The sequence below is a fragment of the Centropristis striata genome, chromosome 10 (genome assembly GCF_030273125.1).
Source record: "Centropristis striata isolate RG_2023a ecotype Rhode Island chromosome 10, C.striata_1.0, whole genome shotgun sequence".
Lineage (NCBI taxonomy): Eukaryota > Metazoa > Chordata > Actinopteri > Perciformes > Serranidae > Centropristis > Centropristis striata.
Window position 1 is genome coordinate 31,427,701 of NC_081526.1, and position 144,179 is coordinate 31,571,879.

General features: G+C 39.0%; 1 protein-coding gene, 2 long non-coding RNA genes and 1 other non-coding gene across 5 annotated transcripts; 3 read left to right on the forward strand and 1 right to left on the reverse strand.

The window, feature by feature from the left end:
• The first annotated feature begins 11,218 nt into the window (after positions 1–11,218).
• LOC131978513 (protein FAM171B-like) lies at positions 11,219–34,319 on the forward strand. Its single transcript, XM_059342171.1, has 8 exons — positions 11,219–11,434; positions 21,555–21,788; positions 24,563–24,655; positions 24,838–24,999; positions 25,708–25,878; positions 28,584–28,700; positions 31,356–31,479; positions 32,526–34,319. The coding sequence occupies exons 1-8, from the start codon at positions 11,257–11,259 to the stop codon at positions 33,454–33,456; spliced, it is 2,010 nt and encodes a 669-aa protein (XP_059198154.1). The 5' UTR covers positions 11,219–11,256; the 3' UTR covers positions 33,457–34,319.
• A 22,786-nt stretch (positions 34,320–57,105) lies between these two features.
• On the reverse strand, positions 57,106–63,150 carry LOC131978492 (uncharacterized). Of its 2 annotated transcripts, none has more exons than XR_009394987.1 (6): positions 62,963–63,150; positions 58,456–58,513; positions 58,113–58,238; positions 57,815–57,933; positions 57,685–57,716; positions 57,106–57,580 (listed from the first exon to the last, which is right to left on the reverse strand). It is a non-coding gene; the product is annotated as an uncharacterized LOC131978492 (long non-coding RNA). The 2 variants fall into 2 exon arrangements; XR_009394986.1 differs by having other exon boundaries at positions 58,128–58,238; positions 62,963–63,147.
• Positions 63,151–73,347: 10,197 nt separating this feature from the next.
• On the forward strand, positions 73,348–76,522 carry LOC131979486 (uncharacterized). The gene is made up of 3 exons (XR_009395064.1): positions 73,348–73,399; positions 75,305–75,391; positions 76,355–76,522. It is a non-coding gene; the product is annotated as an uncharacterized LOC131979486 (long non-coding RNA).
• Positions 76,523–114,803: 38,281 nt separating this feature from the next.
• trnas-cga (transfer RNA serine (anticodon CGA)) lies at positions 114,804–114,885 on the forward strand. Its single transcript has one exon. It is a non-coding gene; the product is annotated as a tRNA-Ser (tRNA).
• The last annotated feature ends 29,294 nt before the right edge of the window (positions 114,886–144,179 follow it).

A 144,179-nucleotide genomic window follows, 5' to 3' on the forward strand; every position in this document is an offset into this window, starting at 1 on the left:
TTCTGGGATGAAGAAAATATTTAACAAACAACCAACAAGCATTTTGATAAGCAAAGAGGATGGTTGCAAGTCTCAGGTTGGATAAACCCTAATTCTTAAAGCTCCACTGAAGCCCAGTGCAAATTTGCCCACTTTTGGAGTCTGCAGTGAAAGTATTAGCAAATATAAGAAGGGATGCTGAGTATCCATAATGAAGTTTGTGCACTGAATTCTCTGTGTTCTGCAGGGGAGAGACATCCAATCATTTTGTGCTGTGCTGTTCAAATCCTGCTCAATTCAACATGCTCTAAATGAACCTAGAGTGTGTTTTTTTTATACTGCCACCATGCAGAATTGAACCTTTTTAAGCTTAAATCCATATTGCACTTGGGCAATAAATTATAAATCACCCCAGAAATTAGGTACGAGAAGGAATCCCTGCCTGCCTGTCTCACCTCTCCACCCTGAAGCAGACTGCCTTCACATTAGGTCTGAAAAGTCACACTGCGCCCTTGTGTTACAGAACAGGAAGTGGTGATGGTTACTGCTGGACGAGCACAGTTTTTTCACATAGGTTAACACCATTTCCTTGACAGTCTAATTACAGTGTCAGGAAATGTTCCTTCATACATATCCACTGTCCAGGGGATGCAGGATATGGAGTTAAAGACAGCTAACAGACACTTCTGTAGGCCAATATTTCACCAGTGGCAGTGGGCAACAGATGAGTCTGACAGACTATGAACTCTGCTGGAGAAATGTGTTTTCTTTAATGATCTCCAGTCATGTTTGCAGCTCTGTGAGGCTGTGCTTATCCTCAGATCAGAGTTAATATAATTACTAGTTTTTGACATGTAAATGGTGTTAATGTTCACAGCCAAGACATAATTCTGACTGGGAAAGTCCATTTTTTTCCTGAGAGCTCTGACATCATATTTCATGCTTGATAATAGAGAAGTGCCTAAAAACCATTGCAAGTATTCAAAGGTGAAGTTTTCTTGAAAACAAACAATGTCTATATTTACATTACTTACCTAAATACAATGTGTGTGTCCTTGAGTTCATATGAATATGTTAAATATTTTTGTTATTATCACACTAATGTTATACAGGGAAGGTTTAGCATCTTAGTTTAGCCTGTTTACATTTGGTCTGTACCAATGCTTCTGCCAATCCATTCTATACATGGAGATTGGATAATTGAAGCTATGACCTGCTATTGGTGCTGGATGAAAAGTTAGGAGAACCAAAAGCTAATTAGGATTTATTCTGGTGTCAGTGATGATTGTACAATATTGTTTGGACCAAAGTGGATGTGACTTCTGGACACACATTTTGGTAAGGATTTTTTTTTTTGTGCGTACTAAAAGTCTGTTATTTCTACGTATACTCATGTTTGAAAAGGCTTGGTATGCAGAGACTGAAAACAGCCAAAATTAAATATGCCTTCCAAGATCCCTATTCTCGATTCAAACAGAATAAAGGTGTGTTTTGCCTACAGACTGTATATAAAGATGGACGACATGGCAGCTCCCCACTAGTGAGGCCAAAACATCTCTATCAGCAACAGGTGGTGGCCTGCAGTATAGGTCATAAATCCCACCCCTCCATGTTAGTGGATGGGACAGGTGCAAAACTAAAAACTCTGGGGCGAAATCACAAACAATGGATTGTGGCCGCTGACAGCATTATAACTTACTATCTGCCTGACATGAGGTCCTATTCACAAAATAGATGATATAAGATATTATGCACAGTGCACACAATTTGCCTCGTTTTTTACACATGATGTCAATTATCCAAGTGGCAGAGTATAAATGCGCTAGAGGTTAATAATAATAAAAATAATAATACATTTAATTTGTATAGTGCTTTTCAAGACACCCTAAGACGCTTAACAGGCAATAATATATACATATCTGGGTGAAGCCCCAGAATCAGACTCAGCTCATTAACCGCAAAGATAAGTGTGTCTTCAGAGATTAGAGAGAAACATTGCTTATAACAAATGTGATTTAAGGTTCTGTGTTCTGCTACACATCCAAAAGATAACACACACACAGTCCACCTTCACACAGTGAACTTATGTGAGCGCATCAGCTTTGGACATCATAAGAGTCAGACTGAACCATCTGTTCGTTTATTGATCTAATTTGTCATTACATGATTTTTTTTTTATTTTCTAAAGTACCAAGTAGGGGAGCTGAGAGGAGCGCCCTGCCACTGAATCCAAAAATAAAGGAGTTTGCAGCGACCTTTATTAGTCCTAATAAATGCGCTTCATTTACCACCAGCTCTTTAAAGACTTTAATAATTTCACTCTAACTGCGTGTGGCTGTTAGCGCTGGTGTTTGTGAATTGCACTTTTTTTGCAATGAGGCTCTGCATAGAAAGGGGCAGATTTTGCACCAAATGTATCCATATTACCTTGTTCAAATATGTGCAAATAGAACCTGAGCACAGAGATGCTATATTCTCGGCAGCACAGTTAGAGGTACAATTCACCCTTTGCAGTTGCTTTGAGAATTACACTGTTTGTTTTGCCTTATTAGCGCATGTTTGGGGATCACAAAAGACACACAATCCTGTTGTGAATTCACTCCTCACAGTAGAGGTCAAATACATTTTTTACCCAAAAATGGTTTCTGTCATTTTATGTTGTTCTTACTTCACTGATGTTAAAGTGTTCATTTTTCTGATAGGATTGGTTTCATTTAGGTATTTGTCAAAAAACGGGGCTGTGCCATTATGATTGAAGGCTGTTATTGACTCATGATTTGTCTGGCGAGTGTTTGGGCGGGATCTCGATAACTCAGGCTCCACTCCTTGTCATTTCTGCCATTTGGCTCAGTGTGATGTCACAAGCACAAGATATGTATATATCTGGGATATTTAGGCAGGTTGTTGTACAGTGGGAAGAAGTGGAGATGAGTCGCCCATTCTTTATACAGTCTATGGTTTTGCTAGTCTAGGAATTTGTACTAGAAGTCTTGTTTTGAATTAAATACAATCCATCCTATCCAGTCAAAGTTAAAAGCTACATTCAACATATAAAAAGCTCTGAAAAATAAAGTTCTAACATTAGTGCAGTTGCACACAGCCCTGTTGCAGTGTCCTGCAGTGTCTCCCGGACATAGAAGAACACAAAAAATGTCACTCTTTCTGACTTTCTAAACTTACTTTTCCTAAAGGTCTGCATTATCTTCGAATAATATTCCAAGGCATGTCAGTACACCTTAAAAAATCCTTGCTGATGTTATCATTATTAATGGCAAGTCATGCACCTGTCTCTCTGGGCAAGGGCTTAGTCACTGTGTGACATTGTCTATCACTTTGTTTCCTGTCTTACACCCTCACGTCACTTTGTTGCCTCTGGTCCATCTCTGGTATTTTGAAAGAGAGCACAGCTGCAAAGCTTTGCATTTAATCCGTTCTCCCCGCTGCAGACGTCACCTGGCAGACTGTCGTCACTTCCAAAATTACTTTGACCAATTATCAGAAAATTAGTCATAATAAGTAATTTGGGACGTATACTTGTTGTTAAAAAAAAGTTGGGTTAGGCTTTTAAAGTGAGAATAAATTAGGCATTAATGTAGCCTTTTATTACTTTACTCAATTTAATAGCAATTAATTGTATTCGACTTTAACCCTCTGGAGTCCATGAAACCACTTCACATGACTTCTTCATGATGTGAAGACATAAAAATGAAGCAACATGGAGGCTTGCTGTCAGCTTCCCTCTAAAGTTCTAGCTTGAAACTCCATGGCAGGTTTTTTTAGGATTATATTCAGCCAAGTAAAACCGGAGATAATGTCAAATATATTTAGTATAAAAAATATAGAAGTAGAGATTTCCCTCATTTTACCTGTTATATGTAATATTTGCAACCTGTATTCATATTTGCAACATTTAAAATTCTGTTTATTGACATTCAATTTTTAAGATCAGATTTTATGTTTTCCTTTGTTTCTTTTGGGTTCAATATTTTTATCAAGCAAGTCAAAGTTAAAAATTAATTATCAGGACATATAGTTGAGGTAACGCTGAAAAAACCAACATGGCATGGTAAATATTTTTTAACAGGTTTTTTAAAGGACATAATAGCCCAAGATTTCAGAGGGTTAATGGGGTTTTGAAAAGTGACAGTAAACTTCATCTTCTTCCTACGTGCTTGGAGAAGTCTAAAGAGGTCAAAACTCTTGCATCACTTGTATATAGAACAACTTTATTGGAAGACAAACGCATCTCGGCTTATGGCTGGATGGTCCCTGATGAAGGCCACAAACCAAAAGCACTTTTCTTCTTTCTGTTGAGCTTTGACCCATATTCTTTATTAACGTTTTTAATGGCTGAACTGGCAAGAAATGTTGAGTTCATATGTAAAAGGAAGAAAGTATATGTTTCTGACCTTATGACCTTTTCCATTGAATGACACATGGTAGAGGACTATACTCTGTAGGGTATTTAATTGAGTTTGAAGGAATCTGCCTGTCTCACCTCTCCACCCTGAAGCACACTGCCTCACATTAGTTCCAGGTCTTAAAAGTAACACCACGTCCTTGTGTTACAGAACAGGAAGTGATGATGGTTATTGCTGGAGGAGCTGTTTACACTACACTTCCTTGACGGTCTAATTACAGTGTCAGGAACCATTCCTTCATACACATCCGCTGTCGGGGGAATGCAGGATATGGAGTTAAAGACAGCTAACAGACACTTCTGTGGGCCAATATTTCACCAGTGGCAGTGGGCAACAGATGAGTCTGACAGACTATGAACTCTGCTGGAGAAATGTGTTTTCTTTAATCATCTCTAGCTATGTTCACAGCTCTGTGAGGCTGTGCTTATCTTCAGATCAGAGTTAATATAATTACTAGTTTCTGACTTATGAATGGCGTTAATGTCAACAACCAACCATAATACTGATCAGGAAAGTAATTTCTTTCTGTATTTAACCTTTTTGGGGGTTTTGAAAACTGCAAAGATGCAGTGTCAACAAAATATTACATGAAAGAAGAAGACTGTGGATTCTTGGCACAGCAGAGATACAAACACAATCTTACAATCAATACACAAATAACCAATGTCAATGTTGATATTAATTATCATTAAATTAAAAAAATTATAAAACTTATTAGCGTTCAGTCTTTCAATATTTCACCTTGTGCAAGATTTACATAATTTAATAAGTGTAGCAATTATACTGTTTAACATTTTTCACTTCACATTACAGGTAGCCAGAAAATAAACCCTGAAGGTCCTCAAAAATACATAATGAATTTTCCAAACTAAAATTAACACCCACAAACTGATGTTGGAATGGATGGGACCTGGATTTTGTGGCTCCAGATTTCTTGCTCAGCAGAGTGCGCAGAGATCAACAGCGCAGCAGAGAGGAGTTACAGGGGGATGCAAAGCGGAGCTGGTTGTGGAATTCGTTCAGTTGACATTGTGGCGTGCTAGCTCATTTCTACTCAACATTATATATGTAACATGTCTGTAACCCTGCTTTGATTTTGCCCTAATTATATACGTTTTTTTCTGAAAACTGATGGACATCCTCTAAACAGTGCAAGCAAGTTCAAGTGGGAAAAGACCCAAGGACATGAAGAGATAATCTACAATTGGAGGAACTCTCTGAAGAGAAAGATGGAAGATGAAAACATGTGGGCACTGACGGTTAAACTGCTTGAAGTTGATGTATCTATTTTCTCACAAAAAGGGAACATAAATGAGGCTAAAGTTGAATACATTTTCATTGATCTTAGTCCTCACTAAAAGCCGACTCGACACTACAGTGATTCACCATAAGTATGAGTGCCATACACTGGTTGTTTACTATAGGTGTCAAAAGAACTGCTGAACTTACATAAAACACTCCACGGAGAATAAGATAAAAAACAAAAACAAATGTGAAATATATAGTTTACAGTCAGACACAAGGTTGGCATTATGAGTTTCATATTGCTAGATATCAGTAAATGAATTATTAATAAGTAGTCAGTGTTTTACTATCATCAGTTAGCATAATGTTAGCTAGCATATCTCTGTCCGGATGATTGTGTAGTTGGTATTTGGCTTGTAGATCTAAAGGTCCTGTATTTCCTCTTTTATAAATTGGACATGGGCCTCCAAAGATTTAATATTTTTAAATTGCAGACAGGTGTAAGCCCCAAAGCTTAGGGTCGGCTCTTACAGTGAACGTTATGGATGGCAACCCATCAAGATCCTTTGTCCGTCTAGACTGATATGGCTTGTTTGTCTCTGTTGAGACCTAATTTTTGATTTTACTTTGATTACCACTGACAAATTTATGTAAATAACAAAGATGTCCAGAAAGAGAAAAAAATGGAAAATGTTTCCACACAGTGGAACAGAATAAGCGCTGCTTCATTAGCAGAATCTAATAAACTACACACAATACTTGTGTGTAGACAAACTGAAAGGGAGTCTATGTGTGCTCTGATAAGATTAATAGAGGAAAGCAGCCAGGGATGGTGAAGAGAAGAGGCACAGATTTCCAGGGTGAAAGCGAGCAGATTGCCAAAATAGTCCCCGTAGATGCAGCTATTTATGTGGAGAAATGAACCATTACTGTATCTAATTTGTGGCAAATTGATCCTGGAGACTCAGGCTGTCATCCATCCTCCTGCTTGTGTGTTTAGACTCCGATTTATACTTTGTCAGAGGGGACTAGAGCTGGGAGGACAAATGTGTCAGCTCGCTGACTCTCTGAGGCCCCTGTCACAGAAGAGCTATGATGGTGAAGAAGCCAGCCGAGGAAGGATTCACTCACGTTTTGGCCACAGGAAGCTCCGCAGGCGGAGGAAGCCAATGTTCAGGTGCAACGTGGAGGATATAATAAAGTGAAGCTGGGCATGGCCCCGAGTCTAGAAAAAAAAATCTACATTTGTTGGTAAGGTTATTGGTTTATAAATAAAAAACACTGGAGGAAAAACCTGATATTACAATATGCCACTGTCTCTTCTAATATGTATGTATGTTTTTTGTCAGTAAGGGCACACAGTACAGTATATATGTAGCCAACCAGAGTAGGATCCCACTGAAATTAAAAAAATACTCTTTGATTTCACATTTTGAAACAGTCACACAATTTCTTATTTTCAAACCCGTTATTAATGTTGTGAAACAAAACTGCTATGTTAGGTTGAGGCAACAAAGACCTTTGCCGGTTTTTCTTTCTTCCGGAGGCTGTAACAGGCACAATTTTAAGGATATACTTATGAGTTAGCCTATTTTTAATATGAGGTCATGTGACCTTTGATGGGCTCTCTGGGTTCCCACAATTCTCCTCTTTCCATACATGCCTGCTTTATGCTGATAACATGCAACTAAAGGCAAAAACCACATAGTTTTTCTCATGCATTAAAATCTGCTATGTCCGCCTAATGTGTTTGAATATTTGTGCATACTAGGGTCCCTAAACAGGCTTTGAATTAAGGCGAGACTTTTGTGGATTCATTCAGACTAGTTTTCTTCATGTGTGATGATGTTAGTCATCAGTCGTAGCCAGTTCATTGCAGTGAGGGCATTTCTTGAGTCTCGACCTCAAATTAGAGACCTAGAGCATTCAGAGCAGCTTTCCCATGAAAATGACAGTTAGGGGGTTTCTCAGTTTGAAGAACAGAAGTGCTCATCATCCAATCGCTGAAAATACAGAAATCTCCAAAATGACCAAAGTTTTTGAAACCAAATGCTTAACCTAACCCTAAACCCTAACTCTAACTCCTAACCCTAATCCCTTACCCCTCACCACTTAAACTAACCCTAAACTTTTACCCCGAAACCCTAAATCCTTACCGTCACCACAGCATGGATTTTTCTGTGTTGTTCCAAAGATCTTGGTATATTGATGTAATATATTCTGGAGGGGTTTTCAACCTTTTTTCCATTCTCAATATCAATAAAATTGCATAATTCAGCACCAAATGTGTGTAATAAATGCCATCAACCAAAAAATTGCTGCTTTTGCAGCAACTTATGAGACAAAGTTGAACATGGAAATGGACTTCAAAGAGAGATATGTTAATGTTCTGAACCCTTATACACCTTAATAGGTTTAATTAATTAATTAATTAATTAGAATAGAGGTTTTTGACCAAAGTATTTTGACACACAGTGCTGAGCTGCATCTCAAATCAATCCTCAGGTTCACAGCTTGAGATTTTCAGACCCAATCAAGTGTTTTAGTGATGAAAACATTAATGCATAAATATTTATAGTCCAGTTATATAACATGTAGGATTCTGAAATGTATTACACTATATTAAGGTTTTTTTTCTCTTTTATATAAGTAATGTTTTAAAAACAAGACTTGCTGAGTATTTTTACACTGTGGTGCAACATTTTCTCCAGTAAAATATCCAAAGACTCTTTCTATCTCTGACAAGCGGTCAACTAATGTTGTAGTTTGTGATTTTTGAAGCAGGAATGTGGTTACTGCTCATGGGGTCAGGGATCATTGTCCTTGTTAACCTGCTGATGTTGTGTATGCATAATATAGAACTACACTTTGACTTGATGCAGAGTAAGGAATATATGAACAGACAGGTGATGAATTACAAGAAAAGCCTGAATAAATGAGGAAAACATAAATGCAGGGCGGGAGGGGTCACTCAATGGATTGATGAGAATAAAAATGATGTGTATCATATGCTGTGGCCTTCACAGTCAACAATCCTAACACATCTAAATACCTATGGGAAACTAACAAGACGTAATGTGTAATATTTTGGAAGAACTGTGTTTGTCCCTCCAGCAGAGTATACCTGATGGTTATGGGTGTTGATGAGCCCTTTCCCTTGAGGATCGCATTAAGAAAAAAAAAAGGACACTGGAAGCAGGTAGGATGGATAACCGAGATGAGTGCCCCACACAGTACAAGAAGAACATTGAAAATATCTTCTCCATTCAGAAGTCCATTTTTTGTGTGCCATATTCCACCAAAAACCCACACAGAGAACAAAAAGTTCTGACTCAGAAAGTACATTTTCTTCCAAAGTTCAGTGGCTTTTGGCAAGTAGCTCTGTACTTGCATGCAGGTGTGTAGACTGCAGTGTGGACACATTTTGAGGTAAGTAAAAAGGGAGGATAAAAAAGAAGCCGAATTAATGATAAATCTTTAATCTGTGCATTTATTAAAACTGGAAAGTCCCACAAATGTGTAAAAGAAAGTACATAATGACATATATCTGCAACTTCTACTGATAACTTGATCATTTCTACGACTACTTCATTCACTATACCACTACTGACCATACAGCTACAGGTTTCGTGTACAAGTCACACAGCCCTATTCCACAGTTTAATCAATATGCTAATCAGTGACGTGACTAATGGATTGATTAATGGGAAAAAAAGAAAGTTTGGGGTTTCTGCTGGTGAACTGATGTTGCATTATCACCATCTAGTGGTAGACATGAGTTGATGCAAGTGTTTTACAGCATGTTAAACCACCCAATCTACAGTTCAGCAGTATGTAAAGAAGTAACTAAGTAGATATACTTAACCCTATAAAGCCTGAACCGTGAAATAACTGCCAGAAAATTCTAAATTTTCAAAACTGGAGTGTTTGTTGAACCGGCTAACATTTTTTTTAAATTCAATATAAATTTTCATATATGAATTTAATTTGGATCATATTTGATATATCAGGTCTTTTTGTGCAATTTGTTGCTCACAATTTGCTTTTCTTGAACTAACAATCACATAAAACCTAATATTTTCAACCAAATAAAACTTTGACTTTCCTTTTAACATTTTCCTCAAACATACAAAATATTTTTTTTCCATATAAAACAACATCATACATCTGCTGATATGAAGTTTTCACGCAGCAATGACAGATCCACCAGTGGAACCAGCAACTCATCTTTTTTACATCTGGTATTTTTGTGAAATTTGTTGCTCAGTTTTCTTTTAATCATCAATTCATGTATTCATCAGGTTTTTCAGGGAAAAAAATATCACACTGATGATTTAGAGGTCTCAAAAACTTATGTATCAAATATGATACACTTGGCTTTATAGGGTTAAGTACAGTCCTTAAATAGAGTTTCCAGGTACATACATAAACAATCATAATGATGATGATAATATTTACTAAGAAAGCACTTTTCAAAGCAAAAAGTTTACAAAGTACTTAACAGAAACAACAGAAAACCTGAACAACCGAAAAACTAAAAATACACAGTGTAATTACAAAATAGAATGAATAAAGTTCACTGAAGTAAGAGATAAAAAAAAAAAAATAATTTCAAAATGAAATTATCTTTAAATATTGAGACAAATGAGTGCCATAAAAAACACATTATGTCTGTAAATGACAAATGAAATAAATGTGGAAAAATACATAAAATAATATAAATATATACAAATGGAATATATAGAGTACTGAATAAAATAATATAAAAATAAAAGATGGAATAAATAAATACAAATGTGGAAATATAGAGAGGAATAAAAAATACTGTGGAAATACAAAGATTGATGAATATTAGAATAAACAAGTAAATAAAAATGAATAAATAAAGGACAGATAAATGTGGAATTATAAGAACAAATAACAAAATATATAGAGAATAATCATAATAATTTAAATTTATTTTCACATCTATGTGTTTCATTATTTATATATTAATTTACTTAAATAAATTAAATAAATACAGGAAAAATATATAAATAAAATAATGTATGAAAATAAATAAACAAATAAATGTGAAAATATATGAAAATGCTGAGAATTACTATTTAACATTTTGATAGTTTTGTTTATATGTCCACTTTTAAAAATAAATTGTTTGCATTTTTTAATGGGCCCCTCTGATTAAACACTGGCCCCTGCTTGGCCCCCACAGTAAAACTGGTCTAGAACCGCCACTGCTCCTTATTTACTCCATTGTTGTCTTTCTATTTTTACTTCTTAAATTCTAATTTTTAAATAGGGATCTCCCCCATCTATCTGTCTATCTATCTATCTATCTATCTATCTATCTATCTATCTATCTATCTATCTATCTGTCTGTCTGTCTGTCTGTCTGTCTGTCTGTCCATCCATCCATCCATGGGTAGAGCAGCTCTGTGGGCCTCAGGAAGCAGATTAAAGGGGAGGAGCTTAGTGACAGACATCAGAGCCGTCAGGAGGATGGCTGTGGAGTTGGGATCTCTTTCCGTTTACAAATTCGAGATGAAAACAGGACCCGAGACGATTAAAAAGTGACGCCGATCAACAACTTTTTATTCATTTCTTTAAAGTCATGCTCCTGTTGCTGTGTCTGTTATCTGCGCTGATTTTCGGCGAGGATGGGAAAGCGACTGCAGAGTTCACTCCGACCGGACAGTCTCTGCATATCAATGACGGGAACTTTTCAAACCGGGACCACTTGAAACAAGAGCCCTTTCAGCAGCAACAACAAGTGCTCGGTCCCACGTCAGGTTGGTGGGAGCTTCGCTGTATATCAACACGGCCGCTTAAACAGTGATTCTTATTTATGCTTTATATTTTTTATTTACGCTGAGAAATAACATTGTAGCAGGAGAATAAGGATTAATGTTGGTATTTTGAGATTTTTCTATTTCTACTCTTTCAACCATCACATTACAGGTCTTTTTCTAAGAGATTATAGACTTAGTTGTCCTCATTCAAGCGGCCCAGACCATCTGTATCAGGATTTGCTCGCAAATCTACTGATCTGTTGATGAGTAATAGTGATGTGGGAGCTTGCTGCTGTCACCTCATGAGTAACGGTTTCTCCATCTGTCCCTTTTTTACTGCATCACCACCAACAAGGCAGCAATTAAGCACTTTATATGTGCATTGTTTATAATATTATAGCATTTTTAATAGCCTTTGTTTATGGTCTAAAGTTTAAAAAAAAAAAAGAGAAAAAAAAGTCAATATTACTTTTACCCATTAGAACCCAGACCTATTTATCCTTGAAGGAAATTATGGGAGATATACAACAGTGAACCACATAGAACACATTTCTGATGTGTTTTTTTTTTTAAATACTACCCCTAAATGTCAAAGATCTGTGATGCGACATATACCTTACATTTATGGAATTTATGTTTATGATATTTCTTATTTTAAAAGGAATAAACTCGACACCTTTTCTGCTTACAGAAACACAAATTTGCCTTTCTCTGACGTATCCATCACAGCGATATTTCTGTTACTTATTTCATATTATTTTTTTCAGGAAATATAGTCAAAACAGATTGAATGCAATACAGGACATTATTGGATTAGAGTTGTTAAATTGGTTTAAACTTAGCCTAGTAACAAAAAATATGCTTTTTGAAATTAGCTACTTTTTCCACATTTCTGTTTCCAGTCACAACCACATTTTAGAGAAGTCACTTGTTGTCACAGTCACACAGTCTCGCTAAGGGATTTAATGAGTTAAGGTGAAGCATAAAGCTGAATATGGGAGATTCTACAACATTTAAAGTGTTTGTTACATGCATGTCACCGTGGGTTTTTATGGGTTAAATACATTTCCATTTAAATACAAAAATATTTTAAATGTGTGTGGTAATTTGTACATCAACTTAAACCACCCCATATTAATGCTTTGGGCACTCTCTAATGGTCAGAGTAATAATGAACAACACCATTGCTAAAGTGACGTTACCAGACTTTTCACCCCATCCCATAGGTTGTAAAAGGATGCCACAGGAATGAGTTCTTAAACCTAGAAGTAAGTTAGCATTTTAGCGCCAATGAAGATTTTGAATGGTTTTTGGTTAGTTGCCTGAAATAAGGTCTGTGGTTAACACTGTAAGGTGAAGAGATGTTCACGTTTTGTTGTAAAACATAAAATATGTTAGTGAATTCCCCCACTTGTGAATTTTGGAGTTTTTACATGTCCTCAAAAAAGCGGTTGCTAACAAGTGGCTGAATGAGACTACAGGGGTTGTCGGGGACATTAAACGTCATCACGCCGGAGACGGACAGGAACTCTCTCACTAGTCCACCTCATTAGGCTACGGATTTGCTTGCTTGTCAAAACAGCTGGTTACCTATTCGCAATGGCTGTGACCTAGACCCTCATGCGACCCTGGTGTAGTTCGCAATATCACATCAGCTCTTTAGTGTCATTGGCTGCCTTACCTCTTTAAACATAGTAAAAGTGGTGTTCATTTGTGAAGATTATGCTGCTGAACAAAACGCGTCAGCATTAGAAACGTGTGCTTGCCACAGAGCTTATTTTCTGCCATGAAAAATATGTCATTTCGTTTGCTCTCTATACTACCCATATTTAAGTTTTAGACTGTCCTTCCCCAACCTCTTGCGGCTGTAGTTATCATGAATGATGCAGAGGCGGAGCATAAAAAGCACAACAGTTCCACTTCTGATGGGTGGCAGGGGTGGTGGATGGGACAAACAAACCCCAGACTTTCACCCAGGAGAACAGGGTTCGTGTCCCTTGTAAAAATTAAAGTAATTGATGTGATTCAAACATCACTAACCCCGGGATTCCACTGGATGTGGTACGACTCTGAAAGGTCCGTCCGCAACGGCTGCGTATTTCCTCAATCCGTCAACACACACCTGATCCGTCTGCGACCGTCTGTTGCGGACAGCGGAGTCCCGAGGACGCACGTGATCTCGCGAATTCATGCGTAATCAAGTGATATAACCGGACTAGAGAATGTCTCATTTAATGTACAAGAACATATAATTTGCTTTCAAACAACATTTATTGGACCATATTAGTAACTAACCATCCACTCCCATTACTCCTTCAATGGCTTTCCAAGCCACTTCCTTTTTATGGTTGTCTTTATATAAAGGATGTGACGGGTCATAGATAATTGTATGATTTTGGACCTCCAGAATCAACATCCATGGTGTCAGTGGGGTGAAAAGACGAGTGAAAACCTCTAACCTGTCTGTCCCCGCCCATCATGATGTCCTCAAGTTGTGAAATACGATCCGCCGTGACCCCAAGGTATTTTATTTTGAAAATATACCGGATGTTTTATTTTGTGTCTGTGCACGACGTCCTGCCCCGAACGATCTGCTCAGTGCTGAATTGATGCACCGTGCTCCGTCGTCCAACAAAAATAGAAGCTCTGCGCAAGTGTTGCGAGGGCTGACGGATGGCCGTGTGACGTCGGACTCACGCCGACGGATCTGCAGCCATTATGCATTCAGTGGAATTTAGGGGTTAGTTACGTAAAAACGTGATGTACAAAAATGTTGTCACTTCAAGTAGTCACATCCTCCTCATAACGACTTCACTTCCAGCATTTTAAAAAAGCTTTTCTTTTATAACTCCCCACCAGGAGTTTTTTTGGCCTAAACCTAGAGAAGTTGTGTAGCCTTTATTCAACGACACTGCAGCCTTTCTTTTAACAGCGAACCGTACGTTTATGTATAATGACGTGTGCTATTATTAGAAAATCCAGCTCTTTGCCTTGCGCGCTGGATTTCATTTCGAACTGCGAAAGGGTCTGTAAACTAACGCCGTTTCTTAGCCCTGGTTTAGGGATCCAATCACAGAACGGGGAGAGACGGCAAGACGATGATGCATACTACTCTACAGATGGAAGCTTGTAGTTTTGTAGTTTTCTTACGGATCCAACATGGCTGCAGCAGACGCAAAGCTCTCTTTCGATCTAGCTGACGGCGTTTTAAATAGTTTAGAGCGAAAGTTTATTTTAAAAGAAGAACAACAATTGACTTAACACTCTTGTTTCACTGCGAAAAAGGATGTTTTAGCCTTGCTTCCGACAGGATTTGGCCAAAGCCTAATCTACCAACTAGCCCCACTACCGCCCGCTGCTGTAACGCTACGATCTCGCTACGAGCCGGGGGACAGCGGAGCCGCCAAGAGACCCGCAGCAGCTCGTCTATTGACCATAAAATCAGTGGATGTGTGACTGAATGACATGAGGGGGAAATAAGGCGTAAAAATAAATAATCTATCTTGCAGAAAGTGAGAACTGGAGAAGCAAAGCAGCAAGCAACACTCTCTCACAGACACAGACACACACACACACACACACACACACTGCCAGTAGACTTTGAGCTGAAACTATAGTGCAGCCAGAACATGCTGCAGAAAAACGTTGTAGAAGCACAACTGAGTATTTTAGTCTCAAAGTAGAGATGCTAGAGGGCTAGTCCGCCTATGTAACCATCCATTTATGTCAGTCTACATACGTCATCTGGTAATTACTGATACCATTGGCTAATACAGACGCTTTTGATAGACATTGATAGCGCCCAATAAACGGTTCTGGAGGATCGTAAACCACACCTCCTCTACGGAAAAATGAATGGCTGGTTTCCAGACTAATCTCATTTGTGATTAGTCTGGCGTTAGCCAGGCTACTCTTTACCAACGAAGCGGTCATATGGGTCGTTTTGGTGCTATTGACGATACTGGATTTTTGGAGCCGATGCAAACAGTGATATCAGTATTGTATTGACATACAGCCTATTCTGTTGTTTAGGTCGGAGAGAGCATAAAAACCAATGTCAAATGTGAAGACAGACAACTGTCTCGCCCCAACACTTTGTCTCAACTTTGGCATCTGATACTGATGTACAAGGCACCCTATAGTGTGTGAATGAGATGCCCTGGGCTTTCCATTACCTCCAATGTTAACCTATCAGCTGCAGTATTAGACGCTTAGTAATAGATATAATGTCAAGAGTGAAAAGGTCCGGTCAGGATGGGAGAAAACCCTGACTTTGACCTAGGAGACCAGTATATGTGTCCCGTTTGAAACCAAAGTTTTTGGTTTTTTGGAGTCTGCTTCAGGTAATCTGCAGAAGTAGAAGTTTTTAAGGCCAACCCTGTTCTTTTACACTAACCTTAGACAAGCAGTTAACCATTTCCTATCAACCACTATGCAGGTAACTAGCAGAGAGTGACGCAATCTAAGAGATATCCAAAGTTAATTAAAAGATATATCAGAGTGCCATCACGTACGATATTACGTACATTTTTGTACAACATTACAATAATTGCAAACATTTGATTCAATTCAGTGACGATTAATGTGCGATTAATATGAGATGATATTAATATGCCCTTTTAATGGTTGTTTTGATAGCAACTCACAAAAAATAAGTAATAATATGATTAGACAGTTTGATTACTGATCTTTACCAGACATTTAATCTCTAAAAAATCGGTTTAATTTAATTAAATGATTAAAAGACATACATATATTGATATTGCATTGATGACATTGGATTGTTGATCATTGAATCAATGCGTCCAGATCGATATATCATTACTTCCTATTTATTAAACACTGTCATCGGTGTAGTACTGAAATCCCATGAATTGTATGGGTGTATCGTGACTGAAAGAGAAAGACCCTTAACATCACCCACCATGCATTTTTATTTCATTCAAATTATGTGTTTATGTCGGAGCACACTCATTCTTCTTTATTCAATTTTTGTCCTATTGTGGCCATTTTCAAGAGAACATAATGCTCTCCCTCCCTCTCTGAAGTGTCTCTCTGTCTCACACACACACACACAAACACACACACACACACACACACACACACACACACACACACACTGATGCATGCACTTGTCATGACAGCGTTCCTGTTCACAGCGAGTGGCGGAGCGGAGCTGAAAGAGGGATTTGTGACCCTTTTCATCAACCGATTCATGACTAATTCATGCTGCTGTAGGAGTACATTACCATCCGTCATCACACGATCCTCCGGTCCGTGTTGTCAACTGGAACACTTGGAAATGAACCCAAGCATGCTGTTGTCCCTTGTACCTTTCCCAACCCACCCTGCCAGCATGCTTGCGTTGTGTCCTGCCAAACCTTCTCCTCAGGGGAGCGACCAGACACTCAATAAGGAATAAAAAGAGAAAATGTAGAAATACAAATGTGCAAAAAAACACCTCCTTTATGGAACCAGACGGTCAATTCTCCCATGCTGAGATTAACATCTTTGTTGTCCCTTCATAATAGGCAAAGCAGACTTAAAGATTTAATCATTTTTGCCCCAGGGGATGATTGCAATTTATTGACAACCTGACGGGTGGTTGTTCAGACATTAAGTCGTGGTGTCACCCCCTAACCCGGCTCCACCCGTTAAGCATCTTTTGTCTCAGTTTGATATAGCTGACTCCTGTCTGAGGCCGGTTTGGCCCACATATCAAAGGGTGCACTTGTGTTTTCCTCCGTCAGTGGAATGTATGGCCTAATTCCAACACACGCACACAAACAAGCATGCTTGTGAGGAGGGTGGGGGGCCAGCAGAGATAAGTCCCTGTTGGACCATCTGTTTGTGCTGCCTGGTGGTCTCACAGAAGTGACCAGTCAACATGTTTGTGCTGCTTGATTTTGATCGTAGTCTGTCGTGATAAGATAATAATGTAATGCTGAAATTGCTTGAAATGTCAGCCAAAGCAAATGTCAATGCTTTCAGCCACAAACATGGTGTTTTTGATAATTATAACTTGCCATTCTGTTGTTTACCGCTTTCATTTATGAGGCACGTAGCATTGTCTTAGTGCTTGATCAGTGGAAATATCTGTCTCAAGCTATCATTGAAAATGTCATCTCAGTCGCCAGGCCAAATGTTGGCATTATACGTTTCTGCAAACTACAGATTGGTTAAATCCGGATGTTTTGAACCAAAGATTGGTTGAATCTCAACGTTTCTGAACAGGTGAAAGTCTTAGCCTCCTGTGGTGGTGGTGGTGATAAAGCTTTGGGTGTATAAAATATACAGACGTTATTAAATTAAGACAAAATATAAAAGATGAAGCGTAGTTATGAGGGTGATGTGACCCACATAAGATACGTAAAAAACATTACTTATTTAAAAAACGTAAGTTACATAAAAAGTAATTCACTTTTGTTTTCACATTTGTTTGACCAATCCACCATTTAAACTGCACATCGCCGTCAGTTTTGTTCATAGTGTCCTCAAAGGAAAACTTTTTAGACGTGTCTTCTGTCTAATAAGATCACGTTTCCAACTTATCTCACTGAAGTCATTTTTGTTGCAGCTTATTATGGTTGTCATCTCACTGTATAAAATTACCTTTTTTGACCTCTAGGATAATGACAGCCTCATGGAAACTTACAAACACAAACTAGTGACCGAGAGCATTCAGGTGATGTATAGCTTTCCTAGGTATATTGACTATCAGACAGTTTTTCTGCAGTTTCCAAAAAGTTCTCGCCATCCACAAATGTTAAAAGTGTTTTAACCTAGCATGGATTTTTCCCGCGTTGTTCTTTAACCATTTTTATCAGTTTTTGTGAGCTCTCTCTAAACTTTCAAAAAGTCAATAGGCGCCTTACCAGAAGATATTTATTAAAATCTTATCTACCTGTCAATCGAGCTTGGTACAGAGGTGTTATGATATTAATATAAATTGGTTGGAAAAGCTTACAAAACTGACATTTGATTCAGTTTTGATAAAAGAAAATACAAATAAGTGTTTTTTGTCTTTTGTTTTGGCATATATTGCTAAATGCGTGCACAGTAGTGACGGGGGTGTGATCCAAGATTACATCTTAACTTCAAAAAGTCAACATTGTCAAGTTAAGGGTCTGAAAACACTTGACCTGAGTAGATACATTCTTTTTTTACTGGACACTGGTGCTATCATGCGTATGATAACAGCAGTTTTCATGATCACACACATCGTGGGATCTCTTTCTCATCTGCCTCAGCAGCCTCAGACTGCCCATTTCAATCCACTTCATAAACCTCTTTGTGGCGTGCTTCTGTTCGCCAAATGGGGAGATTATAGTACTCTGGCACGAAACACCTCCACTTCAGATTTAGTGACCCCCTTCTGTTATGTTTGGCCACTAATGCAGAACACACATAAAGTGAAGGCTGCCTCTCCCAAAACAAGCATCCTCTTACCCATCTGCACTGGCGTATGTATCCCAGTGGGGTGGCACTTACCCTGCCATATGTAGTTTCATATTGAGGCTGAAAATACAGGCAGTCCTGGCAGCTCTAGGCATTTGTCTGCTTCTGATCAAAGGGAATTGTTAGGGGCGATGATCTGGTTATCTGTTTTGGCACTTGTTGAAATATTGTTAAAGCTGGTAGCATAAGGCTTCATGAGTTGTCAGTAAAGCTCTGGCAGGCTTTTAGCAGCAGGATAATGAGCAATCAGACCAGGAGCTAATTCAAACACTGCTGCTATTAGTGTTGAATTGTCACCGTTAGAGAAAGATGCTTATGACATTATGACCAGTGAGATTGCTGCCATAGCAGTATTGCAGCATTCAGTTACTAATAAAAAGTGCAATAAGAACCTTTTTTATGACCTTATTACAAAAAATAAAAATGATATACTGTAGCTGTGCAGGGCTGAAGATGACGACTGCTGAGATTTATGGCTCCCAAAACTCACTTTCCGGCCCAGACTGCATAACAGTACACTTCAGTAGAGACTATTTATAGCAGGGCACTAGGTGAAGGAAGTTACCTTGGCACTACACAGGACTTTTAGATCTGAACAGTTTCTTTGGGCACTGTTTAGTCAATGTCTTTGTGGGAAGTTGTTTTGGGAAACTTGTGCTCAGATTTGTCCTGCTGGTCCGGGCAATCATGCATTTTTTGGAATGTTTTGCAGTCATAAATGTTTTAACCTAATGCTATACCACATGTACAGCTGTCCACAGCAACACACGTTTAACCTAATGAGTGCATTAGTTTGGAATGCACTTGACATTCACAATTAAAGCTGCATTGTAGACTGACAATGTTTATGTTCTTTTCCAGGTTTTGCAAATGGAAACACCCACTCATCCTTAGCAAATGGCAGTGATGTAGTTTGCCACAGCGCCATAGGTTGCCACAGAGGCGTAGGTCACCACAGAGGCGTAGGTCACCACAGAAGTATTTTTTTTTTTTAGTATTTTTTAAGCAGGTGTCAAGTAACCTGGAACATGTTTGAAACACTGCACGTGACTTGGCAGCCTTTTTTTTTTTTACTTTAATCCATGTAAATGTGTGTTAATAAGAATTCAAGTTGCAATTAAGACATAGCAAGGTGTATCAAAATGTGTCTGTGGTTTGATTTAGAGGCACCGACCACAGTGGTCCGGCTGAAATGCGTTCATTTTTTGGTCTTGAAAATTCATTGAAAGGTTATGGAGAATTCATTGAAAAGTTATGGAGAACCATTGCTAAAAAAGTGTACGAACCCTGGTCACAAAAATATTGGAAAATAGGATCCAGGTTGAACATTGCAGAAATTCCCCTTATGATTATTGTATTATCTCTGTGTGAAAGGGGTTTTTCACAGAAAAGTTTTAGACTGTAAAACCAAAATAATTACTAAATAATATTTAAAGAGGTTAAAACGCTCCTCCGGGAGCTGTAGAAGTGTTAGATATTCACTGTGGGTTAGTCACTTTGTTAACATTTCTTTTTTATTAGTGCAGCTTTAATGTATTGTAAGTGTCCCTGGTGCATTGGTGAGATATTTATATATGCATGACTACCATTTATTCAAATAGGAAACCAGTGATGTATCACTGAGCATTCCTTCATTGTTATGCAACACTCTACCTCTGGGAAATAAAGTTGTGCTGTCTTGTTGACTCTCTATTGGGTGTCTGTGCACAGTGTGAAAGTGGCTAATTGGGTTTGTGGATAGGGTGACACATTATCATTAGAGCCTAAATGGGATTTTCTAGGAGCTACCTGTAATGATAAGGGCTCTGTTATGAGAATCACGTTATTGAAAATGTGTACTGTACTTAGCTGTCTGCATGCTGATGTAGCATAATGTTGCCTCGAATACACGCCTTGCTGAACTAATTGGCCAATTTGACCACTTGTATTAGTGTCCTACTCTGTAAAATCTGCTGGGATTAATTGATTGATATCCTCGAGGGACTCTGTAAATGACTTTTCCAGTTTTGTTGTCAATAAGGTCCCACCAAGGTTAATTGAAAATGCAGCCAACTCCATTCTGTTAAAGCATTAAAGCATATGGTCCTACTGCATAAAAGGGGTGGACAAAAAAATAGGAACACCGTGCAATTACTCATTCAAATCTGCAACCACTGATACATTTTGCTAAGTTAGTCAGAGTCCAGTTATGTGTGGTGTTTTAGTGAATTGCACTATATTTTGAGGTATACTTGTTCTCTTGACCATAACGGATAGATTTTTAGTGATAGATATATATTTTTAGTGAACCTGAACTTATGAGGGTCCATACTCAACTCTACTGCTTTTAGAAAATAATAAACTATTTAATGCATTGTTATCTTAAGTCATATGTGCCTTCAACCGAAATTTTTATTTTCCTTTGGATGTGTTCTCTGAGTTTGCCTAAGCTCAAACATGAAGACAAAGTGGGTTTTCTTATCAAACTACATCTTTTCTTTGGGTAAATGGGACGACTGTTTTATTTTTATTTTTTCTGAAAGACCCAGGGGACTATATATGGTACGATAAGGAACTAGCTGTACCTTTGATATTCATCTAGTGGACTCAGAAAATAAAGTAAAAGGGTCATGAAGCTTTATTTGCACATCGATAATTAACCCAATCTTTATTTTTTCCACAGATTCTGATTTAAACTTGAAGGTCCACATCAACAATGTGCTGAGTCGTCAGTTACTGAGCCAGGCTGTGGTGGAGGTCTACATCAACTACACCAGGACCAACTCAGCTCTTACTGGGGAGGATGGCAGTGTTCTGCTTTATGTACCATACCAGACTGGGATGCCAATCACAATTGTGGCCAGCAAGAATGGCTACCTTTGCACAATGCTGCCTTGTAAAACCAACAGAATGCCAAGTAAGATGTGTTTGAGCTTAATGTGGAAAATGCTGAGCTTAATCATCCAAGATTATAAGTTATCATGCAGTGTTTTTTATTCAAAAAATACCACTGAGCAGAGTTCTTGGAGCTTAGAATGACTCAAGGTTGTAACCAGCCTTAATTTAGATAGTTTATTTCTCTTTTTGAGAGTTCTGAAATCTGCTGTTCCATCGTCTGTGGAGGTTGAAGAAGTCAAATCAAATCAAAATTACTTCAAAATCAAAATTACTTTATTCAACCAGCAAAGTAATTTCAGGTGCTCTGCACATTCACAATATGCACCAATGGATGGATAACAGGGGTTTTTTTGGGGGGGGGGGGTTGTTGTTTTGTTGTTGTTTTAATCAAGACACTTCAAGCAGTGTCATGTGAAAATGCAATCAAAGAAAATACTGAGCTTAAAATACTTTATAAACTTCCGGGTTGTCATTGCAAGGCCACATTTTTTCACCCCATTGCTTTTGACACCCAATTAGGCGCAGCTCCAGGCAAAACTATATGGGATCATTATAACCCACATCTGGAGAGTGTGTGTTCTCCTATCTCTGTTGCTCATCTGCCCTCTACAGTGCATACATCTACAATGCATTTCCAATGACAGCAGAGAACTGAATGCTGAATCTTGACCTATTGTTTTTGAAGTTAAAGCTTAGGCCTTTGCACATTTCTTGCCTCTGTATGTTTGATATAACACAATGTCACACTGCCATCTAGTGGAAAAACTGTGGATTTGAATGAAGTCTGCATAAAAATAATAATGATGATTATATTCTGCTTATAGCACTGTATCATTTTAGTTATAAGCAGTCACACATTATAGAGTAATTTAAAATTACTTTTAAAGGCAAGTGTCATAATACTTCATCATTTCTGGTCACTTATTAGCAATTTGTAAAGGATCATAGTGTATACGAATCTTTCTAGAATACTATTTAATAGGTTATAATGCATTGTAAGGTGATAATAGGGTAAGAAGTTAGGCTAACCCTAATCCTATGACACATTATATGTACTGTATGTTTATAATGCATTATAGACATGGGCGCAAAAACAATGTCTGTGAGTGGCCAGCAATTATGAGGTATTATTATGAAGTAATATGACAGTTCAGCTTATAAGTCTTTATGATTAAGCATCGTCATCTGTATGATCAGGGCTGACAATAATAAGCAAAATCAGTTAATTATATATTTTGATTTTTTTTTATTGTTTATTGTTTATTTCACCCATTGCTGTACTGTTGCCTACTAACACACTATAACTTTCAAGCGTGGGTACAAATTCTGATGAGGCTTTACCGCACATTACCAGCTTTTTGACAGTGTAAATTCAAACTGGATCATAATTCATCAGTTTTCCCCTGCAGTTCAGGCTCGATCCTCTGTGATTTACATAGTTTTCTGATGGACAGAAAGCTTTTTACAACCCTGATTACAAAAGAAAGAAGGTTCTGAATTGAGTGAATGTCACAAAAGATTGGCAAATTATCCAATTCAGTTTCATTTATGTTTTAGACTACGTCCAAGATATTTTGGAACCGGGCTTGTACTTGTTTGCTAAAATAAAGCTAACTGCGGCTCACTGTAACATTAGCTGCTCTCAGCTCAGTAAGCTGTGCTGCCAGGACTACGCGGAGCACGGAAGGACTGCTGGTGGTTACTCTGCTAGAACAGGTGTTTTGGACCACTGGACTCAAGCTCTGTCAGCAGGCAACAGAATCAGGTTCAGCAGCGTTTACAGACTTTATGGCAGAGGAGAGGATACCAAAGGACATTGATGGAGGGACATCAGAAGAGAAAAGGGGAGAGGGATGGAGCAAGAGGTCACCGGACAAGAGTAACTCTTGGTTGGCTTTTAGAGAGGGTTGTGAATTAAAACCCTGCAGACAGACTAGAAGCTGATCTTCTTGTTGTTGGACTAGTACAGGGGTGGGCAACCTTTACTAACTAAAGAGCCACTGTTGGCCAAAAAAAAAAAAGAGAAAATCGCGGAATGGAGCCGCAAACCTTATGTTGAGCCTAAAATGAAAATTAAACAGCCTAATAAGTCTAAATTAGCCTAGCAACATTATTAATAGTCATATTGAACATTTATTAATATGATTTTGAAAACTAGTCTATCTCAGGGAACTCAAAATTTAAAGGTTAAGGTGCCGGGCTGGAGACTTTCGTAAGCTATGAAGCACATTTTAGTTGACTTAAATGTCAAAACTTTTTTAATATGCTGTAAAAAGGCTATACAATTTTATAATTGAGGAATACAAATAGCTTTTGGTCTACACCATTGATAAATTAACATTTTGATGTAAAAATATGTATATAATTTTTTATGTCTCAGCCGCAGGGAGCCCCTGCAGGCGGCCTAAAGAGCCACATGAGGCTCACGAGCCACAGGTTGACCACCCCTGGACTAGTACATTGGCTAATATTAGCTGGCTTGCTATGTCTTATGTTGCTGCACTAGCTCGATGTTAGCAAAGTAAACAATTTTATTGAACACAAGTAATGTGTTCAACAAGACAATGACCATTAATGTAAGTAGCCCTAATATAATGCAGAGTGATACTAAAAAGTCAAATTACTTGGTGGAAACTAACTAAAATGTGCTTATGTAACTGCAGTTATACAGTGCAATAACCAGATTGTAACAAAAGTGTGTTTATTATGCATTATAGATAGGGCTTCATAGAATGTGTTAGTTTTCAGTGCTAATTTTGCATATTTCCCCTTTCTCCTTTATCGTTGCTGTAGTATTTTCTTCTGTGACCATGTCACTACTTGGACTGAATCTGGGGAACATCTGGCTCTTTGATGATTCTATCCTGATCACTGGCAAAACATCTGGTACTGTATAAATTGTCAAAATCACACTTTAATTTTTCTTTCTATCGTTCTCTCTCTGTCTCTCAGTGGTTGTCAGCAAAAGTACTGCTTTGATGATACACATTATATTTGCTAAAAATAGCTTCACTAAACGGAAAATACATACATTTTGTGAACAATATTATGTTTTTCTCTATTTGCAGATGCTTGGCCGCAGCCCATTGTCCAGTTTCCCAAAAGCCTGTTGAATCTAACAGACTCGGACAGCAATGTCACTTCTGTTAGAGCTTACCTGACCATTCCCAAGCTGCCGTCAGAGGAGGACGGCTTTCTAAACACTTTTGGCATCATGAGCACTAAATCAGGTAGATGGGTGTACTGCAGTCAGAGGTGGAATGCAGTACAAGTACTGCAATTCAGTACAATTCTGAGGTACTTGTGATTTACTTGAGTCTATTCATGCCACTTTCAATAGTAATAGCCAGTAGCTTAGGTTATGGATATGGAATTAACAAACTAAATGGCTTTAAATTTCAGACTATCTCTAGTAACTTAAGTAAATTATCTGAATACTTTATCCACAAATGGCCAATTTACAGGTATTCTGAAACCAATAATTTTAGGGCAAATGAGTGATTTGACTTTTTGTTTTTGTGAAAATCACCAAAGCACTGTAGAGAGTATTTTCACAGTCTATCTGGAATATGAAAGTTGCATCGCATTGCAGATTCTAGATGACAAAAATAACTGTGCAAGTCAGATGAATGTAAGATTATTTTTTTTGTCTGTGGTGCCATTGGGTGATGGTATGAAAGAAGGCAGACGACAGAAATACATCAGATAAAAGCTGAGTTAAAAAACTAAACCCAAGTTTTCACTGGGACTGCCACTTTTTTAATCCAAAATCAAATTAATTATTTAGAAACAAACGTGCCATCAGAGACTGAAACAAACTGAAACAGTGTTACACTGGAACCTTACAGCTAAGGTGTTTATTTGAAATTAATTCACAACAGTTTCATGAACTGTATAAGTCTGAATTTGTCCCCATATTCTCTTCTCTGTTTTTGAAGGATACATCAGTATGGAGTTGAGTCCTGTGGCTGCTGTCAGTGTGCAGCTTTTCTCAGGAGACACAGAGTTACATGTGACTGGGCCCATACACGTCAGCCTCAGCGTTCCTGACAGCTGTGGACTTCAGACTAACAATGTTGTTCCAGCATGGTTCTTTAATCAGACCACTGGTGAGTACAAGTCACACTGAATTCTAAAGTCTGATCTCTGAAGAATCAGGAGAGAAAAAAACACAATTTTATGTCCTCTACTTAGATTAGTTTTTTAAATAAAGAGGACCTCAAGTGTAAATGGTACAAGTTTCTATGAATGAAATAAGTCAGCCCAGCTGCCAGAAAAAAAAGTTGGCAGTGTGTTTCTGCATACCACAGATGTTTATCTACAATGTTTTTATTAAGCAGTAGGATGTTAAAAGCCAAGTAACTCAACTATTAGGAGCAGAGGAAGGGAGGTGGATGGTACGAACCAACTCAGGGATTTCAAATGCATCAAAGCATCATCATCTGTTTGATCAGGGCTGACAATAATAAGCAAAATCAGTTAATTATATATTTGGTGTTATTTCAGGTGTTTTGGACCACTGGGCTCAAGCTCTGTCACCTCCCTTCCTCTGCTCCTAATAGTTGAGTTACTTGGCTTTTAACATCCTACTGCTTAATAAAAATATTGCAGATAAACATCTGTGGTATGCAGAAACACACAATGCCAATTTTTTTTACTGGCAGCTGGGCTGACTTGTGTCATTCATGGAAACTTGTACCATTTACACTTGAGGTCCTCTTTATTTAAAAAAACATTTCTAAGTAGAGGCCATAAACTCAGGGATTTCAAATGGGAAACTGGAGTTCATGACTCATTGTTGGGGTATGTGTTTTTTAATCCTAAGGCTGTTCTGTGTACTAGAAACAAATGGTTTTGGGGACTTGACTCCAGATGTGCAGCGGAAAGGTTTAGCCAAGACTTCCCCTTCTGTGCTCAGCCGTTGTTTAGAATCTGATTAGACCTTTAGACGTGTTACCACCTGGCTCTAAGGTGGCAACAAGGAGGGAGGTCACACAAAGATTGAGCATGAAAAAACATTTTTTATTTAACATAGTTTAATTAATTTATTTACAAATGAGTGGTGTGTGTAGGTAAGAAAGGAGTCAGTCATGTCAGCAGTGTGTGGATGCGTGGAACATATGGTGAGGTTTGTGTTGGATGGTGCGACAAACCAAACAAAGGAAGCCACAGTGTTGGGCCTGGAGCCTGCTGAGAGAGAGTGAAGCTGTGCAGAAGGCCCTCCTTTATGCCCTCTGAAGAGCCCAGCCCACATGGGCAGGTAAAATTACTCTCGCTCCCACTCTACCCCCCTAACCACTCCCAGTACCTGCAACAAAAGCAGAGGTAAACAGGTAGGCAGAGTGGGAGGGGTCGTCATGACATGAGAACAGACCTAATAAAAAGAAAAATCCTTGTCAGATGACAGCCAATGGCTGCCAATATTGCATTTGAGCCTTTTTTGCCGTCCACACGGACTGCATGTAACCAAACTCCACATGATTGGTCAATGCTACTCAGACGATAAATGAAGCAAAATAGGCCTGGGACGATAACACATTTTGCTGGACGATATATTGTCCCATAAATTATTGCCGATAAACGATATTATTGTCAACATGATAATATATCATAATAATGCACACCCTTTCAAATACAATACACTTTTATTTCTCAGTGTTTTTTACCATTGTAATTGTTTTTTTTATTTAGGATATTTAAACGTTCTTAAAATGACAAAATTTTTTTTTTTTTTTTTTTTTAAAGGGCAGCATTTATTTTGCAATGTAGCAAACTCCACTTTCTGTGAGCGCACACCGTTTATATTTACTTTGTCGACCAGTGTTGACTGTCGGGACAAAGGCTCTGCATCTCCAGGTGCAGTTTTTTTCCCCAGCTGGGAAAACTGGGTCGGGTGGTTCTGCTTTAGATGGGCATGCAAGTTTGTTGTGGTGGCTTTTTTTGTTGCCACCACTTTTGAACAAATTCGGCATACAGGCTCGTCCGTGTGTTGATGGGCTCACCTTTTTCATTCGGTTTGAAACCGACATATTCCCACACCGGGGCTGTGGCATTTGGCTTTGCAATCATCTTTTTTCCTCGCGTTGCTCCGCACGAGGCTCACCTGCTGCACTCTGTGTGTAGCCAATGCTAGCGGCCCAGCCTTCCCCACAGAGACAAAGAGACTGGATGACTGACAGGAGGGTTCTCTCCGCTCATTCTGCTATGGAACAAAAGCGCCCAGGTGCTGAGATCGAGCACAGAGTGAACCCTCTTGTCATCCAGCCTGCTTGGAGGCAACAGACGAGGAAAACAAACACGCATGCGCATGGCGATATATCGAGGCCGGCAAAATTATTGAGTTCATTTAATTTATCGTGCGATTAATTGATTTATTGATTATCGGCCCAGGCCTAAAGCAAAATATTGTCCCATTGCCTTCAGATTCAGAATTCACAAGCGTGAATATGTTTATAGAGATTAGGTGCATATTTATGTAAATCTAAGTCTAGAAGGTCACAGTTGTGTTGCCACCTTCGCCTCGTTTTCGACCAAAAAAAAAACTACAATCATTCTGATTCTCAAAAGCTTGGGGTTATTTTAGGTCCATCAAAGATACAGTAAAGTCCAACATGGAAGATAGATGAAACTAATTAACTTTTTCTTCTTTTTTTTTAATAATGCAGTGCTTCATTAATTTAACTTCTCATTAACCTTCACTGTCTTTGGGAGGGAATGATCACATGTTTTGTAAGATCTGACAGGACTGTGGGGGGAAATTCATAACAGTTTTATACAAACAGTGTTGTTGTTTGTTTTTGTTTGTTTTACCCAGGTGGATGGATGAGGAAAGGACTCGGGACGGTGGTGTCAGCAGGCGGAAAACTCAGGTGGAACTTCACAGCTCCGCACCTTGGTTACTGGATCGCAGCGCCTTTATCACCCACTAGAGGCAAGTGTACAGAACACAGTGGTGAATAGGGTGTTCTCATTTTTTTTCTATGTGTTGAACTGACATCCTCGGCATGTTCAGCAGTAACAGATCAATAATTTGTTGGCTCCTCGATCATCGCTGAAACCGGAAGTTGTTTTGGTTCGCCTGTTCTAACTTCGCAAAGTGCTTATTTGTGCTGTGAGGAGCGCGGAGCAAGGATATAGAGAGCAGCCTCTACAGAAGACTTTTTATAGTCTATCCAACACGTCCCCTTATTGGATATCAGTTATTGACTGGACGCTGCAGCTGATCGGATTGGTCTGATACAGCACAAATTCACTGCAGTTTCATACCGGATTGACGACAGATTAAATTAAACTGAAAGACTCACAAGGTTTATATTTTACCACAAAAAGACTAGAAACTTTCTAATTTAATATAAATTAAAAGATAAAAAAAATTGGTATAAATTATAAGAAAGCTTTTCCTTTTAATTGTCTTTTACTGCTTCAATTATGTTTTATTATGGACACAATTAAAGTCCAGAGTCTGTCTGTCAGCAAGAGACACTTTTTATGTTGTTTATTGTCATTTTCATTCAGTCGCATGCGGGCTGATCATTCCGAGTTGGGTTTGATATGAGTTACTTTATTTACATTTTCCCTGAAACCTTTAGTCTAATAAATAGTTTCCAGTGTTAAAAAGAAACAATAATCATATTCTTGAGTTTTAAAAAAATGAATTCACGATCATAAAGATTACCAATGAATAGAGATGCAAATAAATAGGTAGACATGGTTCCTGTGCCTCAATTCAGGACAAAGTATCAATCAAATCAACTTTAGAGCCCTTTAAATCAGCCACAGCTGATACAAAGTGCTGTACATGGCAGGACAGACCAACAATAAAAACAGAGAACAAGTAAAAACAACTAAAACAGAGCGAGTCTCATGCTGGGTAAAAACCAGTAAATAAAAGTGGGTTTTAAAATGAATTTTAAAAACCACAAAGAAAAGATAAAAACAACTAAAACAGAGCATGTTGAGTTAAAAGCCAGTGAATAAAATGGGTTTTAAGATTACTTTTAAAAACAGACAGTGAGGAGGCCTGCCTGATGTACAAGGGTGAAATGTGGTGTAAAATGAGGCCAGGATCGGTGTAATGTGCTTCCTCTTAGGTACTCCAGTTAGCAGACGGGCAGCAGCGTTCTGAACTAACTGGAGACGAGAAAGGGAGGAATGGCTAACTCCGACTTAAAAAAAAAAAGTATTCAGGGTGTGCATAAAAAAGTGCATTGCAGTAATCCAGCCGAGAGGTAAAAAAAAAAAAAGCATGGATTACTGTCTCGAAGTGCTTGTGTGCAAGAAAAGATTTCACCTTCGAAAGCTGCCTGAGGTGAAAGAAAAAAGATTTCACTATTGCGCTAATTTAGCGGCCCAGTTTAAAATCACTGTCCATTTTAAAACCCAGGTTTGTGACAGTCGACTTCGTATCAGCTGCCAAAGGTCCCAACTACTAGGGCTGTCAAAGTTAACCCGATAATAACATGTTAATGCAAATCCCTTTTAAAGCCATTCATTTTTTTAATGCGTGATTAACATGAATAAGACCCTCAGGCCGCCCCGTAGTTTGAACAATCAGTAAGCGATGCAGCAGTCACATTGTGGATGGCAGCAGAAATGAGTAAAGAGCGTCTTTTGAATGGCAAGCTTAGCTTCAACAAACCAAAGTTATCTGTATTTACTGTCGATGTGTATGAGTTACCATGGAGACGTCCAGTCTCAGATACCACAGAGAGACTCCTCCACCTCGTCCCTGGCATTACACCCCTCACGATACAGCACACTTTATTTATAATGTGTTTTAATGTATTGTTTATATCAGCCTGTTTTGATTCCACTTAGCAGAAAGGGTTGTTTTTGTGATACTTTATCATCCCCATGTGAGGTTAGACACAGTTGTCTACACTTTGTGAGATTGTTCGCATCAAGTGTGAAGGATCCAGGGAATGATCTATTAAAAAAGTGTCCATACCTATGTTGATAAGAAAATTAAAAAGTTGAACGATATCCTGTTAAGGTAGATTTAGAACAGATAAAAAACGAAAGATTCGTTTGCAATTAATCTTGAGTTAACTATGGACAATCATGCGATTAATCGCGATTAAATATTTTAATCGCTTGATAGCCCTAATAACTACACAATGCAGGTTATTTCTGTGCAGGCAAAACAGATTACTAGCTACAGCTACAGAAATAAAACTCTGATTTAGTAGTAGTATGGTTGATACAGCTGTGATTAACTGCTGCCGTAATCAGAAACAGACGAGATGCTTTGGAGGGAAGGGCGTCTCATGTCTCTTTTACTTTTATCCTCTAACCCTCCGTTTCCTTGGAAACCCATCATGGCACACAGAGGAAAAACAGCCAACAAGGAAAGGGCAAATTAAGGCCGACCCCGAGGCCCTCACAGGATGTTTGTATAATGAGATTTTTCTGATTGTGGCAATTTAGTTTCTTTTTCACTGGAACCCAATGGGTGAAAAAATGAACGTGTTATATAATCAAAAGTTTTATTACATGGCAAATGCTTTTAAGCTAAAAAAAAATGCATCTTGTTTATTTTAATTTTATTGCATGTATTCCTGTCCTTCTGACCACCTGTATACTTTAGGTTTCTTTGGACTTGCCATCCCCATTGACTTCATCCTGCACCATTCATCTCTCCTGATGCTCATCCTTGGAGGAATGCTTGTTATTGTCATCTGTCTTCTGGTTGGGTTGTTGTATTCTCGCAGGTAATGCAGGCTTTCATCTCATAACTTCCATATATACTGTTAAAATGATGATAACTCACATTTTAAGATGCACGCTCTGGTTTTGTTGCACTCCAAATATCAAAATGCTAAATATTTTTTTATTTGACAACACAGCTATATCAAATATTCATATCTGATTAGCATTGGGGTGGCTAATGCAGCAAACTCCTGTTTCTGTTGTTATATGTGTAATGTAACATCAGGCCTCATGCAGCAACATTCTCTTAATATTTTCTTAACTCCAAATGTTCTAAACCATTCAACTTGCACATACACAGCTGTTCTAAATGATAACTGCCACTTGATGATAATTATTTATTAGCATATATAACATCATGCACAAAGAATTGGAGAAGTGGCATAAAAAATTAAAACTGGAAGAAGAACATCTTAAACAGGGAAATAATAATAATTGAAATAATAATAATAATAATAATAATAATACAACTGTAATCTATTATAATCTAAATTTGATGATATTTATGTATTTTTATGTACATTGGACTGTGTAAATAAGTTTTTTTCTTATCATGGTGACAGTGCTCTCAACCCAGCATAAAGTAGGAAAAAAATGAGAGCAAAATTCCCAGAAATCATTTGGTACAAACAAAAACAACAACAATAACAAATCTTAGATAGGAAGAGAAATCAAGAAAAAATTGTTTGTGTACCGTTTCCTGCATGAGGCCCATAGATTCTCCGAAACATATCCATTTACACTAAAGCTGAGATATTTTGTTGTGATTTATTTTAGTGTTAATTCCAAGCTGATTAGAGCTGCCCTCTGATCAAGCTGCAAACTTTGCCGAAACACTAAACAAGCGCATGTGACACGAATATTTAATCATTTTCAGTGGAGTATTCCTTTAAAAGCACTTTGATAACAGTAAAATCCATTATTCATCCAACTGAATGCTTGTGATGCCTGATGTATTGTATTGTATTTGTAGTGTGTAAGCATGTAGTGTATGTAGGATGAGCTTTCATTAGCCTGGCACTGATTGAGAAAAATGTTTTGTCTACAGACGTTCCCTCAGGGAAACTAAAACCAAGAAGATCCTACCAGCGCTGAGAAAAGACCAAACCACCTCCACAGGTGACAATGAGGTCTTTGAAGAACCTTTAGGGGACTCCTCTCGTCCCCAAGATGGACTGAACCAATCATTGGCAATCAATCGGCACAATGCTTCTGTTATTTCTATGCATAATGGCAATGTGATAACCAACTCCAGTGCTGTGGCCATTACAATGGAGTGTAACGAACTGGAGCTCACCAGCGACCTGAACGATCTGATGTGTTCGCACGAATCTACAGATCAGATCAGATTTCCAGCTTCTCTGACAGAGAATCTGTTTTTTTACAACCAGCCTGTTGCCATCCTTCACGCTCCAGCATTCTTCCATTTGGATGAGCAGCCAGAGCAGCCCCAGCGGAGCAAGTCGGCCACTCTTCCCCGTACAGGGGCTGCCGCCGCCGAGCCACTGAGTAAAGACAGCTTTACCCAGACTCTGACAAAAAGTCCCTCTGACGCACAGAACCAGGCTGTGAAAAGTGAAGACCAGCCTGAGATTTCAGAGAGCACTCAGGCAGAAACTTCCACCAACACATCCAGAGGTCACTTCAGCCTCCCAGAGTCAGCGTCCGTCCCGGGAACACTGTGTAAAATCAGGGACATCAGACACTCTGTGCGTACCTTGGCAGAACTTTCTAAGATGCCCCAGCCTCCTCGGGCCTGGTTTGTCTCACTGGAGGGCAAACCTGCAGCTGAGATCCATTACGCAGTGTCAGAGCAGCAGAGGAGACGGAGGCCAGTGGAGAGTCGGGAAACCAGCTTGGACTCAGGAGTGGATATGAGCGAATTGAACCAGACGTCTGGAAGGAGGGCCGTAACACTGGAGCGCAATGCTACTTTTGTCAAAAGCACATCCAGCAGTAAACATGCTACCCCACAGTGAAGACTCCTCCATGCATACAGCCTGCCATGTTTGGAGAAACGGCATCAGCATTCATTGTTTATAACCCTGATTCCCAAAAAGTTGGGACAATACAGTTTTCAACTGAATGTATGTCAAAAATTACAGTCACCGGCCACTTTATTAGATTACACCTTTTCAACTGCTCGTTAATGCATATATCTAATCAGTCAATCACATGGCATCAACTCAATGCATAGGGAGGCAAACCAGGAAGTGCCTTAAGTTGCATTCTACCGAAAATTCCAGCAGGGGGTGCTAAGTTTGGCTGCAAAAGCATTTCTGTCCATTAATTTCAATATAAAATGAGAAAACTTCTCATTGATTTATTACCTCAGAAATTTTTTTTTAGGGCAACACTATAGTCAGGTATAGACAGGTCACTAACAAGGCGAGCCATCTTCAGGAGAGAAGCAGAACAATGCGTATCCACGGCAACTTGTCAATTAAGTTGTATATAACGTTAAATACATATTAAAAAAGGACGTTTAGCGGTTTGATCTCATAACTTTGACCCTTTCACTGTATTTTCACTTAATGACAGTTTATTTTAACGTTTTGTTCAGTAAAAATGTCTGTTCAGCGTTTGGTTGGACTAATAGACACTAAGAAAGATACATTTTGTTTTTGTTTTTTTGCTAGCCAAAACTAACATCCCAGTTAATGCTTCAATTAATGCTAACATGAATTAGCAGCGACTTCTCTCAGTCAGGTTGAGGTGTAGAGAGGCATGTAGTCAGTGATCAGATCCCTCTCCTCCTCCACAGTCCAAATATGGTCTGCTCCCCGTATTGGAAACAAGATGGTGACACAAGATGGAAACGATTTGTAATGATGAACTCAATGGTTCCAATGGGCAGTCCACAAACCAATGGGTGACATCACGGTGACTATGTCCATTATTTATATACAGTCTATGGGTGAAGACCATAGACTGTATATAAATAATGGCCGTGGATACGCATTGCTCTGCTTCTCTCCTGATGACGGCTCGCCTTGTCAGTGACCTATCAATCAAAGGTAGCCCCGCCCCAAATCATACGATTCTTTATCTTCTATTTTCTTCTAAATGGGGCCATTATTAGAACTATTGACATCAAATTGTCTTGAAGATGATTTTTTACTAGCGATTGAGACCATAGTGTTGTCCTGAAAATGTTTTCTGAGGTAATAAATCAAGGCAGAAGTTTTCAAATTTTGCACTGAAATGTATGGGCAGATTTTTTTTGTAGCCAAACTTAGCACCACCTGCTGGAATTTTCGGTGGATTGCAGGCTTTAGGCACTTCCTGGTTGGCCTCCATGCTCAGACACGGGGATTGCTGCCTGGTGAAGACAAGCTGCTGATCTAACAACCATCTCTAGGGTTTACACAGAATGGTCCCAAAAAGAGAAAATATCCAGAGAGCCTTGATGCCTTGTTGATGCCAGAGGTCAGAGGAGAATGGTCAGACTGGTTTGACATAATAGAAAGACCGAAGAACAGTAACTCGTTACAACCAAGGTCTGCAGAAGACCCTCTCTGAACACACAACACATTGAACCACTTTATTAGGTACACCTTCTTTGCTAATAAAATGGCCAGATAATGTATTTAGCATTTAGCATTTTTCTACCATCAGATTCTACACAGTCACTGTTGCGGCTCTTGTGCATGCACAAAAGTGTAAATAGTCCAAAGCAGAGCAAGTGGATTTAGCGGTTGCTTTTTACCAGCTTCTCTTCTTTTTCAACAGTCCATTTCAAGCAGAAATATATCATATTTTACAGTGTCATCTCATAGTGAGCATTTACATAGTTACAGTTGCCCTACTTGTCTGCCTCCAATGTGACAAAGACAGAGAATGTGATTGAGATTAATGAGGTCAAACATGGTTATAATAACTTTTATTACCTTAAGATTAACAGACAGACTACCACGGTTAACTGAACACGACTGAATGTTTGTTATTTTAACAACACTGTCAGTTAATTTGTATTTGTACATTTTTGTTTGTGCATATTTTTGTGTGTATGGACATGAAGTGAATCATTTCATTATATTTTAATAAAAAAACTGACCTTGGTGATGACCCTTTTTAATGGCCTAATACATACAATATACAGTATGAAATGATGTTGTATAAATGCTATTTAGATTATTGTCAAAATGCCACCAAAGATTTGAGTCACTTCATATTTTAAGTACACTTTATTTTACTTCCACTTCATGAACACAGGAAAATTATTAAGTTCAATTCTTGGATGAAATATGTTTATGGTACGTTTTTTTTAAGAAGGAAAATCCTTATTGGGTCGCTGTGTTCTGTCAAAAGTAATAAATATATACTTTGATACAACTTCCAACCATTATTATAATTTTATTTAAACTGCTAGGGCATATTTATTCTCAGATACAGTTATTGCCTTTTCCTAATATTATACTTTAGACAGAAAAAGCAATATCTTTGCGAGATATTCATGTTTCATATTATTTTATTCATTAAGAGGTACACATTTTTCACAATAACAGACAGAATCGTGGTATGGAGTAACTGCCACAGAACTGCACTTAACCCACTGGCAAGTTTTGAATGTATGTTCAATTTAGAATATCACCAAAAATACATGATTTATCATGGAAAGAAACTGAAAAAACAGACATTTGGGCTTTCCGACAGTCCTTGAAGGGATCATAGGTTATGAAAGTTTCTGTTAGAAAAAGTAACCAAAAGGAAGCTTTAAATTGTGATATTTCTTCCAAGATGACTTTATTCTACTTGTCTCATTTAAATCATTGCCAAAAATAAACCATTTGAAATGACTAAAACATTAAATTCTGCACCCTGTGACACTGTGAAGCCAGGATTGATTCTGCTGAGACGAACGGTCACGTGACAAATATTCACTGAAAATCTGAGCAAAGGGACAGCAGAGGTTGTAAAAATGTAAATAGTTCAATATGTATAATGTTTAGAGACCTAACTTTTTTAAATTCATGACACTTGGGCTTTTGGAAAAGTGTAAATATCAATTCCATTTTTTTTTCCAATTTCTAAAAAATAATTTATCAGAGAAATTTAAATTGTTTTTTCTTTCTTTCTTTTTTAAAAATAATTGATGTCATAATAACTGTTGTTCTGCATGGAAGACATGTTGAGTTGTTCCCACTTCTAGCCATGGTTGTGCTTATTCCATAGAGGTGCAGGAATTATATATTGCAGTGAAATACAAGGCCATACTGAGGAAAATCTAAAAAGAGCAAAGAATGCCCTGGTTCAGAGGGTTAAGTAAACATTTGAGGTATTTTTTAATTGCATTGCACAGAATTTAGAAAGACAATAGACCACCTCCCTCTGCTCCTCGTTCCAACATACATACCCATCAGAAGGAGAACTACGCCAAAACAAAGACCATAAGAACTTGGCCTGAGAGTGCAGTCGCCCAGCTTCAGGGCTGCTTTCCTCAGACAGAGTGGAGCATGTTTGAACAACAGCACTTGGAGGAGTACACAGAGACTCTACTCTCCTACATCAGATACTGTACTGACAATATGTCACTCTGAACAAGAACACACAGGTCTTCCCAACCACAGGCTAAAAATGTCCACCTGCAAAAAATGCCATAAAAACTTGAAAGATTAATATTTTTTCTACTTTTTTCTGCATAAACATCTTAACCAACATCTTCCACCCTGCTCAAAACTACCAAACATTAAATATTTTGAGGCTTTTAACCCTTTAAATTCCAGTTGATTACATGATGTCACTGTTTTTTTGTTTAACAAGAATTTTAAATCTGACACTAAACTAAAAATGCATCAAAATCAATTTTGTTCCTAATCTTTGACATATCCAGGACTATGATAAAAAACAATGCCCCAGCCAAAAATTATTTATCATATGGAAAATAACTTCATTAAAAAAAATACATAAGTGACATCGTGCAATCAAACTGGCATTTAAAGGGTTAAAATGCCAAAATTGTTTAAACATTTGATAGTTTTGAGCACAGTGGAAGTTCTTTAAGAGGTTTATGCAGAAAAAAGTAGAAAAAAATGATTAATCTGTAAAGTTTTTTATCGCGTTTTTTTGGAAGTTGACATTTTCAGCCTTAAGGGCCTGAAAGGGCAGTAAATTAAAGTGATCCCAGAAGGTTAAGAGGCTGGTTTTCACAACTGTCAGACACCAAACAGGACGAGGACCACAAGAGCGTCACGTTAAACAGTTTATTGAAGGATTTGGGGAAAGGGAGTGTATGGGTGTGTGTCCAGAGCTGAGAGGCGTCTCACTGAGATGGCGGGGTGGGTTCCAGGGCAAACTCGATGATAGTCCGGAGTCACGGGGCAGAAGATCAAAGACGTAGTTGAGCAGGTCCGATATCACAGGTAGGAGTCAGAGGCGTATGAAGACAGGCAGGGTACTGGTACTGGTTTGCAGACGATCTGACAAGGAGGTACTGAAAGCCAGGGCTTATATACAGAGGGTGATGAACAGGGAATGCAGTGCAGCTGGCAGGTTAATTAGTGCAGGAGTAGATGCAGGTGTGGCTGATCAGACAGAGCCGAGACTGGAGCTGCAGCAATTAGTGCTGTTAACAGGGCAGAGAGAGAGCTCATGACAGAACCCCCCCCCTAAGGGACGGCCCCAGAAGTCCCCAAAAAACATCAAACTGGGCGGGCGGAGGGGGAGTCGGCGGAGGGTCAGAACTCCTCTGAGCGGTCAGACTCCATGGCCTCATCCTCCGAGGGGGCCTGAGAGGTGCCATCAGGGGCCAGGGCAGGGTCAGAAACTGGGCAGGAGGAGCGACGGGACCCCTTAGGACGACCCCGACGGATGGCAGGCTGGTCCGGATGCAGACGGTGGAAGTCGGCGATGAGAGTCCGGTCCACAATTCTACTGGTCGGCACCCAGGTTCTCTCCTCAGGCCCATAGCCCTCCCAGTCGACGAGATACTGGAGGCCCCTACCCCTCCGTCTGGACTGAAGCAGGCGGCGAACGGTGTACACCAGCCCACCGTCAATGAGGCGAGGAGGAGGAGGAGCAGGTGCCGCTGGGACCAGCGGGCTTACATGCACTGGTTTGACTTTCGAAACATGGAAAGTGGGGTGCACCTTCATGGAAGCTGGCAACTGGAGCCGGACCGCGGTTGGACTGATGACCCTCTGGATAGGGAATGGGCCGATGAACCGAGGTGCTAGCTTACGTGATTCCACCCTCAGCGGCAGGTCCTTGGCTGACAGCCACACCTTCTGGCCAACACAGTAAGTAGGTGCTGGTGTCCTCCGACGGTTAGCCCCAGTGGCATAGCTGGTCACTGACTTGAGTAGTGTGGCACGGGCTTGTGACCAGGTGCGGCGGCATCGGCGAGCATGGGCGAGGGCAGATGGGCAGGAAACCTCTCCTTCCTGGCTGGGGAACAGAGGGGGCTGGTAGCCATATACACACTGAAAAGGTGACATACCAGTGGCAGAACAGGTGAGGGAGTTGTGGGCGTACTCTACCCATGTCAGTTGTTGCGCCCAAGCCTGGGGCTTACGGGAAGCCATGCATCGGAGCGCCTTCTCCAGTTCCTGGTTCGCCCGCTCTGACTGACCATTGGACTGGGGATGAAATCCAGAGGTGAGACTTACTGTGGCCCCTAGAAGATGGCAGAACTCCTTCCAGAATGTAGAGGTGAATTGTGGGCCTCGGTCTGAGACAACGTCCTTGGGCAGCCCGTGTAGACGGAAGACATGATCTATAACAACCTGGGCAGTCTCTCTAGCAGATGGCAGCTTCAGGAGGGGAATGAAGTGTGCCATCTTGCTGAACCGGTCAACCACAGTGAGAATGACAGTCATTCCATCCGATGGGGGCAGGCCTGTTACAAAGTCCAGGGAGACGTGGGACCAGGGTCGTGTGGGCACAGGCAGAGGCTGGAGTAATCCAGCGGGTGGCTGGTTGGAGGATTTGTTCTGGTTGCAGGTGAGGCAAGCACGGACAAATTCTCTGACATCCCTTCTCAAGGAAGGCCACCAGAAGCGCTGGGCAAGGAGATGGCAGGTGCGGGCTGAACCCGGGTGGCAGGCAAGGCGGGAGTTGTGTCCCCACTGTATGACCCGGGATCTCAAGTTCTCAGGGACGAAGAGACGGCCATCAGGGCATGCACTGGTGCCGGGATGGTCACGGAGAGCCTCTTGAACCTCTTCCTCGACATCCCAGGTCAAAGCAGCAATGATACAGGGATCAGGCAGGATGGGTGCAGGTTCCTGGGAAGGGGCGTCATCCTTCTGGAACTGGCGGGAGAGAGCATCCGGCTTGGTATTACGTGAACCTGGGCGGTATGACAGGGTGAAGTTGAATCTGGTGAAAAACAAGGCCCAGCGGGATTGTCTGGAGTTGAGGCGCTTGGCAGTGCGGATGTATTCAAGGTTTTTGTGATCTGTCCAGACCAGGAACGGGACCGTGGACCCCTCCAGCCAGTGACGCCACTCCTCCAGGGCAAGCTTGACGGCCAAAAGCTCACGGTTTCCAATGTCATAATTGCGCTCTGCAGGCGAAAGCCGGCGGGAAAAGAATGCACAGGGGTGCAATTTGTTGTCCTCCACTGCCCGTTGAGAAAGTATGGCCCCGACTCCCATGTCCGAGGCATCCACCTCGACGACGAACTGTCGGTCTGCATCCGGCATCAGGAGGATGGGTGCCGTGGTGAAGCGGGCCTTGAGGGTCTGAAAGGCTTTGTTAGCCTCTGGGGTCCAGACAAAGGGGTGTTTGATACTGGTCAGAGTGGTGAGGGGAGCGGCGACGGTGCTGTAGTTCCGGATGAATTTCCTGTAGAAATTGGCAAAGCCAAGGAACTGTTGCAACTTCTTCCTATTCTCCGGAACTGGCCAGGAAGTAACTGCCGAGACCTTTGCGGGGTCCATCTGGATATTTCCCTCAGCCACGATGTATCCCAGGAATGACACAGACTGAACATGGAACTCGCACTTCTCTGCTTTGACATAGAGGGAGTTCTCCAGGAGGCGACGGAGGACCAGTTGGACATGACGAGTGTGTTCAGACAGAGTTCTGGAGAAAATCAAGATGTCGTCCAGGTACACGAAGACGAACTTATTCAGCATGTCCCGCAGCACATCATTCACCAGAGCCTGGAATACCGCTGGTGCGTTGGTGAGGCCAAATGGCATTACCAGGTACTCGTAGTGGCCGGTGTGGGTGTTGAATGCTGTTTTCCACTCGTCGCCTTCTCGTATGCGCACTAGGTGGTACGCATTACGAAGGTCCAGTTTAGTGAAAATTGTGGATCCCTGGAGCAGCTCAAAAGCAGAGGTGAGTAAGGGCAGAGGATACCGGTTCTTCACTGTGACGTCGTTCAGACCTCGGTAATCAATGCAGGGCCGAATAGAACCGTCTTTCTTTCCCACAAAGAAGAACCCGGCACCAGCAGGAGAAGAAGACGGGCGGATGATTCCAGCTGCTAGGGAGTCCCTGATGTAATCCTCCATGGCCTTTCTTTCTGGAGGAGACAGTGAGTAGAGGTGACCTTTAGGTGGAGCAGATCCAGGGAGAAGGTCAATGGCGCAGTCGTACGGACGGTGTGGGGGCAGAGATGTGGCTTTGGTCTTGTTGAACACTTGCCGGAGGCCATGGTAGCATTCAGGAACGTTAGAAATGTCAGGGGCAGTGCTGGGGGGTATTGAGCTGGTGGGCAGCGAGGCAGCACGCAAACAGGTCAGGTGGCAGTCATCTCCCCACTCTTTGACAGTTCCGGAGGCCCAGTCGAGGTGAGGATTGTGGAGACGGAGCCATGGGTGGCCCAGGATTAGGGGTTGGCCCGGGGAGCAGAGTAGGTGGAAGCAGATGGTCTCTTGGTGGTTGCCTGACACCAACATTGAGATGGGGGCTGTGATTCTGGTAACTGTGCCAAGTACGTGACCGTCCAGGGCCCGGGCTGGAACGGGAGCGGACAAGCGGTGGCTTTCCAAGCCCAGCTGACGAGCAAGTTCTGTGTCCATAATGTTTGCTTCTGCGCCAGAGTCCACCAGGGCTGCCAGAGTGTGGGTTGTATCAGACAGGTAAAGACAGACTTGGATCAGGGTTTTACGATTGATGGAGGACTGAATGTTCATTGAGCTCAGCCGGATTCCTCCTACATCTGGTGAGCTCTGGCTTTTGCTGGACAGGTGGCGACTCGATGCCCATCACCGCCACAGTACAGACACAGGTTAGAGGTGATGCGTCGCTGCCGTTCTGCAGGGGTTAGGGAGGCGCGGCCGATTTCCATCAGTTCAGGCTGGTCCGGCTGGTAAGATGGTGTGTCAGGAGAAGACGGGAGAGCAGACGGGCTGCTCCGTGTGCTGGTGGATGGACTGTTGCGCCCTCTCTCTCGGCGACGGGCCTGGATCCTGCGGTCGATGCGGACAGCCAGAGCAATGGCTTCGTCGAGGGTGGAGGGTTGATCATGGGAAACCAACTCATCCTTAATGTAGTCCGCCAGGCTGTGGAGGAACGCATCCACCAACGCCTCCACGTTCCAGGAGCTCCGACTTGCCACTGTTCGAAAATCGATGGAGTAATCCGCCACGGTCCTTCTGCCTTGGCGAATACTCATCAGGATCTGTGATGCCTCAGCTGTTGTGGATCCCAAGTCGAAGACCTTGAGCATCTCCTCGGCGAACAGGTTGAAGGTAGCACATGCAGGGGTCTGGCGCTCGAACTCAGCTGTTCCCCACAGTCGAGCCCGTCCCGTCAGGTGAGTGATCACATAACCTACTTTAGCCCCTTCAGTGGCAAAGGTTCGGGGTTGCAGGCTAAACTGGACACGGCAGCTCGTCAGGAATGCCCGTACCTGAGTTGGGTTGCCGTTGAACCGCTCTGGATTGCCAATCTTGGGTTCTGGGGATACAGCAACAGCGGCGGCAGTGACCAGGGCAGATGACTCGGGAGCTGGGCTGGTGGGCAGACTGGCTGAAGCTGACGGAGTAAGGTTGGTGAGAAGTTGAATAACCATGGCAAGTTGTTGTTGCTGCTGCTGAATCTGTTGCTGTTGCTGCTGGAACTGCTGTTGCTGTTGATGGCCGACCTGGAGCAGGGAGGCAATGTCATCAGTCATGCGGTTAACCTCTCTCTCTGTGTGTTCCAGGCGCTGCATGGCGGTGGGTTGTTCAGGTTCGTCGGGTTCCATGCTGGGTGGGACGTGCGCTGGGTCCATGTTTTGGTCAGATCGTACTGTCAGACACCAAACAGGACGAGGACCACAAGAGCGTCACGTTAAACAGTTTATTGAAGGATTTGGGGAAAGGGAGTGTATGGGTGTGTGTCCAGAGCTGAGAGGCGTCTCACTGAGATGGCGGGGTGGGTTCCAGGGCAAACTCGATGATAGTCCGGAGTCACGGGGCAGAAGATCAAAGACGTAGTTGAGCAGGTCCGATATCACAGGTAGGAGTCAGAGGCGTATGAAGACAGGCAGGGTACTGGTACTGGTTTGCAGACGATCTGACAAGGAGGTACTGAAAGCCAGGGCTTATATACAGAGGGTGATGAACAGGGAATGCAGTGCAGCTGGCAGGTTAATTAGTGCAGGAGTAGATGCAGGTGTGGCTGATCAGACAGAGCCGAGACTGGAGCTGCAGCAATTAGTGCTGTTAACAGGGCAGAGAGAGAGCTCATGACAACAACACATCACACACATCCTCCCTCCCTCTTATGACCCACATCAGTTCACCTGCAAATCTAACAGGTCCACAGAAAACGCCACCTCCATAACCATAACTACAGCTCGGGGTTCCACGCTATCATCCCGGACCTTCTGGTCAGGAAACTGCTGGACCTTCACCCCAACCAACCGGCATCTGGTTTCCCCTATCAACCGACCACAGACAGTCAATCTCCATGCACTACTTTTACCTTGCATGTATCTGCATTACCACCGACTACTGGCTTAATTTTAACAGAGAAAAATGTATATTTTAAACCACGGGTACTGTGTGACTGATATGTGTGTTATGAAAGGACTGAATGTGCACTGAGGCTGTCTGTTTTGTTTTATATTTATTTTTAACTGCACTGATGAGGTGAAGCACCACAAATTCCATTGTGTATAAGGACAATATAGCTTTCTATTCTGTTATCTATTATTACACTATTTACTTTTTACTGTATTAATTTGACAGCTGTAGTTACTGCACAAATAAAGCTAACTCTTTGCAGTTTCAAAATCTTTTTGAAGCCCAAAGCGGACCCTGAATATATACAGGTACATCTCAATTACTTCAGAAAGTGAAACTTTTATATTATATAGATTCATTACACATAGAGGGAAATATTTCAATACCTGTTGTTCTTGTAATTTTGATGGTTCTGGCTTAGAGATAATGAAAACACAGAAAATTAGAATATTACATAAGATCAATAAAAAAAGGATATTTTAAACACACATGTCAGGCTTCTGAAAAGTATGTTCATTTCTATAAACTCAATACTTGGTTTGCATGAATTACTGCATTAATGCAGCGTGGCATGGAGGAGATCAGCCTACAGCACCATGTTGCTCTGATAGCACAACAGCCCATAGACTCCTATGGGGTTCAGGTCAGCCCAGTTTGCTGGCCAGTCCAGCCCAGTAACACCATGGTCATTGAAGCAGCTTTTGGTACCTTTACCAGTGTGGGCAGGTTCCAAGTCCTGCTGGAAAATGAAACCAGCATCTCCAAAGAGCTTGTGGAAGCATGAAGACTCTAAAATGTCCTGCTAGATGGCTGCTATGTTGACTGTGGACTTCAGAAAACACAGTGGAGCAACACCAGCAGAGGACATGGCCCCAAACCACCACTTACTGTGGACTCTAATATTGAACTTTTTCACAATATTCTAATTTTCTGAGACACTGAGTTTTGGGTTTTCATTATCTCTAAGCCAGAATCATCAAAATTACAAGAAAAACAGGCTTGAAATATTTCACTGTATACGTAATGAATCTATATAATGTATGAGTTTCACTTTCTGAAATGATTGACAAAAAATATTGAACTTTTTCATGATATTCTAATTTTTTGAGATGTACCTGTAGTAATAAATAATATTTAATTAATTTTGAAAAAAAAAAACGCTAGAAAGAGGATCATAAACGCAACAATGCTTCTGTAAAAGTATGGGGCACTATGGGCTGCAGTCTGCCATAAAATGGAAAGTAAAAGAAGTGATGTTGAGGCTCTGCTCTGACAGATTTTTTATTAGGGCCTTGGGGCAATCGCACCGAGCACTGGTCCCATACAGCAGTAGCGAAGCCCCGAGCACTACTGTTATACTGTGGATTTTTTCTTATTCCTCTTCCGGACGCAATTTCGTCCCGATACTAGTCCTACAACTTGAAGAGTTGCAGGACAAATTATATATCAAAACGTGCGGTTTGATCGGGATCGGTGTGCTATTACTTTTCTCTACAGAATACGAATTTGTGTGTGTGTGTGTGTGTGTGTGTGAGAGAGAGAGAGTTTATTGTGCCATACATGTGTGTCCGGTCTTTTTGTGTCCAAGAAGACCACAGGTGCTATAAAAATTGATAAAACACGTAAAAATGTATGAGGAGAGTTGAAATGACAAAAAACACCATTGAAGTTTGAGTTAACCCACTCCAAGTTTGGAAGCCTGATTCTGTCATCAGTTTTCTGTTTTTTTCTGTTATCAAGCAAAAACACACAGAGGCCAACCTGTTCACCAGCTGCAGCCTTGCCTGACCTGCCAACGAGGAGATAATAGATCACACACTGCTCTCACACACAAACATTCAAATCATCTGTGTTTGCATAAACAAAACCAAGCCAAAACCTGCTACTTCCTTTTTTACACTCACACTACAAGGTCACACACACAAATGCGCGCGTAAGCGTGCACACTCCTCCAAATACACATGTTTCACACACACACACACACACACACACACACACACACACACACACACACACACACACACAAACACACACACACACACACACACACACACACACACACACAAACTTTGAGGTTAAAGGTCATAGGTTGGTGTATGAATAAATACTTGAAAAGGAATGCTTGTTGTAGGTGTGCTCCTTGTATATTATATGCTATCATAACATTACTAGTATTAATTGTTTGAAATCTCTGGAGAATCTCATCATAGTGTACACACAGCGGCAGTAGCCCCCGTGGCCCTTTCAGAATTTCCCCAGAGGAAATTTTCTAGTTTCTTATATAATCCAGCTGCCCTTACAACTTTATGCTGTATGCATCATCATTGTGTTTACTTTCATGTTTCCACTGTCTGTTAAGTGTTTTATTTCCCCTTCATGTTTCATGTCTTGTGTTTCCAGTTTATTTTGTGGCACTACCCCTGTCTCTGTCTCAGGTTCCTGTCTGCCCCGCCCCTCTCCTCGTCTGTGTGCTTCTGTTACCTAATTGTCTCTCCTGCACCCGTGTCTCAACACTCCACATTGGTCCTGTATATAACCTCCTTTGGGTCTTGTCTCGTCGTCAGTTCGTTGTTCTTTATAGCTCACGGTCATAGCCTTACACATCTGTCTGTCCTCGGAGGGGATCCCTCCTCTGTTGCTCTCCCTGAGGTTTCTTCTTATTTTTCCCTGTTAAAAGAGTTTTTTGAGGAGTTTTTTCCTGGCTGCTGTGATGGTCAAAGGAAAGAGGGGGTTGTGCCGTATAGTGTGTAAAGCCCTTTGAGGCAAATCTGTGATTTGTGATTATGGGCTTTATGAATAAAATTGACTTGACTCAACATCTCAGGGAACTGGGATATTATGAATGTGCATAAAGGTTTGAAAACAAGCAGAAATCTCACTGAAACACAAACTTTTAAGCATTTAAAATGTTGAGAATTGATATTTAAAAGAAATACAGAATGTCTGAGAGCCTTACTGCATTTTATTTTTTACATTTTAACTGATTAGCTGGTCCCTTAATTATGTTTTACACAACATAAATAACATTTAGCGAGAGCATATAATCCCAGCAGAAGGCAGGAAATGAAAAAAGCTTGAATGGAAAGTTCAAGTTACAGAGTTCATTCAGTGTGCAGACTTAAAGACGAGCTTCAGTTGTCGTAGAAAATCTTTAAAGAAAAACACTTGACGAACAGATAGATTCAAATCACAGCCTTGTGCGGGATTTATTTCGCAGACATTAAAAACAGAGAAACACTGAGAGACAACACCCAGTTTCTCTCTTTTTACTTTGCAGGTTGACGTGTCATTGTTTCTGTGTAACTAAGGGTCAACGTCCTAAAAAAACAGTAATTTCCTGTTATGAAAAACACTTGATATAAGAGCACAATTGGGATTTCCCAAATCCGAGCTGTTCATACCTCAATCAAGCAGAAGTTTCCTGTAAAGAGACTGTGACTGTTGGTCAGATTTCTGTGTGTTTATCAAAACATATTTGATGCATATTTAAACTGCTATATGTCAGATATTTTAATACATCTTCAAATTAATTCTACTACACAGTGTTCACACAACTGTACGGACAATAAAGCTGTGTCACAGGTTTCTTTGTTCTCTGGTTACACAAGTAGGCAGGGTCAGAGATTCAATAAGGTGGTTTATTTACACAGGCAGGTTTGTAAAAACAACAGTAAAAAATGCTGGGGGTGATGAAGGAGCACAGTCTTTTAAGAGTCATTACCAGGGGTCCACAGCTGTACAGGCAGTCTTTTACTCCTCCTCATGCTGCTCTGCTTCCTCCTTATGTATTTGGAAGGTGATTAGTGTTAGTGCAGGTGTGCCAGGTTGCTGCAATTCTAATAATAATAATAATAATGCATCGGTTTTATATAGCGCTTTTCAAAATACACAAAGACGCTTTACAAAAACACAGAGTGAACAAATGTACAATACATACAATACATAAATATTCAAAAACAACAATACAGTGGATAGGAAAGAGACAGAGGGTGGAAAATGATTTATCAGGTGTTGTAAGTGATGTTGAAGAGGTGGGTTTTGAGTTGACTTTTGAAAGACGGCAGTGAGTCGGAGTTTCGGATGGCCAGGGGGATGGAGTTCCAGAGGGTAGGGGCGGCAATGGAAAAAGCTCTGTCCCCTATGGTGCGGTATTTGGTCCTGGTGATGATGGTGAGGGTGTTGGCGTCAGTGGAGCGTGTTCGGTGGGGGTGAATGGGGCGATGGAGGAGATCTGTCAGGTATGAAGGGGCAAGGTTGTTTAGGGCTTTGTAGGTGGTGAGGAGGATCTTGAAGTGTATGCGTTGTTTTACGGGAAGCCAGTGAAGTTGACGGAGGATGGGCGTGATGTGTTCTCTGGAGGGGGTGTGGGTGAGCAGTCGGGCAGCGGAGTTTTGTACATATTGCAGTTTTTGAAGGACAGTGGAGGGGAGGCCATACAGGATGCTATTGCAGTAGTCGAGTCTGGAGGTGATGAAGGCATGAATTAGTGTTTCAGCGGCTGAGAAGGAGAGAGTGGATCGAAGGCGTGCTATGTTACGGAGGTGGAAGAAGGATATTTTGGTGACGTTGTTTATGTGTGACTTGAAGGAGAGTGCGGGGTCCATGTAGATGCCAAGGTTTCTGACCAGGGGGGAGGGAGTGACAGAGTGACCATCGATACAGAGTGTGAAGTTCTCGGAGGTGGGGAGGGTGGATTTTGGGCCGAAGATTATAATTTCAGTTTTACTGCTGTTGAGTTTGAGGAAGTTGTGGTCCATCCAGGTTTTTATGTCGGTGAGGCAGTTGGTGAGGGTGGAGAGAACAGTTGGAGTGATGGTTTTGGTGGTGATGTAGAGTTGAGTGTCGTCGGCATAGCAGTGAAAGTGAAGTCCATGGCGGCGGATGATGTGACCAAGTGGGAGCATGTAGAGGATGAAGAGGATGGGGCCAAGCACTGAGCCTTGGGGGACTCCGTGTGAGACAGGGGTGGTGTGGGATGTGTGATTGTTTATTGCGATGTAGTGAAATCTTTCAGACAGGTATGAGTTGAACCAGGAGAGGGCGGAGTCGGTGATGCCTATGGATGTCAGGCGGCTGAGGAGGATGGAGTGGTTGACGGTATCGAAGGCAAAAAGTTAACACAGTTATCAGTTAACAGTTATCTAAATTAAAAAGACAGTTTGCAGAATCAAACCATTCAATTATAGCCATTTGGATTAAATGTTTATGTCTATGTATTAAAGAACTATAGGGGGAAAGTGTTGTGCTGGGACTCTCCGGTTAGGGAATAAGGACACCGTTTTTGACTTTAACTTCTTTATCTTAAACTTTTTCAGCAGCATGTCAGTACACACACACATTTTTCAACACATGCTGATTCTAAGGCCCCCGAACGTAAAACATAGCTGCCCTGTAAACTGCCCGACTCAAACAGACTGAACTAAAAAGTGCCTAAATATAATTATTAACCTGATTAAATCAACAATATCAATATAATCAAATTAAGAGATTAATAGGGTGTATTTGCGGGTCATAAAGGGAATTTATAACACTATGTTTATGTTAAATGTCCTTCAGCCACACAGAAGACAGAGGCACTTCAAAACAGTGATTCACACACAAAACAATTAGGAATAAATTAATACACTGTAAAACACACAAAAAAGGTCTCTCCTGTGACTTTGTGACAGTTGCTGTCAACATGTAGTGCACCCACGTATCATGTTACTGTGCTGCGCTTCAGAGCAGGCTTCACTCTCATCAGCTGTACACAGTCTGTTTACTTTCTACCTACAGGCAGGGGTGGAGGAAGTACTCAGATCAAACTTGTACTCAAGTAAAAGTACAAAAGTTTCAGCATTCAAATGTACTTAATGTAAAATCTTTTTATTTGATATTATTGTATTATTCCTCTGGGTCAGGAGCGTTTCTCCCCGAGTATAATTATATATATATAAATTCCATTTCCGCTTGTTATGGGGTTCTTTTTTATTTTATTTTTTGTACCGGTGACCTTGTGGATAACCTGTCAGCCCTTTGTTTAGAACAAAACCTGCCATTGTATTTTGCCATTGTATTTTGCTGTATTTATGGATGACCCTGTCTGATGTACCTGTTCTGTGTGTATATTTATATGTTTGTGCTTATTTTTTTCACTGAAAAATCAATAAAAAGAAAGTAAAAAAAAACAAAAAAAAATGTACTTCATGTAAAAATACTTGTTACACAGAAAGGCCCCACTTAGATTGTTTTATATATTCCAAATATATTATAAAATTATTATTATAGATGCATTTATGTGAGCAGAATTGAAATGGTGTCAAGGTAGGGCTCTGTTTAGCTACTTCATATACTGCCATGTGGCTTAATTGACAAAAATTCTTAATCCTTTTAAAATGATCATGTTTTTTATGTTAAGTCTTTACCTGTAAAGTAACTCAAGCTGTCAGCTAAATGTAGTGGAGTAAAAATAAAAAAATTTGCCTCAAAATGTAGTGGAGAAGAAGTATAAAGTTACATAAAAGTATAGTTCAACTAACTTAAAATATCACTAAAGTACAGTACTTGACTAAATGTTACATTCCACCACTGCCTGTCTGTTTATGGGCGTGTCAGAGATTAAGGAAGTACATATATATATATATATTTCTGCTGCTCTTTGCGCACTTTGGAGGAGTGGAAACACAGAGAGCACCCAGCAGCTGGTTTCTGTCGGTTTTAAGCCGGCAACTTTTTTAATATTCCATTTTTTTAAGATCTATTTTAACTCACGAAGTTCTTCTTCGATTCCAGTCTGCAAAGGTAAGCATTGTGCGCTGTTTGTTGCGTCATAAGGAGTCTCTCCATGCGGCTCTGGTGTTGGTGCATAACGCAGCTGTAATGTGAATCTGTGGTGATTTAACGACTATTCTTGCAAATGAAAAATATATATTTTAAATGTAATTCTATAGCTTATAAACTCCTGTGTAGACCTGATTCGTCGCTTGCAGGTTATTTTATATTCAAGCAATGGATAACCCCTTTGAAAAAACCCATCAAAACACACCGATACAATTAAAAAGTAAAGTATAAGACCAGGTTCTGCACTAGCAGCAATTCCATATGACATGGAATACACGGTCGTCCATAAAGTTTGAATAATTAAGTTTTCAGACACAATCATCTGTTAATTGTGGTTTCATCTGCATTTTGATATGTTTGGGAGAGATTGATTAATACAGTTTTGAGAAGATATACACTTTATCTGTCAATAATACATCACATTGTAACAATCATTTAATGGAAAGAAGTTTTTAAAAAAAGTCTATTTTCAGACAGCCCTGTCCTGTTTTTCAACTCTGCTTCTTCTAGCTTTGCGTGCAGAGGAAAAAGTTCAGTAACACCAGAATGTCTGGTTTAGTGGCTTAATTATTAACTATTAATAATAATAATTAACAAACACACCCCAGATTTCCTCATCTGGATCCTCGGTGCCTTGCCATGTCTCTACACTGTCAATCAACATGTGCTGTGTGTGAGTCTGAGTGTGTGTTTGTCGTGCGTGTGTGTGCATGTTTGTGTACATCTATATACAGATGTGTATGTGGGAAAGGGAGGGGTGGGTTTTGTCATTTTTATTGTCTGTTTTATTCTTATTTTTTGCACTTTTTGTTGCATTTATATGTATGAAAAGCGCTATATAAATAAAGTTTGATTTGATTTGACATCTGGAATCAATACATCCACATTTAGCAAAAACTGTCAAACTGCCTTTCTGTTAAGTCTATTAAGTATGGGAGAACACTCTTTTTGTCTCTACTGATAACTTTAATAACTTTCAAAACTAATTATGTGTTACAGTTCTCATATTTTGACACATTTCTATGATTTAAATGACCACTGGACCTCCACAGTATCACAAATTTTATTAATTTATGTCAACTGCAAGGAGTTGCTTTACAATCAGACCCGATACTGAGGTAGATTGTGTGCATGCAAACTGTAGAGATATCCTGCCACAGAAGCAATCTGCCATAGAAGGACGTTTTGTCAAGTTTTTAGCCGCATACTCACCATCTTGTTTTCCTTGTAAAGAAACATTCAAAAATGTTTATCCTTGCTTAACCTTAGCATGCTGCCCTCATTATTTCTATGCTCAAACTATATTTAGTTATCACACTCTATGATAAAAAGCATTGAATTAAAATGACATGGAACTTCCATGAAGTTGGAATGAAATGTTTTTTCCCTCTTTCCATGAAATGATTGTGTCAATGTGATTTATTCTTGACAGATAAAGTGTATATCTTCTCAAAACTTTATTAATCAATCTCTTTCAAACATGTCAAAATGAAAATTTGACCACAATTAACTAGGTTAGGATTGTGTCTGAAAACAAAATTATTCCCACTTCATCTCCTTGTATAAAAGCAGTGTGTAAAAGAAAATAAATCCCACAGCACAAACACACATCAGAGTAGAGGGGGACAGGGAGAGAGCTGATTGACTCTATATGCCACATAAAAAGTGTGCACATCATGTGAAAGTCATACATCTGTAATAAACATTGCATTTTTATTAGATGCCTATTCAAATATTGACAGTATATGGAGTATATAAGGCTTCAGCACATTATGATAGGAGTCTATTAAAGCTAATCCCATACAACTATGTCTCAAAAGCTCCTGCAGCAATTTATCATTGTTACCCAGATTTGGTGCTAAATATAACCAATTTTTGACCACTACAGAATCGATACAAATGGCAAAAAAAAAACCTCTAAAATACCATATTAAGACAGGTATATAGATAGGAACACCATATACACATCCATACTGTGATTATGTTCCAAAAACTTTTGACATTTTGGAGATTTCTGTAAGAATTACATTTCTGGCAATTGGATGATGAGCACTTTAGTTCACTTACTGTCAATACATGAAGGAAAGCCATAAACCCCCAGAATGCTTTAGGGCTGGAGTTTATGTCTGTAAAGTTTCTTGAGGCTGTGATTATCCTAGAGGTCATTATATACAGTGAGGTCAAGTTCCACAAAATGCTTTCAATATTATTAAATGACGTCAATGGGGATAAACATTTAAATAAAATTGGGCTTTTTGAGTATCAGCTTTCCAGTCATATCCAAGTCATGCACTTCCATGATTCTTTAGGGACCCCAGTATGCAGAAAGATTTGAATATGACAAAGCTACAGATAAGCTGCTTGGTTTCTGCCCCAAACTGCATGGTATTAACACCAAGTGGGCAGGTCTGTAAAGGGGAGACGTAGATATGTTGAGGTCAGAGGATCCCTTTAAAAATGGACATGACAGTTTTCCCAGGTTTAAACTGAGTCTAACTAACTAATTTTTTAGTTAAAATAAATGTTTATATCAGATTTTTTTAAACAGAGTCCTTAGGCCTTTTATACGACATCAGGCTTCAAACGGAGCATGCTACAGCCTCAGTAATATTGGCCATAGTTTAGGAAAATGGTGTGATGGCGGAGAGACCAATCAAATTTCTGGCCCATGCCACCAGGCAGGCCACTCCCTCATCATTATAACTTTAACAGTGTCACTATGAATCAAAATATAGATTTCATTGAAAAAATACTTTCAGATCTGACAAAAAGTGTTTTTGCTGTTAAGTCTGCCACTTCCTCTCTCAGCTATGATATTTCACGTGCAATATTCTCTATCTCGTTGCAGATCATGGACAAGCTGGAGTCTCTGCAGGAAAAACTCTGTGTGTTGCTTTCAAGTGACCCAGATTACATCCTTGATCAGTGTGGGGATATTTTACTTTTGAAGGAGTTTCGCGAGATAGAAAAGCAAAGCAGTGCAACAAACAAGATGAAACTGCTTTTGAAAATAATATTGCAAAAGGGAGGAAATACCTGTCAGGCATTCTTTGACATTCTGAAGCAGCATCAGGCACATTACCAGCAAATGCAACAGCTTCTCAACCAGACCGCTGAAGGTAAAGATTAGCCTGTAAATAAATGGTATCGATCTCTTCACTGCACTGTGTGTACTGTAAGTGAGCCTCAACATGCATTTAGCTTCTTTTTTTCAGTTCAGTTATGACTTTCTGAACGATTGTTGTTATTATTTACAGGGTCATCAACACCAACAGTGTTGGTTGATGGTGGCAGTGTTGTTGCTTGTGGAAAAATAAAAAATGTGGAAACAAAATCCATCTGCAGGAAGATTGAAGTCGAGAGAGATCCAGGAAGTAATCAGACTGGTAAGCATTAAAATCCCTCATGTATTATGTGCAGTGTTGAATAAAAAATAAAAAGCTGTAAAACATATAACTGTGCTCCAGGAAAGTCACTTACAACCAGCCTGATTTAAATTAAGTTCTTTCTTCTTGCAGGACGCGATGTTGGACAGCGTCACCAAGCAGATCTCACTGCACTCAATGGCAGCGTAATCAGTGCTGATGTGTTCGATGGTGTCACTGTTGATGGTGATATCGATCTATCAGTGTCTGTGAAATCATCAAAGGTGAGCAAAGGTTACATTTTCAACTTGGTGATCTCTTAAATATTTCTGTTCATATACAGTACAGGCCAAAAGTTTGGACACACACCTACTCATTCAATGCGTTTTTCTTTATTTTCATGACTATTTACATTGTAGATTCTCACTGAAGGCATCAAAACTATGAATGAACACATATGGAATTATGTACTTAAGAAAAAAGTGTGAAATAACTGAAAACATGTCTTGTATTTTAGATTCCTCAAAGTAACCACCCTTTGCTTACTAGAATATAAGACATGTTTTCAGTTATTTCACACTTTTTTGTTAAGTACATAATTCCACATGTGTTCATTAATAGTTTTGATGAATCTACAATGTAAATACTCATGAAAATAAAGGAAACGCATTGAATGAGAAGGTGTGTCCAAACTTTTGGCCTGTACTGTATATTTTTTCTTTAAAATTGAGTAAATCGTAACACTGTTTTCCTCTCAGGGAAAGTAGATGAGACCCGTCCATCCTCTCAGGTACATATTTTACATACATACATTACATACATAAATAATAGCTTTAGACGGGCTGGTTGGTGGAATTTGTTACCTTAGTTTGGACAGAGCCATGCTAGCTGTTTTCCCAAGACTTAATGCTAAGCTAAGCTAACTGTCACCTGGATCTAGTTGTATATTAACAGTCCACTTTGACGTGTCCTTGCTTTTGATAGGTTTGCCTTGTGAAATTTAGGATTGATAAACGAAATGTGCTTCTTTTACAGGGTCCTGCTGTGAAAATGATCATTGACCATAAGTTGAAACTCATCGACTGCCTGAGGGCAGATCACTCCTTCATTCTGCAGCATGTCCACACCAAACGCATTGTCACAGACAGACAATATCAGAATTTGAAGCATATCTCACAGCCAGAAGAAAATGTTACTAACCTGATCGACCAAATGATTGATAAAGGTCAAGAATCCTGCTCTCTTTTTATTGAAGTTCTCAAAGAGCCTGATGTTCTCAAAGCTCAAAGAAGTCACTGCAAAAATGGTGCTGAGCAAATAGTAGAAGCATTGTATCAGCTATAATGATAATGCAATGTGAAGATATGATGAATTAAGTATGTGAGTAATATAAAGGGGTTGATTTTACAAACAGATATCTCTGTTTTTATTAATATTCCTTAGTTGTCCCATTGAAGCCTGGAAAGCGGATACGTCGTTTTGTAGTATTTGTATAAGCTCTCAAATACTTTTTGAATTTCATTTCTATCTGCTACAGAGGCTGAAAAATCTATTATTTAGTAGAAGCGTTGACACTCCTGTTGAATTTCCAGAAAAAAATTCAGGTTTTAGAGGCTTATTTTAAAATCAACCAGAGGTTTTACAGGCGTTTTAGGCCTCAATGGGTTAAAAAGGACGTTCACTGACTTTACTTCAAATGACACTGTGACATAGGAAGCCAAACCCAGTCTCTTGGGTTAAAGTCCCTACGAGCGACTTCTTGTACTTTATACTCTATACTTTGCTCTCCTTGCCTAGAAATTTGATGCACACTTGTTCTTGGAATAGCTGTTCTCTAACATCCATTTATTGCCATACCAGATGTCATTTTGAAACTGAAAGTTTGCGTCCTGTTTAACAAAAACAGTCAGGCAGGTGTGAAAAACATCCTGCTGATGATGATGCTGTAACATCCTGTTATTGCCATACCAGATGTCATTTTGAAACTGAAAGCTACCATCCTAAATTTGATCAATTTACAAAATCCAAAGTGAGTGAACAGAAGAAAAATCAATATCAAATGAATATTTGGTATATATATATATATATATATATATATATATAACTTTGCTAACAGCCCCCCTTCGTTGAAGTACAAAGTAGTGTGCGCCACAACTCACATTAACACACGTTACAGTGAATTGTACAACCCTGATTCCCCAAAAGTTGGGACATTGTCTAAAATGTAAATATATTAGAGAACTATGATTTGCTTACCCGTTGACAATTCCTGTAAACAGAAACATGTAAAATATTAATGCTATGGGTTTTAAAAAGGGATGTGTGCCTGACAGATGGTCCAGTAAAATTTGTTTTCCACTTTAAATGAATTTTTGTGCTTGCCGTATTAATGACATCTGCAATGTAAATTCTATATAACATGCATAGTAATAAACATTTAAATTGATATCATCATTCAACTTTGCAGAGTTTTTTTTCCCCTACCAGGCTTTTGTATTGGAAGTCTCACTATAGGGACACAAACATGTCAATAATACATATTGGTTAAGAAATAGTTTGACGCCCAACCACACACACATTCATCAAAGAGTTTATGTATGCTGTTAAACAAATTAGTCCATTATTTTCATATGATCCTGCCATCAGCTCTTAAATCTGCACATCATTGTAACTCTTTGTGTCTTTCTCCAGTGGTAAAGTATCAAATGTCATATTTGATTTATAGAGGAAATACGTTGACTTCACCTTTATTCCACCCAGATTAGGATGTGTGTGTTTACCTGACCACAGCACAGTAAATGCATTCAAGGGTTCAGAGGAAATATCATACTTTTCTCATTTATTTTCTAACATCATTTTTTATCCTGAAGTAATGACAAATGTGCAGGCTCTGTCAGGTTAAAGCAATGTATCTCATGTATGCTTTAGTTCATATACCTTTATGCATTATAAAAACTGCACTGAATGATCTGTCTCTAAACTGGAGTGCTGCAGCTCTGGCCTGGGAACATGCATAACCCCCTTATCTATTAAAACTTGCCACCACACCACGGATATTCGAGGTGTGAAAGCTTGCTTAATCTCCGTTTCCTGGTAACGCGGAACGCCCAACACTGATGAGTAGAAGAATCCTGCAATGCCAGAGGGCTGCAGTTTCAGACCCACAGTCTGAGTTCTAAACAGCACCATAGTTAGGAGGATAAACAAGTGCATTTCTACAGAAAATATGGCTGACGTTCAAACGGTAAGTTGAGGTGAATTTAATCCTTTTTAACACAAAAGAGACCTATGTCAAAATTGCCAAATGCCAGCCGATGTGGGGGGTTTTTGTTTGTTTTTTTAAGAAGTCTGTAAAAGAGTAAATGACAGATTATTGACATGGAGATGAAAAAGTCTGGGGTTGGTGGATTAATAAATGCATTAATGAAAGAAACATCTTGTGTCTTTCCTTTCTCCAGCTGTTCAAATATCTAGTTGAGATCTACAAATACGAACACCACACTGACACCAAAAGCTATAGTAGACCATGAAACAGACATTAGAGTTACCCAAAAAAGCTTTATTTAGAGTTTCCACTATAGGTTAAAGCAAGAAAAATGGGAAACTATACATATAAAAAAGTTTGGATCAATAAAACATGTTCACAGTGCATGTTTGAATTAAAAGGGCTCTATAGCAGGTAAGCACATATACTTTTCAAGGACAGGTCTATAGCTTGAGAGCAGATCTATGTATGTAACAATGACAAGGAATGTTGTGGTCAAGGTTGATGGTGGTAAATGGCTCGGGTAAGGCTCAAGGAGTGGTTGGGTTCAGGGTGGAGGTTGAGAGTGTGGGACGGAGTCAGGAAGCTAGGATCTTTCTGTTTAGACACTGGTGGTGATGCTGATGGTGATGAGATGAAGAGAGTTGAAGATCTGGGCGATTCCCATGAGTTGAGTGGAAGAAACCCTGGGCACTGGATGTGATGAAGACTTGCAGTGAATGGGAAGGAGATGGTCTATTGCTTCATACTGAAATGACAAGCAGCAGAGAGGGGAACAGTTTTATATTTGACAGCAATGTTATGATTGATTAGTAAGAGTTTCTACCACCATAGTGCGTTAACGTTCTGTACCTGAGAGGACGACATCGTCTCCTCTACTCTGCCTGAGAGAAAGCAGTGTTAGGATTAATAGAAATGTTCGGACAAAACGTATATGAAGAGAATAAATATAACAGCTTGGTAAAATGTTGCTGACACGTACTTTTTAGCGTTTCACAGATATAGGCATATTCAAATCCCCTGAAAGTTTGACATTAGATATTTCATCAGTACTGATCACACCGCCACCACTTGCAGCTCCATTTGTACCAGCAGCATTTCCTGAAAGGAGAAAAAACGTGCTCAGTTCAAATGTTCCCTTCCTATATGAAAACATGTTGTTTTTTAAAGGCCCAATCTAAATAAAAAGTTGTATATTACCAAAATACAGTTCTGTATCTTACAGCTTCCATTTTATGATTTCATAACTCAGAGAATACATGAGGAATATTAATGCTTACCAGTTTTACTATTACCTGGATTGCTCACTGTACTTATCGATAAGTCAGCGTTTCTTGCCTTTACATCTTTAATTTTCCTGTTGCTAACAACACCGCCACCATCAGCGACTGCTGGTCTGGTTAAGCCTGTAAATATAATTGGAAAGGGTCAACATTCTGTGGTAAACAGGGAGCTAGCTTTCAGTTTCATCACATCTGGTATGGCAATAACAGGATGTTAGAGGATAGCTACTCCCAGAACAAGAGTGCATCACATTCCTAGTTGACGCCAAGGGAACACACACATACTAGATATTCAAGGATATAATATCCCTAAACTCATGAAGGAAGTAATTATGGTCACCTGAAAACCATCTGTATAAATCCATGAATCTGTTCCAGTACCATCGCCAGTCCATACTCTGCAATGACAAAATACATAGCACAAAGTAAAGCATAAAGGCAGTGATTAATGTGGATTAGTTGGTTCCCTCCTGTAAAATAAATAAACTTAAAAAAGTAAATATGCTTCACAATAACACAATGCTAAATTAATTTGGGACATTTTCTGTAAAGTTACAGGGCAGGAGGACACTGGTTCCTTTGTACAGTGTTTACACGTTAAAGTCCAAATTAAAAAAATGATTTCATTAGCATTTTCCACTATTATTCACTTATTGCACAGAAAATATATCTAAACTGAAATGTTCTTTTTCTCCCGCCAGTAAAAGACTCATACGACAACTGCCAACGGCCTTGACAAGAGGACATCGTGGTGCATTTGTAATTTGTGTGTATGAGCGTTTGCACATGTGTACATGAAAATGCACTTGATGACAGTTAGTTTTTGATGTATTGAGTATATTACCTGTATATTACTGTAATTTATTCTATATTTTGCCAGATTACGGTGATTCTGGGGTTGTGATGATGGATAACTTGACAGTGGCGGTTCTACACAGGGGCCTAGAGGGGCCACTGCCCCTGTGAAGAAGCCCTTGGCCCCTGTGTAAAATTAATAATAAAATGATCAATTTATAACGATGAATGACGGAACAATTCTTACCTATTTTTTGTTCAAACAATATCTCATTGTACACAAAATGAACCCAGAATGTGTACATTGTATAATAGTTGAATTGTGCAATAAAAGATTGTGTGTATAAAAAAAGATCATTCTCACTGTACTGCACTTTCAAAATAAAAAAAAAGTAATTGTGCACAAAAATGAGAAATGTCATTGTCGTACAAAAATAGTTGTTATTGTTGGTAAGTCTCATTGTTTCATTCAATGTATTTGTATCTTCCAAATATACTTAAATTAGATTTTTAAATAACCTAAAATAAAGGTTTTGAATGCTTAAATATCATCTTTGGCGTTTTTTAATGTGCCCCTCTGATTAAACACTGGCCCGCGCTCGGCCCCCACAGTGAAGCTGGTCTAGAACAGCCACTGGAACTTGAATATTGTTGCCCAGGGTACAACAAAATGTGAATCTGGCCTTGCCTACCTTCATGCCTGAATGGTTGAAAAAGCGTGCTAAAGTGCCCACTAGAGTGGTGAAAATGAGAGGAAGTGCCTTATTGGCTGTCCTTTACAGGTGCAAAAAATTATAGGGTGCCCTCTAGGGTGCCCCTTCATATAATAAATTATGATGATGTGCCCTCTAGTGCAAGAAAATTCGATAACGTGCCTTAATGAGTGCCCTTCTAGTGCCCTTTTTCCTGTTTGGTGCCTCCGTGGTTGAAAAAGCGCGCGAAAATGCCCTCTAGAGTGGTGAAAATGAGAGAAAATGCCTTATTGGCTGCCCTTTACACATCAAAAAACGTATTGATTGCCCTCTAGGGAGCCCCTTTATACAATAAATGATGATGTGCCCCCTAGAGATTCTATAATACGGTATCACCCAACTGTGAATAATGTTATTTGAGATGTTTGTTCTCATTTAGCTCTCAAAATGCACAAAATAGATGCATTTTACATAAAAATGTACAAATTTTCTCCCGGGGAGGGGGGGGCATGCCCCCGGACCCCCCTTGAAGGTTTGGTTCGATACTTTTAACTGTCAGTACCATATCATTAATTACTTTTATTTGGATCTCCTTTTAACTTAATGCTAATATTTCATCATACATGATGCATCATCATTGGGTGTGCTGGTGGGGCCCCATGTTGTGCAGAATGTGCCCTTTTTATTTTTTCGCCCCTGCCCTTCCAACAGTTTGAGTCCGCCACTGCCCACCGGTGCGGTGAAATCGTCCATAATTAACTGTCCAGTTATCATTACATGTAGCACCTCTGACTCTGATTAAATAGAAAAGTTTTGCAATATACCCCTCACATTAATCCATGTAGTCCAGCTAGCGATCTTCAACACTATCTGAACATACGTCATCCAGCCTGTCTGTGTGCCGCGCAAAACTTTCCAACAACGTTACGTTTAAGAGCTTAAAAACTATACTTATCATTTGAATTTCATATTAATGTTAACATTGTCTTGAAGCTGAGACTTATTCAGAAACGCACAATACCTAGCCAGGGTATACCCAGACTGCCTTGCGCGCTCGAATTTAATTTCGAACTGCGAAAGGGTCTGGAATCCAGGAAGCATTCTTAGCCCTGTTTTAGGGATCCAATCACAGAGCGGGTAGGGACGGCAAGATGATGACGCGTACTACTCGGCATTTGGAAGCTTGTAGTTTTCCGGATTTGCTTATCTGTAGCTTCGTCATATTCAAATCTTTCTGCATACTGGGGTCCCTAAAGAATCATGGAAGTGCATGACTTGGATATGACTGGAAAGCTGATACTCAATAAGCCCAATTTTATTTAAATGTTTATCCCCATTGACGTCATTAAATAATATTGAAAGCATTTTGTGGAACTTGACCTCACTGTATATAATGACCTCTAGGATAATCACAGCCTCAAGAAACTTCACAGACATAAACTACAGCCCTAAAGCATTCTGGGGGTTTATGGCTTTCCTTCATGTATTGACAGTAAGTGAACTAAAGTGCTCATCATCCAAATGCCAGAAATGTAATTCTTACAGAAATCTCCAAAATGTCAAAAGTTTTTGGAACATAATCACAGTATGGATGTGTATATGGTGTTCCTCAAGGGCTTGGTGTCTTAATATGGTATTTTAGAGGGGTTTTTTTTTGCCATTTGTATCGATTCTGTAGTGGTCAAAAATTGGTTATATTTAGCACCAAATCTGGATAACAATGATAAATTGCTGCAGCAACTTTTGAGACATAGGTGAGCATGGGATTAGCTTAAATAGACTCCTATCATAATGTGCTGAAGCCTTATATACTCCATATACTGTCAATGTTTGCATCTAATAAAAACACAAAGTTTATTACAGATTTATGACTGTCACATGACATGCACAGCTTTTATGTGTTTTCAGACACAATCCTCAATAATTGCAGTGTAGTTGTAATTGTAGTTAGATTTTCATTGTGATATGTTTGGAAGAGATTGATTATTAATAGCTTTGCGTGCAGAGGAACAAGTGAAAGTAAACAGGGTGTGTTGCGTTGAATGGGGTCATTATCTACTTTTGTCTTTTCCTGTACAGTAACAACAACAAGTGGCTTAAGACTTTTGGAATGTCTTGTGGAACTTATACAAAACATAAAAAACACATCTGGAATCAACAAATCCACATTTAGCAAAAACTGTCAAACTGCCTTTCAATAAGTATGGGAGAATATAATATCGTTCTCATTTTGACACATTTCTATGATTTCAATGATTCCAGCACCTCCGCAGTATCACAGAAGTGATTTCATGGAGGAATATCCCCTCAAATATTAGGGGATAGAGTATAAATATAATAATAATAATAATATTCATAATAACTTAAAAAATGTGGTCTATTCTTTTTGATTTGACTGTGGGCATAGTAGTCTACTCTATCCCCTCAAATATTAGGGCTGTAAAGTCCTAAATTCTTTAAATATATCACTTTATTATCATTTTAAACCTTTTTAGGTGAGAAAGTAACCGTTTAGATCCCCAGTGCGTCGATAATTTGTCTAAATACCAGCTGTTTACTATTTAGTTAGGACGAATTTGGCGCTACTCAAGCTAGCCGTCGTGAGCAAAGCACTTCCGGTTACATTCACAAAAATAAAACGCCCGTTGCACTTTATAACGTTAGAATTTGTGCTTTTACTTTGAAAACAGGAAGCGAACCTACCCTCGATGTAGCTAGCTTGAAGCAGCCGCTTTGACTGCTCTCGTCCCGTTAACGGCATTTAAGGAAACCATTAAATATGCCTTAACGTTACCGGAGAGTCTTGACAGCTCTGAGACCGGCCCGGTTCATTGTAAAACATTTATTTACTGATGTGAATGTGGTGTTTTATGTGTGTTGGCTAACGTTACTTACAGAAACACTGAAAAGTGAAGCGGCCCACCGGGAACTCTCCAGTTTCTCCCGATTACCCACCAGCCTGCATCCAGCTTGTCTGTGTGCCGCGCAAAACTTTCCAACAACGTTACGTTTAAGAGCTTAAAAACTATACTTATCATTTGAATTTCATATTAATGTTAACATTGTCTTGAAGCTGAGACTTATTCAGAAACGCACAATACCCCTAAACAGCGCCAAATCTCTTGTTTCATGTTTAAACGTGTTTTTACGAGAACGTGCGGCTGCAACTTCCGACTCATTTTAATGGAACGCGTCACAAATACTCTTTAAGACATAGTTTGTGTATTGTGAAAGCTATATTCTATTCGATTAAATGCAGTCTCTCTTTCTGACACAACACATGGCTCACACAGATGTACGACGCATGACAACTGCGCACAAAACCCAGCTGCGGAGTCTTTCTGACGCAACACAGCTTACCTTTGTTTGGTGAGACTTGTACTGAAGTTGAAGAAAAACTGGGTCTGGAAAATGATTCTAGAGATGAAGTATTAAAAAAGTTTCCGACTTTGACGACAGCAGCTTGATTCTCCTTTGGCTTCTTAGTCCAACAGGTTTACGCACACTGGGATCCAGCCTCCTTTCTCTGACTTCATACTACCGGTAAGCTTTACTTAGTGGGGCGTCTCCTCTGAATTCTTGAATGACGCTCAAAAATTTTCCACTGGATGAAGACACAGATGCACACAGTGCAGATTTAAGAGCTGGTGGTAGGATCATATGAAAATAATGGACTAATATGTGTAAAAGCATACATAAAGTCTTTGATGAATGTGTGTGTGGTTGGGCGTCAAACTATTCCTTAACTAATATATATTATTAACATGTCCCTGTCCCTCTTTACTCTTTAAAGTTGAATGATGATATCAATTTAAATGTTTATTAGTATGCATGTTATATAGAATTTACATTGCAGATGTCATTAATAGGGCAAGCACAAACATTCATATAAAGTGGAAAAGGATTTAAACACAAATTGTAATTATTTTTAAAACCCATAGCAATAATATTTTACATGTTTCTGTTTGCAGGAAAGTTTGAATAATACAACCCCGATTTTAAGAAAGTTGGGACCCTGTAAAATATAAATTAAAACTTGATGCATCAAGTTCACAGGTCAGTCTATAAAAACAAATGTTTGTCTTGGAACATAAGATATACCTGTCTTTGTACAGCTTACCAGGGGTAAGCAAATCATAGTACAATAAACATCATTAAACAGAGTTTAAAAAACACTTTAAAGAAATAAAAAATAGTACAATATAAAAGTTTGACACCCCCCACCCAATTATTGATTTGATATTGATTTTTCTTCTGTTCACTCACTTTGGACTGTTTTTGTTAAACAGGACACAAACTTTTACTTTCAAAATGACATCTGGTATGGCAATAAATGGATGTTAGAGAACAGCTATTCCAGAAGAAGTGTGCATCAAATTTCTAGGCAAGGAGAGCAAAGTATAGAGTATAAAGTACAAGAAGTGGATCGTAGGATTTTAACCCAAAAGACTGGGTTTGGCTTCCCATGTCACAATGTCATTTGAAGTAAAGTCAGTGAACGTCCTTTTTAAGGTAACAACAGAATAACACCTTAACTTTTGGCATTAAACTTATTATTTTTTAGTTTTTAAACTACCTTTAATATTGCCAAACGGGTTTGTAGCGTAATCGTGAGGGAACGAAACCACTTTGTTTTCAGTGAGTGGCCATTAAACGGACTGATAACGACCTTCTCAACCAGCAGGCCCTACTCACCTGCACCTACGGTATGATAGCATTCAAAATGGGTGAGTTTCATTTATTGAACAGAGTAAACAGTTTTTTTTTTTTTTTTTTCCAAACTTTTTTTATTGGGTTTTGCAGATGAGTACAACAGTATTAAAACATACAAAGAGTAAAATTAGTCATTTTTTTCTTATAGAAAAAACAAACAACAAAAAACAAGAGTGATCCTGGAAGTATTGCTGCATACCCGAACAACCCACAGAACCAGAACAGCCACAAAAACAAAAAACAAAAACCAAAAACCAAAAATAAATAAAATAAAAACAAACACAGGCACATCAGTCAGGTAATAGTAAACTGTAATTGAAATAGCAACAGACATCCTAAATCAAAGTAGTGGCATGCGACCCTCACCACACCAGAAGCAACACATCCACCCCTCTAAGTTGCCTCTGTCATGTCAGTCAGGGGTAAGTGGGAGATCTGTCGTCTTAACAAATTGTAGGAATGGGCCCCATAGTTTCCCAAATTTACTGGAGCAGCCAGATAAAGATAGTCTAATTTTCTCCAACTTAAGGAAATAAAGAGTGTCTCTAATCCAGCGGACATGACAGGGCAGAGTAAACAGTTTAAAAAAAAAAAAAAAAAGTACAATATAAAAAACACCAGTTTGACTGATACGCCCTGGCAAAACACAACTAAGAAATATTAATAAAAACAGAGATATCTGTTTGTAAAATCAACCCCTTCATATTACTCACATACTTAATTCATCATATCTTCACATTGCATTATCATTATAGCTGATACAATGTTTCTACTATTTGCTCAGCACCATTTTTGCAGTGACTTCTTTGAGCTGTGGATATGTCTGGAGAACATCAGGCTCTTTGAGAACTTCAATAAAAAGAGAGCAGGATTCTTGACCTTTATCAATCATTTGGTCGATCAGGTTTGTAACACTTTCTTCTGGCTGTGAGATATGCTTCAAATTCTGATATTGTCTGTCTGTGACAATGCATTTGGTGTGGACATGCTGCAGAATGAAGGAGTGATCTGCCCTCAGGCAGTCGATGAGTTTCAACTTATGGTCAATGATCACACAGCAGGACCCTGTAAAAGAAGCACATTTCGTTTATCAATCCTAAATTTCACAAGGCAAACCTATCAAAAGCAAGGACACGTCAAAGTGGACTGTTAATATACAACTAGATCCAGGTGACAGTTAGCTTAGCTTAGCATTAAGTCTTGGGAAAACAGCTAGCATGGCTCTGTCCAAACTAAGGTAACAAATTCCACCAACCAGCCCGTCTAAAGCTATTATTTATGTATGTAATGTATGTATGTAAAATATGTACCTGAGAGGATGGACGGGTCTCATCTACTTTCCCTGAGAGGAAAACAGTGTTAGGATTTACTCAATTTTAAAGAAAAAATATACAGTACAGGCCAAAAGTTTGGACACACCTTCTCATTCAATGCGTTTCCTTTATTTTCATGACTATTGACATTGTAAATTCATCAAAACTATTAATGAACACATGTGGAATTATGTACTTAACAAAAAAGTGTGAAATAACTGAAAACATGTCTTATATTCTAGTAAGCAAAGGGTGGTTACTTTGAGGAATCTAAAATACAAGACATGTTTTCAGTTATTTCACACTTTTTTGTTAAGTACATAATTCCATATGTGTTCATTCATAGTTTTGATGCCTTCAGTGAGAATCTACAATGTAAATAGTCATGAAAATAAAGTAAACGCATTGAATGAGAAGGTGTGTGTCCAAACTTTTGGCCTGTACTGTATATGAACAGAAATATTTAAGAGATCACCAAGTTGAAAATGTTACCTTTGCTCACCTTTGATGATTTCACAGACACTGATAGATCGATATCACCAGCAACAGTGACACCATCGAACACATCAGCATTGATTACGCTGCCATTGAGTGCAGTGAGATCTGCTTGGTGACGCTGTCCAACATCGCGTCCTGCAAGAAGAAAGAACTTAATTTAAATCAGGTTGTAAGTGACTTTCCTGGAGCACAGTTATATGTTTTACAGCTTTTTATTTTTTATTTAACACTGCACATAATACATGAGGAATTTTAATGCTTACCAGTCTGATTACTTCCTGGATCTCTCTCGACTTCAATCTTCCTGCAGATGGATGATTTTGTTGTCACATTTTTTATTTTTCCGCAAGCAACAACACTGCTATCATCAGCAAACACTGTTGGTGTTGATGACCCTGTAAATAATAACAACAATCATTCAGAAAGTCATAACTGAACTGAAAAAAAGAAGCTAAATGCATGCAATGCTGCTGCTACACTGTAATTTCCGAGCTTGGGATAAATAAAGTATATCTATCTATCTATCTATCTATCTATCTATGTTGAGTCAAGTCAAGTCAAGTCAAAGTTTATTTATAGAGCACATTTAAAAAACAACCTCAGTTGACCAAAGTGCTGTACAGTTATTAAAATAGAATACATCATGCACAAATAGGTATAAATAAAAACAATGAAAAACAATAAAGTACTAAAAACAGTAAAACAATAAAATAAAATAGAATAAAATAGTAATAAAAGCTCAATCCAAAACAGAGTTGGAGATAAAAAAGACAAATAAAAAGGATAAAAGTAGAAAAGAAAGCCAAGGATTCTTGCCTAGCTGGGACTGAACGCCAAGGAGAATAAATAGGTTTTTAATAATGTTTTAAAGTGCTCAATAGACTGTGCAGCTCTGACCTGGAGAGGTAGGCTGTTCCACAGCTTTGGGGCCGCCACAGAGAAGGCTCTGTCCCCACGAGTACAAAGTCTCACTTACAGTACACACAGTGCAGTGAAGAGATCGATACTATTTATTTACAGGCTAATCTTTACCTTTAGCGGTCTGGTTGAGAAGCTGTTGCATTTGCTGGTAATGTGCCTGATGCTGCTTCAGAATGTCAAAGAATGCCTGACAGGTATTTCCTCCCTTTTGCAATATTATTTTCAAAAGCAGTTTCATCTTGTTTGTTGCACTGCTTTGCTTTTCTATGTCGCGAAACTCCTTCAAAAGTAAAATATCCCCACACTGATCAAGGATGTAATCTGGGTCACTTGAAAGCAACACACAGAGTTTTTCCTGCAGAGACTCCAGCTTGTCCATGATCTGCAACGAGATAGAGATAATTATTATATAGAGATAATATTGCACGTGAAATTTCATAGCTGAGAGAAGAAGTGGCAGACTTAACAGCAAAAACACTTTTTGTCAGATCTGAAAGTATTTTTTCAATGAAATCTATATTTTGATTCATAGTGACACTGTTAAAGTTATAATGATGAGGGAGTGGCCTGCCTGGTGGCATGGGCCAGAAATTTGATTAGTCTCTCCGCCATCACACCATTTTCCTAAACTATGGCCAATATTACTGAGGCTGTAGCATGCTCCGTTTGAAGCCTGATGTTGTATAAAAGGCCTAAAGACTCTGTTTAAAAAAATCGGATTTAAACATTTATTTTAACTAAAAAATTAGTTAGTTAGACTCAGTTTAAACCTGGGAAAACTGTCATGTCCATTTTTAAAGGGATCCTCTGACCTCAACATATCTGCGTCTCCCCTTTACAGACCTGCCCACTTGGTGTTAATACCATGCAGTTTGGGGCAGAAACCAAGCAGCTTCTCTGTAGCTTCGCCATATTCAAATCTTTCTGCATACTGGGGTCCCTAAAGAATCATGGAAGTGCATGACTTGGATATGACTGGAAAGCTGATACTCAATAAGCCCAATTTTATTTAAATGTTTATCCCCATTGACGTCATTAAATAATATTGAAAGCATTTTGTGGAACTTGACCTCACTGTATATAATGACCTCTAGGATAATCACAGCCTCAAGAAACTTCACAGACATAAACTACAGCCCTAAAGCATTCTGGGGGTTTATGGCTTTCCTTCATGTATTGACAGTAAGTGAACTAAAGTGCTCATCATCCAATTGGTTCCTCAAGGAACACCATACACATTGCGTTTTTAACCATTCTGTAGTGGTCAAAAATGTGTTATATTTAGCACCAAATCTGGATAACAATGATGAATTGCTGCAGCAACTTTTGAGACATAGGTGAGCATGGGATTAGTTTAAATAGACTCCTATCATAATGTGCTGAAGCCTTATATACTCCATATACTATCAATGTTTGCATCTAATAGAAACACAAAGTTTATTACAGATTTATGACTTTCACATGACATGCACAGCTTTTATGTGTTTTCAGACACAATCCTCAATAATTGTAGTTTCATTTTCATTGTGATATGTTTGGAGGAGATTGATTATTAATAGCTTTGCTATTATATAAATATATATATATATTATTCCAACTTTATGGGCGACCGTGTACTTTTAATGAAGCATGCTGAAAACGTCCTTCCATGGCAGATTGCTTCTGTGGCAGGATATCTCTACAGTTTGCATGCACACAATCTACCTCAGTATCGGGTCTGATTGTAATGCTACTCCTTGCAGTTGACATACATTAATAAACTACTATGATTTAAATTATAGAAATCTGTCAAAATATGAGAAATGTAACACAAAATCGATCTTGAAAGTTATTAAAGTTATCATTAGAGACAAAAAGAGTGTTCTCCCATACTTAATAGACTTAACAGAAAGGCAGTTTGACAGTTTTTGTTAAATGTGGATTTATTGATTCCAGATGTTGTTTGTTATGTTTTATTTAATAAGCTCCACATCACAATCCAAAAGTCTTAAGCTACTTGGAGACATTCTGGTGTTACTGGACAGGAAAAGACAAAACTAGATAATGACCCCATTCAACTTAACACACACAGTTTAACTTCACTTTTTCCTCTGCAGGCAAAGCTAGAAGACGTGAAAACAGGACTGAAAATAGACTGTCGCTCATAAAGTTGGATTATTATTTTTTTTTACTTCTATCCATGAAATGATTGTGACAATGTGATTTACTATTGACAGATAAAGTGTATATCTTCTCAAAACCGCATTAATCAATCTCTTTCAAACATATCAAAATGCAGATGAAACCACAATCAACAGATGATTGTGTCTGAAAACGTAATTATTCAAACTTTATGGATGGTGTTTTGATGCGTTTTCTCAAAGGGGTTATCCATTGTTTGAATTTAAAATAACCTGCAAGCGACGAATTAGGTCCACACAGGAGTTTATAAGCTATAGAATTACATTTAAAATATATATTTTTCAAATCACCACAGACCAGGCCCGGGGTGGGTAATCGGGAGAATCGGGAGAGTTCCCGGTGGGCCGCTTCACTTTTGGGCCGGCCGATAATTTATTTATTTATTTATTTGACATTTTTCACGTTAGTCCATCTTCTCTTAAAGTACGCTAAACACGTTTTGCATTCTGACACCGCAGCCTCAGCAAGGGTTGTACCATGCGAGGGAGTTCTCCCCTCCCAAATAAAGTTGGCCTTGACTACAGGGACAGGTAGAGAAGATAACAGAGTAAACAATATGAATTAAAGTTATTTAATGTAAGAAATAGTGTAGCTACTGTGAGTTGAACTGTAAACAGTAGTTCAATATGCATCTTTATTGAAGAGTGGGATATGTTTCAAATGCTTTATTTATTTTATGCTTTTGTTAATTTATCAACCTACTGTATCCTTGTGGAATAGTGAAATATTTTTTGTTAACTTCTCAGCTGAAGTGGATTATTATTTAACCTTTACATTATCTGTTGAACCATGGTATTAATAAAAAAAAACTACAGGATAGTAAGAGCTGAACTGTTGCTTCATTTATCCAATTTCCACTACCATGGAAAAAGTGGGCCGGTCTTGGGCCTGAAATTCCCGGGCTGAAAAGTGGCCCCACTCCGGCCCTGGTTGAATCGTTGTCAACCTATTCGCAAGCAAAATATTGAATTGAATTAAAATATAAGCCTTTTTATATCACCTGATATATGGCGATTCATCCTCTTTGCAAATATTATGAAAATATTGATAACAAAACTCAAACTTGATCTGTGTAGGCTATGCAGTGAAATTATTTTTTCTTTGTAGCTTCTGAGCAGCAGATAAGCCAGTCTCCTGCTGAAAATGATGAGCCCCAAATTTGCAATGAGGAGGCCATGACTACAGGGACAGGTAGAGAAGATAACAGAGTAAACAATATGAATTAAAGTTATTTAATGTAAGAAAGAGCAGTATATGACAGTCCATGATGAACCAATATGCATTATTTGCTCAGATGTGGGCGCAGTAGCCTAAAGGAGTAAACCACCATAATATACCTATGCAGAAAAATGATAATGACAGTGGGCCGGTCTTGGGCCTGAAATTCCCGGGCTGAAAAGTGGCCCCACTCCGGCCCTGTTGTAAAACATTTATTTACTGATGTGAATGTGGTGTTTTCTGTGTGTTGGCTAACGTTACAGACGTTACAGTTTTTTTAATCCCCTAGAGAGGGAAAAAAAAACTTCTGTGACCATAGACCATAGACCACATAGACCATTCTGTGGCGGTGTGCCACAGAATGGTCTATGTGTGGGAAACACTGGATATTTTAATTTTTACTCCACTACATTTAGCTGACAGCTTGAGTGACTTTCAGGGCCGGAGTGGGGCCACTTTTCAGCCCGGGAATTTCAGGCCCAAGACCGGCCCACTTTTTCCATGGTAGTGGAAATTGGATAAATGAAGCAACAGTTCAGCTCTTACTATCCTGTAGTTTTTTTATTAATACCATGGTTCAACAGATAATGTAAAGGTTAAATAATAATCCGCTTAAGCTGAGAAGTTAACAAAAAATATTTCAGTATTCCACAAGGATACAGTAGGTTGATAAATTAACAAAAGCATAAAATAAATAAAGCATTTGAAACATATCCCACTCTTCAATAAAGATGCATATTGAACTACTGTTTACAGTTCAACTCACAGTAGCTACACTTTTTCTTACATTAAATAACTTTAATTCATATTGTTTACTCTGTTATCTTCTCTACCTGTCCCTGTAGTCATGGCCTCCTCGTTGCAAATTTCGGGCTCATCATTTTCAGCAGGAGACTGGCTTATCTGCTGCTCAGAAGCTACAAAGAAAAAATAATTTCACTGCATAGCCTACACAGATCAAGTTTGAGTTTTGTTATCAATATTTTCATAATATTTGCAAAGAGGATGAATCGCCATATATCAGGTGATATAAAAAGGCTTATATTTTAATTCAATTCAATATTTTGCTTGCGAATAGGTTGACAACGCTTCAACGATATTAACCACGTTATAACGTTAGCCGAACAGTTACGTTGCATTAAGCCTATGTCTCTCTTTACCAGTTGCCACCTGTGTTTGTCCTCTCGAAAATAAATCTGTAAGCTTGGCACATTTGGCAGCATCCTCCTCCAATGCCTTTCTTTTCTTCAACCTGGCTTTTTCAGCCCCTCCTGGCCTCTTCCTCCCATCCATCCTCCCCGACGTGTATCGTTGAGATAGGGCTGGCCCAGCTATCGGTAGCCTCCCTGAGAAAACTTTTTTGGAAAGACGGCTATGGACCCAACCAACTTTATTTGGGACTTCGCATTACTTCGCATGGTACAACCCATGCTGAGGCTGCGGTGTCAGAATGCAAAACGTGTTTAGCGTACTTTAAGAGAAGATGGACTAACGTGAAAAATGTCAAATAAATAAATAAATAAATAAATTATCGGCCGGCCCAAAAGTGAAGCGGCCCACCGGGAACTCTCCCGATTCTCCCGCTTACCCACCCCGGGCCTGGTGACTTTACAGGTAAAGACTTAACATGAAAAATATGATTAGTTTAAAAGGATTTAGCATTTTCTTTTATCAATTAAAGCACACAATAGTATGTTAAGGAGCTTAAATGAGCCCTACCTGGACATCATTTCAATGCTGCTCACATAAATGCATCTAAAATAATAATTTATAATATATTTGGAATTACAGGTGCATCTCATTGAATTAGAATATCATAGAAAAGTGTATTTATGTCAATAATTCAATTCAAAAAGTGGAAATAACAAATTGTATAGATCGGTTACACACAGAATGAAGCATTTCATGTCTTAATTAATTTAATATTTTCTAATTATAGTGATTGTGACTTACATTTAATGAAGACCTAAAATTCAGTGTCTCAAAAAAATGTATCTTACAAAAGACCAGTTTAAAAAAATATGTTTAATATGGAAATGTTGACCTCTGAAAAGTATGTCCATCTACAGTACAGGCCAAAAGTTTGGACACACCTTCTCATTCAATGCGTTTCCTTTATTTTCATGACTATTGACATTAAAAATTCATCAAAACTATTAATGAACACATATGGAATTATGTACTTAACAAAAAAAGTGTGAAATAACTGAAAACATGTCTTATATTCTAGTAAGCAAAGGGTGGCTACTTTGTGGAATCTAAAATACAAGACATGTTTTCAGTTATTTCACACTTTTTTTGTTAAGTACATAATTCCATATGTGTTCATTCATAGTTTTGATGCCTTCAGTGAGAATCTACAAAGTAAATAGTGTTGGGATTCTACCACAGGTGAATTTTGGGTTCATTTGTGGACTAAATGAGACATTTTCCTGAGCCCACTCACAAAATGGTGAGTCACCTCCATTTTGTCTGATCTCAAGAACTTCAGTTCCCAGAATGCACTGCATTTATGAAACCTTCCAGGTGTCATGTCATTGGTCAAGGCACCTTTGACCCGACAGGAGGTCCACTGGCCTGCTATAAAGCAGACAGCTCTCTCTGTCCCTCTCTCTCTCTCTCTCTCTCCATCGGCTCTCTCTCCACCGTTCCTGCTTGGAAGCATCTCCAGGAGGGGATCCAGATCCTGGATCCACCAGCCACCTCCTCCCTCACCCCCGCAGAGTCCTGCTGAGGTGAGACCTCTTCTCTTCTGAGACTTCAAGCTTCAAGAATCTCCTTTCCATAAGGAATTCTGAACCAACGGCAACTCTGACCTTCTCTGCACACCAAAGCTGCATTAATGAACACAAAGTTCATTGCATCTGTCAGAGAAAGCTCTAATTCAACAAAAGAAGACAACCTTCTTCCACTCTTCTGCTGAAAAGGCTTCCCCCCCTTTTTCACCGGACTCGTGAGTAATGTAACTGGGCTTAGATAAGAAATCAGCAAGGACTTTACCAACTAGGATTTGACCTGTGATTAATGATTTGGTTTATATGTGTGTTCTAAGTATATTTATGTGACATTCGTGTTACGATCAAAGTTGTATGTTAATCTTGCTTTATACAGACAGTCAGTCTTACTGCAACTAACTATACTAACCTTTGACCTGCTCACACACTGATTAAATTAACTGGAGCTGAACACAGCTCATTGTCTGAGGAGTGGTAAACCCCCTCACACACACACACACACACACACACACCCACATGTTTCCTTCTCTTTTGTAATGTATTCTCTATTTTATAGATGTGTGCTTTTATTTGCTTTACTTGTTTAGAATAAATACCTTTTGATTACGAATGCTGTCTATTTAATGTCGTACATTATGAACGATATTCTAACCTCTGCTGTGTCAAGAATTCACGATTCCTTCAACCACTATTAAATATTAATATGGTAATTTGATTATAATTATATTCATAATTAATAATCAGTGTTCCAAATTGATAATTTAATAACTTTATGAGACTGATTTAGGTGAATTGGCTATATTTTCTCTGTTTACAGAGTGGTGCCCCATTTTACGAGCTGACTTAGAGTAAATCAAGTCATATCATTTCTTATAATTAATAATTGTTTATGATAATTATTAATAATTGTTATAGCCATCTAACCACACTTTTGAACCGTGAGATCCACACAAGTGTGCTCAGGTTCGCCCCTGCATATTTGGTATCCTTATGGAAGGGATAGCATTTATGATAACGCCCTTTTATTAATATATTCGACGCCCTGTGCAAGGTCATCATTTATTCATAAAAGAGCCATCCTTAATTCCCAACATTTTTGGTGATCCTTGATGAAGGCAACTGGTATCTGTAACCAGATACCCCAACATAGTTGACGCCCCGGTGCGTAATTACAACAATAGTCATGAAAATAAAGAAAAACGCATTGAATGAGAAGGTGTGTCCAAACTTTTGGCCTGTACTGTATATGCACTCAGTACTTGGTTGGGGTATTTGGTTTGCACTAGGGAAGGGTTCTCCTACCACTGACCTCCACATCACTGTCGAGAACACAGTGGTTACCTCCACCGAGTCTGCTAAAAACCTTGGGGTGACTATCGACAATCAGCTGTCCCTCATCACAAACATGCTACCAAATTTTCCCATACAACACCACCCCTCCGCTCCTTCCACTGATTACCAGTGGCTGCACGGATACGCTTCAAGACTCTGGCTCTAGCCTACTCCGCTGCTAAAGGTTCAGGCCAAGCTTATATCCAAGATCTGGTCAAACCCTACACTCCTGCCCGTCCTCTCTGCTCTGCATCAGCCAAACAGCTGGCGATTCGCCACAAAACCTCATCCAGACTTTTCTCTGCTCTGCAGTGGCGGTTCTACACAGGGGCCTACAGGGGTCACTGCCCCTGTGAAGAAGCCCTTGGCCCCTGCTGTGGCCCCTGTGTCAAATTAATAATAAATTGATCAATTTATAACAATGAATGACAGAACAATTCTGACCTATTTTTTGTTCAAACAATATCTCATTGTACACAAAAGGAACCCAGAATCTGTACTTTGTATTATAGTTGAATTGTGCAATAAAAGCTTGTGTATATATAAAAAAAGATAATTCTCACTGTACTGCACTTTCAAAATAGAAAAAAGTAATTGTGCACAAAAATGAGAAATGTCATTGTCGTACAAAAATAGTTGTTATAGTTGGTAAGTCTCATTGTATCTTCCAAATATACTTAAATTTGATTTTTAAATAACCTAAAAAAAGGGTTTGAATGCTTAAATATCATCTTTGGCGTTTTTTTAATGTGCCCCCTGATTAAACACTGGCCCCTGCTTGGCCCCCACAGTAAAACTGGTCTAGAACCGCCACTGCTGCTCTGGCTCCCAAATGGTGGAACGAGCTCCCCACAGACATCAGGACCTCAGTCAAAAAAGTAAAAAAAACCCTCTACTCTTCTATTTCTTCTCTTCGCTAGCATACAGCACTCATGTAGCGATTGCAGATGGCTCTTAAAGTTATGTACTTACTTAATTCCTGTGGTTTGAGGCTTCAGTAATTCACGCTGAGGGGCTAACAGCTCCTGCTCTAACTGCAGCTGGGAGAGGTGGAGCGGTAGGACTCTGTCAGAGTTTTCAACGACACTGAAACATTCGTCTGTTTTGTTACCCTTTACTATTTAGCGGAAACATGAGTGTGAGGGGAGAGAGGGAGGGAGGATAGAGGGAAGGGGATGGAGACAGAGAAGAGCAGGAGTTCTGGGAGAGGCACAGCAGCAGGGGAAGCGCACCCATTGGCCAGTAGTTGATGAGGTGAGTGTAGGGTGGACCGTCGGAGAGGAGCCTTTCCATCTGGGGCCGATTAAGATCCATGGCAGTGACACCAGCAGAAGAGTGTGCTAAGCAGGAGAACAAAGTCATCATTTTTTGAGAAACACATTGTCGGGGGAGCAAAAACCTGTCTTGTTATGACAAAGTGCCATAACTTTATAAACATTTTCACATAACTTTATAAACATTTTCAGACATAACTTTATATCATTTTCACATAGCGTTATGAACTTTTATGTGAACACAATCTGCCTTCTCATCCTGTAAGTATAACAGGTCACAGCTGCTTCCTGTTTCTGGTCAAGATGCCTCTGTTATCTAAAGTCCGATTATAAATTTTATGCTCCACATCTCCTCAAAGCCGAAGCTCGGTGCCTCCTACCCAACACACACACATGTATTGTAACGCTATAAAAACTGTTAGCTCCCTTTGTCTGCAGATTCACTCTGTGCAGACTTTTTTGACTGTACCTTGTGCTCTCCTGGTTGCAATCAGAATACACCTTTATTGCTTATGCTCCAACGACTCAGTGATCTTTCCTCCTTATGACGATTTTTTGCCACTACAGTCTCCTCACAGGATTCTCCGGCTCCAGGAATGGGCTGTGTGCTTCTCTTCTTCCAAGAAACCAAAACCAACTGCCAACTTTCCTCCCAGCAGATTCGTCCTGTAGCAGCCAGCTCTCTACACACGTGCATTCCATCACCCGTACTACCAGACAATACAGTTTGCAGGAAAAAAGATTTAGCATCTCCCAGTTTGTCAAATACAGTATGCCAAAAGTACAAGAGTGTCCTGCATCCTGTCATAATTTGTGTATGCAAATAAAGTATGCAAGCCAAACTGCTTTGCTGACTTTTCAGTGGGACAAAGTTTAAGGAGCTATATTATGATTGTAACATTTTTGTGTTATATGTGTATCTTTCAGACATAAATTAATAATCATTTAAGTTCATAAAGTCATTAAAAGGTAATTAGAAATGCAATATATATGCTTGATAAGAAACATGTCTAAAGGGAACTAAAAATGTTTGGCTGAAAATGTATTACCCTGTATGTGAGGTTTTTACTGCAGAACATAACAAGGAGGGGAATCCTGCAGTACCGGAGGGCTGCAGTGTCAGGCCCCTCATTCTCTTGTTTGGAGGATAAACAAGTGCATTTCTACAGAAAATATGTCAAACAGTAAGTTAAGGTGAATTGAGATGCATTTATTTTTAATGCTTAAAACAATTACAGTGCCTTAAATTGCACAGGAAAATGAATGTTAAATCTGTGAAAGTAGACTATTTTGTTAAAGAACAAGAGCCTTTTTGTTTGTTTTTTTAGATTTTTTTGTTTTTTAAGTATATCTTTATTAGTAATTATGTTTCACAACTTATTCATATATACAACATTTTCTCTTTTTTTTTTTTTGTTTAAACACCCCCCCATATCATATGACATTAGTAATGACAATAATAAGTAATAATATAAAATGGAGCACCAAGTATATATATATAGAAAATAAAATAAGAAATAAAAAAGAGCAAAACAGACAGCAAAACCTCTCCTTTAACTTTCAACTGTTATTCCTTGGTCTGGGAAGCACCTTCAAAAATATGTTAGATATTCTAGGTCCAACATAATTGAGAAATGGGGTCCATATATGATAAAACAAACCAATTTTCCCTCTGGACCAGTGCGTCAAATATTCCATGGGTAAGAGTTCAAATATTACCTTATGCCAATCTAAAACTGTAGGTGGCTTATTTGAAATCCAGTTCAGCAGTATAGTTTTACGTGCAGCATATGTTAAGACATTCCACAATTTTTGACAATGGGATGATTTTATTTTTGGATAATTTTTTTACAGACTCACTGGGTCCAGATCCAAGTCCTTATTAAAAACCAAATCTAATTTCAGAGCCACTGCTACCCAGAAATCCTGGATATGCACACACGTCCATACAGTGTGTATAAAGCTACCAATTCCTTATTACACTTCATACACAGAGCTGATTTCTTTGGGTCCATCTTATGTCTGAGTTCAGGTGATATCTGGAGGCGATGCAGTAATTTAAATTGTGATTCCTTTGCTCTATTACATATGGAGATGTTGTTAGCATGCTCCCATATGTCCGCCTCCATATCTTCATCTATTGCCACCCCAAGATCCTGAGCCCATTTTTGCATAATTGTATTTTTAGTCTTATTGGACTTATGAAAGGCCTCATAGCATCTTCTTACTGTAGCTTTATTGTCATGTATTTTGTATAGTAGTTGTTCAATTGGTGACATTTCTAAAGTAAATTTATGCCAAATTGGATTCTGTATAAAGCTTCTGACTTGCAAGAACCTAAAGAAATGTGTGTGTGATAGCTTATATTTCAATCTTAATTGGTCAAATGACATCATTCTGTCTCCTTCAAATAAGTCTTTTAAAGTTGTGATTCCAGCACTTTCCAACGCTCTGAGCACGTTGCCAGGTACTCCGTCTGGGCCAGCAGCTTTCTTGGGGTTCACTGCCAGGAGCACCCGTCTGACATCATGCTCCTGTACAGTAAGGCTGCGTTCAGACTGCAGGCGAATCTGATTCAAATCAGATTCCTACTCAAATCCGATTTTTAGGGCTGACTGTCCACACTGTTTTTAGCAAGTGTCCAAATCGGATATGGCTCTGTTCAGACTGGGCCACATTATTGACTGATCTGACAGGTTGCTATAGTAACGGTGTCAGACGTCATATAATTGCGATGGCTACAAGAACAACAACAACAAACATGATGGAGGCAGGTCACCTCAGTATATTGGCCTTATCACTGTCCAGTAGAGGTGCAGAACATCTCAGACGCACCAGGGGAGAAACCGGGCGGATGGACGTCCCCGTCGGGCCCGCATGAGTCGGGCGCGGCTGCCGGTGGACACCTCGTCTCCGCGCTGCCCGCGCTACGCGTGCCGCGTAGAGTGACGTCACGGACAGTCAAAACCGATCTGAGTGTTTGGAGGTTCAGACTGAGACGCATCTGTCCAAATGCGATCTGAAACTACCTCCCAAAGGTGGTTTCAATCCGGTTTGCAAAAATCGGATTTCATGTGATTTGTGACTGTTCAGACTTCAAAAGAGCCATTGTTCCGTTTTCTCCCCACGGAAAGGGCAACCCGGTGCACAAAGGATATTACTCAGTTACAGTTCCAATTTGTTTGTTTATTTGTTTTCTGAAAAGCAACAGGTAATAAACCTAAAAAATTAAAGAATGCAATGTTTCAATTATTTGCATAATATAATCATCACAGCTCAATCACCCAATAACAATAAGCAACAATAATACATAACATAACCCATATTTCATAACAAATATCAAAATATCAATCAACTATTAATAACTAAATTAAACATCATATGCATTGATCAACATTTTATATTTATATTTTCATATTTTAGAATTTCATGAATATCATAATAATAAATGTAATAGGCTAATAATAATAATAATTAATCCTTTTTTTTCAATGTACACACACCATATTCAAAGCCTAACAAAACGCCTATGCAAAAGCTGCGTTAGTCTTTATCTGCACCAAAAACTACAACTCCCAAAATGCCCCGCGGCAAACCAGGAAGTAAAGTGCCCGCATCAAAAGCCGGTCCCGGCGATTCATTCCATCAAACACTCATAACGTCAACAAAACCACCATGGATGACACAGATGGGATATCAAGCTATAAATACATAATGTTAGCTTTATAGCTTCGCCATTTCTGGAACTTTTAACTTTGATTATTAGCGACCAAACTGTGATTTCTACCGGAGCATTGCATTATTTTTTAACGATCAACAAGGGAGAAGACGTAACACAGTGCACCAATGCAGCATAGAGACAGTAGACAACATGACACGTACAACATGAAAGCTAAACAAGAAACAAGGAATTACAAAAAATGACAAGAGCTTACCAAGTGGCTGCATACCGGGTTGAATGTATCTACCCTGTAAACGAATCTACCGCTTCATTTTCACAGGGTAAAACACTGGTCACATGTACGCATAGCACACTCCTCTTGTTTAAAGGGCCACAGCACTATTCCCCACTAGTCTAACTAAACATTTGGGCCCGGTTTCACAGACAAGGCTTAAGTCTAGTCTCAGACTAAAATGCTGTTTGAGCTGGCTTAACTTTAAGTCACTTGCACAGACTTATCTTAACATAGTCAAAGATTTAGTCTGTTCTGGATTAAACAAAGCCAATTGCAAGAAGGTGGATTAGAGCTACTCTAGGACTAAATTGAAGTTTATATTAATCCTGCAAAGAGGCAGGTTTAACTTCGGCTTAGTACTGTTTGTGAAAGGGAGCACAGATGGTTTGGGAGCATGGAGTATTTGGAATATCTAAATGAAGACCAATATTCGCTACAGAGGCCAGCCAGACAAATACTTGTGGATAGGAGTAATCCATTGAATCAGTTTGATGAAATAACTTTCAGAGACCGCTTTCGTATGTACAAAGAAGATGTACTGGAGATAATTACTTTGCTTGAGCCTATACTTTCCTCCATGTCTCAAAGAGGAAGGCCTGTACCCAGTTCTCTCCAAGTTCTGATCACTTTGAGATTCTTGGCATCTGGAACCTTTCATCGTGAAACTGGTGATTTGTGTGGTGTCAGTGAAGCAACAGTGTGTAGAATAGTTCACAATGTCTGCAGTGCCATTTGTGAACTGAGAAATATGTACATTAAGTTCCCTGATGCTGCTGAGCAAGCCAACTATAAAGTGCGATTCTACGAATATGGGAACTTCCCAGGAGTGATTGGCTGTATAGATGGATGTCATGTTCAAATCAAGTGTCCATCAACTTCTGATGCTGAGGAGTACAGGAACCGTAAGAACTGGTTTTCCATCAATGTTCAGGCTGTATGCACTCCCAATTTAGAGTTTTCAAACATTGTTGCCCGTTGGAAAGGAGCAACACATGATTCAAGGATTTTCCACAACTCTTCACTGTGTGCTCAGTTTGAGAGAGGGCAACATAGTGGACTACTACTTGGTGACAGTGGATATGCTCAGAGTTCCTATTTATTCACGACTTGGCCACATCCCACAACAGCTGAGCAGCAAAGATACAACAGAGCTCATATTCGCACTAGAGGGATGGTTGAGCGTATGTTTGGAGTGTGGAAAAATCGTTTCCAGTGTTTACGCAATACACTTCGTTTTGAGCCAAGAAGATGCTGCAAGGTGATCATTGCTACAGCTGTGCTGCACAACTACCTGAAGCAGCATAATTGTCCTGACCCTCCAATGGAAGACCAGAATGATCCAGATGTGCCCATGCTGGTGGCAGAAAATAACCAACGAGGAATTGCGCTCAGAGTTGCTTTCACATTGCAGCACTTCAGCTAGAAAAAAGATACATTTAACCATGGAATGTTGATTATGGCTTGTTTTGCTTTAATAGTGTTTGTTGTATACAACAGATATAAATAGTGTGCTGAAAAATTAAATGAGAAACTCAACCAAGGCTGTTCTAAAATGTAGGTTGTGGTGACTACAGTACTAACACTCTTGTCAAGTGAGGAAAATTTGATTTATTATATTATTATCCATTACATTACATAGGTGTCTCATGCATCTTTCTTTGAAAAGCTCTCTCTTCTACTTTCATATCCAATTCGACCTGTAGAATTCTCATTTTCATGTCATGCTCTTCTTTCAGAGATTTCATTTTCTGCTCATGAAATTCTAAGGCTAACTTTTCATGCATGGACATCCTTTTTGGTTTCTGCTGGAAGGTGGTGGCAGGATCTTTTCTCTGGGATGCCATACCAGATGTGGAGGGTGCACAGTCACTGTGCACTGGCTCTTCCACCAGGGTTAGAATAATTTCCTCTGGGAAAAGAACACTGTTAGATACAAAAAACTCACATAATTGAAATAAAAATAAAGACAGACACAGACAGTGGAATAATCTGTATGTACAGTAGGAAGTAACCAATTTACTTTCTATGCTATATTTACCATTTGTGCTCAGTTCTTCATGTCCACTGTCCAAATGGTCATCATCCGGTATACCATCCAGAGGTTGCTGGTCCTCCATTATTCCAGTCAACAAGTCAGCCAATTCATCGGTCTTGTCTTTACTTGGTGGGGGTCCACCACCAGTAGTAAACCTCTCTCTTCTGGCCTCTGCATTCCTTTTTTTCCAAATCTAATTTGATGTTCTTCCACAGAGTCTATGAAGGCAGATATCATTCAATATAAACAATGTCACAAACCTATATGACATCTGTGATATACAGATCATAATAGACATGTCTCACCTGCAGTTGCTGTACCGCTCTTGTGGTTACATTTTCATTTGCATTGAATTCACTGTGAATGGCAGCCCAAGCACTCCTCTTCTTATGTTCAATAGCAGCAGTATGGCCTTTACTTTCAATGACAGCATGATTTCCCACAATTTGTTTAAGCAGAGTTTTTTCATACTCATTATAGTTCTTTGAGCGTGTTCTTCTAGCTTCAGCCATATTTGGTGTGAAAATTCCCTGCAGCAAAGCTGTCCTCAATTTCATTTCAATTCCATTCCAGGTTTTTATAAGCACCATGAGGCTAACAAGCTGTGCTCCCACTTAGGCTAATGAGGCTTGACCCAGGTGTTCTCATTTAAGCTTACTCCAGGACTCCAAAGTCTGGGACTAACTAAGACAAACATAAGCCACACTCATGTAAGCCACTTAAATGACCTAGCTTTACTAGTCTGACTTAGGCCTACTCCTGGCTTGATATAAGCCTTGTCTGCGAAACCGGGCCGATCAAACATGTAAATAAGAAATAACAATAAACAAATTACAGAAATCCACAGAAAACACAACATCCATGCAGCTGCATTGGTGCACTGTGTTACGTCTTCTCCCTTGTTGATCGTTAAAAAATAATGCAATGCTCTGGTAGAAATCACGGTTTGGTCGCTAATAATCAAAGTTAAAAGTTCCAGAAATGGCGAAGCTATAAAATTAACATTATGTATTTATAGCTTGATATCCCATCTGTGTCATCCATGGTTGTTTTGTTGACGTTATGAGTGTTTGATGGAATGAATCGCCGGGACCGGCTTTTGATGCGGGCACTTTACTTCCTGGTTTGCCGCGGGGCATTTTGGGAGTTCCTATCTGGATGGGCTAAAAATCGGATTTTGGCTGGCAGTCTGAACGCGGCCTAAGTGGACTGGTGTGGAGCCAGGTGGGGGTGGGGGTGGGGGCACGGCTGGAGCAGGTGAGTGCTGCTGAGATGCTTCAAAGCAGTCAAAGAAGCAGTTTAGCTCCTCTGCCAGTGGCACACTCAGGTCTTCTGCTGATGCACCACAGCCTCTGAAGTTTGTGATGTCTTGTATGCCCCGCCACACCTCCCGTGTGTTGTTGCTGAGTAGGTGAGACTCTATGCGCATCCTGTGGCCCGCCTTGGTTCTTTTTATTCCTCTTTTCAGGTCAGCTCGAGCAGCTCTCTACAGAGCTCTGTCACCTGACCTGAAAGCAGCGTCGCGGGCCCTGAGGAGTGTGCGGACCTGGCTGGTCATCCAGGGTTTCTGGTCTGGGAAAGCCTGGCTTTTATTTGTCCACAGTCACATTCACCATGCAGAACTAGTTTAGTTTAGTTTAGTTTATTATTAAGATCCCCATTAGCTGCAGCAAAGCCACAGCTATTCTTCCTGGGGTCCAACAGTATCAAATATACAGTTGAAAACACAAAACATCATAAAAAAACACACATATTAATCCATATTACACACATTTCTACACACCATATATGTATACATCATTACAAAATCTACTAACACATAATACACATGTTGTATATACATTCATTCTACAGCATATACATTATAATAACACATATCATATATCTATAGAAATATACTACATACATATAAATATACCATGTTTTCTTATTTTGATAAATACTGTTTTATTAATATTTTGAATCGCTTTATGTTAGTGGTGAGTTTGATATTTTTAGGCAGTGAATTCCATTCTTTCATACCTCTATACAGAAACGTGCGCTTGATGGCGTTAGATCTTGCTTTAGGGAATGTAAAGTTACCTACAGCTGCATGTCTGGTGATATATTTATGACTCTCTGCACTAAAAGCGAGGTTTTTAAACAAAATAAAGTAAAGAACTGGTTATAGTTCAGTACTGTTTCTGTGAATGTCTCCAGTTCTTGGTGTTCAAACAGGTCCCAGTCTGTCTGTATGAAACAATCCTGTGGTTTGGAGAGTGTTGTGGGAGTGGGGGTACTCAGGTTGCCTGAGACTTAAAATTCTGACCTGAACTGGGTCATTCACTGACAGGACTGGTCATTTACGGTTAGGAGAGGTCAGAGTTCAGGAAAGGTATGCATGGGGGAGTACAGGATAGAATGTGAAGCTTCAGCAGACAACAACACACACACATAAAGTTTGAAAGATCAGTGAGATGTTCAATCCCCAGATGCTTGGTTAATGGGTGGTAACCAGTGCATATCATTTCCAAATTGACCAATTGCGTTAAAGAGCCCACCCATTGTACGGGATTTCGCCAAAATCCAAGAAGCTATGTGTAACATCAGAGTTGCTTGTAAGCACTTTGTCCTGTGATGCCATTGGGGTCACTTGGCAGAGTCCAGCGCTGAGCATTGCATTTGGCTATGATTCTTTCAATAAATGGTTGACTTTATTCATTTGTCCTGAGTGTTTTGTAAACCAAGTTTAGGAAAAAGAACCCGGGTGAGAGGTAGAAGCTGTAAAAGCTTTACGCTCTAACAATTTTGGTGCCAGTGACCCGGATTCTTCTTGGTTGAGGATTTTTCCATATTTTTTCTTCTTTTCCTGACGGACCAGAGGGACTCTCCCCCAAACGACAAGGAGCTCCACAAATAAGGTAAACAGAAAACCTTTTTGAATTTCTGCCAGACTTTGGTCTATCTGTCGTGTTGGGCGGAGACCTCTGGTCTGGAGGAAAAAAGATTCTAAATTGTGAGTATTATGTTGTTGTTAGAAAATGTGATTGAATATAGCCACATGTAATGTTAATAAAGTAATGTTAAAGTAATGTTATGAGCCTAGGGCCGAGGTTTCGGCCCTAGGCTCCCTCGGGTGACCACTTCAGACAAGAAGGGCAGTGTGTGTGTGTGGGATAATTTTTCACTGTGCATATTGTAACTGAGGACTAAAGGAAAAGTCTTAGAAAAAAGAAGGTATTAGTATGTGTTGACAAGATGAAGTAAGAGAAGAAAAAAACACAATAAAAATCTATGTAAGATTTGCAAAAGAAAAAGAAAAAAGGAAAAACAGAGAACGAGCAACAGGAGAGAGAGCAGAAAGAGAGGCACTGGAGAGAAATAGAGAACATGGAGAAGGATTGGGAAGTAGGGAAGGCAAGGAAGCAGAAAGACAGGACTAGAAGAGAACAGTGGTTATGGCAGGAAGAGAGCGATTGGATGCACAGAGGGTATGAGAGAAATAGGATGAACTAAGAGAAGGTTAGCAGAGGGGATGAAGGGAAGCCACGGAAGGATAGAGAAGAGAGGAAGGAGAAAGACTGGAAAAAGGAAAACAATCTGAGAAGGAGAGTGAACACAGAGAGAAGAGGAGAAGGAGTGGGGTGAAGATGGACATGCTTCAAAGGAGGTATGATAAGCCATTCAAACGACTTGGTTGTGATACACGAGCAGGCCTGATCACCCTGACGGTTATCACAATCATAATTGTCGCGCATATTCTTTGGTGAGGAAAACAAGAACAGAAACAACAATCAACAGTCACTACCAAATGACTGAGGGGGTTCCCCTTTAAGACGCAGAGGTAACTAGTGGGTAATTGGAAGGAAAAGGAGAGGAAAATTTTATTATAAACCCTCAACATGCCCAGTTTCTATATCCCTTAGAGAACGGTATAACAAAAGTGTTCTCATTAGACTAGTTACATATTTAACATAGCTGTCCTGTGAGGTATACTATCCAATTGATTATCTTATTTCGGCCTATTGTATACTATGATACAATATTACAAAAAAGCGTAAATTTATCTTCACAGGTAGTCCCTTTTAAAAGTATATACTGACCAAACAAACTGTTTATTTCAGGTATTCTAATCTATATGGCCGGCTAGTGCCGGGGTTTGATAGTATTATTTTTACTGTTTTGGCTTAGGATTAATTGAATGACGATTAACTAGATTCTAGTAGTACTTATAACTAATGATTAGTCTTACACCTAAATGGAATTGAATTGGCTCTGAACTAAAAACAACCAGGTCACCATTTTTAGTTGAGGTCTATTGTTTGGTCACTAGAAGTCACCATTTTCATCATGAGTTTATTGTGTTTGCTTTTGAAAGTAATAATAAGTAATAATGTGTTTGAAAAAGTGTTGAAAGATATGTTCTACCTGCTAAGGCTAACATACAATTAATACATTTCATGTCTATTAGTTAGAAGCTAAAATGTATACTGTGGTGTGTTAACATTGATATTTCTCCTGACAGGCTTTGTGAGGACATCAGACTCAGCACACAATACACATACAAGTAGGGAGAGAAGACAGTTAGCAGAGAACAGGCACACACACACCCAGCCCTTCACAAGACACTCTGAGCTTACTCTGACCTTATGTCATACATACACACACTCAAGAAAACTAGCAGGCGAGGAGGAAATGGCAGAGATAGATAAAGGCAGCCTAGATTCTTTTGAACTCACGTTAAAGGAGTGTAAAACATTAGAGCAGAAAACTTTTCACCATCTGACACTTCTACACATTTGGCACAACAAAAACAGATTGTCTGATTAATGATATTCTCTGACTGCTAAAATGTATAATAATGGCATATAACTGTTTGTTAAACTTAATGGGAGTGTGATCACATGTAAAGTTTGAAAACACATAGACTCACATGTGGGGAGGGTCAACAAATGTCATAGAATGATACAATATAAATTGGAAATATAAAGACATAAAATTCATCTTATAAATGAATTGCCTCTGCATAGGTTGTCTACCAAAACTATAGAATATACTATAAACATTTTAATGTGTCTAATGTCTAAAAAAGGTTGATAAATGGCAGGAATGGTGAATGAAGAGACATTTTTAGAAATTGTCAGCATTTTTTAGGAGCAGATACATTGTCCATTTAAACACAGAAGTGAATGATTTTTCAAGAGATACAGAGGAAGCCACAAGATAACACTCCCCTGGCTTACACAGAGCAGGCATAGCAGCTGTTCACTGCATGCCCCAGCACTACTCAGAAGCCTCTGTAAGATGTAAATGTAAGAAAAGGCTTTGAACTGGACATCCAAGTATATAGCTAAGTAACTGTACAAGAAATTCCACTTCATTAAATCTGGTTTAGGATAATGTTTGAGTATACAGATTTCAAGCCTTTTAATTTTCAATGATTACAAACTTTATGAATTAAAAAATAAACATCATAATGAACTGTAAGTATTTTCCAAGGGGGCGTTTGATTCCAGCAGTGAATCGGCTGGAGGTGCCGGGGGGATTAAATCACTTCAACAGAGGGAAATTGTGGGAGTGGGGGTACTCAGGTTGCCTGAGACTTAAAATTCTGACCTGAACTGGGTCATACACTGACAGGACTGGTCATTTACGGTTAGGTGAGGTCAGAGTTCAGGAAAGGTATGCATGGGGGAGTACAGGATAGGATGTGAAGCTTCAGCAGACAACAATACACACACATAAAGTTTGAAAGATCAGTGAGATGTTCAATCCCCAGATGCTTGGTTAATGGGTGGTAACCAGTGCATATCATTTCCAAATTGACCAATTGCGTTAAAGAGCCCACCCATTGTACGGGATTTCGCCAAAATCCAAGAAGCTTTGTGTAACATCAGAGTTGCTCATAAGCACTTTGTCCTGTGATGCCATTGGGGTCACTTGGCAGAGTCCAGCGCTGAGCATTGCATTTGGCTATGATTCTTTCAATAAATGGTTGACTTTATTCATTTGTCCTGAGTGTTTTGTAAACCAAGTTTAGGAAAAAGAACCCGGGTGAGAGGTAGAAGCTGTAAAAGCTTTACGCTCTAACAGTGTGCATCATCAGGCCAGGTTTTAACAGTCCCTGTGGTGGGCCTGGCACTGCGTCTGAGAGGGGTGTAGGCTGGGGAAAGCAGCAGTGAGAGATGGTCTGACTGGCCGAGGTGGGGGAGGGGTATGGCTCAGTACGCCTGTCTGATGTTGGTATAAACATGATCAAGAGTGTTCTTCCCCCTTGTAGTACACTTGACATGCTGGTAGAACTTAAGGAGTACAGTCTTGGCTTTGTTAAAGGCCCCTGTAATTATGTGAACACTGTTGGGGTAATTTATTTTATTTGATAGGGACAATGCCGTTAGCATAGATACAGGGCATGCATCTGATGTGCTGCATATAGAGATATAGCTTCAGCTAATTTTCAACTCCCGTCCCTAGTTGGGCTTTTACAACTACATACAAAATCACAATACTATAAAAATCCAATATACAATTACCCCATTTACAAAATAGAATAAAATTACAAACAATTACAATATACATTTACCCTGAGAAAAAAATTAAAATAAAATAAACCCTGTATAAATAAAGCTTAGAGTTTAAAATCATCATAAATCTATACAACAATAAGGAGAAAAGAAAGAAATAAGAGAGAAAGGAAGAAAGAAAAAAAACAACAATCTTACATACCAATCCAAGGTAACTACTCAAACAAATATATACAATAATAATACAAAGGATAGGCCCGCTGCTGTCTGTTAACAGTGTTCTGCAGGAGAGAGAGCGATGTGTTTACACTGGTGTCTGGTGGAATATACACAGCCGTTATTATAACAACTCTCTCAGCAGAAAAAAAGGCCGGCATCTTATAGACATGTTTGACAATTTTGGTGCCAGTGACCCGGATTCTTCTTGGTTGAGGATTTTTCCATATTTTTTCTTCTTTTCCTGACGGACCAGAGGGACTCTCCCCCAAACGACAAGGAGCTCCACAAATAACGTAAACAGAAAACCTTTTTGAATTTCTGCCAGACTTTGGTCTATCTGTCGTGTTGGGCGGAGACCTCTGGTCTGGAGGAAAAAAGATTCTAAATTGTGAGTATTATGTTGTTGTTAGAAAATGTGATTGAATATAGCCACATGTAATGTTAATAAAGTAATGTTAAAGTAATGTTATGAGCCTAGGGCTGAGGTTTCGGCCCTAGGCTCCCTCGGGTGACCACTTCAGACAAGAAGGGCAGTGTGTGTGTGTGTGTGGGATAATTTTTCACTGTGCATATTGTAACTGAGGACTAAAGGAAAAGTCTGAGAAAAAAGAAGGTATTAGTATGTGTTGACAAGATGAAGTAAGAGAAGAAAAAAACACAATAAAAATCTATGTAAGATTTGCAAAAGAAAAAGAGAAAAGGAAAAACAGAGAAGGAGCAACAGGAGAGAGAGCAGAAAGAGAGGCACTGGAGAGAAATAGAGAACATGGAGAAGGATTGGGAAGTAGGGAAGGTAAGGAAGCAGAAAGACAGGACTAGAAGAGAACAGTGGTTATGGCAGGAAGAGAGCGATTGGATGCACAGAGGGTATGAGAGAAATAGGATGAACTAAGAGAAGGTTAGCAGAGGGGATGAAGGGAAGCCACGGAAGGATAGAGAAGAGAGGAAGGAGAAAGACTGGAAAAAGGAAAACAATCTGAGAAGGAGAGTGAACACAGAGAGAAGAGGAGAAGGAGTGGGGTGAAGATGGACATGCTTCAAAGGAGGTATGATAAGCCATTCAAACGACTTGGTTGTGATACACGAGCAGGCCTGATCACCCTGACGGTTATCACAATCATAATTGTCGCGCATATTCTTTGGTGAGGAAAACAAGAACAGAAACAACAATCAACAGTCACTACCAAATGACTGAGGGGGTTTCCCTTTAAGACGCAGAGGTAACTAGTGGGTAATTGGAAGGAAAAGGAGAGGAAAATTTTATTATAAACCCTCAACATGCCCAGTTTCTATATCCCTTAGAGAACGGTATAACAAAAGTGTTCTCATTAGACTAGTTACATATTTAACATAGCTGTCCTGTGAGGTATACTATCCAATTGATTATCTTATTTCGGCCTATTGTATACTATGATACAATATTATAAAAAAGCGTAAATTTATCTTCACAGGTAGTCCCTTTTAAAAGTATATACTGACCAAACAAACTGTTTATTTCAGGTATTCTAATCTATATGGCCGGCTAGTGCCGGGGTTTGATAGTATTATTTTTACTGTTTTGGCTTAGGATTAATTGAATGACGATTAACTAGATTCTAGTAGTACTTATAACTAATGACTAGTCTTACACCTAAATGGAATTGAATTGGCTCTGAACTAAAAACAACCAGGTCACCATTTTTAGTTGAGGTCTATTGTTTGGTCACTAGAAGTCACCATTTTCATCATGAGTTTATTGTGTTTGCTGTTGAAAGTAATAATAAGTAATAATGTGTTTGAAAAAGTGTTGAAAGATATGTTCTACCTGCTAAGGCTAACATACAATTAATACATTTCATGTCTATTAGTTAGAAGCTAAAATGTATACTGTGGTGTGTTAACATTGATATTTCTCCTGACAGGCTTTGTGAGGACATCAGACTCAGCACACAATACACATACAAGCAGGGAGAGAAGACAGTTAGCAGAGAACAGACACACACACACTCAGCCCTTCACAAGACACTCTGAGCTTACTCTGACCTTATGTCATACATACACACACACTCAAGGAAACTAGCAGGCGAGGAGGAAATGGCAGAGACAGAGAAAGGCAGCCTAGATTCTTTTGAACTCACGTTAAAGGAGTGTAAAACATTAGAGCAGAAGACTTTTCACCATCTGACACTTCTACACATTTGGCACAACAAAAACAGATTGTCTGATTAATGGTATTCTCTGACTGCTAAAATGTATGATGATAATTGCATATCACTGTTTGTTAAACTTAATGGGAGTGTGATCACATGTAAAGTTTGAAAACACATAGACTCACATTAGGGGAGGGTTAATAAATGTCATAGAATGATACAATATAAATTGGAAATATAAAGACATAAAATTCATCTTATAAATGAATTGCCTCTGCATAGGTTGTCTACCAAAACTATAGAATATACTATAAACATTTTAATGTGTCTAATGTCTAAAAAAGGTTGATAAATGGCAGGAATGGTGAATGAAGAGACATTTTTAGAAATTGTCAGCATTTTTTAGGAGCAGATACATTGTCCATTTAAACACAGAAGTGAATGATTTTTCAAGAGATACAGAGGAAGCCACAAGATAACACTCCCCTGGCTTACACAGAGCAGGCATAGCAGCTGTTCACTGCATGCCCCAGCACTACTCAGAAGCCTCTGTAAGATGTAAATGTAAGAAAAGGCTTTGAACTGGACATCCAAGTATATAGCTAAGTAACTGTACAAGAAAGTTCCACTTCATTAAATCTGGTTTAGGATAATGTTTGAGTATACAGATTTCAAGCCTTTTAATTTTCAATGATTACAAACTTTATGAATTAGAAATTAAACATCATAATGAACTGTAAGTATTTTCCAAGGGGGAGTTTAATTTAGAATTGTGGCGAGCGGCGCTCTAGGTGTAAGTCAATCAGTCGTGAGTACAAAGAAACCAGACAACGCCACCCTGAGAATTTCACCCAGGGAATTGAAATAGAATAAAATATATAAGTTAAGGCACTCAGGTTCGTTAACCTATAAGCAACAGACAGTGTTCCAGGTACAAAAATATTTTTATTTCACAAGTTTAAGATTCAATATCACTTCTAAAAATACGTAATACTGGCATAAGGGGAAATAGGGGCCAACTCAGAGCTGAGGCTTACCAGGGGGGAATGGGCCGCACGGACAGCCAGGGAGCCCTGGAAGAGTCACCCCACTCACACGTGATGCAACGCACACACAAACACGCACACACTCTCACGTCAGTGCATCAATCAAAACCGGGGGGGTGAACAGCACAGCACAGCACACAAGAAGGGGGGTCCCCGCCACCGACGTCACCCGTCCCACCACCTTCGGCCTTCAGCTGCTGAGACAAGAACCGAAAATTAGGGGAAGAACTCTCAAAACAAAAACAATATTTGAATTACTAAAGGAAATTCAAATAAACTACAAAATCACAAAGGAACTTAATTGACAAAACACAATATTGGGTACACAATATACTCAAAAATCAAAATAACCTAAACTACACAAAATAACTTAACTGTCAGAAAAGAAATACAGTAATAAGCTAATCAACCAAAAATAGCTTCAATGAAAATAAATCAATCAATCAATTAGAAGAAATGATACATCAACCATACACAAAAAGAGGGATAAGGTAATTAAATCAAATATCACTGAGGTAGTTAACAACAGACAAAACTGAAATGAGTATAGTCGTTTAAGTGGTAAATTAAGTGGTCAGACACAATATAAGAGAAGTAACAAGGTAATTAAACAAACAAATAAGCAAACTAATCAAATACAACAGTACTGAAAAATAGGGGAACAAAGATTAATCAAACACACAACAAAAAGGAAAATAACCCCTTGCGCCACACAATATTAAGACTGCCCACTTTAAAAAGGTAGGAGTTAGTATTTTTTATAAGTCCACAATGCAGCAAGTGGTGGCAAGTAGAAGTTGGGCAAAGCGTGGACAGCAGAAGGAGGCAAAACAAATGGCAAGCAGTAGAGGCAAAGCCGGTGGAAGCAAAACTGGTAGAAGCAAAGCAGCAGTGTTTTCTGCAAGGGCTAATGTTAGTAGCCACCGCTCCCCATAGAGTTACACCGAGGCCCTGCAATAAATACACACACTTTACTGACTGATCAAACCTCATGACAGAAATAGAAAGCGATGCGAGCGTCCACCTACCGATCAGGCCGAATCAGTGCGTGCGCCGCACAGGAGGAGATCAGCGAGAGAGAGAGAGACCGAGCGAGCAAGCGAGCCAGTGCGACCGGAGCCACCGGCACGACTGTTGCGGCCGGAAAGTGCCGCTGCGGGACCAGCACCGGTGCAAGCCTATGACACAACAGTCTTTGTAAAAACAGCAAGAAACACGTTTAGACAGACACAATGTGGCGACCGCCACCATACCTGCAGCCGGTAGGAACGGGACGACCGGAAGTGAGACGGCCAGGAAGTGGGCGTGTCTCGGTCCTCAGAGTCAGAGGCCGTAACTCTGCCTGCCATCTACCTTTAAAGCAGACTCCTGGCAATGATTGGCTGCTGAGAGCCAGGTAGTTAAAGGAGAAGGCCACTGCAGCAGGCATCATCCTGCTACAGAATGAAGGATTTTTCTGTGATCCACTTAACAACAGGAGTTTTACAATAACTTAACCAAATTAAGATTCACAGGTTGGAGAAAGATGGCCTCAGACCGAGGTGAAGACATCTGATGAAGATCACTCGCCGCCGCTTTTTCAATTTACTGCTTATACTTGCGAAGATAAGGTTAACACATTTACAGATATAGAGCACGTCTACATTTAGCTGAAGCTATAGTTGAGTTGGGAGAATTAAATGTACACGATAACACACTCTGTCTGCACACACACTGCAGGCCTGCTTGGACAGGGAGGTGGCAAATCAGCAGTGAATCGGCTGGAGGTGCCGGGGGGAGGCGGCACGTGTTGCTGAAGGCCAAGACATTGACATGCTGTTTGCCTAGCCCCTGGCAGGTTTAACACATCACTATTTTTTGGGTGAAGTGATTAAATCACTTCAACAGAGGGAAATTGTGGGAGTTGGGATACTCAGGTTGCCTGAGACTTAAAATTCTGACCTGAACTGGGTCATACACTGACAGGACTGGTCATTTACGGTTAGGTGAGGTCAGAGTTCAGGAAAGGTATGCATGGGGGAGTACAGGATAGGATGTGAAGCTTCAGCAGACAACAATACACACACATAAAGTTTGAAAGATCAGTGAGATGTTCAATCCCCAGATGCTTGGTTAATGGGTGGTAACCAGTGCATATCATTTCCAAATTGACCAATTGCGTTAAAGAGCCCACCCATTGTACGGGATTTCGCCAAAATCCAAGAAGCTATGTGTAACATGAGAGTTGCTTATAAGCACTTTGTCCTGTGATGCCATTGGGGTCACTTGGCAGAGTCCAGCGCTGAGCATTGCATTTGGCTATGATTCTTTCAATAAATGGTTGACTTTATTCATTTGTCCTGAGTGTTTTGTAAACCAAGTTTAGGAAAAAGAACCCGGGTGAGAGGTAGAAGCTGTAAAAGCTTTACGCTCTAACAGTGTGCATCATCAGGCCAGGTTTTAACAGTCCCTGTGGTGGGCCTGGCACTGCTATGCGTCTGAGAGGGGTGTAGGCTGGGGAAAGCAGCAGGGAGAGATGGTCTGACTGGCCGAGGTGGGGGAGGGGTATGGCTCAGTACGCGTGCTTGATGTTGGTATAAACATGATCAAGAGTGTTCTTCCCCCTTGTAGTACACTTGACATGCTGGTAGAACTTAAGGAGTACAGTCTTGGCTTTGTTAAAGGCCCCTGCAATTATGTGAACACTGTTGGGGTAATTTATTTTATTTGATAGGGACAATGCAGTTAGCATAGATGCATCTGATGTGCTGCATATAGAGATAAGTTTTCAGCTAATTTTCAACTCCTGTCCCTAGTTGGGCTTTTACAACTACATACAAAATCACAATACTATAAAAATCCAATATACAATTACCCCATTTACAAAATAGAATAAAATTACAAACAATATACATTTACCCTGAGAAAAAAATAAATAAATAAACCCTGTATAAATATAGCTTAGAGTTTAAAATCATCATAAATCTATACAACAATAAGGAGAAAAGAAAGAAATAAGAGAGAAAGGAAGAAAGAAAAAAAACAACAATCCTACATAGCCTACCAATCCAAGGTAACTACTCAAACAAATATATACAATAATAATACAAAGGATAGGCCCGCTGCTGTGTGTTAACAGTGTTCTGCAGGAGAGAGAGCGATGTGTTTACACTGGTGTCTGGTGGAATATACACAGCCGTTATCGTAACAACTTTCTCAGCAGAAAAAAAGGCCGGCATCTTATAGACATGTACTCAACATCCCGGGAATAGTGTTTGTCAATAATAATAATAATAGTATACAGGCCAGCTGACAGTCTTGCCTGGGCCCAGGACGAGATTATCTTAGATGGGCCCCCCGCGCCCAGATCTCTCCTTTTCTCTTGTTGTTCCTCTCCTCTCCTCTTTCTTTATAAGCCATGACTAAATCTGCAGCTATTTACCCTGCAGATTATGAGTGTATATTTTGAAATAAGGGGCTAATTCCCATCTTTCAAGTATAATATCCCTGATTTACAAAAAGCTTTTTTGCAGATAGCCTATTTGTGCAATGAGCTTTATGAATCTATTTTATACTTAAAAATAAATTAAATATTAATTTAATAAAACATTGCAAGCAAAAACATTCTCTCCTGTTCCTCTCCTCTGCTCTTCCTCTCCTCTCCTTTCCTCTCCTCACATCTCTCTTTGACAAGAGACAATAATGGTTAAGATTAACAAACTACACATGCGCTGTTGCTAAATACACTCTTCATATGTATTGGAATTCTGACACTAGCAGGAAAATAACTGACTAAATAAATAAATAAACTATAAATGACTCTCTCTCTCTCCCTCCTCTCCTCCCGCATCACTCTCTCTGTCACCTCTGTCTGCTGTCACGGGACAGCAGACCCGTTTGTCCCCCCCTATCGGCGGGCGTGATAGTATATACATATGTAACGGAGTAGATCTATGCCAGTTAAAGCATGGCAGAAAAAGGTGCAACACCGCCATCTATTGGCGCAGTGGTTAGCGTGGGTTCTGCTCAGAGGAAAGAGGACTTCACTGTGGTAAGACGTCCTCTTGTGTGGTCCGGGATAATTAATTAATTTCTTCTAGTTCCAGATGTTTATACTTTATATTTTGCTATGTTACGTATTTACTGTGACCTATTATAACAGTTTTGAGTACTTATTGTTATTTATCGGACCGTAAAATGTTGTTTAGAGACTTGTTCATGATGTTAAACAAGCTTAAATGTTTTCCCTCGTGTCCGGTGTTCAGATTGTCCCGAGATTCATGTTGGCTTCCCCTCACCACTGTGGCTGTGTGCTGTGTTGCAGGTGATATGTTGTGTACTTTTTGTGTGACTTTTCATGGTGTTTGTTTGGCTCACATTTTGTTAATAGTTATGTTAATGAATTGAATTAGTTAATAAGCTACTTGTGATTTTTATACTTGTCATGTTAAATGTTGAACGTGTTCATAAAAGACATTTCATGTTATGTAAGGGTTATGCTGGGATTTTTCACCTATGATTTATGAAATAATATACTATACGATCACACATGATGTAACTTTTATTTTTATTTTATATGGATAGGTTTCTGTATTTTATTTTATTTTATTTTATTATTAATTGAGTCAGAGGAAAGAGGACTTCACTGTGATTGTCCCGAGATTCATGTTGGCTTCCCCTCACCACTGTGGCTGTGTGCTGTGTTGCAGGAAAGAACAGTAATAAAACACCCATAATCCACCTGGTCGTCGTCTGTGGTCTGTAGGAGCAACAGTAGTGTGGAGCTGCATCTCACAGATAGCTGTGACCCGTCACACATATGAACCTCGTCTCACAGGAATCCGTCAAATAGCCACGGATTCGCTTAACTCAAAATCCGTGGAATAGCCAGGGAATCACTCAAATTTCCGTGAAACTGACACGGATTTCGCTACAATGCAAGTAAATGACAGTCATATTAGTTTGTTCCAAGTCACGTGACTTTTAAGGTCCCGGCGGTCAGAACAAAAAACATGGCGGACAGTTCTCTCATTTTAAGTGAAAAAATCAATATTTTGACTTAGTTTCTGCATAAAAATGGATTTGGATCACATTTCTAGCGAGAAATATATGTTTCATTTTCTAAATATTCACTCAGTGAATGTACATAATCACTTTGTATGTTGGAATAGCCACGGGATATGACTGTCATTAACTTGCATTGTAGAGAAATCCGTGTCAGTTTCACGGAAATTTGAGTGATTCCGTGGCTATTCCACGGATTTTGAGTTAAGCAAATCAGTGGCTATTTCACGGATTCCTGTGAGACCATGTTGATACATATTATATTGTTACTGTTATTATAATTGTCACTTTTATATTATATATGCAGTGGCGGAATGTAACTAAGTACATTTACTCAAGTACTGTACTTAAGTACAATTTGGAGGTATTTGTAGTTTACTTGGGTATTTCCATTTTATGTAACTTTATACTTCTACTCCACTACATTTAGAGGCAAATATTGTACTTTTTACTCCACTACATTTAGCTGACAGCTTTAATTACTTCTCAGGTTGAGATTTAACATGAAGAAATATATCAATTTAAACACAGGTGTATATATTTAACCACATAACAGTAGTTAAATGACCCTACCTTGACATCATTCATAAATGTATCAATATTAATCATCTAATTACATATTTAGAATATATAAATCAATCTGAGTGGGTTCATTCTGCATAACTTACTTTTGATACTTTAAGTGCATTTTGATGCTGATACTTTTGTACTTTTACTTCAGTCAGTTTTGAATGCAGGACTTTTACTTCTAGTGGAGTATTTTTACAGTGTGGTATTAGTACTTTTAGTAAAGTAAGTGATCTGAATACTTCTTCCACCACTGTACAGCTCTGGAAAAAATTAAGAGACCACTGCAAAATGATCAGTTTCTCTGGTTTTACTATTTATAATGTATGTGTTTGAGTAAAATGTACTTTTTTTTCTGACAGTATTTCACCCAAATTCCACATAAAAATATATGAAATAATAAAGCCTTTATTTGCAGAAAATGACAAAAAAAAATTGTTTTTAGACCTGCAAAGAAAACAAGTTCATAATCATAAAAAAAAACAATACTTAGGAAAAGTTCAGAAATCATTATTTGGTGGAATAACCCAGCTTTTCAATCACAGCCTTCATGCGTCTTGGCATGCTCTCCACCAGTCTTTCACATAAGATTTGGTTCAGGTGATCATCTAATCAGTACCTCATTTACTACACTGTAATAAATTATTATGTAGTCATTTCATTTTACTTAATATATTTGATCAAATGTATCAAATATAAATGCTTCCAATTGTTTAAGTAACTTTAATATAAAAATGTCTGAGATAGAATCTACTTATTTTGATCACATTAAATATAATCTTTATGTAATTCTAAATCAAGAGAATTTTGAATGAATCCAACACAATAGAGTTAGTCCGTTTTTAATTGACAGGCACTTCCTGTTAAGTTGTTATTAACTCAACTTGTAACGTAGTTAGATTTCATTAATAATATTGCGTGCAATCTGTTGCCTCAATTTTATTGAGTAGCTATTGTTTATCTTTTTTTTTACAGTGTAAGCTTCATGAACCATTTTATTGACCCACTAATGTCGCTGTCTTTTCAATAAAGAGTTGAAAGCACTTCTTAAACTGTTTTCTTTAAAACAAGAGCACCATCTAGTGGGGTCAACAAATACAGCTATGGTTCATGAAGCTTCATTTGGACATCACAACTGACTAACCACCTCACCAATCATGTGTTTACAGCCACAGAAGAGAGTTTCATCTCTTGTTCATGTTTGACAATGTATCTCCACTATAGTCCATAATAAGCTGCTTGCTGCTCAACTTGTAACGTAGTTAGATTTCATTAATAATATTGCGTGCAATCTGTTGCCTCAATTTTATTGAGTAGCTATTGTTTATCTTTTTTACAGTGTAGAAGGAGATGCACTTGTGTTGGACACTGGAATGGACTGGCTGCCATACATGTAGAGATGCTGATTTAAGAAATATTTGGAGTGGTCTCTTAATTTCTTCCAGAGCTGTATATGTTATATTATCTATCAAGACTGATTGTAATTTGTTGTGTTTTTACAGCAGGTGGCGCTGTCGTTAAAGAATAAGGGGCCTGAAGCTGCAGATCTCCAGCAGTGCAGATTCCCCTGTTAGAAAGGTTGGACCAATGCAGACTGCTGCATGGAATCTATCATGCCACTAGAGGTCATGATTGTATACATTTTGCCATTACATTTTTAGGTTTGCCATGTACTAATTTGCACCATATTCAATGTAAAATATTTAGATTTTTTTTCCAATGCAATTATTATGAGTTAAACTTATCATTCAATATTCAGGATGATTTGCTTAACAACTGGGGACATATATGGAAAAATGATTAGACCACCCTTGTTTTCTCCTTGCTTTCTAGTTTATTTAATGCCTGGTACAACTAAAGGTACATTTGTTGGGACAGATATAATGATAACAACAAAAATAGCTCTTAAGCGTATATTGTAAGAGCTGACATCTAGCCGTTTTCCATGGTTATTATCAAGAAAACCATAGAAAATGTCTAGATATCAGCTCTTAAATTAAACTCTTATGAACTATATTTGTTGTATCATTATATCTGTCCAAACAAATGTACCTTTAGTTGTTCCAGGCATTAAAATGAACAAGAAATTGAGAAAACAATGGTGTAATCATTTTTTCCATGACTGTATATGTGGTTAATACAATAGGTGTTAACAAACAGTTTCACCCCCACCACACAAACATTCATCAGAGTTTATGAATGTACATGAGTCCAATAGTTCTTCAATCTACACACTATTGTATGTCTTTGTGTCTTTCTCCAGTGGTTAAGAAAGAAACCAACATGGTCTCACAGGAATCCGTGAAATAGCCACGGATTTGCTTAACTCAAAATCCGTGGAATAGCCACAGAATCACTCAAATTTCCCTGAAACTGACATGGATTTCGCTACAATGCAAGTTAATGACAGTCATATCCCGTGGCTATTCCAACATACAAAGTGATTATGTACATTCACTGAGTGAATATTTAGAAAATAAAACATATATTTCTCGCTAGAAATGTGATCAAAATCCATTTTTATGCAGAAACTAAAGCCTGATTTCCACCGGGCGCGTTACTGCAGCGTAACGTCAGCGTCGCGTATGACGTTGCAAATAGGTAACACTCTAATCAATGAGAGCATTTCCACCGGGCGCGTAGCGTAACGTTACTGCAGCGTCGCGTCAGCGTCTCTACGCGAGCATTAGGTAGGACTTCTATTTCTCCGCGAGACGCTGCCAACTCGCGTGAATCTCAACAGAGCAGATCGCACCAGAAAGGAAGTCCGACTCAGATTCAGCGTAAAACACTTCCGCCCCTTTCAAAATAAAACACAATACGCAGTTCATGCAGCCTAAAACTACTTCACATCAACGTTATGTTATGACCGGGGCACCAGATCGGCAATCAATCAATCAAAAGGTCTCAGAGGATCGGCGACACAGAAGACAAGAGACTGATTGTTGAAGTGGAACATCATACAATCATTTATGACATAACATATTGTTTTTATAAGGATAGATGGTCAGATCAAGATATCTTTCACCTCAGAGAAGCAAAGTAAGTTGGTTTTTGTTGTTGTTGTTTACTTTATACACACAGTTTATCCATAGACTGTATAAATAGAGTTTAAAGTTTATCACGGGAGCTTGCGGTCTCCCGTATGGTCAGGATTATCGCGTGATCTCGTTATCTCGCGTGTATACGGCCGGCTCGCTAAACTGACGTGCTGCTGCAGTAACGCGTCCGGTGTGAATTGACAAGACGCAGCAAAAACGATGTGGAGACGTGCTGCTGCAGTAACGCGTCCGGTGGAAATCCCCAGTAAGTCAAAATATTGATTTTTTCACTAAAAATGAGAGAACTGTCCGCCATGTTTTTTGTTCTGACCGCCTGGACCTTGAAAGTCACGTGACTTGGAACAAACCAATAGGAAAAATCTCCATGGAATAGCCACGGGATATGACTGTCATTAACTTGCATTGTAGCGAAATCCGTGTCAGTTTCACGGAAATTTGAGCGATTCCGTGGCTATTCCACGGATTTTGAGTTAAGCGAATCCGTGGCTATTTCACGGATTCCTGTGAGACTAGGTTCAAAGAAACATTAAATCTGTTTATTTAATCATTGTAATATATGTCAGCTTAACCTTTATTGATCCCAGATCAGGTTATGTAGGGTTCACCCAGTGACAGTATTCACGCCCCATGCAATTAATTGTATTGGCATTGTTGTTGGATCACATCCAACTGTTTCTGCTCTACAAATTCTGACAGGTGAATATGAATATTTTGACTTACTCACAGTAACACCCCAGTCTCTCTGCTCTGGGTAGAGGCCTTGGTTCTGGCTTTGGACCAAGGAGCTTTGGATGTGTGGAGTAAGAGTTCAGATCTGTTGGAATGGAAACAGTTTGACGCACTTGGTAGATCATAAAACGGCAGCAGGATTAGCGCTGGCCTATGGGGGACAGTGAATGACAAACACACTCTCACACCTCATGTGAACTGTGCACTTGCTCACTGCTATATATTACTCTAGCATTTTTTTAAATGGATTTTGCCTCAAAAAAGTCGTTTTTTGTCCGGAGAACTGTTTAAATAAAATGACAAAACCCTTTTTGTAACCTTACCTTCATCGAAAAGATTTACAGTAAACTATATATGGCATGCTTTTTTTCTTTGTGTACCTATACATTGTCGGATTTTTGATGGCGGTTTGAAAAATGTAACAATCGCTGAAGATTAGTAGAGTCACAAATATCAAATAAATTGTTTTATTTCAATGCATTCATCTTCCTTGTCAAAATCTGGGGCCTGCATTACCCACAATGCAACAGCTGAGAGTTCAGTTGGAGATTCAGATGTTTTATGCTTGTAGGAAATTAACTGTTAAAGAGTTAAAGTTCTAAGAAAAAAAACACACAGTGCCCCATTTTAGCGGCTTGTCAATAAGAAGATAGCATACCCTGCTTCACTGTCTATTTGATGCGACCATACTCTACAAAATGAACTTTATGCTGTATTGAATAAGACTTGAAACTAATGATTGACACCATACTCATTAGAAAAAAAAGGTTTACTGAGGTAAGAAATCAAATGAAAAGTAGCGTCATTTTGTCATAGACTTCTATACAGTTGGACTTCTTTTTGCAGCCAGTGGAGTCGCCATCTACTGGCAATTAAAGAGAATATAAGTTTAATCTACTTTGGCTTTCCTTTTCAGACATGGAGGTAATTTATTACTCCACACCCTAATTCATTATTTAATTATTTTATTTATTCAATATTCATTTTCAAACTTGCATTCTTTAGACCGAAGAAATTCGACAATTTATCAGACTATCAGCTCTGATCTATGCAGTAGTACTCCCCAACACTTGTAAACAGACCTTGAGATGTTCCACTTTTATTATAACTGGAGTCATGAGAGTTGAGTTGATACAAATAACTTAAAGAACTTAATTCAACCTAGAATTTAATTTATTGAAAGTGACCGCATCACACCTAAACTTGCAAGTGAGGTCTTATGCAACTTAACATTCCATTTGCGTAGACGTAGCCTAATATTTGATCTAAGTTGCCTTGAAGATTAATTGCATTTTTCTTTTTCATCTGTAGAGGTTTACTGTAGGAGAAACCCTTACTAGGAGGGAGTACTACTATGGAGTTTTCCCAGGCCCTCCTCTGCTCCCCAGATGGTGAATATTACTACTCTTTATCAGCTGCAGTTATTAATTTTAGATTTCAGGTGTCAGCTTCACTTACTGTCTGTGATTTTCCTTGACAAGGACAGCATTGTCAAATTTAAAATAAAAGTTAAAGTAACCCATCTTTCCATCCATGAATGAAGCATTCTCTCTCACATTGTATTTTGTTGTGCACGCAGGCCTGATTTATTACTGAAATATAGTGGCACCAACCATCAGATTGCATTAGCATGCCCTATTGTTCCACTTTTTTCCTGCTGTCCCTACATGGGGGACATTTTTCACATGCCACTGCACTGCCAAGCTTTCGAAACGTGAACCCCCACCAGGCCAGACAGTGAATGCAACCCGGCATTGAAAAAGGGGGGTATCTGTTACACAGGCAAGAGGCCAGCTCAACAGTATTTGTTTTAACAGCAGGCTATTAGCAGGCATGCTTGTCTTGTGTATTTACAAGAGTTTCCAATCATGTCAGAAAACCTCCTCAGTGATAAGATAAAGAGGTGGGTTTTCAATTCATTCAGGCAGTACAGAATGGAGGCTAAGGCTGGTTAGCACTGCTTTGACAGTCATACTTCAGACATTTTCATGTAAATGTACAATCTCCCATCTGTGATCTGTTTAAAGAAAACTAAATACACGGATATCAATGGTATACACTTACTTTATCCTGCTAATGGTTGAGAGAGGGATCGTTTTAAACACAAGACTCCTACTGGTACTCTAGGTAGTAGGTTGTGGTCAGACAAGAAGCAAGACCTTTTGGGACAAGAAGGTTGTTATGCAATTTGTTGAATGTCAGAAATAATTATCTGGCATTTACAAGGGAATGAGCTGTGGTCTGTTGGAGATAGTATTTCCTCCGAACAAGAGATGGTAGACACAAACACACACACACACACACACTCGCAAGTTTGGGGTTACCAAGAAAATATTTGTGTTGTTCTCCATGAAAACAAACTGTTTTATTCCTGAAATGAGTTACAAAATGAATCAAAAATATAGTAAAGACATTGATAAGGGTAGAAATAATAATTTTAACCTGTACAAATCTCCAACTTTACCTCTAGATACTCAACCAGACTGAAAAAGGATCATTTTTATTGCTTCTCAAATCAGCACGAAACAGTTTACAGCTGTGCTAACATAATGCTCAGGTGTTTTAATGATCAATGAGCCTTTTAACACTATGAATTAACACAATGTGCCGCTGGAACACAGGACAATATATAATATATATTGAGATTATAAGAAAATCAGCCGTTTCCAGCTTTAATGTCAGCATGTCTAAGACTGTATGTCTGTTAATTTAACTTAAAAAATTTGTGCTTTTCTTTAAAAAATAAGGACATTTCTAAGTTACCCCAAACTTTTGAGAGCTAGTGTATATTTTTTTCCATTTAAGCCACATAGTCACTTTTACCCCTAAGCCTGGCATTGCATTCACATTGTGTTGCTATAGTAAAAACTAACTGCTAGCCTGTGCTAATGGTAGCTGCAGTCAGGCAGCACAGGAGCTTTGGACCTCAGTGAGGAGGAGGTTTTCAGGTCTGGGGTGAGATGAATGCTGGCCCGGGAGTGTTGCCGGTTTTGTGTCAGTACTGGAGCAGGGTGAGTGGCCAACGGACCCTGATTCAGCAGCCTCTACGGACATCATGGCAGGGATGAAGAGAAAGCTGATGAAGGAGGCTAACAAGAGAAAAGGCATGACTGGGCAAGATGCTGACAGACAAAAGTAGATCTCAGACAGGCTTATGAAGATCTTAAAAAATAAAGGCTGCAGACGGCTGCAGAGCTTGCCTGGTAACGCTTTATAATAAGGTCCTTAATAACCATTAATTAACAAGTAATAAGGCATTGTTCTCAGGCATTTAATATCAATAAGCAAACAAAATAAGATTAATAAAGGCATGGCAAAGACATAATGGGTGGGTCATGGGTGTTTGTAATGCCATTATTAACACTTATATAAGCTTATAAACACACAATAATGTTAATAAGCATCTTGTAAGGACTTACAAGGGCCTTATTACTTGTTAGTTAATGGTTATTACAAGGACCTTAATATAAAGCGTTACCGAGGAATGTCAATATAAAAATATACATGGAGGGATAAGATATATCAGACTTTTATTGGGATTGATAACATTTAGATTTTTGCCTTTTCATAAAAAATTTGATGACTAACTAGAAAATATAGAATATCGCCAGCATTAGCCTCGATCCAATCCCTGCATGTAAAAACTCAACTTGTGTTTAATTTGCAAAGATAGTGGAAGGTTCTGTAGCAGGTGGCTGTGTTTGGAGACAGAAAGTTGGGTTGACGTTTCACTGGCCAAACATATAAAGCAATCTGGGTCACATTATCACATATAGTATATTTTTTAGGGAATTTACCGTAACACTACCCCCTTTCCTTTGCACACGTACACAAAGCACACAAGTACCCTACTTTCCCCAAAATAGCACCACTTGGCGTAAATGGGTTCAGAAATAGCCTGGAGTTGAAAAGGTGCAGACATGGATACCCTGTGAGATTGTTTGGTCTCAAGTGTCATCTCACTTCCTTCATTTTGTTTGTGTCACACACATATTTATGTACCTACAGTATGCTGCTGGGCATATCGGTTCTTATTTTCAACATAGAGTAAATATTAGTTTACGCTTTAACCTACTTTGTGAGGGGATTTATGTCTATGAATTCTCTTCCAAACAATGAATCAGCTCTGAATAACGTGTTGTCTTTGAGCATTTTATTAAACTATGCAGTGATTTAAGATAATGATGATAATAATAATAAAGTTTATAAAGAAACCAAATTGCATGCAATAAATAAAGCTAATTATGGAGTTAATAAACTTTTGCATGGGATTCATTAAATACTTAAAGCTTCACTTGGCTTAGTTCAACATGTGATAAGGGTTTTAGGTCAAGATGCTGGAATTTGAGGTCACCGTCACCAAGAAAGTCTGTTGGTGTACGATGTATTTAAGGGGCACGTGAAGCCTCTGCTGACTGACGACAAACATAGGAAGCAACCTGATAAACTCACAGTAACTGAAAGAAAGAAGAAAAGCAAGAAAAACAAAGAAAACAGGATTTACATGGATTTAAATCTATACTTATGACTAAAAACACAAGCTTAACAAACAAGATGACATATCTTTGTCAAAAGCATAAGCATTACTTTAAAAAAAAGGCAAACAACAAAAACTTTCACCCAGATTTACCCCTTTGTTATTCTTCCTAAATTCAGTGTTTTTTCTGAAAGTGTCCAATCATTTGTGGATTTTGTTTTCAATTATTCAATTAGAAACTATTACTTTGTGTGACATATGACATGTATGGTCATAAATCAAACTACTGAACAATTGAAAGTGTTGACCTGGTGATAGCACTAGAGAAGTTAAAGGCAGGACATCCATTCAACAGTTGTTGGAAGATTTCTCAGAACCAGAACAGTTTAACCTCTGAGGAAGAGTAATTTATACCAAATATGAGCATGATTCATACTCAGGGGAACATGCATGTTTGTACAAAACTTTATGGCAATCCATCCATCTACTGGGAGATTTCACACAAATTAAACATGTTAACCTCATGGTGGTGCTGGAAGAAAAGTAGCTTATTGTTAATATCAGGAGGATTCATCCTCTGGGGAACATACATGTTTGTACAGAACTTAATGGCAATCCATCCAACAGTTGTTGGAAGATTTCACACAAAACCAGAACAGATAAAACTCTATGTGGCACTGAAGGAAGAGTCATTTAGCGCAAATATAGGCATGGTTCATCCTCAGGAGAACATTAATGTTTGAACAAAAAAAAAAGGCAATCCATCCATCTGTTGGGAGATTACACACAAAACAAAACATTTTAACCTCATGGTGGCGCTGGAAGAAAAGGGAAGTTATTGCTAATATCAGCAGGATTCGTCCTCTGGGGAACATGAATGTTCGTACAAAACTTTATGGCAATCCATCGAACAGTTGTTGGTAGATATCATACAAAACAAGAACAGTTTAACCTCTTTGTGGCACTGAAGGAAGAGTCATTTATTGCAAATATAGACAGGGATCATCCTCAGGAGAACATGAATGTACATACAAAACTTTATGGCAATCCATGTTAGGGGGATTACACACAAAAAAAAATATTTTAACCTTATGATTGCACTGGAAAAGTAACTTATTGCTAATAGAACAGTTTAACCGCTTTGTGGCACTGAAGGAAGAGGCATTTATTGCAAATATAGACAGGGATCATCTCTATGTTCTAGGGAACATTCATGTTTGTATGGAACTTTATGGCAATCCATCCAACTGTTGTTGGAAGATATCACACAAAACCAAAACAGTTTAACGTCATGGTGGTGCTTGAGGAAGAGTAATTTATCACAATTATCAACAGGATTCATCCTCAGGAGAACATGAATGTTTATACAAAACTTTATGGCAATCCATCCGATCGTTGTCCAGGTATTTCAAAGTGGATCAAAGTCGTGGACTGACATTCCGACATTGCCATCCACTGCTTGCCTGGCTAAAATCTTGTACAACATGACAGAACATCTATTACAATTAGATATTTATGTTAATTCAACCCCTCAGCTCCCATTGGTGATGATTTCAACATGTTAATTTCAAAAGAAAAAGGGATTGTAATCTGCCATGAACAATAGCAAAAGACATGTGCTCTGCAGACAGGGAGGATCAAAGATGACAGTTAATAGATTTAAAGCCTCAAAAAAAGCCAAATTGATTTATGATGGCGGACTTGCTGTTTCAGCCTTTTACATCTGACTGAATAACATACAAACATTCGCCCTTGTGCAGATAGAAAGCCAATGTTGCTTAAAAAGTTTGGCTGGAACGTGTTTCAATATTTATTTGGCTTGGGGTGAAAATTCAGAGCAGCTGTTTCTCATGCTGTTCTGGGTCCAATGTATGTCACAAGAACAGCTTGGTAAGGGTACTGGGTTTCTCTCTGTCTGTGGCCTGTTGTGGCTAAATGCTTAACAGACCTTCTGTTATGTGAGATTAGCTTTGATGAGGATCATGTTTCTTGACATTAACTTTTTATTTACTGTTTCATGTCAGTCACACATTTGACAGAGTGATTCTGTCATGTCATTCGATGGGAAGGAGGAAGATGCCATTAAAGCAGCTATAACCAATTTTAGATCAACAATGGATGACTCTTGTGGTGTTGTAGTGACCAAAACGATAACTAAAATCTCCATTCTTCTTCCACTGAGTGATTCAGCATGTAGCATTTAGCTGTTTTGTCTCACTCAAAAACACTCTGATACATGACTTTCTAACTACAAAACAGCAGACAAACCAAGTTAGCAACTAGCTGGTGAGCACATCAAAGCACTTAGCAGCAAATGAACAAGATATTTCCCTCCGCAGTTGGTACAAACTAAAAACAGAACTTAAAGGAGAGTGAATATTGGACTTACAGTCATCAGGTGGCCAAAAACACAACTCCAAATGAATTCTAATTTTGCTGGGTATTAGCTGGATGTCTAAATTAGCAACTTGTTGCACTACCCCCAGGTGGCTAGAGAGTTGAATCTCATACCTGGTCTCCTCTCTGACTCATCAGATACCAAAGCACCTTTTAGCAAGTGTTTGTCGCACTTAGAGTAGTGTCCCATGTGAAATCAAGAGTCAGTGTTGTTATTTGGAGTCAGGCTGCGTAGCTTCGGTCAGTAGTTTTGTGGCGAAGTAATTGTTTTTAAGCCTAACCCTGCTATTTTTCTGTAATCTTAGTCAAGTGGTTTTATTGCCTAAAATTAACCATTTCCTATGAACACCGAAGTCTATTTTGAAAAACCACTATGCACGTTACTAGCAGAAAGTAGCACACCGTCCCCAACATTATGAACCAGGAGCTTTGGTCTCAATTTTTTACACAATGGGTAACTTTGTATCAAAAAAAGGTCATGGTTTGGGGTAACATTTCCAAATTTGTTTTTATAGCCTACGAAGCCTAAGCCTATTAAGTAAAGTGGTAGTAAGTCAACATTTCTTTTGGTTTCACATGGGTTACAAACAGTGGTCTTCTGGGTGAAAGTTGGGTTTGCTTAACCTGTCCATCCACATCATCCTGGGAGTGGGTAGATTTATAAATTCAAACATAGATTATGTCATGTTACAAATGGAAGTTAACTTAAAACTTAAACTTAAAACTGACACAAGGTTTCACAAAGGACACAAAGCACACACCTTCTGCATACTGTGACACTCGTTATTCTATGTCAACAGTCTGCTGCTGAAGCTAAAGGGCGCTGAAAACATTTAATTCCAATGTATCTGTAATTTGCAAAAACATTTTTTGCTTATGACTGGGCTGGTACAGATGGCTGCAATAAAGCATCCTATTTGAAGACCTGGGAATGAGAACGGTGTGTTATTGCAGGTTTTATGTGATGCTCTCTCTCTCAGAGTGAAGGCTCTCCAGGTATAATAACACCTTTTCTTTTCTTTTCACAAAATATATATTTCTTTAGCTGATTTGCTTGTTTAATGGGAACGTATTTCATGCTTGGTTGAAAAGAAAAAAAGACAAACTTTTGAGAGAGGTGAATTTCAAGTCATGGGAAATATTACTGAGTTTGAAAATTAAACAGCCCAAAGCACTTTGTAAAAGAAATGACAGCAGCGAGCAGAATGGGTCAAACCAAGGACACAAATGTTTGTTTTGCTTGATTTCTCATGGTCATCTGTACCTCATCTGCTCGGAAAAGCAAGTGCATCATCAATGGCTTTCAACCGAGGCGGCTGGGCGCTTCAGCTGTACAAATAAAGGGAAGCGGGCTCCATGCTGGGGTAATGTGTTTGATTTGCCATGTTTGTGGTCTGACACCTGTATGGGGGGAGATAAGAGTCAGAAAAGGGGGGCTCAGGGTTTGATCATATAAACTGTGCTTGGTCCCTTAACACATCTGCTTTACGACTCTTTTTTTTAACGATAGAAAGAAATGATATGGCACCCATGATGAAAGCTTAAATAAAATTGCTTGAACATTAAACAGGCTTTATCTGCAAAACAATGACAGGCAGCATTTGGCTTTGAAAATAATGGAAATAAATCATTCCTCCTAGCTACAAAGATAGAGCTAAATTGCAAATTGGTGGCTGCACACAGATGATTGTGCGTACGTGCAGCCGTGGCTCAAAATGGGATAATATGAGACTGAGGCAAAGTTTCAAATGTCAGTTTAATTGAGCCAAATAATGCTGTTAGGGTTTGCACTGAGAGTTCAGGAAGATGAGGCTATCTATAGCAGCATGGCCATGTAGAATATATGATAAGAGTAAATCCTCTGCTTAGTGTCCCTTTACCCTTTTGTACAGCAGAGAATTGACCGTATAATGTGCTGTAAGAGGCCACAAGGAATACATGTTTTTAACTGCTATAGCTTTCATTTCAATCTGTGGAACAGGTGCATGGCTTGTGTCTGATTTCCTCATTAAGACACATTCATGGAGCTTTAGGTTGGTGAATCATGCCGTCACAAAGGTCTTCCTTGCTAATGCACCTCATTATTATTCATGTTCTCTTCTTCATTTCCTGAACTGATACAGACTGTACTGACACAATTTTCTCAAAACTGTTTTTCTTCTCCTATTGGGACATGATACATGTGCAGATTTGTAAGAATTTGAAGACAAAATTTAGCTTGCATAGGTGTATGGAAATACAATTATAAAGGCTATCAATCAAAATATGTGTATCGGAATTTCCTATAGTTGAAGGCAAATAAATGACTTCTTTTCTGTTCAAAATGGACATTATAGGGATTTTATCAACATAGGAGTGGACAAATAATTGCTTTATGCAAATTATTGTAGATTTATTATGGAAATCAATTACCAATGTGCCAAGACAACTGTGATGATTGCAGAGTGAGTCTCAATTGGGTGCAACTCCAGATTTAAGACTATAATCAAATATTAAATTAGTTTACATCAACAGTAGCCGCCAGACTTCTTCGTCTTTTCATGTCTTTGGAGCTGGTTGGTCATATGGCACTTTCCCATTTCTTTACACAGTTCTTTTTTATTGAACACTGCAAGATCCTTTGAGCTGCTCTGGTTGGGTAGTAGGGGGCGGACAAGGCAGTGCTGCATTGTATGGTTCTCTTCTCCACATTCACAGATGGTTTGGACAGTTTCATAACCCCGATCTGGCCATGGCAGCTTTTGATCGCCCTGTTCCTGTTCTCAGGCGTTTGAGCATCTTCCACTGGACCCATGTTCCTTCTGAGCCCAGGGAAAGGGCTTCAGTAAGGGTTCAATCCACCAACAGTTTGTCTCGGCCCCTTGGCCGTATGGCGATGCACCAGGCACTCTTGTATATCTGTGTGAGACACACTAGGCTTTCAATTCAAACGCTACTGTAAACCCATCCACAGCAATATTAGATACTTGGAGTTGACACGTCCAAAGCCAATCAGTATCAGTATCCGAGGGATGAGCTGGGATGCATAGTACCTGTAAATACATTTGGTCTTGTCAGCAGACCCATCTGGCAAAGCTTTGTGGCTAAACTTGTCATTCAAAGTATCTTTTTCTTTATCCATTGCTTGCTTATAACCAACCGTCTTTGGGCAAAGGTATATTATCAGTGGCGGTTCTACACAGGGGCCTCTAGGGGCCACTGCCCCTGTGAAGAAGCCTTTGGCCCCTGCTGTGGCCCCTGTGTCAAATGAATAATAAAATGAACAATTTATAATGATGAACAATGGAACAATTCTAACCTTTTTTTGTTCAAACAATATCTCATTGTACACAAAAGGAACCCAGAATGTGTACATTGTATAGTAGTTTAATTGTGCAATGAAATATTGTGTGTGTATATATATAGATCATTCTGACTGTACTGCACTTTCAAAATAAAAAAAGTGATTGCGCACAAAAATGAGAAATGTCATTGTCATACAAAAAAAAATGTTATTGTTAGTGAGTCTCAATTTTTAAATCACTGTATTTGTATCTTCCAAATGTACTTAAATGACGTGTTTAAATAAGCTAAAATAAAGTTTTTGAATGCTTAAATATCATCTTTGCCATTTTTAATGTGCTAATGTGCCCCTCTGATTAAACACTGGCCCCTCCTTGGCCCCCACAGTAAAATTGGTCAAGAACCGCCACTGTATATTATCATGTAAACTTTGAGAGCCCTAGAAATTGTACAAATATCAGTAAAAAGACAAGTTCCAATAATACAACTGCACAATTCAGGCCAACATAAAATTTAGTGAAGCCAATCCAATCTTTTATGACAGCTCACTCGCAAATGCTAAACTGCATTAAGGAAATGAACAAATCCTATATCCTTCCTCAGAATGGTTTTGTCATGTCCAGAAAACTGTGTTAAGGTAATTCATTCATTTCTGTCTCGTGTCTATGATGTCTTGTGATTTCTGTGTCCATTATTCCCAGTTTTACTTTCTCCCTTTGTCTGTTTTCCCACCTTCAGGATTACCTGTCTCTGCCCTGATTATTTCTACCTGTGCCCTGACCTTGTGTGTGTATATAGTCCCTGTCTCCCTTTGTCCTGTGCCAGTTTGTCTTGTCCCACACTGTAAAAACAAACCTGTTGTTTTTACGGTAAAAAATCAGCACCTGTGGTTGCCAGAACTTTACCGTAATAAATAAGGTGCAACTTTTTGTAATATTACAGTAAAATTGTTTTAACACTGTTGATTTCCCGTTTAAGATTGCCATTTTAGTCCATATTTTAGCGTAAAAATTAAAAGTTTTTCCATCAAAAGAAACGCTGCTCTGCCATATAACTGACAAGAAACACTTTATGAATGCCAGATTTTACCATTAAATATTACAGTATATTTCTGTTGGAGATATGGTGTTTAGTACATTTAACAGTGAAAAAAAGTATTTTTTACAAAAAAGAAATGCAAAAATGACGGCATTGTATATATATCACAGTATATTTTTTGCACAACAAACATGGTGCCAGTGTATTTTACAGTGGAATAATGTATTTTTAAAAAAAAATGTAATACTAAATACTGTTTTGGCTGATATAAACATTTACGATGTTTCATTGTTACTGAAACTGAATTAACCCATTTATCACTTTACGGTTTAGCAGTTTTTCACTGTAAAATCTAAAGACATTTTTTACAGTGCATGTTAGAGAACCAACGCTTTGTCCATTTCATTGTCAGGTCTTGTTGCTTTGCTACTTTGTTTTTCTAGGGAGATTTGCTGTTTGTTTTCTTAGTATTGCCTCGCAAGAGTGATTTTCTGTTTGTTTAATAAAACTCTATTTTGGAACTTTGGTCTGATGAGTTGTGCACTTGGGTTCCATAGTTCAGTGGTGACAGTTTTGAAGGTTGTGGCCTTGTGTCTTGTAGTACATGGTCGCCCATGAAGTTGGAATAAAATGGTTTTACCTGTTTCCATGAAATGATTGTGACAATGTGATTTAATATTGACAGATAAAGTATATATCTTTAACTGTATTAATCAATCTCCTCCAAACATATCACAATGAAAATGAAACCACAATTAACAAAATGATTCAAACTTTACGGGCGACTGTGTATTTTGTATTGAGAATTCAACATTCTGCTGTGCCAGGAAGATTTGAATACAAGTTCAATTTTTAACGTGAGCAAAAGTATTTAGTTTGAATCAAATTTTAACAAGTATTTCAGAGGCGGGGCCCGTCTGCAAGATGAATGTTGATGATGGAACTGTTTCTTGTTTTGTTTTTCAATCTTTGCTTGCATTTTCTCACTGATGCTTGCTGTGTTTGCCAACCTGCAGTTTACTTTTTTGCAGTAACGTGCACCCAGAAGGTTTTTGTAGTGATTTTAGAAAGCTTAATGAGGAGTTTTTGACAGCTGGTGGATCTGCAGCTTCATTTCTAAACAGTTTGAATGCACAGCTTGTGCATATAATGTGCATGTTTCCACTCTACATGATATGATTTATTCATTTCTTCTTATGTGTGACAGTGTTAATTTCGAAGAATGCTTGAACAGGAACCCTTTACGACATCCAGACCTTCCTCTCCTGTGTCAGTGGTGGGGAACGGTCCAGCTGTCCCAACTATCTTTCTGCTAAAGGGGAAAACACTCTCCTGCTTGTTTGTATTTCTTTAAACCAACCACAGTCATCTTGGGCGAGAATAATGACGCTCACGAAGCAACGTCTGGAAAATGATTTCAATTAAATCAGCTGGTTTGACCATGGAGATGAGAGACACGGCTAGCTTGTCTGTAGCCATTGTTTGCATGGATCTAAAGGGTTCAGTGTCAGAATATTTCCTCTCTTGATTTTTGGGAGTGCTGTTGGTGGAAAGTGGAAGGCAGCTATGTTTTGCGCCCCAGGAGGGCGTTGCCATAGGGGCATGACGTCAACTATGAATAGGCCGTGGAGGGTTTAAATAACAAATTTATGTATTACAATTTCTATGCATGTGTTGATAAATGATGTAAATTTGTAAATTTTGTGAATAAGGGTGATGATTGATGACCAACTCACCTTTTCCAATCATGTCGCCTCAGTTGTCCAGTTATGTCACTTTGTACTTTACAACATCAGAAAAACCAGACCTTACCTAACTCAACATGCCACTCAACTCTTGACACAAGCTGTCGTCATCTCAAAACTGGACTACTGCAACGCCCTCCTGACAGGCCTGCCAGCCTGCACAGTAAAACCCCTTCAGATGATCCAGAAAGTGGAGGCGCTTCTGGTCTACAACCAGCCACAAAGGTCACATGTCACACCGCTGCTCATTGAGCTCCACTGGCGACCTGTTGCAGCCCGCATCAAATTCAAATTCAGCAGGCATATGCTACCTTCATTCAAGGCAATCCAAAGTCTTTTTTTTTTGTTTAAAGATAATTTTTTGGGCATTTTTGCTTTATTGAATGTGATAGATAGAAAGGGGGAGACAGAGGGGAGGACATGCGGCAAAGGGACCTCAGGCCGGGTCCGCCGCAGGAAGGACTCTGCCTTAATGGTACGCGCTCTACCAGTGTGAGCCACTGGGACATACAATACAAACTCTTTGCGTTTCTTGTTCCCCGTTGGCGGAACACACTACCAGCTCCAACCAGAGCAGGGGCGTCCCTCTCTACCTTTAAAAAACTCCTGAAGACCCAGCTCTTCAGAGAGGACCTTCTCTCCTAGCACCACACGACAATTCTACTCCTTAATGAATCGTCACTAATTGCTGCACAACGCCTCTTATCGCACTTCACCTTGATTGTTTCCCTTTTTCTGTCTAAATGAAAAAATGTAATGTAATGTAATGTAATGTAAAGCTGGATGTGGTTGTTGTGGCCGAGTGGTTAAGGCGATGGACTCGAAATCCATTGGGGTCTCCCCGCGCAGGTTCGAATCCTGCCGACAACGTATATTTGGGCAGTCTGATTGATTTGACTGGTTGATTTGCTGGTTCAAATCCCAGGACTGACAGGTCAAGCGATGAAGTGCCCTTGAACAAGGCACTTAACCCAGTAATTTGCAGCCTAATGTACCTAATGCTCTTTGCATGGTGTGTTCACTTATATATAAAAAAAAGGATGCTTAATACATAGGTTGAATTTCCCAACTGTGGGATTAATAATGGTTAATTTCTTGAATCTTAAATCTCTTAATCAGCACGTGTTAGGAGAACTAAACGCGTCCATTACCATAATACTTACAATTTAATTCAAAGTGAGACTCATTGGAAATGACATGGCTGTCTAAAATAGGAGCCAGGGCCTCATCTTGAAACAAGAGACACTGAATGTAGAGTCCATTTACATTAGAAGGGCAGAGACATTAACAGTACGTGACATGATCCCTGTACAAGCTCAATGTGGCGGAACAAAGTTTTTTCTTTTTTGAAAAAGTGTTTACTTGTATTTGTACAACTCCCCCCTCCCAAACATTTAGCTCCCAGAAGACGAGAGGTGATGTGAGTTTTGGCTTGGCTCCATTGCACATTTCACAATGTGACTCCCCTCTCCTGTCTGGTATCATCACTGAAACACTTGGTGTAGAAATGGTTGTTCTTATGTAACTCTAATGTGAGCCAATGGTCGCTGGTCATAAAGCATGTCAGCCTCCCAATGATCTCATTCAGTCCTACCAGCCTTTCCCTCAATGCTGTATTAATGCAGTCGAGCAGAAGCTGCCCTGTTTTGCAAAAGAACAACTTGGGGTGAAATTACAGCTTACTTCATAAGAGAAGTATACAGGTGAGCCAGTATAATACAATATCTATACACAATAGCCACTGATATGCTGACTGTACTGTACATTTTGCAACCCTGTAATTTTTCTCCACCCTCTGTCTCTCCCTCCCCCTCCCCTCTCCCCATGACATTGTCATCTTCCAGACTGAACCGCTGTTATCTCTAGAGAGCAGGGGTTTGCTTGGGGGTTAAAGAAAACAAAAGGGAAAAAAAGATACAATCTGAATAAAAGAAAACCTCAAGTTAAGCATTTTTACTGCCCTTTGGCTCTTTTTGTTTCCCTGCCAAAGCCAATTTTCTTTTGGAATAGCTACAACTGTCTTGCAGGAGCCCCTGTGGATTTTGGACATAATGCAGCAATGAAGAGATATTTAGCTCTCGTCACAAAAGGCCTTCTGAATTTAACAAAGGGGGAAAGAGCTAGAATACCAGAGCTGAAGCATTTGCATATCCCCAATGTACATTAGTCTGCCATCCACATGCATAATAGCCATTTGTAGATTTAACCCTTTATCGGGCGATTAACTATATTTGGTAACTTCAGTGGATATCAAAATGGGGTGGAAAAAATGGAAAAAAAGTCACAGATTTACGAGAAAAAAGTGAAAAAAACAACTATTTTTTTTCACGCAGAATCACCACTTTAAATCATTTAAATCTGCAACACTTTAATCTAGTAAATTTTAAAATTTACGTTTAAGTTAAAAACTTTTTTCTCTAAATATTACAAATCCATGTGGTTCTACGACCTCACAGAGAGACATTGGGACCCCATTTTGATAACCACTTAAGTTACCAAATATAGTTATTCGCCAGATAAAGGGTTAAAGCAACATGAAACAACTATTTTATTTTAAAATAACAGCTTTAAAATAATTTTAATGCAACACTGGTGTCAAACATCCACTCAGAATTAAAACACCAGCATTTTTGCAAAAATGTTTGCAATGCGAATGTCTCCCAGCATGTCGTTTATTCTGCTGTATTCATAAAGTAAAGGGAGCGTATGGTTGATAATGTTTTGCGCAAGGATGCCAGAACAATCAGAAACAAGTCAAAGGGAGAGCATTTATCAGATTCCTAAAGATACCGAAAGTTTAACAGAGATTCTCACTGTTGGACTAGTAAGTAAATTTACCTGGCTTGCTATGTCTAGTGTTGCACTTGCTTGATTTTGGCTGTGTTAGCAAGTTTTTTGACCTGCCATCTCACTGTGTGCAGCAAGGTACAGCAGCAGACAGTGTCTTAACATTACAGACAGATAACCAAAAACCAAAAACATCATGTTATTATTGCCCCCCTAATACCACCCTCAAATTCTGTTAGGACCATCCGGTAAATGTAAAAAAAAAAAACAACAACAGAGGGGTGAAGTGTGATCTAGTGGATATGAAGTGTGATGTCACCAGGGGTGAGTTGACGTAGGGGACACTGACCGAAAGTGATGGCCAACACTGTAATAAATTATTCTGTAGTCATTTAATTTAACTTAATATATTTGGTAAAATGTATTAAATATAAATGCGTCCCTGATTTTAAGGCAGTTGTTTAAGTAACTTTAATATAAAAATGTTTGAGATAGAATCTACTTATTTTGACCACATTAAATATAATCTTGATGTGTATGTAATTCTAAATCAAGAGAATTTTGAATGAATCCATCACAATAGAATCAGTCTGTTTTTAATTGACAGGCACTTCCTGTTAAGTTGTTATTAACTCAACTTGTAACGTGGTTAGATTAAATTCATAATATTGCGTGCAATCTGCAATCTGTTGCTATTGTTTATCTTTTTTTTTACAGTGTAAGCTTCATGAACCATTTTATTGGCCCACTAGATGGCGCTGTATTTTCAATAAAGAGTTGAAAGCATACGTTCTGAATACATTCTTAAACTGTTTTCTTTAAAACAAGAGCACCATTTAGTGGGGTCAACAAATACAGCTATGGTTCATGAAGCTTCATTTGGACATCACATCTGACTAACCACCTCACCAATCATGTGTTTACAGCCACAGAAGAGAGTTTCATCTCTTGTTCATGTTTGACAATGTATCTCCACTATAGTCCATAATAAGCTGCTTTACCTAACTTTGTAAAATTAGCTGACTGGAAACTGGAAAACACTATGAAGGTGTAGCTCACAGATTAACGTTCCTGCCCAAGATCTGATCCTTGTCAGTGTTTCTTTTGAAAAGAAAAATTGATCTCTCTCTCGCAAAATAATTCGCCATAAATCTACCCAGCTCAAGTTTTATTTACTCAGGTCACTCTCCCTTTCAGACGGATTTCCAACCAAATAAGCCACCCCACATCAGAGCAATCACAACTGTTGATCTCATAAAAAGTGGGTTTTTATAGGATGACTGTCAACTTTGACAGAATTAATTAAAAGAATAACACATGGCAAGATGGCATGGCAAAAATAAAACGCTTCTCAGGTTTAATACATCTCTGCAGCATTTTTTTTTTTTCAGCCCTTGTAGACTGTGGTCTACATATATATATATATATATATATATATATATATATATATGTTGTGTACTTTTTTGTTTTTTTACAAATTAAATCTTTTATCTTTTTACAAATTAAAAATAAAAAAAGTAGGGTGTTTTTTTTTTTTATTGTTTATTGTTTATTGGATCCCCATTAGTTGTCACCATGGTGACAACTATTCTTTCTGGGGTCCCTAAAAAGCAAGACACATAACAGTAACATTCACATGCATCATGCATACACAGTACAAGTATATACATACACAGTACAAGTATATACATACACAGTACAAGCACCTACACATACATACTCACACATATACACAGACACAATCAGAGATCAGTTCATTAAGAGCTGTCTCTGTACAAGTTTAAACACAAACAAAAAATACAAAATAAGGCGTTCTGCAGCTTTACAGATATCAGTCAACTGAATTTAACCTAATTTCTTTACTCAAAACAGCTTTTTTCAATTCCCTTCTAAATCCTGATTTCTTACACTTAAGAATGAAGCAGTACGGAAGTCCATTCCAGTATACAATAGCTCTGTACAATACAGTTCTTTTCAGTGCATTTGTCCTAGGTCTAGGTAGTCTGAAACGACAGCAAGGTGTCATCTTGCCGTACAACCGCATAAAACCTACTATGGGACATCCTGTCTGAGAGGGCTTGCACAATGCACATCTGATTATGCCTGAGGCTGAAGGCTATTATGTGTATTGATCTGTTGTGATGTTACCCTGTTTGATCCTGGAAGATCGATTGCACAGCTGCACTTAACAAGCATCTTGTTATCGTGCATGTTCCTAATGACAGCAGAGAACCATTAATCTAAAGATGCTAATGTTTCCACAAGGAAGTCTCACCTCTTGAAATAAAGAACATTCATCCTGCAAGATGTTTGTTTTAAAAATAAATAACATCAGCAGAGCCGTATCCAAGGTCTTTCTCACACTTCATCACTGCTGCTGAGGAACATGTTTGGTGTTTTGTATTTAACTCATGGATGGATGGATGGATGGATGGATGGATGGATGGATGGATGGATGGATGGATGGCAAAATAGATTCAAATTTTATATTTTGGACATCTGAAAATATGTTGGTGTTTTTTGTTATTTACGGAAAAGCCTACTTGTAAGACTATTTTGAGAGTATTGGGGCATTTCAAATTTTTAAGACTTTTCACGAAAAATTTCGACATGTTATAGTATGACATTTTTTTTCAAATTTCAAATGTTGGACATATGGTGTTTTTCTGTTATTTCTGGAAAGCCACCTACTACATGTATCAGCAGACTATAATAATATAATTTTGAGAGTATCGGGGTACTTCAACTTAAGTAGGTTTAATGACTTTTTAATGAGAATGTATACAATTAATTTTTCAAGACTCAAAATTCATAAGATTCAAACCAGCAACCTTCATTTTTTCAAATTTTGGACATCTCAAAATATGGTGATTTTAGTTAGTTCGTTTTTTCTGGAAAAAATATACCACGACATGTATCAACAGACTAAAATAAGACCATTTTGAGAGTTTTGGGGCATTTTAAAATGTATGACTTTTTCCTGAAATATGTTTGACTTTTTTCCAATTTTGGACATCTCAAAAAATTGTGGGTTTTTTTCTGGAAAAAATACACTACAGCATGTATCAACAGACTAAAATGAGACCATTTTGAGAGTTTCAGGGCTTTTTAATATTTTATGAAAAAAGTGACACTACAGTATGTCCATTTTTGTCAAAAAAAGGTCAAATTTTAAAATGCCTCAAAAAATGCTAGACATGGGTCTATTATTCTGTGTTGATACATGTGGTATTAAAGTATGTCCAAAAAAAACAAACAACAACAAAAAAAAACTAAAACAAACAAAAATTTTTTGTCAAAAATGGTCAAATTTTGAAATGCCTAAAAATGCTTCAAATGGGTCAATTATAGTCTGTTGTTATGTATTCGAGCATAATATGACCAGAAATTACAGAAAAACTCATATTAATGGATGTGCAAAAATGAGCTGCTCAAAAAAATTTTAAATGCCTGAAAATGCTATAAATTGCCCAATTATACTCAGTTGAAACATGTAGTAGTTTAGTTTGTCCAAAAATAGCAAATAAAAACACTATATTATGTGATGTCCATAAATGATCCCCTCAAAAAAAATCATGTCAAGTTTAGTGAAAAAATGGTCTAATTTTAAAATGCCGAAAAATGATGTCAAAAAATGACCTACTTAAAAAACTGACTGACAAAATATGGTGTTTTTCTGTTAGAAAAGCCACCATACTACATGTATCAACAGATTATAAGTGAACGTCACAATGACATATTGTCACTATGATCTGTTTATAAATTGTGATGTTTTTTGTGTTTCGCCTACTTTCACACTGAATATCTCAGAAACAAACAATTTCTATCCCTCTTAAATTCTGTGCTCTTTTTGTCCTTACACACTGCAGCCTCTTAGTGGCCTGCAGTGTGTAATGTGTTCCCTCCCCAACCCAAAGGCCTCACAGGAAAAAGCATGACAAAGGTTCAACCAACATATGCGAGCAGGTCATCAGTTGTCCTGGTTACTTTGCTCTGAGGCAGAGCCCACTCGTTGAGCTTTTGGCTGTCAAGGTTTCAGGTGCTGACATTTACTTTCATTCTGTTTATTCTCTCTCCATTTTTAGAAAAATGCTCAGAGAATGCTTATGTGTGTAAAATCTGACAGACTCAGCATTTGAAATACCAATTGTTGCAATACGGCACAACCAGGTTATACTTATTTGACAACAACATGACATGAGACTCACTATTCTTAAAATTAGCTGATGAAAGGCTGCAGTATCTTTCTCTGTGACACTAGTTGTTGTCATGATACATCCTCAAGGATATATTTGGTTTATGGTATGTCCCTATATGGTTCAGTTTTTCCCCAGTATGTGATGCATACTGTTCTGTGAGAATCTTCTGGGGATAACATCTGGTTTTAATTTCATGGAGCCTGGTTTTGAAGACAGGACCTGTTGCCCCTTTCTGTCGAGAAGGAGATGGAGAGCAAATTCTCTGGTGAAAGATGAAATCCCTGAAACATGGGAACTCTTTTTGTAGTGCAGTGGCTTTGCATTAAACCACAAGGAAAGTATGACATCCACAGCAAAGTTTTTATGTACCTATATGTATTTTAAATGTGTCTGGAAATAAATAATAATAAATAAACTAAAAAATAAATAAAATATCTGTTCAATATTTATTCTCTTGTCTCTTGTTTCCGCGTGTTTGTGCAGAGTTTATAGGACACTTGGACAAGCTGGGAAATCCATTTATTAGTATAGAGAACACAAATAAGGGGTTTACAATCTGTACAGTCATGTGAGATAGTGGTATATATATATAAAGCTATGATATCTAGTAAAGAATATAAATGATAAAGAATGGATGGATGGGTCAAACAAACGCAGGACTTCGACCCTTAAGTCACGTTACAAATGTACTTACAGTACTTCATCCTGAATCATGACACTTTTCTTAACAAGTATTGTTGTTGCCTAACCATAAGCAAGTACGATATAGACTACAAAAAGTTAACCACGTGCTTTGAACTGCCACAGTTTCACGAGAATACAACCCTGACTCCAAAAAAGCTTGGACACTGTTTAAAACATAAATAAAACAGAATGCATCGATTTGTTCATCAGTTTTGATATTTATTGAATTGATGATTTTACAAAGACAGGATGTTTTAACCCATTTAGGCCTAAAACGCCTGGAAAAAATGCCTGTAAACCTATGGCCGATTTTAAAATAATCCCCTAAAACCTGACGTTTTTCTGGAAATTCAACAGAAGTGTCAACGCTTCCAACTAAATAATCGATTTTTCAGCCTCTGTAGCAGATAAAAATGAAATTCAAAAAGTATTTGAGAGCTTATACCTGTTATATCTGAGCTCCCTCCGCTATAGTCGTCTTCCGCCATAATTTCAAAGTTCTGAAAAAAGTCCGGTGTTGCATTGAGACCCTCCCACATGTATTCTGATGCATATAATTGTCTAAGAGACTGAAAATAGGTGGAAAAAACTACAAATACTACAAAACGACATATCCAATTTCCCGGCTTTAATGGTTAGAGCTGATACAGGGGACAAGTGCACGTTGTGAAACGACTGCAGTTTTAAACACATGGTTGACGTTGTGAATTGAAACAAAACTACCTGATTAAGTTTAGGAAAAGATACTTTTTTAGGTTAAAGCACATTTGTTCCGTAACTTTAGTGACTTACATTACATGATTTTAGTGAAGTGCTTTGCATAAGTTAACATACAACAAAAGGGCAGTCTCCTTTGTCCTTAGTTTGTTGGACACATTCATCCACACCAACCTCCTTCCTACATGGACTTTGTCATTCTTTATACCATGTAATCTGGCTTCTTTCTTTTCGTCATAATTACTACAGCCAATAAAAGTCACTGCCAAACATTTAACATCAGTATTGGTCACAAGAAGCTGCTTGTAGAACCTACATGTAATTTTCCCCCTGTAAAAACAGTCTGTTTACAGAAGCTTTATGTCAGACTACTTCCAAGAAGTCTGAGCTCCCGGCCAGGAAATGCAGTAGTTCCTGTAATTAGTGAGCTATATTGTTCTATCTCAAGAAAGTTCATGAACTGTTTTTATTTAAAGGAAAGTCACTTTTTTTGGTTACTGTCTTTAATTTTATGGCAATCAAGAGGTAACCTCTGGGGCTGAAAAATGAGGAATAATCACTTGAGGCCGGCTCCAAAAGTGAGTCGATACCCACAAACTCACATAGTAAAATGCCCAACTTTACAGCCAAGCAAACACTGCCAGGATGGCAACTTCCGGAGCCATCACAGTGAGCTGAAAATCGCTTTTTAGAAACAAAAGGGTGATGTCATGGAGCAACCTGGTCTCACAGAAATCCGTGAAATAGCCACGGATTTGCTTAACTCAAAATCCGTGGAATAGCCACGGAATCACTCAAATTTCCGTGAAACTGACACGGATTTCGCTACATCAAATAAAAAAAATCCCCCATTGAACAAGACAATATTTAAAGTCTGATGGCAAAAATGTGATTGACATCCCCTCAAACCCCTGGGAAGCCACAAATTAAGTATTTCCAACTTCCAATTTTAGGGGAAACCCTGTTTTATTAAAAAAAAACTACAACTCCCTACACTCAAAAAAAGAACTTGTTCCCAGAACGAAATAGAATTATGGAAATAATTAAATGCTTTAATTTAGCGAGAAACAGTTTTGTTGAGTGAACAAAATGTAAATATATTGGGTCAACATGATGTATTTGCATTACTGTTAATTAATTACCAGTGGTCAGTCCAACTAGATTTGTAAGGGTAATTGTAACATACTAACATAATTTTCTTGGGCCATTTAAACATGTATGACATTATTAAGGGTTACTTTATTTAATAGGGTTGTTACAACTACTAAGTACAGGAATTAATTGTGCTGAACCAACAAAACAAAGTTAGGTTGAAGTGGTTTAGCCTAAAAGATTACCTTTATCATATGAAAATGAACATAATAGTAATTATTCAGGAAATAAATCATTTTAAAACAGAGTATTATATTCAGCAATTTAATTAGGTTGTTTTAACATAAAGCATTCTAGTAAATTTTAAAGTGTTGCATTTTATGCTAAAACTACATGTTTTAAAACTGTTCAACCACAAAACATCATTTTATTTAGAAGAAGCTACATGTTAGACTAAGGAGAAGGTAACAGACACCCAGTTTACTTTTTTGAGTGTAGACCTCTCTTCAGTACTTATGTCGATATATTTCAGACATGATGGCAATAGTGTTTTCAAGTTGGAAAATATGGATGAATACTAGATATCCTAAAGATTAGTTTAGGGGCTTTAATCTAGGGTGATTAGGCTTTTTTTGTTGTATTTAATGTAATTGAAAAGCCTGTTCTTCACCCCATTTGACCGAGTACCTCTTGTCAGCAGGCAGTCGGCACCATGGCCACATCCTTCCTCCACTGACTCCTTCCCTCTCTTCAGTCTCCTGACTGATGTTGGCTGCAACATACATTAACAACGCCACTTTGTTTACCCATCTTCAAAGTCCACAACATGCCGAAGCTCCGTCCGGAGAGTTGACACTGTCTTGCTAGCTTCCCCCCAAAAAAATGTGTGACCATTTCCTTCTTTTCGCCTCAGTTTCCTGTGTTCTCAGAAGGACACAGTGCGGGACTACAACCCCCTCCTCCTGAACCCTATTTTCCACTTTAAATAACAGACACACCCAGAGTATGTCGCTCACTCACTCTCTCACTCAAGGAGGGGACAAAAGAAGAACAGGAAGAACTTCCACACTTTCTATTTCTATTGTTCTGTCGTGTTTTTCCATTTGGCTGGTTGGGGACAAGCCTGGTCATTCATAATACAAACATCACCCTGAGCCCTGCTGCGTTCTTCTGCCCCGTCTCCACAAGGAGCACACCCAGATGATTTTTTATCATGTTTATGGGTTAGCAAGAATTAGGAAAGAGTTGCAAGAATTTTGGGGGCCTTGATCCTAAAGTGATACAGCAGAATTTAAAGCATTTTACCAGCATTTTCAACTTAAACAGTAAAAAAAATCAACTTTCCTTTCATTACCTCAACATAGGGCTGGGCGATATAGACCAAAAGTTATATCCTGATATATTTAGGCTGAATATTGATATATGATATATATCCCGATATTTTTTATCACAAAGTGAGAGCAAATGTTCAGTCAAAGTCAAAGCCAAATGTGACATGTCACAAGTAGTTTTATTGAAACTGTTTATTTATGTGAACATAAATACTAACAACAGGAGTACCTTTTAAAAAAAAAAAAAAAAAAAATCAAAGCTCCATAAAGTGCACATTTAGATAAAAAAAATATCTTAAATAAAAATAGCCTATGAAATAAAATAGGCCAATCTTTTTCTGAAATATATTTTCATATGAGAAAAGAATAACAAACATTACAAAATAACGAAATATGACAAACCCTAGTAAGGGCAGCGATATATTTTTATTATTGATTTATCGCCCAGCCCTACCTCAACATCACTTGTTCGACATCAACTGGTTTCTGTCTAGCTCCAAATAGTTACAGCTTTTAAAGATATGTCTCAGTACTAGTAAGTGCTGTTGTGTGAGGAACTTATCCACAGTAGAAAGTGTACCAACATGGAAATGAAGCCATGTAGTGCTGCGGAGGGGGGAACAACAGAATGTATTTTAGCCACCTAAAAAAATCAATATCCAGATATGCTTAGAACATTTTCGCTGCTTTTATGACAGAACTGAAGCTGTTCTGAAGCTGTAACTATCTATTTATGCTCTCTTTAAAGCCACCAGACCCCTTTGACAAAAACACAATTTTTAAACGCATTCACATCCAATAACATGTCAGATACTTTTTTTTTTTTTACCAGCCCTTGGCGCGTGATACCGATACACACGGAAGCCCTTTGTTTCAGCTTTGGTCGTGCCAGGGATGAAGTGTCACACATGCATAGTGGCTTTTCCAAATAAACCTTTGTTTTCACAAGAAATTGACTCTTAAACAACGACAATGAACCATGAATTAAAACCACTTGATGAAGGTTAGGGTAAAACAAAAGGGGTTTAAAGATTAAAAGATTAAAAACAACTCCCGGATGCAGTTAAGCAAGTTGACTCCATTTTACAACACTAACTCTTGGTTTCACACGGGACACAAACACCAGTCTCCTGGGTCGACGTCCAGGATTTGTATCCACTACCGCCCTCCCTGAGTGGACTTTTGAGCTATCACGTCATTTACTCCAAGCGTCTAATTTACATTACAGTGAATAAAAAGTCAGATGAGTCTAACACACATGATGAAGGGATGTCTTAATTGATAATATTACTCCTGTCGCAAAGAATCTTGGAGTCTGGTTTGACGATAACTTATGTTTTGAACAACACACCACAAAACTGGTACAATCCTGTTTTTATCACCTTCGAAATATTTCTAAAATACGACCCATGCTAACTTTTAAAGACACAGAGACCATTTTACATGCTTTTATCTCATCACGCTTGGATTACTGCAACAGCCTTTTTACCTGCCTGAACCAAAAATCCATTCATAGACTCCAGATTTTCCAGAATTCAGCTGCCAGACTTCTAACGAGAACCAAGAAATCTGATCACATCACTCCTGTTTAAGCATCCTGATACTGGCTCCCAGTATGTTTTAGAATTGATTTTAAGATTTCACTAATTACTTGTAAGGCCCTTCAAGGCTTCCTGCTACATCTCTGACCTCTTAACATCCTACATACAGTCCGTACTTTGAGTTCCAGAGGCCCGGCTGAAAACTAAGGGGGGCAGAGCGTTGGCAGTCAGGGCTGAGTCAGTGATCTCTTTTAAATCTCTTCTTAAAACATACTTTTTTTTTTTTGTAATTTACTTTTTATTGGTTTTTGAAATGAACAAACAAACAATCAACATGAAGACCTATAGACAAATACAGAAAATATCAAAGAAAAAAGTAAAAGTGTACAAAAGGGGATTGGAAAACACCCAAAATTAAATGAATAAATAAAATAAAATAAAAAGGGGAAAGGTACAAAGAAATTAAAGTATTCTGATCGTCCAATCTGAGATTACCTGAAATCCGGTTTTATGGTAGAGACATATGTAATCCATTTTTGCCAATTTTCAATAAATACCTCTTTTTGTGTTCTTAAATTGAAGGTAGTTCTTTCCATTACAAAGATACTGTACACAATATCGATCCATTCTTAAAACATACTTTTATCGGAAAGCCTTTTTGTGATTTTACCTGAACATTACCGTCTTTTAATTGCACAGAACTATGTAATTTTCTAACATTATTATCATTATTATTTTTTCAGCACTTTACTTATAGATTTTTCAAGTTACAGAACAGTAACATTAAACAACAAATCAATCCCACCCACCCACCCCTCACAAGGCCGAAATAATTAATTAATAAAAAAAGTAAAATAAAATGAATATGAAAGAATAAAATGTAATTAATAAATGAAAAAATAAATACATTTATTAAAAGAAAAAACAAAACAAAACCCAATTTATACGTTTATGTACCAACACACAAACACATACATATCTAACATTATTTTTATCTGTTGTTTTGTCTCTGTTTTTAACTTGTCTTTGTAAAGCACTTTGTAACATGTGTTTTAACATATATTGTCCTGTGCTTAGGTTTCACACTCTGAGGGTCGTGGCAAAATGTCAGTATCTGACAAGCAGGCTGATATATGGTGCAGACTAATGATGGTCCCTCAGTAGACCCGTTTTTGTTTAAATTAATCTGAGAAATGTATACATAACATGACATTGCTGGGAGGTTCCAGCATGCACAGCAGAGCAGTGTCTCCTAAATTAAACCGTCCGTGACCATGGTATCTCTGTCCATGTGTCCCTTCAGGGCTGAAAAGTTTTATTTTAGGACTTCCGTTTTCTGTTCCAGAGTATTACCGTTGACATCTGTGTTTTGAGTGAGAGTGGATGCACCTGTTGGTGTCCAGCTTGTATCTGAGGAAGTGAGTTTTGTAAAGGACTGCAGATATTAACAACAGAGCAGTGATACTTTTATAATGTAAGAGACAGCGATTTCCTCTAAGATATTTCCTAAAGCTTTGGAGCACTCTTCCTCTGGGAAAGTTGCTCTCTATTTATGACTACTTTTGTCATCAAAGCATAATGATATCAGAGCTGGCAAAATAACACACACAAGTGTCAGTTTGGCCTTGTGAGACACATGCAGATGCAGAAATGCAGTAATTTGAACCCTGAACACATCGTTTTTCTCAAGTTAATTATTTTTTAAGCTATGCTTAATAGGTCAGAATTGAACATGCACTTTTACTACATTTTAATATATATATCCTGGACAACTTTATTCAAATTCAAACCATTGCCATTCTTATGGCATATTTAATAGGAAAATACTTAACAGAGTTTCTCAGAAAATCCTCTTTTTGTTCTCTTTGGTGGCTGAAAAAACAAAAACAACAACAACAACAACCTGATCTCACAAAATTGCGTGAAATGACCAATACTTCTTAACACCTAATTCCATGCTGGTGGCATGCAATTTACACATGGGATTTGGTGTTAACAAGTTGCGGTCATTTCCCATAATTTTGTGAAACAGAAGGGCGTTCTAACAATAGCACACACGTCATAATACATGTAGTTTACGGATGTAAAGGCTGCAGTTTCTGTGAATTTAGGCTACAAACCACTGACCTAGGTTTAGGACCAAAAACTTCCTGGTTACATGTTATAAAAGAATAAATGTACTTGAATGCCAGAAGTGAAGTAGTTACGAGGGTGAAGTGAGCCATGGAAGTTACATAAAAACTAAGTGAAGTTGTAAAACCAGGGTGTCCCCAGCATGAATAAGGATCCCCATTGACTTTACATTGCCATTGTTTCTGTGCTGGTGGCACAGAATTTTCACACATTACGCGCCACCAGCATGGAATTCGGTGTTAAGAAGTCGTGGTCATTTCACATAATTTTGTGAGATCAGGCTGAAAGAACCGACAGGTTTTCCAACATAGACGTCAGAAGAGGTCGTGTGTCTGCACCACAAATTACGGCACATAGGGATGTCTCGCGGCTCGCGGTACAATGGTGCATTCTAAAAATAGCATACACATACGGTCAGCGGTTGTATAAAAGGCTGCAGTTTTTGTGGATTTATGTTGTAAAACCACTGACCTAGGTTTAGGGCAAAAACGTCCTGGTAATGCGTTATAAAAGACAGTTTAAACAGCAAACAAATGTACGTAAATGCCGGAAGTGCAGTAGTTACAAGGGTCACATGACTACCGCCTTTACTTACCTCCAAAAACGTGACTCAAGTTAAAAATGGTTTAGTTTTGCTTTTAGACGGGGCTCTCCTGGGTTATTTAACAGACATACACTACTGGTCAAAAGTTTTAGAACACACCAACTTTTCCAGAATTTTATTGAAAATAATGCAGTTTACTGTCACAGTTAAAATTCTTTATTGAGCATGATGGTGTTTTGAAAGTAAAAAAAAGATTCAAAATCACATTTTATGTTGGATTAAAGGACTAAAAAAAGACACAAAATGACAAAAAAGACACCAAAAGACACAAAATGACTAAAAAAAGACACAAAATGACCAAAAAAAGACACAAAATGACTTACAAAGACATGAAAAGAATTCAAAAATGGACAAAATAGCCCAAGACTCCATAGAGTTAAGTTGTTAACCCACTGAAAAAAGGCCTACTTGTATAATTCTGAAATGTACGTTATATTTGACCTTTTTTTACTTACCTCTGGCAGTTCACCACTTGCCTTTGTACCCTTTCAAGCTGTTGATTTGACTTGAACTGCTTGATTTTCAATAAAAAAAATGGAAAAATCTGGGTGTTCTAAAACTTTTGACCAGTAGTGTATATCCGACAGATATTTGTACAAGTGAAGATCTTAGAGATTCATCCATTCATTATCCTGAACCACTTATCCAAACTTGGGCTGCGGGAAGCTTGAGCCGACACACGGGGCAGACACATAGAGACAGACAACCATTCATGATGATGATGATTGCTGGGGCATGATCAAGCCTCTTATAGTTCAGTATAAGCCAAGAGACACAGACAAACAATGGTTCACAGCTGTTGCACAAAACACTGGTCCTTCATTACCCAGGAGACAAACACATTTGTAGTTTATATTTGAACTTCAGTTGTCATCCAGGAACTTATCACATCAACCACAGAGGAGTCCCCAGTGGATATCAGTATCCATATCAATGCCAAAACACTCAAAAGGAGAACTGTGACACATGAGGAGTAAAATGTGACTAGTGATTAACTAAGATAACTACATTTTTTGCTACATTTTTGGCTTTAAATGTAAAATAAAAATGCACAGTGTTGGCCAGTGTTGCTCAGCTCAGAGCGGCTCAGATCTGCTCTGGAAACACTGACTGCACGTTACATAATACCTCTCTCACAGGAAGTCGCTTCACTTCTTGTGAAGTGGGAATTCCTGCACAAGAAAGATGACCATAACAAATGGCATGCTATCACTCTGTGGTTTACCCCGTCTTCTCTTGTTTTCACGTCAACAGATTGTACTTGCACATCACAGCTGTGGCGCAAATGAATTTCCGACATCTGTGCACCGTTACTCATACCCACCTCATTAACTGGATTAAAAGTGACCCACTTTCCCTTAAAAAAAAAAGCAAAACGGGGATTTTACAACATTCTGAGCAGCCAATGTGCTTCTTTAAATTCAGCACTCAAACAAAACCACATTCATGAAACTGAACTTCTTATTTACTCTTATGAAAACTGCAGCAGGGTCATATGTGTACATTTAACTATTTGTTAAATGAGTTTGAGTTTGGCTCTTAGTTCAGGCCCTGGATGTTTGAAATTATCATCCAGGATAATAATCTCTGAATTAGGTGGTGCTATATTTTAATTTTAGTTAACAAAGGAATCAGTGACTGTATAAATATTTAAACTGCATGAAGGTTAGCTGGAGTGCTCATTGATAAAGAAGGTTATTGGGTAATTTCCCTTCTTCAAGTCACAGGATCTCATAGTCATTAAAGAATGGCATTAAGCAACTGCAGATGAAAGCAAGTAAAATTTACCCAAAACTGCAAGTAAATAAGTATACAGGTCACTCTTTTTATACTTTTCACCTATTTTTTTAAGTATAATATGTAACATTTCTGAATTAGAAACTAGATAATGTTGTATATTTTGTTGAGCTGTGTACTTTAATTATCCCAAATGTTTTCAACAATTTACGAACTTGGAGAAATCTGTACCTTTAAGAACACGTTCTGTGTCTGTCACCTGTCAATGGCATCATACATCCTGTGTGCAAACATTGTATCCTGTTTTAAGGCACATTTTTACAATACACATTTAAGATTTTGGCAGTTTTTTTACCTTTTTTTTTTAAACAGATGAAGGATTTCAGTGATTGAGCGAAACAAGCTGGGTAAATGTCAGAAGCAGCTCAGCATCAGTCCCCTCTGGCATGCGTCAACAGCATCAGAGAAACTGTGATTTTTAATGTGAAATGGCTTCATTTAGTATTTTTAAATCACTGATCCATTTCATTTTGAGAACAGGGGAACTCAGCAGGGTAATTTATCTCCCGGTAAAAACCGTCTGAACATCTGGATCTTTAGTTATCAGAGAAACAAGCTGAGCAAATGTTAGCAGCAGCCACTGCAAACAGCCCCTCGGCCGGACAGTGTGAGAACACTGAATGACACAGTTTCACATCAAAAATCAGCATTTTACCAGTTTAAACCACAGGATATATTTGTTTTGGAGAAGATGAGACCTCTGCGGATGTTTTGACTCATGATTAATACCTCCTGAACAAATTTAAGTTATCAGATCAGAGAAACAAGGTTAGTAAGTGATTGCAGAAACTTGGCTTGCTGCCCTTCTGACACACTGAACTGCATCAAATAAACACTTATTTTTGTAGTGAAACTGCTTTATTCAGTGTTTTTACCGGTTTTAGTAATCTGGCTTGTTTGTTCTGCAGTGGAGGAGACCTGTGCGGATAATTGGGCTACTGGTAAAAACCTACTTAACAATGAACACTTAAGGAGATCTAACCAGGAGAAACTGACTGCAGTGACAGCATTGCTCCATCTTTGTGATGTTTAAATTAGGGCCGGGACTCGATTAAAAAAATGAATCTAATTAATTAGAGGCTTTGTAATTAATTAATTAATCGAAATGAATCGCATTTTAATCGCATATAAATATTTGACCTGAGAACAGTGAGAAGTAATTTTTTTCACATGGATTTTTAGTATACCATTGAATTATGACTGAATACATAAGCTTAAGCAACAAAAATATTGTTTATTTTTGTTCAAGTCCAACAGACCAGTGCAATTTTTGAAGTGTAGCAATAGCATATTGAGAAATATAGTAAATTTCAGAAATTCAGGTAGCCTATAGGTAGGTAGACCTTCTGGAAACTATAACACTTTGGTTTAAGTAAAGTTAAGTTAAGTAAAGTTGTGTTAAGTAAAACACAATCCATGCTAGCTACCACACTAGCCGCTAGCTGCTTTATGTTTTGCATTGAGGTGATACTTGAGGCTTGATGTGCTGCGGTGATATGCGAATTCCTTGTTGCATAGCAACACAACCATGCTCTTCTCGACAGTTCCATCCGTTCGTTTTCTGTAACAAAATGTCCCATCATCCACGGGGCCAACCAAAGCGTCTCATCAGCTTCTTCCTTCATGTTCACTGTGGTTTGTTGTTGTCTGAACTCATGAACGCTAGTTGGTGCTCCAGTATAATCGGTCCGCCTGAAACTCATCCAGTGAGAAACGTTCCGCGGTGCAAAAATAAGTGCGACTAATGCATACATTTTTTTAACGCGTTAATTTTTGTGTAATTACTTAATCTTAATTAACGCATTAAAGTCCCGGCCCTAGTTTGAATACAATCTTTTTTTTTTAACCAACCCATTTGAAATGACAAACACATTTTCTGTTCTCACATAGCTTGAAACCTCCACCCGGCACATCAGTGTGTTTCTGGTGTGTGTGTGTTTTTTGTCACAATTTCAATTATACATGTAATAGCCTTGTGCTATTCAAGTCCCTCATATCATAAGTTTGAGCACTTCACCCCTCACCGCTCTGTGCAGTCACTGCTCTCAGTGTAATTACTTTCCCTAGTCTGAAAAAAATAAATTGCTCAGATGACATTCTTCCTGTCTGGCTAAATTTTCCATGACACAAAGCCCCCAGGCATTACCGCACATTAATGCGCCTAGACACAAAGATATGTACACACATGGCCATGCAATCATCATACTGACACAATCCACCTTCTAGCCTAATCTGTTGTCATCTGTTAAGTATTTCTATCAACTAAAGGCCTCAAGCTCAAACACATCAAAAATATCAAAATCCTATGGAGGTATTCAGAATAATGCCAAATATGAAGTATTAAGTGTAATAAAATGTACTTGAAGTATGAGCTCATCATAGCAGATTAGCTTCTGACAGAGTTATGCTTTTGATTTTTACAATCATTCCAAACGTTAACCATACTGTAGTTCTTTAATGATAGTGTAGAAAATGACATTCTTGTCAAAAAGTTGTGAGAGAATAATAAAAATAACAGCATTTTGCAGGCATCTCCCTTACATGTCACATAGTCTGGGCTATTTACAGACCGGCTCACAATCACAGAAACAACTTCCACCTCTCACTGCCATGAAAAAAAACAGGCTTCCAAAGCATATGTTCAGGGAAGCCAAGGGGAAGCCACTGTTCATATGAAAAAAAGAAAGCGGGGGGAGTCCAGTATGCTCCAGGTCCAAATCAAGGGCACGGGAACTTTCTTTTCAACACATGCAGGAAGTTTCCACAGGCCATCCCCAGTGCAGGCACACCACTTAGGCTGTTAATTCCGTTTAATACCACCACCAACTCCCATTTCCTTTCAACAGTTGCTGTGAGTTTATTTAAGAGGTTGGGTTGGCTCGATGTATCTTGTTTCACGTGACACTCCACTACCACTCGATGAGCACTTTGGGATGCAGCTAATCTCTGAGGTAGATATTGCTCAAAGTCTCAGAGAGCGACTGCATGAAACATATCAGAACATTAAGTTTCAGTGCTGAATGTGAGAGAGTACTGGGTGGACCACACAATTGTACTGGCACACATTTTTCAAAAAATGCAAGAACTGATTTTTAGTCACTAGAGGACTTTGGTAGTGCATGCCTTGTTAGTGTCTCAGCAACACATAGTGCACACAGGGTTGCAAAAAGAGATTTACTTTTAGCACATATTTGACCTTATGATGTCCACTTCTTTCTGTCTCAGTGTCTCTTAGTTTGTCTTAGCTCCACCTTATCCTTCCTGCCCATCCTACCAAGCGCCTTGAGGACATTCTCATCTTCACTCACCACACCTACATTTCACAGCCAAAGTGTATTCTTCTTTAGGAGCCTCTGGGCCACTGCACTGTTCATATTTTCAATTTCAGGCTCACCCATATCATGATTCGAAGTCATCCAGTTCATCTTTGACTTCCTTCAGGTTTTGGCCTCTGAAATGACACTAGCAGAAACAATAAGATATATTTTTAAGAAAATAATAATCATCTCAGAGAGAAGGAAATTTGTTTTAAATTGGTAAAACCTTTAAAAGGTGGGGTGTATTTGGGTAATGTGGGACACTTTTTGCAATTTTGACTTTGTTATATTTTTCTAAATTTATTTAAAACATGAAATCAACAAATCAAACCTTTATGTAATCCTTCAGATGTGTTCAAACTAAACCAGGAGAAAAAGTGTAAATATCATGTACAGAACAGAAATTTCATATTTATTAGTGGTCCTTGCACCAAAACCCAATATAACGTCAACATTTGACAATCTGGGACAGTTTGTTTGATAATCTGGGACAGTCTCCTTGTAATCTTGAACACTTAAATTGATTAGTATACCTCTTATTTATGTATGCTAAATTCAATATCAGCCATTTTAAACCAGTATGAAAATACAAGCACATTAAATTTATTTAGAAAATGTACATTGTGTAAACCAACAATGATATTATGGAACATATTAAATGCGTGCACAAACACACAAGCACGTGCGCACACACACACACACACACACACAAACACACATACACACATTTAAAATTCATTTTAAATTATTAGCCTCTATTAAAATAGGGAATGATAAAAGGTAAAAAAGGTTAAGTGACAATTGAATAGGCTAAAAGTAAAAAAAAAAAAGACAGTAAAAATTAAACAGTTTAAAAAACAGCTGTAGCCTATAGATCGCCAATACAACAATATTCAACGATAAACCAACTGAATGGATTAAAATTGATGAACTGTTTTTGAATCATTGTGAGCCTAGGAGCTCAGGAAAAGACAGTCCCTACAGGTGAGGGAAGCATCATCGTCTATTACGCCATTCTCCTCAGCGCAGGTTTCATGAAACCATCTGCTGCATACAGTGCTGGACAGCCAATCCTCCCCTTTCCTCGGGTCTTCACTGTCTCCGTAAGAGAATCGACAGATGGTGCAGGGCTCCTCTTTCTTCTTGTTGTTTGTTTTGTTTGTTTGTTTTACACCTTGGCTCAGGCTCTGACTCTGTCACTTTTCCTTTTCCTTTGTCCTTATCATGAATGTAAATAAAATGTTCATCACTGGTTAGATTTATGGAGGGTGGTTTTGACCTTTTCAGGGTGATCGTGGGCCTCTGTCGCGCAGGAATGTGAACCAGATCCTTGAAAGAAACCTGCACTTCTGGTGCTGATGTTTCAACCTCTATCTCATTCAGATGTGACACCTCATCCTGGCACACAAGGTGGAGTGCAGGCTGAGCCTCTTGATGGATTTGGGCCTGCACAAGGTGGACTTGGGGTACAGGCTCTTGGGGTACAGGCTCTTGGGGTACAGGCTCTTGGGGTACTAGCTCTTGGGGTGCAGGCTCTTGGGGTACTAGCTCTTGGGGTACTAGCTCTTGGGGTGCAGGCTCTTGGGGTGCAGGCTCTTGGGGTACTAGCTCTTGGGGTGCAGGCTCTTGGGGTACAGGCTCTTGGGGTGCAGGCTCTTGGGGTACTAGCTCTTGGGGTACAGGCTCTTGGGGTGCAGGCTCTTGGGGTACTAGCTCTTGGGGTGCAGGCTCTTGGGGTACTAGCTCTTGGGGTACTAGCTCTTGGGGAACTAGCTCTTGGGGTGCAGGCTCTTGGGGTACAGGCTCTTGGGGTACAGGCTCTTCGGTATGCTCTTGGTGGAGATCTCCATCCTGGGCTGGTGGGGCAGGGGGCTACTCTCTTTCAGTAGTCTCGCTTGGCATCTCTTCGCAAAAAGAGATGGATTAGATGAGATTAGATGCTGGATCTAATGGAAAAATTCCACAGGCCCGAAAGCCTGTGCATTTGCAAACACTTGAAGAAACATGTCCTTCCCAATTTTTTTTGCCCCCCCCCCCCACTGACCCTGGTGAAATTCCTGCCTTGCTTCCTCCAGTGGTGCTTCAGGCTCTTGAAGAATGCACAGTCTGCTGGCTGCAGGTGGTGGGTGGTGTGTGCCAGCAGGGCAATCACAAAAACCTTGTTTTCCCTCATGAAATTCAGGAAGTCCAAATTGTACACGTGTGAGCTGTGCCCATCTAACAGCAAAATGTGGGGCTGAGGATCATCAGAGGGCAGGCTCTGGTGGACAAACTGCTTCCCCCACTCATAAAACAGCTGGCTGTTGATCCAGCCGTTGTCGGACATCCTCACCATGGTGGAAGGTGGACACCCTTCAAGCCACTGTGGCTTCATCCTTTTTCCCTTGAAGATGATCATTTTGGTGCCATATTCACCGACAGCATCCATGCTGGCGAGACAGGTGGTCGTCTCACCTTTCTCTCCGGATGTTATCTCATAGCAGGGCTCTCCAGTCTCTCCCTGAGCACCATGGACGATAGGAAGTAGTCCTGCAGGCCTGTTTCATCACAGTTCCAGACATGGCTAGGGGAGTCCTCTAAGTCGAGTGATTTGACAATTTTTTTGTAGTTCTCAAATCATGTCATTACAAGAGGTCGATTGAAAAGGGATGCCCTCGATGATGAAAGGGCTTCATTCTTCCACAAGCTGAGCCTGTTGCTCCTTTTCAGGAACCCCTGAAACCATGTCCACCCTGCCTTTTGCTTGTCTTCTGAGAAGCCCTTTATGCCCATCTTCTTGGCAAACGGGAATGCCAGGATCTGACATCCTCCATTCTTAAAGGAAATCCCCTCCTTGCAAGTGTTTTAATGAGCTCTGCAAGCTCAGCCTCATCTTTCTCATTAATAAAGGGCTTTCGGCCGATGGCATGAACATGGTCCCCTGTACCCTTTATATGCCACTGCAGGGTCAACTTTGGTACATTATAGGCCCTTGCCAAAAAATGTAGTTTAGGGACTCAACCCGCCTCCATTGTCTCCTTGAACTCAGCTATTGCTGCCTTCATTCTTTCTTCACTCCATTGATTCAGCCTTTTTTCGCCTTTCTGACCTTTCCTTTCTTTTCCTGTCCTTCTCCTATCCGTGGGTGCCATTGTATTCTGTAATACATTACATGCAGTTTGTTTTGGGTCAAACTTGGTTGAATTCACTAATCACTCACATCTTGATATTCAAATGTAACAATCAACACATAACAGAGAGATGAGAGATGAGAGAGAAATAGACGGATATGATGATGCGATGGCCTTTAGAAGCTATAGCAGTTGTAGGAAGCATGAGACAGTGTGAGAGATTGTGTTGCGTGTGTGTGTGTGTATGTGTGTGTGTGTGTGTGTGAGCACCATGCATGCCCATGGATGCATGGATACACATAGACCTGCATAGCTACTGCAAAGGACCTAGTAAACTTTTATTTAAGGTATGTCTGACTAGGGAAGTGGTAGCCTAACTGGTGAATGAAATAACATGGGAAATTAATGCGGGTCATTTTTGACCCATGTTGTGCATTCAAAGGTGTTTATATGTTGTTATATGTTAACCGCGGTTATATGTTAACCGCTTATCTGAACTCTGGTTGTGGGGGCCTTTAGCCGATCCCAGCTGACATTGGGCGAGAGGCGGGGGACACCCTGGATAGGTCTCCAGACTATCACAGGGCTGACACATAGAGACAAGCAACCATTCATGCTCTCATTCACTCCTACAGGAAATTTAAGAGTCACCTAAGCTGCATGTTTTTGGACTATGGGAGGAAGCTGGAGAGCTCAGAGAGAACCCACGCTGAACCAGGTAGAACATGCAAACTCCACACAGAAGAGCCACAAGCCGGATTCCAACCCGTGACCCTCTTGCATTGAGGCAAACTTGTAAATAAGACATGAATAAAAATGCTATCGGGGACCAATGAAGTGCACTACTTATTGTTCCAATGGGTTAGGGAGGCTACAATTTTGATAACATACTATATTTAAATGGAACAAATATGGTAACATATGATATAGTTTTATTCATAACTTTGGGATGTAGTTCCTATAGTCTAAACTGTGGATAAATAATACTCGTGCATCATTGTACTGTGCTCTGACTGTTAGACAATGCAATCAGACCCACATAGAGCACATCATCATTTCTCCAATGTAATTGTAGTTATCAGATAGAGATTGACACAATATCAACAAATCACAGAGACAGGAAACAGATTGGGACAAACACAATGAAGCTTAATGTAAATTATATTGTAGCAATTATTTGTGACAGAAAAAGGCTTGAATAGGCTCATTGTCTTTAGCATGGGGCTGAGTTTAGATGAAAATGACCTGCTCTGCTGCCAGAAAAACAATCATCAGAATGCGATGAGGAGGAACGCACTGCCCTTTTAAAATGTGACAGTTCAACAAAGCTGGTACGCTAAATGTTCTAGATGGCAACAACTTCAACTAATTCACACACATAAAATATTCCTATAAGCATTTTCTGCTACTTATAGCTGCAAGAGCTTTGTACTAAGAATAAATTTATACTATGTGGATATGAAAGGTATGATTAGCCCATATAAGTCATAAATCGTCTTTGCAGTTCCTCTCAGTAATACAGAGCATTCTACTGTCTTTAAGCTTTTCAAGCAACTTTCCAGACATACCAGACATCTGATCTCAGCATGCACCTCTGAAAATAACAAAATGACAGTGACTGGCGAATGAACAGAGTAGTTCTTTGTGCAGCAAAATAGACAGATATTATTGAGTTGGTACAGATCAAAATGGAGGTAAACAGTGGGCATTCATCAAATTGTCTGAAAAACGACTGCAAACGAATAATGCTGTTCCATCTTGGCTATTCTGTGTGTTGCTAAACGTTCACCATATCAACTACAATGATGATAATATTGAATGTGTGTTGGGTTTGGAGCGTCTTTTCACTGAACCCCTAATTCTGCTCTCCATATTGCCCAGCTGACGAATCCTCATGCTTTTTGTAATCCTCTGAATTAAACCTCAGTACCACCATGAGGTTGGCATTTGTAGGTCAGGCTTCATAAGCTGTGAAAAAGTTAAAAGGAAAAGGAGTAAAAGTCTGTTATTTAGTCTGTATGAATGTGTGAGAGAGATAGCTGGCATTTATAAGGTTAACTGCGCCGTGCAGAGCGGCGTTGCAGGTGCACATAGCACTCTGGGAGATAATTAGCACGGGAGGAGAAAACACACCGTTCGGCTGCATGAGGAACGCTCTGCCTGAAAAAAATACTCAGAAGTGGTTAAAGCTGAGAGGAATAGTCGGAAAACACCGCAAGCTGACTCCACAGAGTCCACGGTTGATGTTGCCCGCTCCGCGGTGAGTTTAATGTGTATATTGAGTGAAAAGAGTGTCGAGTAAGGTGTGTGATAGCGTCAGTGCTAATTAGTCGCTAACTGCTAATTTGATACCTCGTGTGTTAGCCGCCAGTGTAGCGGCCAATGTGAATTAGCATTGAACTCAGCTAACAACAGAGCTAACGAACAAGTTAATTGCTAACACGGTGGGGTTGGGGTGGGGGCGCTGTGTGTGTGTGTGTGTGTGTGTGTGTGTGTGTGTGTGTGTGTGTGTGTGAGAGAATGTCGTGTACCGAGAGTATCGTGTGTGAACCGTGTGTGTGTACGTGCGCCGTGTGTGTATTGTATGACAGGAAGGAAAAAAAAGGAAATACACCTTGTTTCATTATTTAATCCAAATAATTGATGCTAAAAGGCTAATTTTAGTTATTTGAGTATTTTATGTCATTTACACTGGTAAAGTGAGACATATAAGAATAAAATGAGAATAAGATATTTTTGTTAATTTAATTAAATTAATAAATAGGTCATATTTGTTATTTATTTTAACTAAGGAACTATGGCCTGTAGTAATTTAATTTACTGAGATGAATGAATGTGGCCTGTTCTACAGGTCAGGTTTGATTCGGTGACACTTGGTGTTAAGAGAAGACATCAGCGACACCAGTAGTCGACGATAGAGAGAATCCCAGCATTGGATAGCCACTAGGCGGCTTCCAGACAACCGCTGGAGAGACGGATCCAGAGAACCAGATGGCGAGAGGAATCAAGGACAACTGAACTTACCTCCCAAACCTGCGGTGTGGTAGGACAAGTGAAACACACAAAGATTTAAGGGCCCCAACGATGCAAAAATAAACTGAGCTCATAACAAAAGACAGGAAAGACAATAAAGACTAAACACATCAAAGGACACATTTTTTTTATTTTATTTTGCGTGCATTTTATTATTTTTCATATTAAGAATTGTTGTCATATTGTTCATGTTGATGACTAACAATATATTTTTGGAACTAAATTTTGTGAGTGTGGTCAATGTTGATGTTCCATCCTGGGCTTCATGAGCGTTAACCTAGAATCCTGATAACTGGTCCAAACTGTGAATTGAAACTGAAAAATACCTGTAACCTCATAAGGCAAAGAGGGGTTACATACGTTTTAGTGAAATGTCTCAACTATTGGATGGAACGGCGCAAAGCAGATGCTCAATTGGCCGATGCCTCTTGGGAGCTCTGAGTAGAAAGCACTTCCCTTTAAAGTTGAACAGCAGTGTAATCTGATGAGGCAGCTGGTTAAACTCCAGATGAGCCTGCCTGTAGCCTCAGGTCCTCCAGCAGTTTTTTATTAGCTGTTTTGCTGGCTTTAGATTAAAGACAAACGATCTGGCCTTTGCTTTCAGGCCTTGTCAGCTTTAAAACAACTTGCAAGAGGACCTCAGTCAGGCTAAATATTTTTCATTTTTTACTTTTCATTTCAGTTTTAAAGACTTCATAGTTTTCTTCTTACTTTGTAAACAATTTACATCTCCTGTCTCCTAACTGTTTTAAGGTAAAGACACTAAAACTCAAAGAAGATTGGTAAGACAATATTTCAGAGGTGTGTTCCATCAACGTGGCTAAACAACCTTTTCTTCATTGTAAAAGCCTCGTTAGAATTAACACCAAATTTCACTTGAGGCTAAAGCCGTTCCACTAACGCAGCTCAGCCGAGCGCGGAGTATATAAGCAGCCCATATTAATCGATCGTGGAACAGCCAATAAGATGTTGCGAAAAGTGGTGAAAAGCAGCACTGAAAGAGCTTTATGAAGAATATCAATTGACGGTCACAAAAAAAGGTGAAAAACAGCTCTTATTTTTCTTCGGCGGTCGAGCAAAAATGATGCTGTAACTTTATGAAGAAAGTGACGGTCACAATAACAAGACAATACTATTACCATTAACAGAGCCAGGGAGATGGCATCGTGAAACACTGCAGACTGATAAAATGCATGAGTAATTCAATCCTACTTGTGTTATTTTTAGTTGTTAATAAATTATCAATTACATCACTAGATACAATAACAGTGTTTATATTATCAGTAGGCTGGATAATAACAGCTGTATGTTCAGTTAGGTGTAGGTTAAGTTGGGAGAACTCGCAACTAAAATGAATTTACTATAAATTGACCTAACTTGGTGAAGTAACCCTGCCCTATATTAATTATTGTGTTGCATCTCAACAGTAGGAATCTGAACAGCCAGAAAAGGACTTGGACAAGTGAAAACGTAACAATGTTTGGGCTGTATCTTCATTCTTCAGATTGTGTATAACCATGCACTTTGCTGCAGGACACAGCTGGAACAACTACAGCAGCAAGCAATGATGAATATGAGAAATTAAATACCGTAATTTTCGGACTATAAGCCGCGCCTTTTTCCCCATTTTTCGATTCTGCGGCTTATATAACGGTGCGGCTAATCTATGGATTTTTACAGCTAACGGCCACTAGGTTACCTCCTAAATCTATGGATTTTACAGGTTGCAGTCCACCAACTTTAACTCTATGGGCTCTATGACCGGTCCGCGGTCCAGCAGGAAAAGCTGGAGGCAGGTGTACGTACCAGATCGGCTTGGCTGCCAGCTCGGCTCGGGGTTCTTCATATACTTTTAAGCTATTTTTCACTTGTCTGTAGTTTGTCGGAGTCGCCGTGCCGTAATCAGCGGCAGACGAAGGACCCCGAGCCAATCTGGCAGGGCGCCGGAAAAGAGTGAAACAGGTAGCGCGCAAAAGTAAAAGTGAAACCTAGAGTGGTACGAGAGACAGAACGAGAGCAAGACCGACATTACGAGAGCGAGATAGTTTGTTCAAAGGAAGTTTTCATGCACAAACCCTCATTATGGAAAACAAACGTCGAAATGCATATGATGCAGCTTTTAAATTAAAGACAGTCAATCTGGCTGTAAAAGAAGCTTCCTCAAGCAGCCATCTCTTTCCTGACAATCCCCTCTGTGCACGAATCCTTACATATGGTAATTAAACATTGAAACACCTGCGGCTTATAGTCCAGTGCGGCTTATATATGTACACATCATTCAATTTAGCTGCTGCGGCTTATACTCCGGTGCGCCTTATAGTGCGGAAAGTACGGTAATAGCTAATTGGCAACTACATAATCAGCTAAGCCTACTCTTTGACATGTTTTCTTTTACAGGATGTTGGTGCGATCTGCAAGCGTCATATGCTTATGGGAACTGAAAACCAAAAACTTGATATGGAGACAAAAAGCTAAAAATGTAATAATTCAATTGGAGATAAAGTAAATAGAGAATGATGTAAGTATACATTTTACCACAGCAGAAGGTCCTGGTTTAGACTACATTTAATGTGCTTTTTGTCTTAACAGCTAGATCAAAATGAATGAATAAAGGACTACTAAAAAACTTTTGCACACTTTTCTTAAATTATACATATTTAGCTTTCAAATTAAGGGTTCACTCCAAAACAAAAATTGCATGAATTAAACAGATTGACTGAAAAAGGTGTGTAAATTCATGCCTCGTCACATTGTAAGAAAAAAGGTCTAAACCAGACTGTAACGTAAAAAAAACTAAGTCTAAACTTTCCGCACGGACATGACAAAAGTGACGTGCACGCAAACAGACACGTGGCGGAACTGATTTTTGGGATTTTGTTTCAGCTCGTCAAAATTATTTGACACACAGCTAAAGTAAGCTCGACAGTTAGTCTGCCCCGGAGCAGGCTAATTCAGTGGTGTAAGTTACCATGGTTACTGAGCGGGGAGTCCCATAAGCCACTTTGATGGAGCGCATCTCTCACTTAAATTAGCGAGGCTTATTTAAATAAACCAGGCTTTTCCTTAATCCACGTTGATGGAGCACCCCTCAGCAGGGAGAGGCATCAAAACAGTTTAGCAGCTCCATAGTAATCACATAGCACTTATTATTTCTCCTGTTGAGGTATTCTTGTGCTACTGTGTGTGTTTTTACTCCACAGAACTGGAAACATTCCTCTATGACGTCCTTTGAGCAGCCCTCAATGCCCGATGCAGAATAAAATCGTGCCCATCCACTGATCCTGAACACAAAAATCAATTAAAAGTCCTGATTTTATATTTTGTGCATGAGCAGTGAGTGGGGGTGGCTGGACTATTCCTGAAACCCATCAAACCTGTGTGTTGAGCACTTGAGATCGTGGGTGGGCTGTGTTGCTTTTTTTCCATAATGCAACAGTGTGAGAGCAAATTCTATTTTCCGTGAGTTGACTGTCACTTTAAGTGGGCTCACAGGTCACGTTAGTCATTGTTATGATGAGTCATTCATGCTGCAGTGCTGGAACTAACTGCGTCAGATACAAAGTTTATTTTCTACCAACACTACAGCAGACATCTATTTTTGATAATATCTTTAAGTCTAACATTCTATTTCTATGTTCATAGCACTTTTAGGACTTATATTGGGGATTGAAATCTTCATAACAGATCTCTATGATAACAGAGGAAACTCCATCCACTGAAATGATGATCAATTGATATGGTACTTTAGAGTTTATCTTTTAACAAAAAGAACAAAAAGAAAGTCCCACTCATGCAAGATGTTGCATATTTGCCTTATTA

What these genes read in the sequence shown, in the direction of transcription:
- LOC131978513 (XM_059342171.1), top strand. Translation starts at nt 11,257, where the DNA reads ATGCTCCTGTTGCTGTGTCTGTTATCTGCGCTGATTTTCGGCGAGGAT. An exon ending in AGTGCTCGGTCCCACGTCAG is followed by an intron (nt 11,435 to 21,554) that starts GTTGGTGGGAGC and finishes TTTTTTCCACAG; the next exon opens with ATTCTGATTTAAACTTGAAG. An exon ending in GTTCTTTAATCAGACCACTG is followed by an intron (nt 25,879 to 28,583) that starts GTGAGTACAAGT and finishes TGTTTTACCCAG; the next exon opens with GTGGATGGATGAGGAAAGGA.